Source organism: Pristiophorus japonicus, chromosome 9 (assembly GCF_044704955.1).
Source record: "Pristiophorus japonicus isolate sPriJap1 chromosome 9, sPriJap1.hap1, whole genome shotgun sequence".
Lineage (NCBI taxonomy): Eukaryota > Metazoa > Chordata > Chondrichthyes > Pristiophoridae > Pristiophorus > Pristiophorus japonicus.
Window position 1 is genome coordinate 28,045,764 of NC_091985.1, and position 144,179 is coordinate 28,189,942.

A 144,179-nucleotide genomic window follows, 5' to 3' on the forward strand; every position below is an offset into this window, starting at 1 on the left:
ACAGTGCCGGGACCTCTGCACATGCGCGCTACAGTCGGCACGCAAGTGCAGTAGCTCCAGGCGCCGAACTGTGTGGGAGGGGCCCTAGCCCTGGCCCAATGGCCTCACTGGGGCTCCTCCCACGGCCAGCTCCTGTTCCCCGCCTGAGCAGACCCGACACTCGCTCCCCCCCCCCCCCCCCCCCCCCCGCCGACCAGACCCGACCTGACACCTGCTCCGACCTGAGACCCGCTCCTCCCCCCCCCCGACGTCCCGAGACCCGCTCCCCACCCTCCCCGCCCCGACCTGCTCCCCCCCCCGCCCCGACACCCGACACCCGCTCCCCCCCCCGCACCGACTCGAGACCCGACACCCGCTCCCCCCCCCCCCCGACTGACCCGACCCGACGCCCCCCCATCTCTCTCTCTCTCCTCCTTCTCTCTCTCTCTCTCCCCTCTCTCTCTCTCTCTCTCCCTCCCTCCCCCCTCCCTCTCTCTCCCTCCCTCCCCTCCCTCCCCTCTCTCTCTCTCCCTCCCTCCCCTCTCTCCTTCCCCTCTCTCTCTCCCTCCCTCCCCTCTCTCTCACTCTCCCTCCCCTCTCTCTCACTCCCCCTCCCTCCCCTCTCTCTCACTCTCCCTCCCTCCCCTCTCTCTCACTCTCCCTCCCTCCTCTCTCACTCTCCCTCCCTCCCCTCTCTCTCACTCTCCCTCCCTCCCCTCTCTCTCTCTCCCTCCCCTCTCTCTCTCTCCCTCCCTCTCTCTCCCCTCTCTCTCTCTCTCTCCCTCTCCCTCCCTCCCTCCCTCCCTCCCCTCTCTCTCTCTCCCTCTCCCTCCCTCCCTTCCTCCCTCCCCTCTCTCTCTCTCCCTCCCTCCCCTCTCTCTCTCCCTCCCCCCCTCCCTCTCTCTCCCCCTCCCGCTCAGCGGCACGAACGGCTGCAGAATTCTCCCTGGCTGAAGCACTTTCACACAGGTAGGAAGATGGTGTATTTAATCTTTTCGTGGCTTATAAATGTTTATTCAGGTTGGATTTATTTGTATAATATTTGTAGAAGTATAAATAAGGATTTATTGTCGAATTTAATGAGTTCCCTTCCACCCCCCACATCATTCTGGACGCCTAATCTGTAACCTGCGCCTGATTTTTTAATGTGTAGAACAGGTTTTTTCAGTTCTACAAAAATCTTCACTGGCGCCATTCTACTTTAGTTTGGAGTACATTTTCACTGTGGAAACTTTCAAATCAGGCGTCAGTGGCCGGACACGCCCCCTTTTGAAGAAAAAATTCTGTTCTAAACTAGAACTGTTCTACCTGACTAGAACTGCAGAAAAAAAAATGTGGAGAATTGCGATTTCTAAAATAGTCCGTTCTCCACCAGTTGCTCCTAAAAATCAGGCGCGAATCATGTGGAAACTTGGGCCCAATATTTCAACATTGACAAATGCGATGAATCAAAGTAAAAGCTTTCAATTATTATTTCAAAGTAAAAAAGGAATTAAAGCCTTCCTAGATTTTGGGTAGTCCTGGAACATCTCCAGATAAAACCTGGAAAAACAAGAAAACAAATAGAAATGAAAGAAAAACACAGTTGTCCAGTAAACCTTCACAATGAATGCATTGATACCGTTTCCTTCTCGAAAATATAGAACACAATTTGAAACCACTGTTGAAATGATGCAAGCTGCAAATAGTTATTTCAATACTGCAAGACCTGTGCTGTGTACACTTAATTCATTTTGAATTCAGTCTTTTGCTTTTAAATCCAAAGATGTTCACAAGAGGCAAAATGGTCATACTGGTCACATGAATTTTATTAAGAGAACAAAAAGAACAACTTGCATTTATACAACACCTTAGGATGCCCCAAAGCACTTTACAGTCAATAAAATACTTTTGAAGTATAGTCACAGCTATAATGTAGCCACAAGCGCAAGGCATTCCTGAACTTAAAACAGCAACCAAACACGAGAGCAAGAAAGCAGCTCTACAGACGGCTGAAGACCGAGGTCCAACAAAAAAAGGCAACCTAAAAAACAGATGGTGGGTGGAGAAAGCACTAGAGATCCAGCAGTTAGCCGACAACAACGACGTGCGTGGATTCTTCAGTGCAGTGAAGACCACTCACGACCCAAGCACCCAAGGCCCTACCCCACTGGCCAAGAATGGTGAGGTCTTCATCAAGGACAGAGAGGCCATTGGAAGGAGCATTTTGAAGATCTCCTTAACCGAGACTCTGTCATCGATGCGAGTGTCCTCGACTCCATCCCGCAGAATGCCATCGTTTCAGCACAACCCCAGCCTGGCACGAGGTACAAAAAAACACCCGGCAGCTGAAGAATAACAAGGCAACAAGAGCAGATGGAATTCCCGCCGAAGCATTAAAGCATAGCGAAGAAGTACTTTTGACATGAATGCATAACCCCATTTCTCTTATCTGGAAGGAGGAGAGCATGCCAGGCGATCTCATGGAAGCCATAAGTGTGACCATCTTCAAAAAGGAGGACAAGTCCAACTGCGGTAACTACAGGTCGGCCACAGGGAAAATCATTGCAATAATCCTCCGCAATCGCCTTCTTCCTGGGCTGAAGAGCTCCCAGAGTCTCAATGCGGATTCTGTCCACTAAGGGGCACAACGGACATGATCACCATCACGTGACAACTACAAGAGAAATGCAGGGAACAGCACCAACTCTTGTACATGGCTTTCTTTGACCTCACAAAGGCCTTTGACACGGTCAACCGTGAGGGATTATGGAGCGTCCTCCATTTCGGCTGCCCTCAAAGGTTTGTCACCATCCTCCATCTGCTCCATGATAACATGCAAGCCGTGATTCTGACCAATGGATCCACCACAGACCCAATTCACGTCCGGACCGGGGTCAAGCAGAGCTGAGTCATCGCACCAACGCTCTTTTCAATCTTCCTTGCTGCAATGTTACATCTTACCCGTAGCAAGCTCTCCGCCGGAGTGGAGCTAAACTATAGAACAGATGGGAATCTGTTCAACCTCCGCCACCTCCAGGTCAGATCCAAGGTCGTCCCATCCTCTGTCATTGAATTACAGTATGAAAATGACGCTTGCGCCTGCGCGCACTCGGAGGCCAAACTCCAAGCCATTGTCAACACTTTCACCGAGGCGTACGAGAGCATGGGCCTTACACTAAACATCCGTAAGACAAAGGTCCTCTACCAACCTGACCCCACCACACAGCACTGCCCCCCAGTCATCAAAATCCATGGCGCGGTCCTCGACAACGCGGACCATTTCCCATACCTCAGGAGCCTACTGTCGGCAAGAGTGGTCATTGACGACGAGGTCCAACACCGCCTTCAGTCGCCTGACGAAGAGAGTGTTCGAAGACCAGGACCTGAAATCTGGCACCAAGCTTATGGTCTACAGGGCTGTAGTGATACCTGCCCTCCTATATACTTCAGAGACATGGACCATATACAGCAGACACCTCAAAGCGCTGAAGAAGTACCACCAGTGCTGCCTCCGTAAGATCTTGCAAATCCATTGGCAGGACAGGCACCCGTGTCAATGTTCTTGCTCAGGCCAACATCCCCAGCATTGAAGCATTGATCAGCTCCATTGGGCGGGCCACATCGTCCGCATGCCTGACATGAGACTCCCAAAGCAAGTGCTCTATGCGGAGCTTCAACACGGCAAGCGAGCCCTGGTGGGCAGAGAAAATGTTTCATGGACACCCTCAAGCCTCTTTGATAAAGTGAAACATCCCCACCGACTCCTGGGAATCCCTGGCCCAAGACCGCCCAAAGTGGAGGAAGAGCATCCGGGAGGGCGCTGAGCACCTCGACTCTCATCGCCAAGAACACGCAGAAAACAAGCGTAAACAGCCGAAGGAGTGTGCGTCAACCCAGACTCCCCGACCACCCTTTCCTTCAACCACTGTCTGCCCCACCTGTGACAGAGACTGTAGGTCCCGCATTGGACTCCTCAGTCACCTGAGAACTCACTTTGAGTGGAAGCAAGTCATCTTCGACTCTGAGGGACTGCCTATGATGATGATGCTGCTGAATGTAGGAAGTACGGCTGCCAATTTGCACACAACGTGCTTCCACAAATAATGAACAGATAATCTGTTTTTAGTGGTGTTAGTTGAGGAATAAATATTGACCAGGACACTGGGGAGAACTCCCTGCTCTTCTTCAAAATAATGCCATGGGATCTTTTAGGTCCACCCGAGAGAGCAGACAAAGCCTCGGTTTAATTTCTCATCCGAAAGATGGTACCTCCAGCAGTGCAGTACTCCCTCATTACTGCGCTGGTGTGTCAGCCTGGATTTTCTGCTCACCTCTGACTCAGGAGATGAGTGGTAACAACTGAATCACAGCTGATACAGGAGATGTTATCTTCTCACTCCCTCCCCATTGTTATACCCTTCCAAAAACCACTCCCTGTGCTTGCACCCACAACCTTCTGACTCAGGCAAGGGTGCAACCCACTGAGCCACAGCTAACATCATGAAATGAGGAAGCAAAACTGTTAGGTATGTAAACATTACCAATATGTAAGACTTGCCACCAGGGGACACACCTGTGGGAGATCCAAGGGTCACCTGCACACCCTGGGCAAGTAGGTACAAAAGGCAGTCTACCATGCTGCCTCCTCACTCTGGAGTTACAATAAAGAGACCGTCACAACAGTTTGAGCTTAAGATATACAGTCTTGTGGAGTTATTCTAAACGTAACAATTGGCGACGAGTAACAGATCACGAACTTTCATGCAGTATTCTTGAGGCAAATGGCATGTTGGCCTTCATAGCGAGGGGATTTGAGAACAGGTGCAGGGAGGTGTTGCTACAGTTGTACAGGGCCTTGGTGAGGCCACACCTGGAGTATTGTGTACAGTTTTAGTCTCCTAACTTGAGAAAGGACATTCTTGCTATTGAGGTTCACCAGATTGATTCCCGGGATGGCGGGACTGACATATCAAGAAAGACTGGATCAACTGGGCTTGTATTCACTGGAGTTCAGAAGAATGAGAGGGGATCTCATAGAAATGTTTAAAATTCTGACGGGTTTAGACAGGTTAGATGCAGGAAGAATGTTCCCAATGTTGGGGAAGTCCAGAACCAGGAGTCACAATCTAAGGATAAGGAGTAAGCCATTTAGGACCGAGATGATGAGAAACTTCTTCACCCAGAGAGTGGTGAACCTGTGGAATTCTCTACCACAGAAAGTTGTTGAGGCCAATTCACTAAATATATTCAAAAAGGAGTTAGATGTAGTCCTTACTACTCGGGGGATCAAGGGGTATGGCGAGAAAGCAGGAATGGGGTACTGAAGTTGCATGTTCAGCCATGAACTCATTGAATGGCGGTGCAGGCTTAAAGGGCCGAATGGCCTACTCCTGCACCTATCTTCTATGTTTCTGTGTTTCTATTTGTTGAGGAAGCCTCCGTTGAGCATCTTGACCAGTATTTCGTGGCCAATGAGCTGGAAAAGGAAGAAACCGCGATCAAGCCGCAGGGCGATTCTCCTCACCATTTGCGGGTCCACGATATATGGACTCATCAAAAATCTGCTAGCACCGATGAAACCAACGGAGAAGACATATGAAGAGTTGTGCACGCTGGTTCGGGAACACCTCAAGCCGAAGGAGAGCATCTTGATGGCCAGGTATCGCTTTTATACACACCACTGCTCCGAGGGCCAGCATGTGGCGAGCTATGTCGCCGACCTAAGACGCCTTGCGGGACCATGCGTATTTGCTGGATTTTTCGGGGAAGTGTTGTGGGACTTTTTCATGCTTGGAATTGGCCACGAGGTCATTCTTCGCAAACTGCTGTCTGCCAAACCCCTAGATCTGAGCAAGGCCATCACGATAGTCCAGGCTTTTATGTACATGGCAGGGCCTACACGCCTGCAGAGGCCAGACTTAGGATGACTCAGAGTCCACCGTGGGCGTGAATGCGAATCCATTAGCACCGTGTTGGCGCTGCGGGGGTAATCATCGAGCCCATCAATGTCGATTCAAGTACTACATGTGCAAGTGCTGTGGAACAATGGGGCTCCTCCAGAGAATATGCAGACGGACTGCGACTCACCACGTGGCAGAGTCGACGAAGATGACCGATCTGGTGCGGATCACGCTGAATGAGTAAGAGAGGTAACTCAACCCGAGGCTGAAGAGGAAGTGTATGGGGTACGCACCTTCACCACCAAAAGCCCTCCGATAATGTTAAAAGTCAAATTAAACGGCATTCCAGTTTCCATGGAATTGGACAAGGGGGCGAGTCAGTCAATTATGAGCCCGAAGGCTTTTGAGAAACTGTGGGGCAACAAGGCACAAATACCAAAACTAAGCCCGATCCACACCAAGCTGCGCACTTACACCATAGAGCTCATACCAGTCATTGGCAATACGGCAGTGAAAGTATCGTACGATGGAGCTGTACATGATTTACCACTATGGATTGTACCAGGCGATGGCCCCAATGCTGTGTGGCAGAAGCTGGCTAGGAATGATCCGATGGAACTGGAACAACATCAAAGCATTGTCTTCCGAGGATGACTCCTCGTGCGCCCAAGTGCTAAACAAATTCCTGTCGTTATTCGAGCCAGGCATCGGCAACTTCACAGGCGCCAAAGTGCAGATCCATCTAGTCCCTAATGCACGACCTGTTCATCACAAGGCCCGAGCGGTTCCATACATGATGCGAGAGAAAGTCGAGATCGAGCTGGACAGACTTCAACAAGAGGGGATCATATCGCCAGTCGAGTTCAATGAGTGGGCCAGTCCAATTGTTCCTGTGTTGAAAAGCGATGGCACGGTCAGAATCTGCGGGGACTACAAGCCAACGATCAACCGAGTCTCAATACAGGACCAGTACCCGCTGCCCAAAAAAGTACCAGGACAACCTGTTTGCAACACTAGCGGGGGGGGGGGAGGAGGAAGTCGTTCACCAAGCTGGATCTAACCTCTGCTTACATGACACAGGAGCTGGCTGAACCTTCGAAAAAATTGACGGGCATCAACAGACACAGAGGACTGTTCACATACCACAGATGCTCCTTTGAGATTCGCTCGGCGGTGGACATCTTCCAGAGGAACATGGAGAGACTGCTGAAATCGGTTCCATGCACCGTGTTGTTCCAGGACAACATCTTGATCACTGGCTGCAACACCACCGAATACTTGCACAACTTGAAAGAAGTTCTAAAGCGACTGGACAGAGTGGGACTCAGGTTGAAATGCTCCAAGTGTGTTTTCCTGGTGCCAGAGGTCGAATTTCTGGGGAGAAAGATTGTGGCGGACGGCATCAGACTCACGGACTCCAAGACGGAGGCCATCAAGAATGCACCCAGACCACAGAATGTGACGGAGCTGCGTTCATTCCTGGGACTCAACTATTTTGGTAACTTTCTACCGAGGTTGAGCACTTTGCTGGAACCATTGCATTTATTGCTACACAAGGGTGACGACTGGGGTTGGAGTAAATCTCAAGAGACAGCATTGAACAAGGCCAGAAACCTGCTATGCTCTAACAAGTTACTTGTATTGTATGATCCGTGTAAACGTTTAGTACTAGCTTGTGATGCATCTTCGTACTGGGTCGGTTGTGTTACAGCAAGCCAATGGGTCAGACAAACTGCATATGCGTCCAGAAGCTTATCTAAGGCTGAAAGAGCTGACAGTATGGTTGCGAAAGAAACATTAGCATGCGGATACGGGGTTAAGAAAATGCACCAATACCTATTTGGGCTCCGGTTTGAGCTCGAAACCGACCACAAGCCGCTCATTTCCTTGTTCTCAGAAAGCAAAGGTATTAACACCAATGTTTCGTCCTGCATCCAAAGATGGGCACCAACGTTATCTGCGTATGACTATGTAATCTGCCACAGACCAGGCACTGAGAACTGTGCGGATATCCTCAGTCGGCTACCACTGCCCACCACCGGGATGGAAATGGCACAACCTGCAGACTTCCTCCTTGTAATGGATGCTTTTGAGAGCGAGGGGTCACCCGTTACCGTGGCTCAACTGTGGCTAACAAGGGAAATTAAGGATAGTGTTAAATCCAACGAAGAGGCATATAAATTGGCCAGAAAAAGCAGCCAACCTGAGAACTGGGAGAATTTTATAATACAGAAGAGGAGGACAAAGGGTTTAATTAGGAAGGGGAAATAGAGTATGGGAGGAAGCTTGCCAGGAACATAAAAACTGACTGCAAAAGCTTCTATAGATATGTGAAGAGAAAAAGATTAGTGAAAACAAATGTAGGTCCCTTGCAGTCAGAATCAGGTGAATTTATAACGGGGAACAAAGCAATGGCGGACCAGTTAAACAAATGCTTTGGTTCTGTTTTCACGAAGGAAGACACAAATAACTTTCCGGAAATACTAGGGGACGGAGGGTCTTGTGAGAAGGAGGAACTGAAGGATATCCTTATAAAGCAGGAAATTGTGTTTGGGAAATTGATGGGATTGAAGGCCGATAAATCCCCGGGGCCTGATAGTCTGCATCCCAGAGTACTTAAGAAAGTGGCCATAGAAATAGAGGATATAGAGAAACAGAAATAAAGGTGGACAAGTCCCATGGACCTGATGGCCTGCATCCTGGGGTCCTAAAAGCACCAAAATTCCCTGGATTTTGGGGCGGTCCCAGCGGATTGAAAAACCACAAATGTAACACCCCTATTTAAAAAGGAGGTAGACAAAAAAGCAGGAAACTATAGACCAGTTAGCCTAACATCTGTAGTTGGGAAAATTCTGGAGTCCATTATTAAGGAAGCAGTAGCGGGACATTTGGAAAAGCATAATTCAATCAAGCAGAGTCAGCATTGTTTTATGAAAGGGAAATCATGAGGACAAATTTGCTGGAGTTCTTTGAGGATGTAACGAGCAGGATGGATAAGGGAGAATCAATGGATGTGGTGTATTTGGACTTCCAGAAGGCATTTGAAAAAGTGCCACATAAAAGGTTACTGCACAAGATAAAAGTTCACGGGCTTGGGGGTAATATATTAGCATAGACAGAGGATTGGCAGAAAACAGAGAGTCGGGATAAATGGTTCATTCTCGGGTTGGCAATCAGTAACTAGTGGGGTGCCGCAGGGATCAGTGCTGGGGCCCCAACTATTTATAATCTATATTAATGACTTGGAAGAAGGGACCGAGTGTAAACGAGGCCAAGTTTGCTGACGATACAAAGATGGGAGGAAAAGTAATGTGTGGGGAGGACACAAAATCTTCAAAAGGACACAGACAGGCTAAGTGAGTGGGCAAAAATTTGGCAGATGGAGTATAATGTTGGAAAATGTGAGGTTATGCACTTTGGCAGAAAAAAAATCAAAGAGCAAATTATTATTTAAATGGAGAAAAATTGCAAAGTGCTGCAGTACAGCGGGACCGGGGGGTACTTGTGCATGATCCACCAAGCTGGAAAAACACGTGACTTTATCAGTGGAAATAGGCAAAAAACAATTTTAGGAGATCCCTTGAGTATACGATTATGAGGGGGCTTGACAAGGTGGATGCAGAGAGGATGTTTCCACTGATAGGGGAGGCTAGAGCTAAGGGGCAGCCCATTTAAAACTGAGATGAGGAGGAATTTCTTCTCTGAGGATTGTAAATCTGTAAAATTCGCTGCCTCAGAGAGCTGTGAAAGCTGGGTCATTGAATAAATTTAAGTCAGAGATAGACAATTTCTGAATCGATAAGGGAATAAGGGGTTATGGGGTCCAGGCAAGGAAGTGGACCCGAGTCCATGATCGGATCAGCCATGATCGTATTAAATGGCGGAGCAGGGGCGGTATGGCCTTCTCCTGCTCCTATTTCTTATGAATAGCGCTTTCTGCATTTCCATGTGGTAACATTACTGTTGGTTAAGAAGTTAAAATGAGCACATTTATCTCACTTTTTCCCCCCCACCATCGATTTATTCAAAAATAAATCACTTGGCCACTTTGAGGGTCAAAAGCATTTCAGTAGCACACACTACACACAAAAGCATATTGAAATTTCCCATCGATTAACTAGTGCGTAACTGGTCATACAATCTCAGACTAAATTTAAATTTAGTTTTAAAACTGCAGTGAGTGGAGAGAATGGCAAAGCAAAAGAAAGAGAAAACTGCCAAGTTAGCCACTATTGGGAGTGGTTTGTACCTATTCAGAAAAGAATGTGACATTGCTCAGAAGTACACTGGTGGTGCCAAACAACGAACAGGCAGATCCAAAACGCCACCACATTAAGAAAACTCAAGCTAAGCTGAAGCAACCCAATGGAGAACTGCCAAGTTCCACAAAGGAAGCAGCATCTGTGATTTACTAAAACAAAGCATACAACTCAGCGCTGTTACACTCATGGAAAAAGGCAAGACCGTTTACTCATCACTTTGGGTTTTCTGAAGACAATGGCCGATAAATTCAGGGATGGCAAGCATTCAATTCCCACGTCTGAATGGTGGGGCCCGAGGCGCCACTGATATTGGGCCTCATTTCCATCGAGCCGCAGAGCGAAACAAACAGTTCATCGGCGATCTTCTGGCCTTTCTGAATATGGCAAGTGGCACACCTCCAGCTCATAACGAGCGTGCACTTTCTACCCGCCATATTGGAGGGTTGGGAGGCTGCTTAGCGTCCGAAAAAAATCGGGCAGCTGAATTTCTACGAACTCCACAAATTCAAGAAGCGGCATTTCATTTTAATCAGTGGTGAGGCCAATTCAGTCATGTTGGAAAATTCTGAAGATTGGAGGCATGCCAAGCTCCTTGCATAGTTGCAGATTTTTGTCCAGAGGAGGTTTTCAAAACACAAATGAGATTACCAACTTTTACTTCAAAAAGGAGAAAAGTGTTCAGGCAGGAAGAAAAATACACCGTTCCTGGCACATTTCAGCACACAAGTGGCAAGAAAAGCTTGCTCGTATGCATCAGAAAATCTGTAAAGCAACATCGTTTCTAACTGGAGGAATTGTCTAAAATTTACAGTACAGCCCAGCCCATTCAGTAAAAGTAAGTGAGGAGGAGAACAATGATACCATGTACAAACTGGGCTCAAGTGAACCAGTGGCAATGGTAAATCGTGTCAAATGGCCAAATGTGCCTCAGCACGCCATACACAGCAAATAAATGAATAATTGATAGAAGGAAAGCAAAGATGGACTATTTTAGATTCAAGCTTCACCTGTTGCAAGACTGGAAACATTTAAAATCTGCACGTGCGTAACAATGTTTGGATAAGCCAGTCACTGTTTATTACAGTACTGTACATTAAACCAATCACAAAAATACGGCATGTAGTGATTTCTTAACAAATATACTACAAAATTTGATGGAGCTTATTTTCTGTTCCGGATCCTGGTGCTATTAGATCACCTGGGCACAGCAAATACAGATAAATTAGGCGGGAAGCAACGAGTGACCCCAACCGAGACCACAACTTTAAAAGGATGGGCTAATCCTCAGGCAATTCTCCCCACCAGTCTGCCATATACACACGGCCATGAAATCAAATAGCCCCACGTGCAAGATCTGCCTCAATATATTGATCAAGACTTTGTTAAAAAAAATAGCCGAAATGCAATTTCACCTTGAGTTAGAGAACATTTAGAATCAATGAATAGCACAGCGCCGAAGGAGGCCCATTAATGCACATAATTAAGAAACGGAAGAGAAAAGTTGCGATTTAGCTTCTCAAAATTACCTGTGATGATGCAAAGCACGTGTTCCTAAACAAAGGGCTGTGAAAATGGCAAAAGCAAAGGCTGGGAAGGTCCATGTTGCTATGGAAAAACCAAACCACTCCACGATCTCACCAAAGTAGTTTGCTACGGAGATATATTCAAATAATCCTCCTGAAAAAAACAGAATTGCCAGGAAGGTTTCAGCAGTTTAGGATTGCAGAAACAGGAAGTGTAACTACTTATTAATTTCTACTGTCATTGAATCTTACAGTACATGGCGAATAGTGCAAATCAATTAGTGTCACAAGAGTCAGAGGCCTTAGTTATCATACATAGTAATAAAAATTTTTTAAAAGTTTGACTTAATTTCTCTGGTGGGAGATGCTTAAAGTGCTAACTTTCATTTCAATATACATACATATACACATACAAATAAATAAAAAAGTGGTGCCACAAACAAGGCATTTATCATTGCTCCATTCGCCGCTGATTGTCTGGGTTCACTTTGAAGCTGGGCAGAGTCACAGCTGCAAAGACAGTTAGGCTGACTAAATTGAAAACCATCAGTCTCGATGTTTGAAAGAAAAGATGATTGATTACAACTAAAGCATTTTCTCTTTTGCTCCACTTTGTCTGCCTCCCTCACATCCTATTTTAGAAATCAGCATGAGGTGCTCCCGGGCAGCTGCCAAGTTCCCTTAACTCCACCAGAAGAAATTGTGGTGAAACCCAAGGCTCACTATTAATGTGTTGAATACATTTCTCTTGGCCAGGTTCTTAAAATCAAGAAAAACTATGAAACTTGAAGATCTTTAGCTCATTTAAGCAGAGTTTCCGTGCTAAATCCAGAAATAGCAACAGAATGTTATACAAACGGGCTGGTTACCCGTAATTAAATTACGTGTAATTTAACTCAATTTTAAGAGCACCTTTTACTGCACCAGTGAAGGTTTTTCACTTCCCACAGTCGACAAGCTTTCACACTTCCTAAAAATGTACAATTTTAGTGCCAAATGACGGGAGATTTTGTACTAGGAATTGGATTGAGGCTGTCCAAACTTCCTGTAGGCACCTTACAGACCGGTCTATAATCTGAGCCAGATAGATTCAAACCAGAAAACAGACATGAAAAGACAATATACTCACTTTATAAAAACAAAAGTTGGCAGACTGTAGGAGATAGCCTCTAAAAATGTTAGATGCTACAATCATTATGCTAAGCCAAACATAAAAATATTTGGGTCCCGACAATGTAGAATTCTGCCTGGTATGTCCTGTCCACAAACTGCAGGACAAATCCAATCTGGCCAATTACCACCCTATCAGTCCCCTGGGAGGACAAACGCACCAACATTAGCGTCCTGGATCAGGCCAACATCCCCAGCATCGAAGCAATGACCACACTCGACCAGCTCCATTGGGCAGGCCACATTGTCCACATGCCTGACACAAGACTCTCTAAGCAAGCGCTCTACTCGGAACTCTTACACGGCAAGCGAGCCCAAGGTGGGCAGAGGAAACGTTTCAAGGACACCCTCAAAGCCTCCTTGATAAAATGCAACATCTCCACCGACACCTGGGAGTCCCTGGCCAACGACTGCCCTAAGTGGAGGAAGTGCATCCGGGAGGGCTCAGAGCATCTCGAGTCTCGTCGTCGAGAGCGTGCAGAAAACAAGCGCAGGCAGCGGAAGGAGCGTGCGGCAAACCAGTCCCACTCACCCTTTCCTTCAACGACTGTCTGTCCCATCTGTGACGAGACTGTAATTCCTGTATTGGACTGTACAGTCATCCAAGAGCTCAGCTTTAGAGTGGAAGCACATCTTCCTCGATTTCGAGGGACTGCCTATGATGATGATGAGTCTACTCTCAATCAGCAAAGTGATGGAAAGTGCCATCGACAGTGCTATCAAGCGGCACTTACTTACCAACAACCTGCTCACTGATGCTCAGTTTGGTTCTGCCAGGACCACTCAGCTTCAGACCTCATTACAGCCTTGGTCCAAACATGGACAAAAGAACAAAAATCCAGGTGTGAGGTGAGAGTGACTGTCCTTGACATCAAGGCAGCATTTGACTGAGTGTGGCATCAAGGAGCCCTAGTCAAATTGAAGGCAATGGGAATCGGGGAAAACTCTCCACTGGCTGGAGTCACATCTAGCATAAAGGAAGATGGTTGTGGTTGTTGGAGGTCAATCATCCCAGCCCCAGAACATCGCAGCAGGAGTTCCTCAGGGATGGTTCCTCGGCCCAACCATCTTCAGCTGTATCATCAATGACCTTCCCTCCATCATAAGGTCAGAAGTGGGGATGTTTGCTGATGACTGCACAGTGTTCAGTTCCATTTGCAACTCCTCAGATAATGGAGCAGTCCATGCCCACATGCAGCAAGAACTGGACAACATTCAGGCTTGGGCTGATAATTGGCAAATAACATTCGCGCCACAAAAGTGCCAGTCAATGACCGTCTCTAACAAGCGAGAGTCTAACCACCTCCCCTTGATATTCAACGGCATTATTATCGCTGAATCCCCCACCATCAACATCCTGGGGGGGGGTCACCATTGACCACAAATGTAATTGGACCAGCCACATAAATACCATGGCAACAAGAGCGGGTCAGAGGCTGGTTATTCTGCGGCTAGTGTCTCACCTCCCGACTGCCAAAAGCCTTTCCACCATCTATGAGGCACAAGTCAGGAGTGTGATGGAATACTCACCACTTGCCTGGATGAGTGCAGCTCCAACAACACTCAAGAAGCTTGACACCATCCAGGACAAAGCAGCCTACTTGATTGGCACCCCATCCACCACCTTCAACATTCACTCCCTCCACCACTGACACACCGTGGCTGCAGTGCGTACCATCTATTAGTTGAATTGCAGCAACTCGCCACAGCTTCTTCGGCAGCACCTCCAAAACCCGTGATTTCTACAACCTAGAAGTACAAGGACAGCAGGCGCATGGAAGCACCATCACCTGCAAGTTCCCTTCCAAGTTACGCACCATCCTGACTTGGAAGTACATTGCAATTCCTTCATCGTCGCTGGGTCAAAATCCTGGAACTCACTCCCGAACAGCACTGGGGGAGTACCTTAACCACAAGGACTGCAGCAGTTCAAGAAGGTGGCTCACTTTCTCAAGGGCAATTAGAGATGGGCAATAAATGCTGACCTTGCCAGCGACACCTACATCCCAGAACGAATGAAAAACCAAGTTGCCAGCTTTCTGGATTTAGCACGGAGACTCTTTCAGTGAGCAAAAGGTCTACAAGATCCTGTTCATCAGTGGGAGATTTGAAAATGGCAACTTCATATGGTTAAAGTTTCAGTAAATTTGAAGTCAGGGGGCAGTAGCGCCAATGTGGGCCTGGACTTGCGGTTTCACTGAAGAGAAAGTTACCGATGTTAATCAAGGAGTAATATTGAAGGTTTACCAAGTCAGCTGATGGAACAGATCTACAAGACTTATCCATAAGAAGCACCAGCATGATCAATTAATGTTATTTCATCCAACCTCCATGAAAGAATAGCACATTTCCAATATTTAACCACGCACGTATTAAAATGACAAGTGCTTCCAAATCAGAAATCACCCGTACAGAGAAACTGAAATGCAATCTTCGTGATTTTCTTTTACATGACTGCAAGAGGGAACCTTTGAATTTGACATGGGAGTAAAAGACAATTTAATTCACAACAACTGTACCAACTGCATTTTTACAATAAATTCTGGTACTTCCTCAGCATTTGCTGGTGGAATTTAGCTAAAATGTAATAGCACATACTGTGCTTTTCCTAGTACCTGCATTTCAGGTTGGCTACAAAAGAAATTAGGAAACAAACATGAGCCTATTAAATGACCAGTCATTAACATTTAGCATATGAACAGGAGTTGAAAAGACAGATGCAATTGATGGGTGCGCAGTGGATGGATGTTAAATGCAAGACTCAATTACTGGTCGAAGGAAAGATAAAAAATGGAGGGTGGAAAGTTACCTGTAGGAATTTTGTAAGTTACATCTCCAGGTTCTCTCAACATCCGCAACAAATGATCACTATGGACATTGAAGGCCATCCCCAGTAAGAATAGCATCAGCCCTGCAATACAGAGAGATTCTTCATTTCTTTGAGCACAGTAGGGAAAAACATACTCAGCTCTGAACAATGGTCTGTCCACCACTTTGCTGCATCAGTCTTCACTTCTAAAGTCTATAAACTTTTAAGACCCCAGCATGGCATCATCTAATTTACCTTGTCTTCTCCTCTACCTTGTTCAATTTGTGTCCAGCACTACAGGCCTTGGCGCACCCAGACCTCTCAAGGGAGCGTCGGGAGCCTAAAATAAGTGAATAGTGTTGATGGTCCCAGATTTATCCAAGGGCATCAGATGAATCTTCAACTCCCTGCCCTTTTTACCACATATTCACGCAAGGATTGGATTGAAGATTTACCATTCACATCCGAGATTGGCAAGATGCCAACTGCTCTCCTAACCCCGTCAAAATTATATTAAGTTACACATGCTGATCACTACTGGAACGCAGTGCAACACTACTACATGTAAATCAGAGTTGAAGTCAGGCAGATGTGATAACTAACAATTGTATTTATAACATCTAAAACAACTAATATCACAAGGTTGAAGAATTGCAATCAGCATTTTTCCTACATCAATTGACAGAATCTAAAATAATTGGCATCCAGTCCAGATAGCCATAATTTAAATGATCACGATAGCCTCAACTGAGGTTTGGATGAGTTCTGGATGAACAGCAATTCTCTCACATTGATTATTGGGAAGGCTGGAGCCATTGTTTTTGGTCACCGTCACAAACTCCGTTTCCTAGTCACTGACTCCATCCCTCTCTCGAACTTACTGTTCGTAACCTTGGCGCCATATTAGACCCTGAAATGAGCTTTCAACCATATATCTGCAGCATAATGGAGACTGCCTATTTTCCATCTCCGTAACATCGCCCGTCTCTGCCCTTGCCTCAGCTCATCCGCTTCTGAAACCCTCATCCATGCCTTTACCACCTCTAGACTTGACTATTCCAACGCTGGCCTCCCACATTCTTCCCTACGTAAACTAGAGGTGATTCAAAACTCGGCTGCCCGTGTCCTAACTTGCACCAAGTCCTGTTCACCCATCACCCCTGTGCTCGCTGACCTACATTGGCTTCCGGTTAAGCAATGCCTCAATTTCAAAATTCTCACTTGTTTACAAATCCCTCAAAGGCCTTGTCCCTCCCCTGCTCTCTAATCTCCTTTAGCCCCACATTCCCTCTAAAACAGGAACACAAAGCATATAACCTCTTCCTTTTAGTAGGCTGGCTGCGATAGCATCGGTTTCAACTGGGGGGGCGAGGGGCCGGGGAGGGCCTCAGTGTCTCCTCCGAAGTTGCCCTAGGAGATAGTCATCCATGGCCGGTCACTGCCCACTGCCTTCCTACTTTGGTCGTCTTCTAGTTTTAGCTTAATATACATGATCTCTTTGCACTGTATAGTTATTTTCTGTCTCTGAACCCAGAGGGAGAGAGAGAGAGAGAATAATCCATTAGTAAAAGCTGTGGTGAGCTTTACAAGTCTGTTCAAAGAAACTCAGCAAATCTTCCCAACTTTTCCTGTTAACCTCGATACTTTTCACAGAACGGCTTGCACTATAGCTTCTTTTCCAATACTATTTTGGAAACTTTGTCTCTCTAAAATTAGTGGGTGGGAAAAACAAGCCCATTCACAGGACCGAAACATCAGTGACAAAAAAACAAAAGGATCAACTCGGTCATGTGATCCTTTCCAAGAGGTCATTTAGTGGAAAGGAGAGAGTGGGGAAGAAGAAGAGGGGCGGGGGGGGGAAGAAGAAGAGTGGGGTGGGGGGGGGGGGGGTGGAAGAAGTAGGAGGTGGCGGGGGGAAGAGAATGGGGGCAAAGAAGAAGAGAGTGGGGGGGAGCAGAAAGTGTGGGGGGGGGGGGGGAAGAGGAGGACACAAAAAATCTGCAAAAGGACATAGACAGGCTAAGTGAGTGGGCAAAAATTTGCCAGATGGAGTATATTGTGTTCCTAGCACAGATGAGACTGCACACAGGAAGGTTAAAGTAACAGTGACCTCAGTCTTTAATAAGACACTCCAGAGTGAGGAGCAGGCCTTAGGGGCCAGCTTACATACAATGCTCCCAAGGGATCCCTTGGGACTTCAGGGGATGAGCTCCCTGGTGGCGGAACATGGGAGTGCATGCTTTACAGATACACAACAGAGTATAATGTTGGAAAGTGTGAGATCATGCACCTTGGCAGAGAAAATCAAAGAGCAAGTTATTATTTAAATGAAGAAAGATTACAAAGTGCCGTAGTACAGGCATGGGTGGCGGGGCGGGGGCGAGGCGTTAAAGACGCACATCTGTCAAAAAAGTGCTGTACAAATAGTTACACTGAATTAAATAGTCCCCAAATATGTGTAGTTTATGCTCCATGACTATTTGGCACATATCTTCAATACAGTTTGTTTAGCGAGAAACCCTCAAATGTCTTGTTAGCAAATGGTGGTCAATAGATTCCTTCCCGCCTCCCCCCCCACCCACCCCCACCAATATAAAAAAAGCAAAATGCCCATTTCCTCATTGTAATCCACGAACTGGAGAGTGTGTGTTTGACACATGCACCTGGAGAACCTATAAAAGTAAAGGAGATTAATTTGCGTGAATGACTGTTTTTAAAAAATACCAAGGAAGCACATCCTTATTTTCGGTGAGTGACTGAATGAGGTAATGGATTTCCTGTTATAACCCTTTCCCCATCACACTCACATTTCTCATTCACCGTACCGATATCCGTTCCATAAGCACACTCTTGCTCCCTACATTTTATGTACCCAATATCCGGGTATGGTAGAGTGGAGCCTGGAGATCCAAACAGAAACTTTTGTTACTAGGGCCACAACTCCACAGCCGTTGTGGCCCATTTACGCCACTACTCCAGCAGAAGTGCCAGGAAATAGGACAGGACCCGGATATGCCTTTCGTCAGGGATTCCTGTGGGTTTTGAGGCCGGTAGAGGTGCCACCTGCTTCAAAGCAATGCAATAGACGATAGGGCTCCCCTAGGCTGGAAGCTCAGAGGCTTGGCAGATCTTCAAGGGCAGGTAAGCCAAGAAGAAAGAGGAATACCAGCCTCAGAGATGCTGGAAGTGGGGCCCAACGTGGGGGTCCATAGTTTCAGGGCGGCGCGGGCCCCTGGACACCACCGCAGGTTGGGAGGATAAAAGAGCATACCACTGTAGCTTCCATCGTGAGCTGCTACAAGTGTGCGACGGCTTCGAAGTGGGCAACGTCATCAAAACTCAGGTCGCCATTTGGATTGTGGGCAGGAACGTCGGTGAGGCCCAGGTACAGCGGAGGAGCGGTGAGAGATCGTGACGGAGGAGCGGCAAATGAGGGTATGGGGTCCAGAAGAGCCGAGGACCCAGGGGCTGCACAGGCCAACCCACACTGCAATGTGTGTGAGCACTAGGTCCGTGCAGCAGAATAGGTCTCCAGTCGTCCTGGTTAACCCTTGCCACCGGATAAAGGCCTAGTTCTGTCAAGCCCGTGTGGTGGCTGAAGTGCAACGGTCACCACATGTTAAAAAAATCCATGCACAGGCATCTTCCACCCCCTCAATTGGAGTTCAGGACTGGAATATCAGGTTGGGTTGGGGAAGTCCAGAACCAGGGGTCACAGTCTAAGGATAAGGGGTAAGCCATTTAGGACCGAGATGCGGAGGAACTTCTTCACCCAGAGAGTGGTGAACCTGTGGAATTCTCTACCACAGAAAGTTGTTGAGGCCAATTCACTAAATATATTCAAAAAGGAGTTAGATGAGGTCCTTACTACTAGGGGGATCAAGGGGTATGGCGAGAAAGCAGGAATGGGGTACTGAAGTTGAATGTTCAGCCATGAACTCATTGAATGGCGGTGCAGGCTAGAAGGGCCGAATGGCCTACTTCTGCACCTATTTTCTATGTTTCTATGTTTCTATGTCCTTTGTGGATAATGGAGAACCTGTGGATATGGAGTATTTGGATTTCCAGAAGGCATTTGACAAGGTGCCACATAAAAGGTTACTGCACAAGATAAAAGTTCACGGGCTTGGGGGTAATATATTAGCATGGATAGAGGATTGGCTAACTAACAGAAAACAGAGAGTCGGGATAAATGGTTCATTCTCTGGTTGGCAATCAGTAACTAGTGGGGTGCCGCAGGGATCAGTGCTGGGACCCCAACTATTTACAATCTATATTAACGACTTGGAAGAAGGGACTGAGTGTAACGTAGCCAAGTTTGCTGACGATACAAAGATGGGAGGAAAAGCAATGTGTGGGGAGGACACAGAAAATCTGCAAAAGGAAATAAACAGGCTAAGTGAGTGGGCAAAAATTTGGCAGATGGAGTATAATGTTGGAAAGTGTGAGGTCATGCACTTTGGCAGAAAAAAATCAAAGAGCAAGTTATTATTTAAATGGAGAAAGATTGCAAAGTGCTGCAGTACAGCGGGACCTGGGGCTACTTGTGCATGAAACACAAAAGGATAGTTTGCAGGTAAAGCAAGTGATCAGGAAGGCCAATGGTATCTTGGCCTTTATTGCAAAGGGGATGGAGTATAAAAGCAGGGAAGTCTTGCTACAGCTATATAAGGTATTGGTGAGACCACACCTGGAATACTTCGTTCAGTTTTGGTTTCCATACTTATGAAAGAATATACTTGCTTTGGAGGAAGTTCAGAGAAGGTTCACTAGTTTGATTTCGGGGATGAGGGGGTTGACTTATGACGAAAGATTGAGTAGGTTGGGCCTCTACTCATTGGAATTCAGAAGAATGAGTCATTGGAATTCAGAAGAATGAGAGGTGATCTTATCGAAACTTATAAGATTATGAGGGGGCTTGACAAGGTGGATGCAGAGAGGATGTTTCCATTGATGGGGGAGACTAGAACTAGAGGGCATGATTTTAGAATAAGGGGCCGCCCATTTAAAACAGGGATGAGGAAAAATTTCTTCTCTCAGAGGGTTGTTAATCTGTGGAATTCACTGCCTCAGAGAGCTGTGGAAGCTGGGACATTGAATAAATTTAAGACAGAAATAGACAGTTTCTTAAACGATAAAGGGTTGCTGAGTCCATGATCAGATCAGCCATAATCTTATTAAATGGCGGAGCAGACTCGAGGGGCTATACGGCCTACTGCTGCTCCTATTTCGTATGTTCTTATCTGTGAACCCATGTGGAAGCAAGTCATCCTCGTTCGAGGGACAGCCTATGAGGATGATAGTTTCTTAAACTCTTGACTTTATTTTCTCCTCCCCCTCCCAGAAAAAGCAATACGCTGACCAATATTCTCTCTAAGCTGCACAGTAATGGGAAAGGTCCCCCATAGCCCGCTCAACAGCATTTACATTGCAAATGCCGCGCATGCTCAGAAATTTTAAGGGATCGCACAGTCAAAGAAATAGGCCGCGCAGAACAAAGCACAGCTTCCAGGAAACTCTTCTGCACACATTACTAAGCGCCAACTAAATTTGGCACACTTCAAGGCAAAGCAATGAGTTTGTGTTAGTGGTTTCTACCTGCTTTGTTGTCTAAAAATATTTGCATAAAACTACAGGTACCACAATTGAAGTGATAGTTTGCATCCAGACAATAGTGTGTATCCTTTCTAGTCTGATTCTAAAACAAGCTAGCAATAACCATATTTGAAGTGACCAAACATATCTCAAAAGATCAGCAAGCTTTATGTTTCGAAGTGTGATGGTTCACTCCCTTGCCCCACTCACTCTGTGCTCGAGCGTGGCGAACAGACAGTATCTGCGGAAAGCTGCTCCAGAGAGGTAGCACCAGCGGGCTGCCGTTATGTGAACTGTTTAATCAGGAATAGGCAGCACCTTCGGTAGAGAAAGATGGGGGGGGGGGGGGGGGGGGGGCGGTTGACAACAGCTGAATGTACACAGAGCAGACTGGAATTTTATAAGTAAAGGTGTGGTGGGTACAGAAGCTGGATCTGTCCTTTGTTCATAGGAGACAAGGGGAGGAGAGAGAGAGAGCAAGATTGGTGTTATAGAATTGCCATTACATGGGTTGGCTGCTTATTTGAGTTTTAAAATACCATCTAAGCAGGAATTATATCATGGGCCAAACAATCCAAAAAGCTGGTGACCTATATTAATATCTCCCCTTCTCCCGCAATATCAGTCTTGCCTCCTCCAGTACAAGTCTATCAAAGTACTTGTCCTCTTATTCTGAAGTGTAATGTTTGTAGCTGTAAATAATAGCTTTAAAATGGATTTAAAAATTGCTACTATTAACGTGCGTAGCGTAAAATCTACTGCGCGATGTGTTTCCATCTTGGGGTACCTCGCCATGGTCAAAGCGGACCTGCTGTTCTTGCAGGAGTGCGGTCTGCCGCACTTCAGCAGTTACCGGCAGTGGTCACGATGGTAGGCCCATGGACCATCCATATGGTCAGGAGACAACGACTGCCGGTCTTCCAGCCTGGGCATTCTGCTGCGGGGAGGCCACTTCACCATCACCGAAGTTAAGGAGGTGGTGGGCGGCCGCCTCCTCGTAGCAGACGTAATGTACAAAAATTCCCCTTTCAGGTTAATTAATGTTTATGCCCTAGCTCTCAAGAATGAGAGGCTGGCCCTCTTCCAGCAGCTCCAACTGCTACTGGCAACGTCCAGGCCGGTCATTCTGGGCGGTGACTTCAACTGCATCATCGATGCGGCTGGACGATCCAGCAGAGCTGACAGCAAACTGGACGCCACGTCCAAACTCCTGATGGATGCGGTAAAAGATGCCAAGCTGTGTGACGTCTTCAGCAACCCTGCAGACGGAGCATCGTGCAAATACACCTGGTCGAGACCAGACGGGTCCGTCCGTTCCAGAATAGACTTCCTGTTTGTGTCCCACACGCTCAAGGTCAGATCCACCGACGTCACGCTGGTGTTCTTCTCTGACCACTGCCTCCTACTGGCCGACTGTCGCCCACAGGAAAACCAGAAAGTTGGCAGGGGGATATGGGAGCTGAACGTGAAACTGTTGACTCCAGAAAACGTTGAGGAACTCAAGAGGGATTACAAAGGTTGGAGAATCGTAAAACCCCTCTGCGATTCCCCGATGCACTTATGGGAAACAATCAAGACAAACATCCAGAGGTTCTTCATTCTCAAAGGTGTTCAGGAGGCGAGAGGGAGACAGAGGGAATTGTCCCAACTCCAGAAGAGTACGCAAAACTTGCTCCTGCTGCAGTCAATGTCGCGGAGGAACTACAAGAGGTGAAGGGCCAGCAAGCCTCGCTCTTTGCCTCAGAGTCCTCCAAGATCATCTTCCGTTCCAGAGTCCGCTCCGTCGAGCAGGATGAGACGTGTTCGCGTTTCTTCTTCCAAAAGGTACACCGGGGGAGCTCTGTGATCACCAGCCTAAAGGAAGAAGAGGGTTCTGTGATGTCTTCGCAGCCTGACATGCAGAGGATCAGCAAATCCTTCTATGCCGGGCTGTACGACGTCAAGCCCACAGACCGCGCGGCCTCCCAGTCTTTCCTGTCGTCTATTTCGGAGGTCTTAGACGACAGCGAGCGGGAGTGTCTGGACCACCCGCTAACTCTGGACGAGCTGACAAAGGCCGTCCGGTCCTTCGAGACGAATAAAACTCCCGGAAGCGATGGCTTACTGGTCGAGTTGTATTCGGCTCTGTGGGACTGGATAGGCCCAGACCTGCTGGAAGTGTACGGGGGTATGCTTCTGGCCAGCAGCATGTCAGAATCGATGAGGAAAGGCATCATCACCCTCATCTACAAGCAGAAGGGGGAGCGGGAGGAAATCAAAAACTGGCAGCATATTTCGCTGCTCAATGTGGACTACAAGATCCTGTCAAAGGTAATAACCAACAGGGTCAAGTCTGCTCTTGAGCTGGTGATTCACCCGGACCAGACCTGCGCTGTCCCAGGCAGGAAGATCTCTGATAGCCTCGCGCTACTCAGGGATACGATCGCCTACGTGCGGGACAGGAGGGTGGACACCTGTTTAATCAGCTTGGACCAGGAGAAGGCCTTTGACAGGATATCGCACACGTACCTGATGGACGTGCTCTCCAAAATGGGGTTTGGGGAGGGTATCCGCAATTGGGTCCAACTGCTCTACACAGACATCAGTAGTGCAGTTCAAATCAACGGGTGGGAAATTGAAAGCTTTCCGATCAGATCTGGAGTCAGGCAAGGCTGTCCCCTCTCCTCTGTCTTGTTTGTGTGTTGTATCGAGCCCTTTGCCAAGTCCATCAGGAGGGATGCGGGCATTAGAGGGGTGACAATCCCAGACAACGGAGGCGCTCAGGTCAAGGTCTCCCTGTACATGGACGACGTCGCCGTCTTTTGCTCGGATCCGCAGTTGGTCTGCAGATTGCTCACAATCTGCGACCAGTTTGAACTGGCCTCAGGAGCAAAGGTCAATCGCAGCAAAAGCGAGGCCATGTTCTTTGGCAACTGGGCCGACCGATCCTTTATTCCCTTCACCGTTAAGCCAGATTACCTGAAGGTGTTGGGAATATGGTTCGGAGCGGACGGGGCGTGTGCCAAAAACTGGGAAGAGCGTATCGCCAAAGTGAAGCAAAAACTGGGATGGTGGAAGCTGCGCTTCCTCTCCATGGCAGGAAAGAACCTGGTCATCAGGAGTGAGGTGCTCTCGGGGTTGCTGTACATGGCACAGGTCTGGCCCATCTCACACTCCTGTGCTGCGGCAGTTACCCGGGCCATCTTCCACTTTGTCTGGAGGTCCAAAATGGAACGTGTCCACAGAGACACAATGTACAAATCTCTGGACAGTGGAGGAAAGGATGTTCCGAACGTGGCCCTCATCCTGATGGCCACCTTTGTGTGCGGCTGCATCAAGCTGTGCACCGACTCCCGGTACACAAACACCAAGTGTCACTACGTGCTGAGGTTCTACCTGTCCCCTTTGTTGCAAAGGATGGGTCTGGCCACGCTGCCGCGAAACGCCCCCACCAGTTGGACCATGCCTGTCCACCTGTCTTTCGTGGAAACATTTTTCACAAAAACCCCTTTGACCACAAGGCCATAAAACAGTGGTCAGCACGTAATGTTCTACGAAAGGAGAGGATGGACCCTGTCGGGTGGTTCCCTGAGCAGACTGTCGAACTCGTTTGGCAGAACGTCTCATCGCCAGAGCTTTCACACAAGCACCAAGACGTAGCTTGGTTGGCGGTGAGGAGGGCCTTACCCGTCAGAGCGTTCATGCACAACTGACGTCTCAGCAGCACGGCACAGTGCCCCCGAGTCGGCTGCAGGGCGGACGAGACTGCCACCCATCTCCTTCAGGATTGCGCCTTCGCAAGGCAGGTTTGGAAAGAGATGCAGTGGTTGCTGTCGAGGTTCATCCCGAGCAGCTCCGTAACACAGGACTCTGTGCTCTGAACACACCGAGACAGACATCACCTGCCGCTGGAGGGCCATCAACTCGGTCATAGACGCTCTTTGGTCTTGCCGAAACTTGCTGGTCTTCCAGAGCAAGGAGATGTCCACGTCTGCTTGTTGCAGACTGGCGCAATCCAAGATCCAGGATTACGTGCTGAGAGACGCACTAAAAATTGGTGCAGTCGCCGCAAAGGCACGGTGGGGAAGGGCCACAGTTTAAAGCCCTTCTGCCATGGTAAACCCAGGGGCAGGAATCAGTACAAAACTCCCCTCGGGCCGTACTTGTAACTTCTTTTTTGTGTACGTGGAGCACTATGATCTGTAAACACATATGTACAATGCAAGGTGTGTTTCGTAATGTACGTTGGAAAGGAAAAATGTAAATCAACTGTTACCCATTCCGTGTACTGTATAGTGACACATGTAATGTAATTTGTTGAATGTACTACAATGTATCCCATATTGTACTGAATTGTACTTGAACTGAAAAGCAAGGAAATGTATCGAACGGAACTGCTGTCAACACCCAAATGTAGTGTATGGGATTGCTGACCGCAGCTAAATGTACTGAACTGCTTTTGAAAGTACTGTACAAATTTTTATATGAATAAAGTATATTTTGAAATTAAAAAAAACTTGTCCTCTTATTACAAACACAAAAGCAACTTTCCACAGCAAAACACAAATCAAATTTAAATAAATTGAATTCATAGCAAAAGGCAATCAATGTAAAGTGTGTGGGCATACAGCAAAAGGGAAGAGAAACACCGAACACGTTGGGAGTGGTGGGAAATAAAATTACAGACCGCCTGTATGAATGGAGCTTCAAAAGCTTTTATGTACAATCCATTATCATGGAGACTTACCAAACAAAAATCTGAAGTCAGTGGTCCAGCCATCATCATATTTAGTACAGTAAATCAGGTTGTGTGCTTGAAGGTACCCATTCCAGGCGCAAAATATAAAACATTTCAAAACAAAGGAGATTTTAACAGCTCGGCCTCTGGTGAAATATCCGTAAATCCATGTCCTAAAATACAGAAAGATTGAAAGTTACGATTACAATTTTGGCCTCTTTGCTGTCCTTATTTTAGATGCTTCAACTTCTATATTTTAGATTAGAGAAAAAAAGACAGGAGAGAGAAAAACAGAGAGAAAAAAAAAGAGAAAAAGAAAGACAGGAGCGAGAGAGAGGGAGGAACAAAAAGAGACTGAAAAGAAAGAGTTGCTTTTCTATTGCAGCTTTCACGACCACCAGACATCCCAAAGCCAATGAGGTACTTTTTCTGAAGTGTAGTCACTGGTAATATGCCAATTTGTGCACAGCAAGCTCCCACAACCAGCAATGTGATAATGACAGAATCTGCTTTTAAGTGATGTTAATTGATGGATAAATATTGACCAGGAAACCAGGGATAACTCCTCTGCGATATAGTGCCATGAGATCTTTTATGTTCCACTGAGAGCAGATGGAGCCTCAGTTTAATGTCTCATCTGAAAGACAAAGGAGAGCTCTTAGTACCACACGAGTGTTTCTACCTGTAGGCATGTTTTGGTAATGTGCCCAGGATGAGCAACAAATTAAAACAATGTTTTTAATATAATTTTCTTCGGTTCAATGTTAAATAAGACTTGCATTTATATAGTGCCTTTAACATCCTCAGGATGTACCAAAGCATGTTATGCTCCTCCTGTACTATGTGGGAAATCAGGGACACTTCTGGTGTCCCTGACGACTACGTGTACAGGAAGTGCATCTGCCTGCAGCTCCTGACGGACCGCATTGTGGCACTGGAGCTGCGGGTGGATGAACTCTGGAGCATACACGATGCTGAGGATGACGTGAATAGCACATTTAGTGAGTTGGTCTTACCGCAGGTAAAGGGTACACAGCCAGATAGGGAATGGATGACCAACAGGAAGAGCAGTGCAAGGAAGGTAGTGCAGGGGTCCCCTGTGGTCCTCCCCCTGCAAAAAGATACACCGCTTTGGGTACTGTTGAGCAGGATGACTCATCAGGGAAGGGCAGCAGCAGCCAAGTTCATGGCACCGTGGGTGGCTCTGCTGCACAGGAGGACAGAAAAAAGAGAGTGGGAGAGCTATAGTGATAGAGGATTCAATTGTAAGGGGAATAGATAGACATTTCTGCGGCCACATCCGAGACTCCAGGATGGTATGTTGCCTCCCTGGTGCAAGCGTCAAGGATGTCTCGGAGCAGGTGCAGGGTATTCTGAAAAGGGAGGGTGAACAGCCAGTTGTCGTGGTGCATATAGGTACCAACGATATAGGTAAAAAAATGGGATGAGGTCCTACAAGACGAATTTAGGGAACTAGGAGCTAAATTTAAAAGTAGGACCTCAAAAGTAGTAATCTCAGGATTGCTACCAGTGCCACATGCTCGTCAGAGTAGGAATCAGAGGATAGCGCAGATGAATACGTAGCTTGAGGAGTGGTGCACAAGGGAGGGATTCAAATTCCTGGGATATTGGAACCAGTTCTGGGAGAGGTGGGACCAGTAAAAGCGGACGGTCTGCAACAGGGCAGGACCAGAACCAATGTCCTCGGGGGAGTGTTTGCTAGTGCTGTTGGGGAGAAGTTAAACTAATATGGCAGGGGGATGGGAACCTATGCAGGGAGACAGAGGGAAGTAGAATGGGGGCAGAAGCAAAAGATAGAAAGAAAAAAATAAAAGTGGAGGGCAGAGAAACATAAGGCAACATGCAAAAAGGGTCACATTACACCAAAATTCTAAAGGGCAAAGCATCTTAGAAAAACAAGCCTGAAGGCTCTGTGCCTCAATGCAAGGAGCATTCGGAATAAGGTGGACGAATTAACTGTGCAGATAGCAGTTAACGGTTATGATGTAATTGGCTTCACGGAGACATGGCTCCAGGGTGATCAAGGCTGGGAACTCAACATCCAGGGGTACTCAACATTTAGTAAGGATAGACAGAAAGGAAAAGGAGGTGGGGTGGCATTGCTGGTTAAAGAGGAAACTAATGCAATAGTAAGAAAGGACATTAGCTTGGATGATGTGGAATCGGTATGGGTGGAGCTATGGAATACCAAAGGGCAGAAAACGCTAGTGGGAGTTGTGTACAGACCACCAAACAGTAGTAGAAAGGTTGGGGACAGCATCAAAGAAGAAATTAGGGATGCATGCAATAAAGATACAGCAGTTATCATGGGTGACTTTAATCTACATATTGATTGGGCTAACCAAACTGGTAGCAATGCAGTGGAGGAGGATTTTCTGGAGTGTATTAGGGATGGTTTTCTAGACCAATATGTCGAGGAACCAACTAGGGAGCTGGCCATCCTGGACTGGGTGATGTGTAATGACAGAGGACTGATTGGCAATCTTGTTGTGCGAGGCCCCTTGGGAAAGAGTGGCCATAACATGGTAGAGTTCTTTATTTAGATAGAGAGTGACACAGTTAATTCAGAAACTAGGGTCCTGAACTGAAGGAAAGGTAACTTCGATGGTTTCAGGCGTGGATTGGCTAGAATAGACTAGCAAATGATACTTAAAGGGTTGACGGTGGATAGGCAATGGCAAACATTTAAAGATCACATGGATGAACTTCAGCAATTGTACATCCCTGTCTGGAGTAAAAATAAAATGGAGAAGGTGGCTCAACAGTGGCTAACAAGGGAAATTAAGGATAGTGTTAAATCTAAGGAAGAGGCATATAAATTGGCCAAAAAAAGCAACAAACCTGAGGACTTGGAGAAATTTAGAATTTAGCAGAGGAGGACAAAGGGTTTAATTAAGAGGGGGGAAATAGAGTACGAGAAGAAGCTTGCCAGGAACATAATAACTGACTGCAAAAGCTTCTAGAGATATCTGAAGAGAAAAAGATTAGTGAAGACAAACGTAGGTCCTTTGCAGTCGGATTCAGGTGAATTTATAATGGGGAACAAAGAAATGGCGGACCAATGGAACAAAGAAATGGCAGACCAATTGAACAAATATATTGTTTCTGTCTTCACGAAGGAAGACACAAATAACCTTCCGGAAATACTAGGGGACCAAGTGTCTAGTGAGAAGGAGGAACTGAAGGATATCCTTATTAGGCGGAAAATTGTGTTCGGTAAATTGATGGGATTGAAGACCGATAAATCCCCGGGGCCTGATAGTCTGCATCCCAGAGAACTTAAGGAAGTGGCCCTAGAAATAGTGGATGCATTGGTGATCATTTTCCAACAGTCTATCAACTCTGGATCAGTTCCTAGCGACTGGAGTATAGCTAATGTAACACCAATTTTTAAAAAAGGGAAGGAGAGAGAAAGCAGGTAATTATAGACTGGTTAGCCTAACATCAGTAGTGGGGAAAATGTTGGAATCAATTATTAAGGATGAAATAGCAGCGCATTTGGAAAGCAGTGACAGGATCGGTCCAAGTCAGCATGGATTTATGAAGGGGAAATCATGCTTGACAAATCTTCTGGAATTTTTTGAGGATGTAACTAGTAGAGTGGACATGGGAGAACCAGTGGATGTGGTGTATTTGGACTTTCAAAAGGCTTTTGACAAGGTCCCACACAAGAGATTGGTGTGCAAAATCAAAGCACATGGTATTGGGGGTAATATACTGACGTGGATAGAGAACTGGTTGGCAGACAGGAAGCAGAGAGTCGGGATAAACGGGTCCCTTTCAAAATGGCAGGCAGTGACTAGAGGAGTGCCGAAGGTCTCAGTGCTGGGACCCCAGCTCTTTATAATATACATCAATGCTTTGGATGAAGGAATTGAGTGTAATATCTCCAAGTTTGCAGATGACACGAGACTGGGTGGCAGTGTGAGCTGTGAGGGGTATGCTAGGAGGCTGCAGGGTGACTTGGACAGGTTAGGTGAGTGGGCAAATGCATGGCAGATGCAGTATAATGTGGATAAATGTGACTTTGGGGGCAAAAACGCGAAGACAGAATATTATCTGAATGGCGGCAGATTAGGAAAAGGGGAGGTGCAACGAGACCTGGGTGTCATGGTTCATCAGTTATTGAAAGCTGGCATACAGGTACAGCAGGCAGTGAAGAAGGCAAATGGTATGTTGGCCTTCATAGCTAGGGGATTTGAGTATAGGAGCAGGGAGGTCTTACTGCAGTTGTACAGGACTTTGGTGAGGCCACACCTTGAATATTGTGTACAGTTTTGGTCTCCTAATCTGAGGATAGACATTCTTGCTATTGAGGGAGTGCAGTGAAGGTTCACCAGACTGATACCCAGGATGGCAGGACTGACATATGAAGAAAGACTGGATCGACTTGGCTTATATTCACTGGAATTTAGAAGAATGAGAGGTGATCCCATAGAACCATATAAAATTCTGACGGGATTGGACAGGTTAGAAGAAGGAAGAATGTTCCTGATGTTGGGGAAGTCCAGAACCAGGGGTCACAGTCTAAGAGTAAGGAGTAAGCCATTTAGGACCGAGATGAGGAGAAACTTCTTCCCTCAGAATTGTGAGCCTGTGGAATTCTCTACCAAGAAAGTTATTGAGGCCAGTTTGTTGGATATATTCAAAAGGGAGTTAGATGTGGCCCTTATGGCTAAAGGGATCAAGGGGTATGGAGAGAAAGCAGGAAAGGGGTACTAAAGTTGCATGATCAGCCATGATCATATTTGTCATGTATTCAACTATCATTGTAACCCATGTATAAGCTGACCTAAGTTGTACACCTTGAGAACATTGAGCACAAGGGGCGAACTTGTGGGAGACACTCCTAACCTGGACTTTCAGGTATAAAAGGGGAAGCTCCACCCACATTCATCACTTGAGGTCTTGGTAATAAAGGTAACTGGTCACAGAGTGACCTTCTCTCACGTATGGGCCTTGTGTGCATTTATACTGTGTAGTAAGGACATATCAATATTGAATGGCGGTGCAGGCTCGAATGGCCGAATGGTCTACTCCTGCACCTATTTCTATGTTACCCAAGGGTACAGGAGGATTCTGTTGCAGGGTCAAAAAAAAAGACACCACAGAGCTGCAGAACTCAGTGAAAAGAAATGATAACAGGTTTTTTGAGGCAGTGTCAGTTGTGTGTTTGGGGGAAAAGAAACAAGCTGCTATTTATCTATTGCAACAGGGACCCCAGGGCTCATGAGCAATCCTGATAAAAATGATGTTGCACAGTGGTCATCATCATCATAGGCAGTCCCTCAGAATCGAGGAAGACTTGCTTCCACTCTGAACATGAGTTCTTAGGTGGCTGTACAGTCCAATACGAGAACCACAGTCTCTATCACAGGTGGGACAGATAGTCATTGAGGGAAGGGGTGGGTGGGACTGGTTTGCTGCACGCTCTTTCCGCTGCCTGCGCTTGATTTCTGCATGCTCTTGGCGACGAGACTCGAGGTGCTCAGCGCCCTCCCGGATGAGCTTCCTCCACTTAGAGCGGTCTTGGGCCAGGGACTCCCAGGTGTCGGTGGGGATATTGCACTTTATCAGGGAGGCTTTTAGAGTGTCCTTGTAAAGTTTCCGCTGCCCACCTTTGGCTTGTTTGCCGTGAAGGAGTTTGGAGTAGAGCGCTTGCTTTGGGAGTCTTGTGTCTGGCATGCGGACAATGTGGCCTGCCCAGCTGATCAAGTGTGGTCAGCGCTTCGATGCTGGGGATGTTGGCCTGGTCGAGGGCGCTAATGTTGGTGCGTCTGTCCTCCCAGGGGATTTGTAGGATCTTGCGGAAGTATGGCCTGGAAGGCATACAACTTTTTTTGGTACTCAAAAGAAATACATTTAAACAGAGGAGGATTGAAAATACCCACAAGCTGGAACTGTTAGCAGGAGGAGACCTTTAGAATAAGAGGGCTCTTCTCAGATTGGAAACCTATCTCCTCAGAAAAAAAGTCTGCAATCCCTATGCGACTACCATTAAGCTATTATTTTATAGTTTACCTGTATATATTAAGTTATTCTTTTCTTCATAGCGTCTTACCAACCATGGAAGCCAACTGAAAGGTCATTGATCTGAAACATTAACTCAGTTTCTCTCTCCACAGATGCTGCCTGATCTGCTGAGTCTTTCCAGCAATTTGTGTTTTTATTTCATGGAGGCCAACTGGTGTAGGATCCGTTCCTCCCAACCCACGCCACCCCGCCCCCACCCGCCCCGCCTCCACAATGGTAAAGATTGGACTACTGACTATAAAAACTAAGAACTGCATCACAGCTTGCAAAAAGAGTTGGGCAGGAAAGGGTTAGTTCTTACATTGCTGCCAAACCATCAGACATCATGAAGGACTATGAGACAGGATATTTGCCTAAATCATCAGACAATGGCAGGAGAGAGACAATCACACCTTCAATGGTTTCCTGTCTGAAAAGATACAGGAACATTCATATATTCATTCACCTTAAGGGGTTACCCTGGACTGTGGCTCCAGAAAGGCTGGTATCAAGGTACGCCTAGACAATGGACCGGACCCCGAGCCATTTGGATATGAATGCTACTAGAAACCAACAATTAAGTCACCTTGGGAAGGTTACTTTGTAAAGGACTTCACCCAACAGATAGGCGGGGGCCAAGGTAATCATGGACAATGATGCTAGATGAGGAACAATTAGCCATCAAGAGTTCGCATTTGATGCAGCCATTGTGTTAAATCCATTCCGATTGCAAGTTGGTTTTTGGTATAAAGAAGACCCATTTTTGAAGGCAAAGGACTCAGCAGTACAGGAACAACAACAGAAGCCAGCCAGTCTTGAGTGGGAAGCGCTCGGTTGCACGGGGCGACCTGGCCGGGTGCAGGTTGACCAAGAGAGCCAATCCATTCGGCGACACCGCGCCGCTGCAGTGGAAGGTCCACGTGACCCAGAAAGAGTTGAACGAGGGGGTCTTTGGGGAGAAGTAAAAGCGGGAGGTGTACGAGAAAATCAAGAGCTTATTGTTCAACAGTGCCCAAGCTTTTATGGGAGAAATGTGGACTGCTAATTCAGAAGAGAATTGCACACTGGTTCCTGTGCCCAAACCTACTGAAGATAACTCCCTAAACAGACCAGAAGATGTTTGTAATGGATGTGAAGGAAGTGAATTACTCCATGGGGAAACTTTGAGGACATAATGGACAACTTGTAAAGGGTTCACTATATTCACACAGATCATCAATCAAGCCAGCAACCATGAACTGTTTTATCTGTCTGAAACCATCCAATTTCAAGGAGCCATGCTCACAGTGTGACCACTTAATGTGCCAACATTGCAGCAAAGTGTGTGACCACTGCGCAAGGATTTGCTGTTCAATATGTTCAATTGCTGATTATACTGAAGCCTATAGAAGGTGCTCTGCTATGAATGCTTCACCTGAAGGGGACACCGAAGAAGTTTGTGGACTAGCTGTAACTTGTATAGGAGTGTTTACACTTAAAGTGCATTAATTTGATCACTGCCATGTACAAATGGAAGTGAATTTCTACATTGTAACATATTGTTTTAATTGTGTATTTGTATAAATAAAGCTTTTTTGTATAAAAAAAAAGCCAGCCAGTCTCCGGGACACAAGCTACAACCAGGGAAAGGGCCTACAGTGAACCTCAGAAGAATTGGTGATTGTATGTTTTGTTCCAGCCAAATCATAAAAAGGTTTTGTGTTTGGATTTGGGTAACTTTATCATCATCATAGGCAGCCCCTCGGAATAGAGGAAGACTTGCTTCCATTCTAAAAATGAGTTCTTAGGTGACTGAACAGTCCAATACGAGAACCACAATCCCTGTCACCGGTGAGACAGACAGTCGTTGAGGGAAAGATGGGTGGGACTGGTTTTCCGCACGCTTGATTTCTGCATGCTCCCGGTGATGAGACTCGAGGTGCTCAGCGCCCTCCTGGATGCACTTCCTCCACTTAGGGCGGTCTTTGGCCAGGGATTCCCAGGTGTCGGTGGGGATGTTGCACTTTATCAAGGAGGCTTTGAGGGTGTCCTTGTAACGTTTCCTCTGCCCACTTTTGGCTCGTTTGCCTTGAAGGAGTTCCGAGTAGAGCGCTTGCTTTGGGATCTTGTGTCTGGCATGCGGACTATGTGGCCTGCCCAGGGAGCTGATCAAGTGTGGTCAGTGCTTCAATGCTGGGGATGTTGGCCTGGTCAAGGGCGCTAATGTTGGTGCGTCTATCCTCCCAGGGGATTTGTAGGATCTTGTAGAGGCATCGTTGGTGGTATTTCTCCAGCGACTTGAGGTGTCTACAGTACATGGTCAATGTCTCTGGGCCATACAGAAGGGTGGGTATTACTACAGCCCTGTAGACCATGAGCTTGGTGGCAGATTTGAGGGCCTGATCTTTGAACACTTTTCCTCAGGCGGCCGAAGGCTGCACTGGCGCCTGGAGGCAGTGTTGGATCTCATCGTCAATGTCTGCCCTTGTTGAGAAGAGGTTCCCGAGGTATGAGAAATGGTCCACGTTGTCCAGGGCCGCGCCGTGGATCTTGATGACTGGGGGGGCAGTGCTGTGCGGCGAGGACAGGCTGGTGGAGGACCTTTGTCTTACGGATGTTTAGTGTAAGGCCTATGCTTTCGTACGCCTCAGTAAATACGCTGACTATGTCCTGGAGTTCAGCCTCTGAATGTGCGCAGACGCAGGCGTCATTCGCGTACTGTAGCTCGACAACAGAGGTTGGGGTGGTCTTCGACCTGGCCTGGAGACGGCGCAGGTTGAACAGGTTCCCACTGATTCTGCAGTTTAGTTCCAATCCAGCGGGGAGCTTGTTGACTGTGAGGTGGAGCATGGCGGCGAGGAAGATTGAGAAGAGGGTTGGAGCAATGACACAGCCCTGTTTGACCCTGGTCCAGACGTGGATTGGGTCTGTAATGGATCTGTTGGTAAGGATCATGGCCTGCATGTCATCGTGGAGCAGGCGGAGGATGGCGATGAACTTTAAGGGGCAGCCGAAACGGAGGATGGCGCTCCATAGACCCTCGTGGTTGACAATGTCAAAGGCGTTTGTAAGGTCAAAGAAGGCCATGTACAAAGGTTGGTGGTGTTCCCTGCATTTTTCTTGCAGCTGTTGTGCTGCAAAAATCATATCCGTTGTTTCCGCTAGGGGATGAAATCCGCACTGTGACTCCGGGAGGAGCTCCTCAGCCACAGGGAGAACACGGTTGATGAGGACTCTAGCGACGACTTTCCCAGTGGCTGATAACAGGGAGATCCCTCTGTAGTTGCCGCAGTCGGACTTGTCTCCATTTTTAAAGATGGTCACGATCACTGCATCTCTCAGATCTCCCGGCATGCTCTCCTCCCTCCAGATGAGAGAGATGAGGTCATATATTCGTGGTAACAGTGCCTCTCCTCCATACTTCAGTGCCTCAGCGGGGATTCCATCCGCTCCTGTAAACTGTCTTATGGCTTTTTCTACCTCGTGCAGGGCTGGGGTTTTACTGAGGTGTGGCGGGTAGCATGCTGCGGGATGGAGTCGAATCAAAGGCAGAGTCTCGGTTGAGGAGATCTTCGAAGTGCTCCTTCTAGCGGGCCCTGACTGCTTCGGTGTCCTTGATGAGTGTTTCCCCGTTCTTGGCCAGCAGTGGGATGGGGCCTTGGGTGTTTGGTCCGTATGTGGCCTTGACTGCGGTGAAGCATCCTCGCACATCATGGCTGTCGGCCAGCTGCTGTATCTCCTGTGCTTTCTCCATCCACCACCTGTGTTTTAGGTCCTGGGTTTTTTGTTGAACCATGGCCTTAAGTCGTCTGCATTGCTGTTTTGCTGCTCCCGAGTTGGGTTATTGTTTTAGGCTCAGAAATGCCTTGTGCTTGTGATCTCCTGGTCATTCTCATCAAACCAGTCCTGGTATTTCCTGGTTGACCAAGGGCAAACCAAGCGCTGTGGGCATTCTGCATCTCAGGGTCATCAAGGGACGCCAGGTTAGCAGTGAGACGCTGACTGTATAGGGCTCTCTTAGCTAGGTCTTTGCCCGGCATTGACTTGTTTGTGGCACTGCTTCTGCTGCCGTCGCCGCTTTGGGGCTATGTTCATGTTGATGATGGATCGGATTAGGCAGTGGTCTGTCCAGCAGTTGTCAGCTCCTGTCATGGCGCGGGTGATGCGCACATCCTTGCGATCCCTGGCTCGGACGATGACATAGTCGATCAGGTGCCAGTGTTTGGAGCAATGGTGTTGCCATGATGCCTTGTACTTGTCCCGCTGGCGGAATAAGGTGTTGGTGATGTTTTTATTTAGGATAAGGTGGCACGGGATGGCAGCTCCCTAGGGAGCTCCCCTGCCAAACAACCTTATCCTTGCCATCTGTTGCCATCCGACATGTAACTTTATATGAAACAGTCAAATCGCAAACAAGTTTAACTTTGTCAAGTTGTGCCAATGCAAATGACCGTTTTGTAGGGGTTTGTATTCTGGGTTAATCCCATAGAATCTTGGTTGAGCCAAAAACCCTGCGCTGTGTGTAATTTTGTTCTTAGAAATCCCGACGTCAAAGAACCGTGTAACGGGGTGGGGGGGGGACACACACTATGCATTTAACATAAGAACATAAGAAATAGAAACAGGAATAGGCCATACGGCCCCTCGAGCCTGCTCTGCCATTTAATAAGATCACGGCTGATCTGATCATGGACTCAGCTCCACTTTCCCGCCCGTTCCCCATAACCCCTTATCCCCTTATCGCTCAAGAAACTGTCTATTTCTGTCTTAAATTTATTCAATGTCCCAACTTCCGCAGCTCTCCGAGGCTTACACGGGCCTGACAAATTCCAGACTAATTTAATGATTTGAACAGCCCAAGCATAAATACTCCAATATTTATGGATTTAGATAAAACAGCTCAGTTTTAAAAAGTAAATAATATTCATGCATGGAACTTGAGCAAAACACGTCAGTACATTTTTCATGTTAAGTTAGTCTTCAGAATGTTCATTGCAACTACAGCTGCATTTTGCAAGGCAAATATTTTCATGTAAATTTCCCGCCCAGCTACCGTTAGTGTTAACCCCAAACTTCTTTATCCAGAGTGGTTAGAATGTGGATCTTACTGCCGCATGGATTGGTTTAGGCGATTAGTATAAATGTGTAATGACTCAAGAGTCTTGTTACTGTAAACTCATTCAGGTGCAACCTGATCCATCTTTATTCCAGCCCAAGGGTGCCAGCTTGACAAAGACACACAGCTTATATACAGGTGACCAAGCACACATGCCACATGTGTGCAGCCCGTTGACCTCCGACCGCGGCGCCCTCTGGTGTCTGGTGACCCCCAAGCATTAATACATAACAAAATGCATTTAAGGGGAAGCTAGATAAGTACACGAGGGAGAAAGGAACAGATGGTTATGCTGGTGGAGTGAGATGAAGTAGGGTGGGAAATACCGGCATGGACTAGTTGTGTCGAATGGCCTGTTTCTGTGCTGCAAATTCTGTGCTGCAAATTCTGTGTTGCAAATTCTGGGTAACCCAATTTCTCAGTTATTTTCTTTAAAATAGTTAGTAAATAGCCATGCTAAAAATGCCTAATCTCTTTCTGTAACTCACTCCTCCCAGAAAAATCAGTTTCATTTACCTCCCAGTTGTTCCTGACATATAGCTACACCTCCTTTCCTTAAATTTGTTTCCCCAATAGGACTAAGGTTCAAACCAAGAGGTACTTTTGGTTTCTTCATGCAGAAAGTGATCAACATGGAATGGATATCTGGGTATAAAGGTAGAGGCGAAAACCATGGAATCATTTAAGAAACAACCAGATGCCGCAGTGTGGTGGAGAGGACGTGTAGGGCTGTTCTGCACAGCTGAATTAATATGATGAGTCAACTAGCCTTTTTTATCTGTAAATACCTTGTGATCTTGAATCATTTTAGGCCATTGTAAATGTGGAACATAAAACAAGAACATAATAGGAACAGGAGTAGGCCATGCAACAAATTGCACCCAGCTGAAATTTGATCCTTGGCATGTGCAAGGTGACCTCTGGCGTTTGTGATTTGACAAAGAATTGGAACGATTGGCTACGAATTAAAAAAAAATAAATAAATAAATAAAGCCTCCTATTTAGAATTTCAGTATTCAGCACCCAACCATCCAGTTTCTCTGGCAGCCAAGTTGGTTTGTATTGGCTCATAGAGACAAAGGGATAGGATGCCGGGGGAGGAAATAGATGAAGCTCTCCTTAATTGCACACTTGCTTTTTTATTTTCTGCCTGCAGTTAGTTGGAGTGAATTGAGGTTTTTTGTTGTTACTAAAGACTTGACAATCTTATAACAAAGGCTTCCTATTCACAGGTCAGTTATGTATCCCAGTTACCCAGTAGATGCCAGATCAGTTACTAACTAAGTAGAAAATATGTAGAGTATGTTGTGCTAAAGCTGCAAAGATGACACTAAACTGGGTGGCGGTGTGAGCTGTGAGGAGGATGCTAAGAGGCTGCAGGGTGACTTGGACAGGTTAGGTTAGTGGGCAAATGCATGGCAGATGCAGTATAACGTGGATAAATGTGAGGTTATCCACTTTGGGGGCAAAAACACAAAGGCAGAATATTATCTGAATGGCGGCAGTTTAGGAAAAGGGGAGGTGCAATGAGACCTGGGTGTTATGGTTCATCAGTCATTGAAAGGCATGCAGGTACAGCAGGTGGTGAAGAAGGCAAATAGTATGTTGGCCTTCATAGCTATAGTATAGGAGCAGGGAGGTCTTACTGCAGTTGTACAGGGCCTTCGTGAGACCTCACCTGGAATACTGTGTTCAGTATTTTCATAATCAGAGGAAGGATGTTCTTGCTATTGAGGGAGTGCAGCAAAGGTTCACCAGACTGATTCCAGGGATGGCTGGACTGACATATGAGGAGAGACTGGATCAACTGGGCCTTTATACACTGGAGTTTAGAAGGACGTTGAGGGGATCTCATGGAAATGTATAAGATTCTGACGGAACTGGACAGGTTAGATGCGGGAAGAATGTTCCCGATGTTGAGAAAGTCCAGAACCAGGGGACACAGTCTCAGGATAAGGGGTAAGCATTTAGGACTGAGATGAGGAGAAACTTCTTCACTCAGAGAGTTGTTAACCTGTGAAATTCCCTGCTGCAGAGAGTTGTTGATGCCAGTTCGTTGGATATATTCAAGAGGGAGTTCGATATGGCCCTTACGACTAAAGGGATCAAGGGGTATGAAGAGTAAGCAGGAAAGGGGTACTGAGGGAATGATCAACCATGATCTTATTGAATGGTGGTGCAGGCTTGAAGGCCTACTCCGGCACCTATTTTCTATGATTCTATGTACAATACTCTGGTCCGACTACACCTCAAGTAGTATGCTCAGTTTTGTTCACTAAGGCACAAAGTAAGCTGTTACTCTGTCAGGACTGAACCCTAGCCTCAGTACGGTTTAAGTGGAGCCCATCCGAAAGGAACAGCTCCCTCTTACCCCAGAACTGGTGCCAGTGTCCCACGAACCAAAACCCATTTCTCCCACACCAGTCTTTGAGCCATGTCTCTGATCCTATTTACCCTAATGCAAATTTGCACATGGCTCAGGTAGTAATCCAGAGATTATTACCTTTGTGGTTCTGCTTTTTAATTTGGCCCCTAGCTGCTCATACTCCCTCAGCAGAACCTCTTTGTCTATCCTACCTATGTCGTTGGTACCCACGTGGACCATGACAACTGGATCTACCCTCTCCCACTCCAAGTTCCTCTGCAGCCATGAGATGTCCTTAACCCTGGCACCAGGCAGGCAACACAGCCTTTGGGACTCACGCTCTCGGCTGCAGAGAACTGTATCTATCCCCCTAATGATACTGTCCCCTACCACTACAATGTTTTTTTTTAATCCCCTTTCACTTCCCCATTTCACCCTTCACTTCCCCATACCCTCACATTTTACAAACACTGCATACCAACTATTAGACCATGACAGGGACATTCTCTAAACATCCAGAAGACACTCCCTTCTTGCTTGTAGAAGAAAGTCATGCACAACTTGAGATAGAAGGCTACCATCGGAGGAGGCCGAACTGGTGCCCTGAGTTGGCCATCACGGGCCAGGGGAGAGGCATGGTCGTGGCGAATGGCATCGTTGAAGATGACATCGCACAGAGTTTCCTAACACCTTATCCTCTTTTTTCCCCTTCCAGTAGTAAAATGGCCCAAGGCACTTCACAGGAGCATTATCAAACAAAATTTGACAGAGCCACGTAAAGACATATTAGGACCAATCACCAAAAGCTTGGTCAATGAGGCACATTTAAGAAGCATCTTAAAAGGAGGAGAGAGGTAGAGTGGCAGAGAGGTTTAAGGAAGGGAATTCCAGAACATAGGGTCATGGTAGCTGAATCATGGCCGGCAATGATGAGGCGATGGAAATGGGGATGTGCAAGAGACAAGAATAGGAAGGGCGCTGAGATGTGGGACGTTTGTAGGGCTGGAGGAGGTTCCAGAGATAGGAAGGAGCGAGGCATTGGAGGGATTTGAACACAAGTATGAGAAATTTAAATTCAATGCATTGGAGGACCAGGAAACAATGTAGATCAGTAAGCATAAGGGTGATTGGTGAACGGGTGCAAGTTAGGATAAAGGCAGCAGTTTTGGAAGAGCTGAATTTTAGAGGGTGAAAGATGGGAGGCCTGCCAAGACAGCATTGTCAAGTCTGGAGGTAACAAGGCATGTCTAAAACAAATATGGGGGTGTGTGTGACCAGAATCCACCTCCAATCCACCCAGTTTTAAACGGAGATGGCGACGGGGGGTGGAGGCTGTGGTGGTGTTGGGCAGCCAATCTGCTGCCAGATTGCAGGCTGTTTATTTACATATTATAATGAGGCTAGAAGCCTGTGCTTCAACTTCCATTTTGAGTTTAACTTTAGGTGGTCGGGTTTTGCACACCTCGTGCAAGGGGAGGACTGCTGGATTCAGGAGGCAAGTACCTTTACATTTAAATCCAGGATCCAGTGTCCCTGCCCTACCCACCCTCCGTGATCGGAGACCCCCCCCCTGCCCACTCCGAGGCCCCCGATACCCTCTCCAGGCATCAGATTCTTCCCTCCCCAGGCCTCCATCCCCCCCACTGCCCATCTCCTCTGGCCCTCCCTGTGCAGCTCCTGGCCCCCGATCCTCACCAAAATCGCTACCCCACCCCCCTGATCTCTTTAGACTCCCCTCCCCCATGCTACTCCTGGCTGACGATCGCTTCAGACCACCTGCTTCTTCCAGCCCACGATCCCTTCAGGCTCCGTATTGAACTGCTCCGGCGAGCCCCGTGATCCCTCCCTCCCTCCTCTCCGTGCGTCCTATTGCCACAGGCCTACCAGCTCAGAGCCAGCCAGCCTCTCAATCTGGCTGGCTGCAGGTGGGAAACAGAGGCGTCCCATGCAAATCAGGCCCTGCGTTAAATTCGGCAATTTTTCCATTTTTCCAGGTTTTCCCGACCGCTTCATCAAAGGGGTTTGGCAGTGCTTAATGGTGTATAATATGTCTCTACTTATCTGTAGAATAACTCCACGAGGCCTAGTGCTGTGCTTGAACTGCTGTGACCCGAGTCTCTTTATTGTAGCTCAGAGTGAGGCAGCAATGTGGTGACCAGCCTTTTATACAGCTCCTGCCTGGGCCTCCCACAGCTGCACCCTCTAGTGGTACCAGCATGGTATATACAGAGTATACATATATCACAACATTCCCCCCCAAAAGTTTTTGATGCGAGTTAGCTACAGGTTGAGGCAATCCGGAACTCTGCGCTCCCTGGTCGATCGTCTGAGTGTCACTTCTGGCATGGGTGAGTTGGTCGGGCCACTGCTGTCTTGCAGCGCTGTTGGTCTGACTGGACATTTGGAGATGGTGGGATCATCCTCTTGGTTGGCAGCTAGGTCTGTTGCTGATTGGGTGTGTGTCGGTGGATCACTGAAGGGAAGGTTCTCTCCCGGTAGTTCCTGGTTACCTGTAAATCGCAATTTGGTCTGGTCCAAATGCTTTCTGCACGTTTGTCCGTTAAGCAGTTTGGCAACAAACACTCTATTCCCCTCTTTGGCTAAAACAGTGCCAGTGACCCATTTAGGGCCAGGGCCTTGATTCAGCATAAACACCGGGTCGTTTACAGTGATGTTGCGTGATACAGCCACGCGACCATGGTAATGTTTTGCCGATAACGTCTGGTTTCCACCTGATCGTTGAGGTCAGGGTGAACTAAGGAGAGCCTGGTTTTGAGCGCACGTTTCATTAGTAACTCCGCAGGGGGGACCCCGGTAAGCGAGTGGGGCCGTGTCCTGTAATTGATCAGCACGCGGGATAGGCGGGTTTGTAAGGAGCCTTCCGCGACGTGTTTCAAGCTCCGTTTTATGGTTTGGACTGCCTGCTCCGCTTGGCCGTTGGATGTGGGCTTGAACGGGGCAGATCTGACATGCTTGATGCCATTGCTGGTCATGAATTCATTGAATTCCGAGCTGGTGAAACACAGACCATTGTAGCTGACCAGAATGTCGGGCAAGCCATGGGCGGCGAACATGGCCCTTTCAAATGGTGGCGGTGGATGTGCTGGATGCCATTATTACACATTCGATCCACTTAGAGTAGGCGTCCACTACAATGTAGAACGTTTTTCCTAGAAAGGGGCCTGCATAATCTATGTGGATCATGGACAATGGTTTTGAGGACCAGGACCACAGGCTCCCTGGGGACATTGCTTAATTGTGAGCAAGTGTTACACTGGTGCACGCACGATTCCAAGTTCGAGTCAATACCAGGCCACCAGACGTGGGACCTAGTGATAGCCTTCATCATGACTATGCCTGGGTGGGCACTGTGTAGGTCGCGTATGGAGGTTGCCCTGCCTTTTTTTGGGCAGGACGATGCGGTTGCCTCAAGAAGCAATCCGATTGGATGGACATTTCGTCTTTACGACGGTTAAACGGCTTTATCTCGTCTTGCATTTCTCTTGGGACCGCTGACCAGCCCCCATTGAGGACGCAACTTTTTACAAGAGATAACACGGGGTCCTGGTTGCTCCAGGTCCTGATCTGGCGGGCCGTTATGGGTGACCTTTCGCTTTTGAAGACATCCATGAGCAGGCTCAGGTCTGCGGGCTGCGCCATTTCAACCGCAGTGGTGGGCAATGGTAGCCAGCTGAGGGCATCGGAGCAGTTTTCAGTGCCTGGCCTGTGGCGGATCGTATAATCATAGGCCGACAGTGTTAGTATACATATTTGGATTTGCAACGAAGCATTGGTGTTTATGCCTTTGCTTTCCGAAAAGTGAGATTAGGGGCCTGTGGTCGGTTTCTAACTCGAACCTGAGTCCGAACAAGTACTGGTGCATTTTTTTTTACCCCATAGACACAGGCCAAAGCCTTCTTCTCGACCATACTGTAGACTCTTTCGGCCTTGGATAGACTTCTAGACGCATATGAAACCGGTTGGAGTTTGCCCGCTACATTTGCTTGCTGTAAAACACACTCGACACAGTACGACGACGCGTCACATGCAAAACTAGACATTTGCTTGGGTCATACAATACAAGCAACTTGTTTGAACACAGCAAGTTTCTGGCCTTTTTGAAGGCGGCCTCTTATTTTGACCCCAAACCCAGTTGTCTCCCTTTCGTAGCAACTTGTGCAATGGTTTGAACAAGGTGCTCAACCCTGGAAGAAAGTTACCGAAATAGTTGAGGAGTCCCAGGAACGAGCGCAGCTCCGTTACATTTCGTGATCTGGGTGCATTCTTGATGGCCTCTGTCTTCAAGTCCGTGGGCTTGATGCCATCTGCCGCAATCTTCCTCCCCAGGAATTCTACCTCTGCCGCCAGGAAGACACACTTGGATCATTTCAACCGGAGTCAGACTCTGTTTAGTCGACTTAAAACCCCTCTGCAGGTTGTGCAGGTGTTCGGTGGCTGCCACCACTGATTAGGATGTCATCCTGAAATACAACGGTGCGTGGAACTGATTTCAACAGACTTTCCATGTTCCTTTGGAAGAGGGCTGCAGCCAAGCGGATCCCGAACGGGCACCTGTGATACAAAAACAGTCCCTTGTATATGTTAATGCACGTTAATCTTTTCGACGACTCAGCCAACTCCTGGGTCATGTAAGCGGAGGTTAGATCCAGCTTAGTGAATGCCTTTCCCCCTGCTAATGTCCCAAAGAGATCATCGGCTTTGGGTAGCGGGTCCTGTAATGAAACTCGGTTGATCATTACCTTGTAGTCGCCACAGATTCTGACTGTGCCATCGCTCTTAAGTACCGGAACAATTGGGCAGGCCCACTCGTTGAAATCGACTGGTGATATGATTTCCTCGCGTTGAAGCCTGTCCAATTCGATCTCCACTTTCTCCCTCATCAAGTAAGGGACCGCTCGAGCCTTGTGATGAACAGGCCGTGCTTCGGGGACCAAGTGGATCTGCACTTTGGCACCTGTGAAGTTGCCGATGCCTGGTACAAATAGGGATGGGAACTTGCTCAACACTTGAGTACAGGAAGCATCGTCCACTGAAGATAGTGCTCTGACGTCATCCCAGTTCCACCGAATCTTCCCCATCCAGCTTCTGCCAAGCAGCATTGGCCCGTCGCCTGGTACAACCCACAGTGGCAATTCGTGTATCTCTCCATCATAGGATACCTTTACGTTCGCACTGCCAATAACTGGGATCAGTTCCTTGATGTAAGTGCACAGCTTTGTCTGAATCAGGCTCACCTTGGGTTTTTGTTCTTTGTTGCCCCACAGCCTCTCAAATGCCTTCTGGCTCATAAGTGACTGACTTACCCCTGTGTACAACTCCATGGAAACAGGCATGCTATTTATCTTGACTTTCATCATCATGGGGGGGACTTCTGGTAGTGAAGGTGTGCACCCCGTGCACTGCTTCCTCGGGCTGAGTCGCCTCTCTAGCTTGTACTTTATGATCCTTGTTGGATCGGAAACCTCCTGCCGACTCCTCTGCCATGCTTTGAGTCGCAGTTCTTCTGTGGGTGGCCCTTTTGGCCGCAGCCTTTGCACACAGTGTCTGAATCGACACAGACGGGCCCAATGGTTACCCCGCAACGCCAGCATGTAAAACTGTTATAGAGAAAGATTTTCCCCTAGGGCAACGGCACCTGTAGCATAATTTTAGAACTAAAATATGTAACTGTAGTATTAAATGTGTGTGTAAAATGTATAAAGGTGGCTGCTCGTGGTTCAGCAAAGCCCCAAGGGATTTCAGCCAACAGAAAGAGACTGCATTCCTAGTTACTGATTTCTCACGCAGGAATACACATGAGCTCTGTAGATGTTCCTATTCAACGGACTAACAGGCCTCAGACAAAAAGTCCTGGTTCATGTTATAATAATACGACTCTGTGACGGACTAAGATAAGGAGACTGCCCAAAGACAGCACCCAAGGATAGTAAGATAAGGGGGGGCCTGGACCATGTCACAAGACCATGAATAACCCTTAGCAACACATGAGGCAATCACGCAGTCACCTAATGGTTCGCGACCACTTCTATTGGTCTATTTGACTCTATAATCAACATGATTGGATAGTGTCTGGCCGAAATGGGCTGATGTAACTGTTGTAAAACATATAAAAATCCATGAAACCCTTTGTTCGGCGGAGAGAGGCACCTGGACCCACCAGTTGCTTCATCTCCCCGCCGGCGTAATAAACCGTTTTGATATATGGACCGATCCTGAGTGACGAGTGATTCTTGGAGGGTACATTCGCACTAACAATGGCGTCACAAACAGGATATTGCAGAGGCCGTTGGGACACCCCTGGAGAATCCGGGTGAGTATTGGCAGTAGGTCCCAGGGAGAAGGGACCAGGTGGTGTCCGGAGGCCGACGCAATATCCAACCTGTAAGGAGGGTCGGACCAACAGGCAAAACGGTGGTAGGTAGTCGTTAAGGAGGCGTAGAGCACTACGGGAATTGTTTAAACGTGTTTTAAGAATTGCGCGAGTTTGTGTAATAGCAGATTCGTAATCTGACAGTAGCTAGAAAACGGCCTACCTCAAGTCACACTGGTGAAGGCGGACCGCTGAGAGCTAGGTGTTCTACTACAAGTCATGCTGGTGAAGGCGGGCCTCAGGGTTAGATCTTTAACGAGCTACCCAAACTAAATTTACGAGTTAGAAACGGCCTACTACAAGTCACACTGGTGCAGGCGGACCGCTGAGAGTGAGGTGGTCTACTACAAGTCACGCTGGTGAAGGCGGACCTTTGAGAGTTAGATCTCTAACTATACACAATATGGCCAGTATAACAACAAAACTCGAGTGGGGGCCGGAAAGGTCCCTTACCCGCTACGTAGCGGAGAAACAAAAGAAAGTAATAGAAAAGGCTTGGGTTCTGGTTCTTCAAGCCCACGTAAAATTAACAGAGAAAGCAAATCAATCATGTATAATTTATTTAAAAAAGTGACTATCTTAAGTGATGTATGGATCCAAAAAAATAGAGCCGGCCAAACAATAAGCTTTGTTGAATGAAGAGACACTTTGTGAATGTCTGTCTTTCAGAGAGTGTGCTTGTGTGATTTTTTGACTGCGGAATGAAATTTTCCTGTGTCTGAAAGCCTGTTTGGAAAGATGGTGGAGCTGTCTGTTTGTTTTAGCTCCACCCACTTTTTCAGACAGAGTGAAAGTTTTTTTAATCCTTTGTATTGTTGTCCTGTATGTAGGAAGTTTTAAGTTAGAAATGCAGGTGTGGATATATTCGGATGATAAGTTACGGAGCTAGGAAATGCGCAAAGGATATAGGTTTTGTCATGTATGTAACCTCAATGTAACACCACTGTATTACTGTATACACTCAACCTAGATGCACACCTTGACCACAAGGGGTGAACTTGTGGGAGACAATCCTTACCTGATCACACAGGTATAAAAAGGGAAGTCCCACGCAGGGTCATTGTCTTTGGAGTCCTGTGAATAAAGAGTCAAGGAGTGACCTTGTCCCCAGAATGTGCCTCGTGTGGTTTCATGCTGTAGAATAAGGACTTTACATTGGCGAAGAAAAACGGGAATTCACGACCCATGAGAATGACCACCGGTAGCACAGAGGAACGGTACTGTGTTGGGGAAGACTGGGATGATTTTGTCGAGAGGCTTCAGCAAAGCTTCGTTACGAAAGAATGGCTGGGGGATGCAGCGGCCGACAGGCGAAGGGCTCATCTTTTGACCAGCTGCAGACCAAAGACTTACGCGCTCTTGAAGGACTTACTGGCACCCGAAAAGCCGGCGGACAAAACCTTTGAAGAACTTAGCAAATTGATCGGGGAGCACCTCAAACCGGCGAGTAGCATACATATGGCCCGACACAGATTCGACACCTACCGACGTCGTGAAGGACAAAGCAAACCGGACTTCATAGCGGACCTCCGGCGTTTGGCCAGCCTCTAAGTTCATGGACGCCTGCAGGGGGGAGATGCGAAGGGACTTCTTTATCGAGGGCATCGGCCATGCGGGAATTTTCCACAAATTAATTGAGACCAAGGATTTGACCTTGGAAGCGGCGGCGTTGATAGCTCAAACTTTCATGGCGGCAGAGGAAGAGACAAAAATAATATACTCGCGCAATTCTGCCTCTAACGCGGCGAGGGATCAGGGAGTCAACATCATCAATGCGGTTCAGAGCCCCGCAGGCAGGCAGGGGCAGTTCGACATCCCCCAGACAGCAATAGACCCCAGAGTAGGACTTCAACAGAGACAATGGTAGGCTGAACGGATATTCACGCCATCACAAGGCACAATGCGGCCCGGAATGGGGCCACTGACACCCACTAATAGGATACTTAAGAGCAGTCAAAGTGACAGTCAGTGCGGAATGCCTGGCCATAGTCCCTTTGTTCCCAACAATGGAAACTTTAACTCATGCTGGAGGTATGGGGGAAAACACTCAGAAAGATCTTGCAGATTTCAACAGTTTGTCTGCAGGAACTGCAATCTCAGTGGCCACTTAGCTCGAATGTGCAGGAAGTCTGCAACCAGACTAATATATGAAGCGGATGGACCAGAAGAGGGTTCTTTGAGGCAGGATGACTTTTGGGGCAAATCGATGGACGCAGAGGTTCAGCGGGTCCATGTGGCGAATATTCACAGTTCATACACCAGAACGCCACCAATGATGATGAGGGTTTTATTAAACGGTATCCCTGTACGCATGGAGCTGGACACTGGGGCCAGCCAGTCACTCATGGGAGTTCAGCAATTTGAGAAGCTATGGCCACTTAAAGCCAGTAGACCCAAATTAGCACGTATTGAGACACATTAACGGACTTATTCTAAAGAAATCATTCCAGTGCTAGGCAGTGCAATGTTGGCTGTCACACACAATGGATTAGTGAATCGGCTACCGCTCTGGATTGTCCTGGGCAATGGTCCCGCACTGTTGGGGAGGAGCTGGTTAGCCGAGATGAACTGCAAATGGGGGGATGTTCACGCAATGTCATCTGTGGAGCGAAGTTCGTGCTCACAAGTCCTACAACAATTCAATTCACTATTCCAACCTGATGTCGGGACTTTCAAAAGGCACTAAAATAGTGATACACATCACTCTGGACGCCAGGCCAGTGCACCACAAAGCCAGAGCGGTGCCGTATGTGAAGCGGGAAAAGATCGAGAGTGAATTGGACCGGCTGTTGAGAGAGGGCATCATCTCGCCTGTTGAATTCAGCGACTGGGCGAGCCTCATCGTTCCGATCCTAAAAGCAGATGGCTCTGTCGGGATCTGTGGCGACTACAAGGCCACCATCAATCGGGTGTCCCTACAAGATCAATACCCGCTCTCGAGAGCGGAGGACCTCTTTGCCACGCTGGCAGGCAGCAAGCTGTTCACCAAGTTGGACCTCACTTCAGACAATATGACCCAGGAACTGGTCGACGAATCTAAACTACTGACCACCATCACCACGCACAAGGGACTGTTCTTTTACAACAGGTGCCCGTTTGGCATTCGATCAGCGGCCGCGATATTTCAACGAAACATGCAAAGCCTGCTTAAATCCATTCCTGGAACGATTGTATTCCAGGACGACATCCTCACCACGGGTCGAGACACCGAGGAACACCTCCACAACCTGGAGGAGGTGCTACGCCGACTAGACGGGGTAGGCCTGCGACTCAAGAAGTCTAAATGTATATTCTTAGCTCCTGAGGTTGAGTTTCTGGGCAGGATGGTTGCTGCAGATGGGATTTGGCCCACCGAATCCAAAACAGAGGCGATTCGACGAGCACCCAGGCCCTGCAACACATCGGAGTTGCGTTCATTCCTGGGACTGGTGAACTATTTTGGGAACTTTCTGCCGAACTTGAGCACATTGTTGGAGCCGCTACACGTGCTCCTGCGTAAGGGTTGCGATTGGTTTTGGGGGGACTGTCAGGAACGGGTTTTCGATCGGGCGCGAAACCTACTTTGTTCAAACAAGTTGTTGACCCTGTACGACCCCTGTAAAAAATTGGTTCTGACATGTGATGCATCGTCCTATAGGGTTGGGTGCGTGTTGCAGCAGGGCAATGCTGAGGGTCAACTACAACCTGTGGCTTATGCCTCCAGGTCGCTCTCAAGCAGAACGGGGATATGGGATGGTCGAGAAGGAAGTGCTTGCATGTGTCTATGGTGTAAAAATAATGCATCAGTACCTCTTTGGTAGAAAGTTTGAATTAGAGACGGACTACAAGCCATTAACATCCCTGTTGTCAGACAGCAAGGCTATCAATGCCAACGCATCAGCTCGCATACAGCGATGGACTCTCACGCTGGCTGCTTATTACTAATCCATCTGGCACCGGCCCGGCATGGAAAATTGCGCTGACACGCTCAGCAGGCTTCCACTGGCCACCACTGAGGGGGCACTGGAGCAAAGCGCCGAGATGGTCATGGCTGTCGATGCCTTTGACAGCGCAGGCTCCCCGATCACAGCCCGCCAGATCAAAATCTGGACAAACAGAGATCCCCTCCTATCCCTGATTAAGAAATGTGTCCTGACTGGGGATTGGGCGCCCGCACACGGAGCATGCCCTGAGGAGGTCAGACCGTTCCACAGACGGATGGATGAGCTCTCCATCCAAGCCGATTGCCTACTATGGAGCAGCTGGGTAGTTATGCCCCAGAAGGGCAGGGAGGCATTCATCAGGGAACTCCACAGCGAGCACCCAGGCATTGTGCTGATGAAGGCCATTGCCCGGTCACACATTTGGTGGCCTGGAATTGATTCAGACCTGGAATACTGTGTTCGCAGGTGCATGACGTGTGCCCAGCTGGGTAATGCCCCCAGGGAGGCCCCGCTCAGCCCATGCCCTGGCCCACCAGGCCATGGTCACACATTCATGTTGACTACGCAGGCCCGTTCATGGGTAAGCTGTTCCTTATTGTGGTAGATGCGTACTCGAAATGGATCGAGTGCATCATTTTGAATTCATGCACGTCATCCACCACCGTGGAAAGCCTACGTACGATCTTTGCGACTCATGGCTTGCCGGACATCCTGGTTAGTGATAATGGCCCATGTTTCATAAGCTACGAATTCCGAGAGTTTATGTCGGGCAATGGCATCAACCATGTCAGGACTGCGGCGTTCAAGTTGGCCTCCAATGGCCAGGCGGAAAGTGCAGTCCAAATCATTAAGCAAGGTATGCTCAGGATTCAAGGACCCTCCCTACAATGCCGCCTATAGATCCCGACCGCACTCGTTCACGGGGGTCCCGCCCGCAGAGCTACTAATGAAACGGACACTCAAAACTCGGTTGTCCCTCATTCACCCAGTCCTGACCGACATGGTTGAGTGCAAGCGCAAGTCACAAAACGAGTACCATGACCGCAATTCGAGGGGGAGATGTATAGAAATAAATGATCCTGTATTCGTCCTCAATCACGCCATGGGGCCCAAATGGCTTGATGGCACTGTAATTGACAAAGAGGGGAATAGGGTCATCGTGGTAAAACTCAACAATGGTCAGATATGCCATAAGCATCTGGACCAAGTAAAAAAAAAGGTTCAGCATCGACATGGAGGAACCTGAAGAAGACCATGAGATGGAGCTCACAACACCGCCAGTGAACGAGCAACAAGAGCAATGAGAAGAATGCACAGCCCCTACGGTCAGCCCGGACAGGCCGGAATCACCACAGGTGACAGACACTCAGTGTCCAACAACCAGAGCCCCAACTGCGGCGCTCCACAAGGGAGCGTAGACCACCTGAAAGACTGAACCTATGATCCCAGTAAGACTTTGGGGGGGATGGTTAATGTCATGTTTGTAACCACAATGTAACACCACTGTATTACTGTATACACTCAACCTAGATGCGCACCTTGACCACAGGGGGTGAACTTGTGGGGGACACTTCTTACCTGATCACACAGGTATAAAAAGGGAGGTCCCACGCAGGATCATCGTCTTTGGAGTCCTATGAAGAAAGAGTCAAGGTCACAGAGTGACCTTGTCCCCAGAATGTGCCTCGTATGGTTTCATACTGTAGAGTAAGGACTTTACATGTTTGTTGAGCAAAAAATAAAAAGTACATGGTCCCGGTGGTTTAAAAAAACAATTTATTTGACACGGTCACTTACTTGTCGAAAGAAAACCCGCAATCATTGATTACATTGGGTTTAAAGACATAAATTTAGTCTGGGAATGAGATAAAGAATGCCTTTAAAAAAAGCCTGTGTGGATCTCTTGAGGTTGCGGGCTGGGGAAGTACGCTCCCATTTTCCTTTGTGTAAAACCTTGACGCGAAAGCTTCTATCCCAATAAAAAGAGTTTTAAATAAAAGAATGGCATTACAAAATTTGAATTGGGATTTTTAGATATTAAGAGAAGGCACAGCAAAATACTGAGACAGATTCAAACTAAAATTTTTTTTTAATTAAATCTGATGTTAAAACGGCAAGCTTTTGCAGTTTAGAAAAAAGGACATTGTAACAGCCTTGAAACTGGAACATTTGAGAAAACGAAAAGCAGCTCTCAAAACCTACATGCTAGACTCCGTTCTAGTTATGGAAAAGTCGAAAAAAAGATAAAGACGCAACCTTGAAAGAAAACAAATTAAACGAATTTGAAAGAAAAAGTGTCTTCGATTGTCTGATGATTTTAAATTAACAAATTTACAGAGACACGAGCCCTCTGTGTAAAATACAAAACCTAATTTGAAGAAAGGAGATCTGAAAAAAAAAGACATAACGTACTAAATAGGTGCTGAAAAAGAAAAGTATGTTTGCGATGGAAAAAGACATAACTTACTAAATACTAGTTGATATTGGCCGTGAAAAAGATATTGGTTTAATTGAAAAAATGTTGGAAGAGGTAAAAGACACTCTCCATTGATAATGATTTTAAATAGAGCCAATGTACCCCACAGTGGGGAGTCCACAAACCCAACCTAACCCTTGCCTCCGATTTCACAGAGTGACCTCGACATGCATGGATATGAGTAGGCCAGAACCTAACACCTGGTGACGACCAGGATCTGTTTAAAATTTGCAGATAAAACACTCATCGAGATGGGACCGCAGCGGCTACTTCGACTCTGGAGACTCATGATACTGGGAACCTTAAAGCCCACGCAAGCACTGGATAATACAGACGGACTACGAGAAATATAGCACATGCAGGAAAGACACACTTACCCAAACTATGGGATCTTGTTTAATTTAACTGATGGAATATGTATCCCAGCAGCCAAGGACTGGAGCAAGGACAGAACTTATTTTAATGCATAATGTTAAGCGTGAAATTGTGCCTGTTCTGATCAATATCTCAGGCATACGAATGCTGGAATATTGTACAGAACAGGCAAGGAAGATGTATAGTGTATTAAGTAAGGTTGTAATGCAGCAGGCTGCCGATGCCATGGGTGCCAGTAGGTTCCGAGGACAAGAGCAGGTGCATAGGCATAACAGGGGAATAATTAATGACGCTGCTACCGGCTTTAATACCGGGACTTCCATAGTAAACTCACTGGATATACAAGGGCTGAATGAAAAGGTGGAACAACTTAAAGAGGTGATGAGGGAACTGTTAGAACGGGCAGAGCAGAATCAGAAAGACCAAGCCGACTTAGGAAGGGAAGGCATGGAGATACAGTGAGATGGAATTTCAGTAATCGAGACACATGCCAAAACAATTAATCGTTTAATTGACAGAGAAAAGGAAGATGCCGGAAAGCTCCGACAAGGGCAACTCGGTCACGCTTATGGTTTGTGGATGGTAGGACAGGTACAACACAACCTCGATCAGATCCAAAGGGGGGGTAGGTACCAGACTGGATAGACAACTCACATCTGGCTCAGCTAGTCAAGCTGAAGGGGACACTGGATAACTGCACTCTAAAGGGACTAACCAGAATATACTCAGCGATCCCAAACTGCCAGATGGGCACAGCTGCGGGAGTGGGGATTGTCTTGATGATCCCTATAGTCACACGAGACTCAGGTCCATTTCCCCTTTATCAACTGGAGAATATCGGGGTCATACGGGACAATGCCTCCCTCCGTTACTATTTAACCGCAGACTCCACTATCCGTAGAGATAACACGCTATACGGCGTCTCCCTGACAGGGTGCAAACAAAGGGGCGAGATCACAGTGTGCCCCCACCCAGTGGGACAGGGAGAATTAGATGAGTGTGGTTTTAATCATACCGATGAATGCGTTTTGGAAATAGTACCTGCCCCTACATATTTTGCCCGGGCCGGGTACGGAGGCAAAGAGAGACACTGTGTCTCCACCACGGAACACTCATATCAGTACAATGGCTTGCAATACCAGTTCCCGCAACCAAACTTCTGCTTTACACCCCTATGACCCGTTACTATAGGGCAAGCCCGCATTATCCAAGTTAGACGGCGAGGTACTGAGATCATTGACGCTACCGATCAGCTCCATGATCACCACCAACTACGGAGAAAGACTGGGATACTGGAGTAAGACACCGACACTTGAGAGTTGGTGGAGGAGTGTTTGGAACTGGGGGATGAATGTTAACATCCACCCTTGGATTTGAATTATATCACATATACTGGTCGGAATACAGCTAGTCCCAGCATTAGCATGGGGAGTCATTATGCACAGCAACGGAGGTTTAACACCAGAGCTCAGATAAGCAAGGAAGTTCGCGTGACAGGCGAAAGGGGCGATTCGAACTATATTAATTTGATCTAAAACAACTGGGACTCCTGAAATCGTGTGACTGGCCAGCATGTCGAAGGAGGGAGTACCGGGTGATACAAAAACATAACATAATATAAATTAATGTCGGTTTCAGAGGGCTAGGACTAGCCCCTTTACCGAAAGGGGGGATTGTTATGGAGAAAGATTTTCCCCGAGGGCAACGACACCTGTGGCATAATGTTAGAACTAAAATATGTAATTGTAGTATTAAATGTGTGTGTAAAATGTATAAAGATGGCTGCTTGTGGTTCAGCAAAGCCCCAAGGGATTTCAGCCAGCAGAAAGAGACTGCATTCCTAGTTACTGATAATTCAGAGACCATGTTCCAGAACTTAAAGAAGGGTAACTTTGAAGGTATGAGGCGTGAATTGGCTAGGATAGATTGACGAATGATACTTAAGGGGTTGACTGTGGCTGGGCAATGGCAGACATTTAGAGACCGCATGGATGAACTACAACAATTGTACATCCCTGTCTAGCGTAAAAATAAAAAAGGGAAGGTGGCTCAACCGTGGCTATCAAGGGAAATCAGGGATAGTATTAAAGCCAAGGAAGTGGCATACAAATTGGCCAGAAATAGCAGCGAACTCGGGGATTGGGAGAAATTTAGAACTCAGCAGAGGAGGACAAAGGGTTTGATTAGGGCAGGGAAAATGGAGTACGAGAGGAAGCTTGCAGGGAACATTAAGACGGACTGCAAAAGCTTCTATACATAAGTAAAGAGAAAAAGGTTAGTAAAGACAAATATAGGTCCCCTGCAGTCAGAATCAGGGGAAGTCATAACGGGGAACAAAGAAATGGCAGACCAATTGAACAAGTACTTTGGTTCAGTATTCACTAAGGAGGACACAAACAACCTTCCGGATATAAAAGGGGTCAGAGGGTCTAGTAAGAAGGAGGAACTGAGGGAAATCCTTATTAGTCGGGAAATTGTGTTGGGGAAATTGATGGGATTGAAGGCCGATAAATCTCCAGGGCCTGATGGACAACATCCCAGAGTACTTAAGGAGGTGGCCTTGGAAATAGCAGATGCATTGACAGTCATTTTCCAACATTCCATAGACTCTGGATCAGTTCCTATGGAGTGGAGGGTAGCCAATGTAACCCCACTTTTTAAAAAAGGAGGGAGAGAGAAAACAGGGAATTATACACCAGTCAGCCTGACATCGGTAGTGGGTAAAATGATGGATTCAATTATTAAGGATGTCATAGCAGCGCATTTGGAAAAAGGTGACATGATAGGTCCAAGTCAGCATGGATTTGTGAAAGGGAAATCATGCTTGACAAATCTTCTGGAATTTTTTGAGGATGTTTCCAGTAGAGTGGACAAGGGAGAACCAGTTGATGTGGTATATTTGGACTTTCAGAAGGCTTTCGACAAGGTCTCACACAAGAGATTAATGTGCAAAGTTAAAGCACATGGGATTGGGGGTAGTGTGCTGACGTGGATTGAGAACTGATTGGCAGACAGGAAGCAAAGAGTAGGAGTAAATGGGTACTTTTCAGAATGGCAGGCAGTGACTAGTGGGGTACCGCAAGGTTCTGTGCTGGGGCCCCAGCTGTTTAGATTGTACATTAATGATTTGGACGAGGGGATTAAATGTAGTATCTCCAAATTTGAGGATGACACTAAGTTGGGTGGCAGTGTGAGCTGCGAGGAGGATGCTATGAGGCTGCAGAGTGACTTGGATAGGTTAGGTGAGTGGGCAAATGCATGGCAGATGAAGTATAATGTGGATAAATGTGAGGTTATCCACTTTGGTGGTAAAAATAGAAAGACAGACTATTATCTGAATGGTGACAGATTAGGAAAAGGGGAGGTGCAGCGAGACCTGGGTGTCATGGTACATCAGTCATTGAAGGTTGGCATGCAGGTACAGCAGGCGGTTAAGAAAGCAAATGGCATGTTGGCCTTCATAGCGAGGGGATTTGAGTACAGGGGCAGGGAGGTGTTGCTACAGTTGTACAGGGCCTTGGTGAGGCCACACCTGAAGTATTGTGTACAGTTTTGGTCTCCTAACTTGAGGAAGGACATTCTTGCTATTGAGGGAGTGCAGCGAAGGTTCACCAGACTAATTCCCGGGATGGCAGGACTGACATATCAAGAAAGACTGGATCAACTGGGCTTGTATTCACTGGAGTTCAGAAGAATGAGAGGAGATCTCATAGAAACATTTAAATTCTGATGGGTTTAGACAGGTTAGATGCAGGAAGAATGTTCCCAATGTTGGGAAAGTCCAGAACCAGGGGTCACAGTCTAAGGATAAGGGGTAAGCCATTTAGGACCGAGATGAGGAGAAACTTCTTCACCCAGAGAGTGGTGAACCTGTGGAATTGTCTACCACAGAAAGTTGTGGAAGCCAATTCACTAAATATATTCAAAAAGGAGTTAGATGAAGTCCTTACTACTAGGGGGATCAAGGGGTATGGCGAGAAAGCAGGAATGGAGTACTGAAGTTGCATGTTCAGCCATGAACTCATTGAATGGTGGTACAGGCTCGATGGGCCGAATGGCCGTACTCCTGCACCTATTTTCTATGTTTCTGTTTTACTGCTGTTTTCTCACGCAGGAATACACATGAGCTCTGCAGATGTTCCTACTCAACGGGCTAACAGGCCTCAGCCAAGAAGTCCTGGTTCATGTTAGAATAATATGACTCTATGACAGGACTAAAATAAGGAGGCTGCCCAAAGACAGCACCCAAGGACAGTAAGATAAGGAGGGGGCTGGACCATGTCACAAGACCATGAATAACCCTTAGCAACACATGAGGCAATCACGCAGTCACCTAATGGTTAGAGACCACTTCTATTGGTCTATTTGAATCTATATATAATCTATAATCAATATGATTGTATAGTGTACGGCCGAAATGGGCTGATGGAACTGTAGTAAACTGTTGTAAAACATATAAAAATCCATGAAACCCTTTGTTCGACGGAGAAAGGTACCTGGACCCACCAGTTGCTTCATCTCCCCGCCGGCGTAATAAACCGTTTTGATGTATGGACCGACCCTGAGTGACGAGTGATTCTTGGAGGGTACATTCGCGCTAACAAAACGATTCACATTTACACCCCTTGGCGGACTCTGAGTCGGACTAATTCTTTGATCGACAGTTATTTTCTGCACAGTACTTGCCAGTGAGTTTTAATTCTGGGAGAATCTCAACGTTGAGATGATGAACGCCTGGCTTAAGATGATAAGCTGCTTCATGTCCCGTCCCGTCGCGAAAATGTCCCGCAACACAATGTTGAGGAGTTCGCCAAATTCACACGGTTCCTTCGTAGGTCTGTGACATATTCCACTAAATCCTGGCCCTCGGTGCGGCGGTGTGTGTGTAGAAGCGATACCTGGCCAGCAAAACCCGAGTAAAGGCTTCACCCTCTATAAACTTTTCTAAACTACCAACGGCAGCCATCTCTGCGTGTAAGTCTGTGATCTGTTCTCGTCGCCAGTTAATATGTTTCTATTTATCTGTAAAATAACTCCACCAGGCCTAGTGCTGTGCTTGAACTACTGCGACCTGAGTCTCTTTATTGTAGTTCAGAGTGAGGCAGCAATGTGGTGGCCAGCCTTTTATACAGCTTCTGCCTGGGCCTCCCACAGCTGCACCCTCTAGTGGTAACAGCATAGTATATACAGAGTATACATATATGACAGTGTATATATACTTCAATGCAAGGTGTCCAATGATTAAGGTAGCGGAGCTGAAGGCACAGAAAGAGATGTGGAAATATGATATCATAACTATTACTGAAAGCGCAGAAATGTCAGCTGAACATTCCTGATTACAGGGTCGCAAACGAGACAGAGAGGGGGATACAAAAAAAGCCGGGGTGGGGGTCACAACACTGGCTAAAGAAACAACTATAGCTCTGAGGAGGAATGATATGTTAGAAGGATCATAAAATGAGGCTATATGGGTTGAATTTGAAAAGAAACAGGCAATCACAGCACTGGCAGTGTACTATAGACCCCAAAACAGTCTGAGGGAGACTGAAGAACAAATCTGCAGGCAAATCTCTGAGGTGTGCAAATATAATAGGGCATTAATAGTAGGTGACTTCAACTGCCCCAATATTAACTGGGATAGACTTCGTGTAAAAGGAATAGAATTCTTAAACTGCATCCAGGAGAACATTCTTCGCCAGTACGCAGCAAGTCCAACAAAAGAAGGGGTGGTTCTGAACCTGGTTTTAGGGAATGAAGTTGCGCAGGGGGAAGCGGTATCACTGGAAGAGCATCTTGGTGGTAGTGATCATAATTCAGTTAGAGTTTGCATAGTTATGGATAAGGACAAAGACAGACCAGGAGTTAAAGTTCTCAATTGGGAATAGGCCAATTTTACTAAGCTGTGATTTAGCAAAAGTGGACTGGAAACAGTTGCTTGAAGGTAAATCAGTGTCAGGAGGGATTCACGGAGGAGATAGTGAGGGTTCAGAGCAAACACATTCCCACAAAAGAAAAAAGATGGGACTTGTTATATCTCAAATAAAACAACGTGACTGAGTACTGTAGATTTGAGTAAGTGTGACCTTCGCCTCTCTATTCTGACTCCAGAGTGCTGGCACAGCATGGGAGGCCTGCTTATATACAGTGCTCCCAAGGGATGCTGGGATCCCTTGGGACTCCAACAGATGCGCCCTCTGGTGGCAGTAGAATGCTGGTTACATGGTGTTACATACATAACATCACTCCCCCCCAAAGTCAATAGTACACTTATTTACAGGGTGAGACGATCTGGGGCTTTTCACTCCCTAGTCGATTGTCTCGGTACAAACACAGGTACAGGTGGGTTGGTTGGGCCTTCGCTGGGCTGCTACGCAGCTGGTCTTGCTGGGCTGCTGGGGATGATGAGTTCAGCTTCGTGGTCAACTGTGATGTCGGTTTCCACTTGTGTATGTATCGGAGGGTCGAAGTTGGTGGTGTCCTCTTCAGGTTGCTCGTGGCTGTCTGTGAATTGCAGTTTGGTTTGATCCAAATGTTTTCTGCAAGTTAGTCCATTTGCAAGTTTGACCTGAAACACCCTACTCCCTTCTTTGGCTACGACAGTGCCAGCAAGCCATTTGGGACCAGGTCCATAGTTGAGTACAAATACAGGATCATTGACTTCAATATCGCGTGACAAATTTGCGCGATCATGGTACATGTTTTGTTGATGCCGCCTGCCCTCGACATGATCATGGAGATCAGGGTGGACTAGAGAGAGCCTTTATTTGAGTGCCCTTTTCATGAGCAGTTCGGCAGGGGTAACCCGGTGAGCGAGTGGGGTTTAGTGCGGTAGCTGAGCAGGACTCGGGACAGCGGGTTTGCAGGGAGCCTTCCGACATGCGTTTCAAGCTTTGCTTGATGGTTTGGACTGCCCATGCTGCCTGCCCGTTGGATGCGGGCTTGAACGGGGCAGATGTGACGTGCTTGATCCCATTGCAGGTCATGAATTCCTTGAATTCAGCGCTGGTGAAGTGCGGCCCATTATCGTTGACAAGGACATCAGGCAGGCCGTGCGTGGCAAACATGGCTTGTAGGTTTTCGATGGTGGCAGTGGACGTGCTTACAGACATTATTACACACTCAATCCATTTGAATAAGCATCCACAACAAACAAAAACATTTTGCCTAGAAACGGGCCAACGAAGTCAACGTGGATCCTAGACCACGGTTTGGAGGGCCATGACCACAAACTTAGCAGTGCCTCCCTGGGTGCATTGCTCAGTTGAGAGCAAGTGTTGCATTGGCGCATGCAAGACTCCAAATCTGAGTTGATGCCGGGCCACCACACATGGAATCTGGCTATAGCTTTCATCATTACTATGCCTGGGTGGACACTGTGTAGGTCGCGTATGAACGTTTTCCTGCCTTTCTTAGGCAAAACCACGTAATTATCCCACAAAATACAGTCCGCCTGTATGGACATTTCGTCTTTGTGCCGCTGGAACGGCTAGATCTCTTCATGCATCTCCGCTGGGACGCTGGACCAGCTCCCATGGAGGACACAGTTTTTTTACAAGGGACAGTAAAGGATCCTGGCTGGTCCAGGTCCTGATCTGGCGGGCCCTAACGGGTGACTTTTCGTTTTCAAATGCATCCATCACAAAGAGCAAGTCTGCAGGCTGTGCCATTTCCACCCGGTGGTGGGTAATGGTAGCCGACTGAGAGCATCAGCGCAGTTCTCTGTGCCTGGCCTGTGGCGAATTACATAGTTATATGCAGACAGCGTGAGCACCCATCTTTGGATGCGAGCAGAGGCATTGGTATTAATACCTTTGCTCTCTCAGAATAGCGATATGAGCGGCTTATGGTCAGTTTCTAACTCGAACTTAAGCCCAAACAGATACTGGTGCATTTTTTTTTACCCTGTAAACGCATGCCAGAGCTTCTTTTTCAATCATGCTGTAGGCCCTTTCGGCCTTGGACAAACTCGTGGACGCATAGGCGACCGGTTGCAACGTTCCCGATTCGTTTGCTTGTAACACACACCCGACCCCGTACTAAGACGCATCGCAAGCTAGCACTAAACGTTTACATGGGTCATACAGAACAAGCAGTTTGTTGGAACATAACAGATTTCTGGCTTTCTCAAAAGCAGTCTCTTGTGATTTCCCCCACACCCAGTCATCTCCCTTGCGTAGCAACATGTGTAGAGGTTCTAGCAAGGTGCTTAACCCGGGTAGGAAATTACCAAAATAGTTGAGGAGTCCCAGGAACGACCGCAGCTCCGTCACGTTCTGTGGTCTCGGCGCGTTCTTGATGGCCTCTGTCTTGGCGTCGGTGGGTTTGATGCCGTCTGCCGCGATTCTTCTCCCTAAGAACTCGACTTCTGGCGCCAGGAAAACACACTTCGAGCATTTCAACCTGAGCCCCACATGATCTAGCCAACTTAGAACCTCTTCCAGGTTCTGCAAGTGTTCGATGGTGTCCCGACCTGTGATCAATATGTCGTCCTGGAAAACCACGGTGCGCGGAATCAACTTTAGCAGACCCACCATGTTCCTTTGAAAAATAGCCGCGGCCGATCGAATCCCAAACGGGCATCTATTGTAGACAAACAGACCTTTGTGCGTGTTGATGCAGGTGAGGCCAATTCCATGGATACTGGATTTCTGTTCATTTCAACTTTTAACATGATCGGTGGACATTTCGTGGTGAAGGTGTGTACCCCGTACACTTCTGCCTCCTCGGTTCGAGTCTCTAGTTCAGTTTGATCCGCCTTGGATCGGTTTTCCTCTGCAATGTGGTGGTTTGCAGGATTTGCAGCTCGTCTCCACATTCGCTGGAGGTGTTCCATTGTTCCACAGCCTTTGCAGGCATCGTGTTTGACGTGGCATTGATGGGCCCAATGATCACCTCCGCAGCGCCAACAAGGTGTTAATTGTCTCACATTAACACTTGATGGCGGACTCAGTCATCTGAGGTCATGCAGCTGCAGGCGTTCACGTTCTGCCAAACGCATTCCTGCCTGAAAACGACGTTACTTTGTGTACAGTGCTTGCCGAGGCATCTTTATGCTGCGAAATTAGTTTGGTGTTATCGTTATAAATGCCTGGGCTATCGTTATGGTTTTGTTCAGGGTCGGTATTTCAACAGTCACTAGTTTGTGAAGGATAACGTCATGGCCAATGCCAAACACAAAAAAGTCTCTTAGCATTTGCTCCAGGAATCCATCGAATTCGCAATGTCCTGCAACGTGCCTTAGTTCGGCGACGTAGATCGCCACTTCTTGGCCTTCAGACCACTGACATGTATAAAATCAATACTTTGCCATCAGAATGCTGTCCTTCGGATTTAGGTGCTCCCGGACCAGTGTACACAGTTCTTCATACGATTTGGTTGTTGGTTTCACCGGAGCAAGAAGATTTTTCATGGGGCCATAAGTTGTTGCTCCGCAGGTGAGGAGGATCGCCCTTCGTTTGGCAGCATTCACATTTCCTTCCAGCTCGTTGGCCATGAAGTATTGGTCGAGTCGCTCTATGAAGGCCTTCCAATCGTCACCGTCTGAGAATTTCTCAAGGATATGGACAGTTCTCTGCATTTTCGCGTCATGGTTCGTTATCTATTATTCGTTGCCAGTTGTTATATCTCAAATAAAGCAATGTGACTGAGTACTGTAGACTTGAGTAAGTGTGACTTAGTCTCTTTATTCTGACTCCAGAGTGCTGGGACAGCATGGGAGGCCTGCTTATATACAGTGCTCCCAAGGGATGTTGGGATCCCTTGGGACTCCAACAGATGCGTCCTCTGGTGGCGGTAGAATGCTGGTTACATAGGGTTGCATACACAACAGGACTCCCAAATCTAAAGCCCCCTGGTTGTCAAGGGGCATACAGTGTAGGATAAGACAGAAAAAAGGAAGCTTATGCGAAATACTGCAGAAAGCAGAGGGGAGCATAGAAAGTGCCGGGGTGAAATTACAAAAGGAAATTAGGAATGCAAAGAGAGAGCATGAAAAATAAAATTCAGCAAGTAAAATCAAGAAGCCCAAAGATGTTTGGCAGATGGAGTAGAATGTGGGAAAATGTGAGGTTATTCATAAGAACAAAAGAAATAGGAGCAGGAGTAGGCCATACGGTCTCTCGAGCCTGCTCCGCCATTTTATACGATCATGGCTGATCCGATCATGGACGCAGGGCCACTTCCCCGCCCGCTCCCCATAACCCCTTAGTCCCTTATCGGTTAAGAAACTGTCTATCTCTGTCTTAAATTTATTCAATATCCCAGCTTCCATAGTTGTCTGAGGCAGCGAATTCCACAGATTTACAACCCTCTGAGAAAAGAAATTTCTCCTCATCTCAGTTTTAAATGGGCAGCCCCTTGTTCTAAGATTATGCCCCATCAGTGGAAACATTCTCTCTGCATCCATATTGTCAAGCCCCCTCATAATCTTATACATTTCGATAAGATCACCTCTCAATCTTCTGAATTCCAATGAGTAGCGGCCCAACCTACTCAATCTTTCCTCATAGGTCAACCCACTCATCTCTGGAATCAACCTAGTGAACCTTCTCTGAACTGCCTCCAAAGCAAGTATATCCTTTCGTAAAAATGAAAGCTAAAACTGCATGGAAGGAAGGTAGTGCAGGGGTCCCCTGCGGTCATCCCCCTGCAAAACAGATACACTGCTTTGGGTACTGTTGGGGGGGGGGATGACTCATCAGGGGAGGGCAGCAGCAGCCAAGTCCATGGAACCGTAGGTGGCTCTGCTGCACAGGAGGGCAGGAAAAGGAGTTGGAGAACTATAGTGATAGGGGATTCTAATGTAAGGGGAATAGACAGACATTTGGGAATCAATGCAGGGAGACAGAGGGAAACAAAAAGGAGGCAAAAGCAAAAGACAGAAAGGAGATGAGGAAAAGTGGAGGGCAGAGAAACCCAAGGCAAAGAACAAAAAGGGCCATTGTACAGCAAAATTCTAAAAGGACAAAGGGTGTTAAAAAAACAAGCCTGAAGGCTTTGTGTCTTAATGCAAGGAGTATCCGCAATAAGGTGGATGAATTAACTGTGCAAATAGATGTTAACAAATATGATGTGATTGGGATTACGGAGACGTGGCTCCAGGATGATCAGGGCTGGGAACTCAACATCCAGGGGTTTTCAACATTCAGGAAAGATAGAATAAAAGGAAAAGGAGGTGGGGTAGCATTGCTGGTTAAGGAGGAAATTAAGGCAATAGTTCGGGAGGACATTAACTTGGATGATGTGGAATCTATCTGGGTAGAGCTGCAGAACACCAAAGGGCAAAAAACGTTAGTGGGAGTTGTGTACAGACCTCCAAACAGTAGTAGTGATGTTGGGGAGGGCATCAAACATGAAATTAGGGGTGCGTGCAATAAAGGGGCAGCAGTTATAATGGGTGACTTTAATATGCACATAGATTGGGTTAACCAAACTGGAAGCAATACGGTGGAGGAGGATTTCCTGGAGTGCATAAGGGATGGTTTTTTAGACCAATATGTCGAGGAACCAACTAGGGGGGAGGCCATCTTAGACTGGGTGTTGTGTAATGAGAGAGGATTAATTAGCAATCTCGTTGTGCGAGGCCCCTTGGGGAAGAGTTACCATAATATGGTGGAATTCTGCATTAGGATGGAGAATGAAACAGTTAATTCAGAGACCATGGTCCAGAACTTAAAGAAGGCTAACTTTGAAGGTATGAGGCGTGAATTGGCTAGGATAGATTGGCGAATGATACTGAAGGGGTTGACTGTGGATGGGCAATGGCAGACATTTAGAGACCGCATGGATGAACTACAACAATTGTACATTCCTGTCTGGCGTAAAAATAAAAAAGGGAAGGTGGCTCAACCGTGGCTATCAAGGGAAATCAGGGATAGTATTAAAGCCAAGGAAGTGGCATACAAATTGGCCAGAAATAGCAGCGAACCCGGGGACTGGGAGAAATTTAGAACTCAGCAGAGGAGGACAAAGGGTTTGATTAGGGCAGGGAAAATGGAGTATGAGAAGAAGCTTGCAGGGAACATTAAGACGGATTGCAAAAGTTTCTATAGATATGTAAAGAGAAAAAGGTTAGTAAAGACAAACGTAGGTCCCCTGCAGTCAGAATCAGGGGAAGTCATAACGGGGAACAAAGAAATGGCAGACCAATTGAACAAGTACTTTGGTTCGGTATTCACTAAGGAGGACACAAACAACCTTCCGGATATAAAAGGGGTCGGGGGGTCTAGTAAGGAGGAGGAACTGAGGGAAATCCTTATTAGTCAGGAAATTGGTTGGAGAAATTGAAGGCCGATAAATCCCCAGGGCCTGATGAACTGCATCCCAGAGTCCTTAAGGGGGTGGCCTTGGAAATAGTGGATGCATTGACAGTCATTTTCCAACATTCCATTGACTCAGGATCAGTTCCTATGGAGTAGAGGGTAGCCAATGTAACCCCACTTTTTAAAAAAGGAGGGAGAGAGATAACAGGGAATTATAGACCGGTCAATCTGACATCGGTAGTGGGTAAAATGATGGAATCAATTATTAAGGATGTCATAGCAGTGCATTTGGAAAGAGGTGATATGATAGGTCCAAGTCAGCATGGATTTGTGAAAGGCAAATCATGTTTGACAAATCTTCTGGAATTTTTTGAGGATGTTTCCAGTAGAGTGGACAAGGGAGAACCAGTTGATGTGGTATATTTGGACTTTCAGAAGGCTTTCGACAAGGTCCCACAAAAGAGATTAATGTGCAAAGTTAAAGCACATGGGATTGGGGGTAGTGTGCTGACATGGATTGAGAACTGATTGTCAGACAGGGAGCAAAGAGTAGGAGTAAATGGGGACTTTTCAGAATGGCAGGCAGTGACTAGTGGGGTACCGCAAGGTTCTGTGCTGGGGCCCCAGCTGTTTACACTGTACATGAATGATTTAGATGAGGGGATTAAATGTAGTATCTCCAAATTTGCGGATGACACTAAGTTGGGTGGCAGTGTGAGGCTGCAGAGTGACTTGGATAGGTTAGGTGAGTGGACAAATGCATGGCAGATGAAGTATAATGTGAATAAATGTGAGGTTATCCACTTTGGTGGTAAAAACAGAGAGACAGACTATTATCTGAATGGTGACAGATTAGGAAAAGGGGAGGTGCAAAGAGACCTGGGTGTCATGGTACATCAGTCATTGAAGGTTGGCATGCAGGTACAGCAGGCGGTTAAGAAAGCAAATGGCATGTTGGCCTTCATAGCGAGGGGATTTGAGTACAGGGGCAGGGAGGTGTTGCTACAGTTGTACAGGGCCTTGGTGAGGCCACACCTGGAGTATTGTGTACAGTTTTGGTCTCCTAACCTGAGGAAGGACATTCTTGCTATTGAGGGAGTGCAGCGAAGGTTCACCAGACTGATTCCCGGGATGGCGGGACTGACCTATCAAGAAAGACTGGATCAACTGGGCTTGTATTCACTGGAGTTCAGAAGAATGAGAGGGGACCTCATAGAAACGATTAAAATTCTGACGGGGTTAGACTGGTTAGATGCAGGAAGAATGTTCCCAATGTTGGGGAAGTCCAGAACCAGGGGACACAGTCTAAGGATATGGGGTAAGCCATTTAGGACCGAGATGAGGAGGAATTTCTTCACCCAGAGAGTGGTGAACCTGTGGAATTCTCTACCACAGAAAGTTGTTGAGGCCAATTCACTAAATATATTCAAAAAAGGAGTTAGATGAAGTCCTTACTACTAGGGGGATCAAGGGGTATGGTGAGAAAGCAGGAATGGGGTACTGAAGTTGCATGTTCAGCCATGAACTCATTGAATGGCGGTGCAGGCTAGAAGGGCCGAATGGCCTACTCCTGCATCTATTTTCTATGTTTCTATGTTTCTGTGGCCGCAACCGAGACTCCAGGATGGTATGTTGCCTCCCTGGTGCAAGGGTCAAGGATGTCTCGGAGCGGGTGCAGGACATTTTGAAGGGGGAGGGTGAACAGCCAGTTGTCTTGGTGCAAAGAGGTACCAACGATATAGGTAAAAAACGGGATGAGGACCAACAAGACGAATTTAGGGAGCTAGGAGCTAAATTAAAATGTAGGACTTCAAAAGTAGTAATCTCAGGATTGCTACCAGTGCCACGTGCTAGTCAGTGTAGGAATCGCAGGATAGCTCAGATGAATACGTGGCTTGAAGTGTGGTGCAGAAGGGAGGAATTCAAATTCCTGGGACATTGGAACCGGTTCTGGGGAAGGTGGGACCAGTACAAACCGGACGGTCTGCACCTGGGCAGGACCAGAACCAATGTCCTTGGGGGAGTATTTGCTAGTGCTGTTGGGGAGGGTTTAAACTAATATGGCAGGGGGATAGAGAGAAGTAGAATGGGGGCAGAAGCAAAAAATAGAAAGAAGAAAAGTAAAAGAGGAGGGCAGAGAAACCCAAGGTAAAAAGAAAAAGGGGCCACATTACAGCAAAATCCTAACGAGGCAAAGGCTGTTAAAAAGACAAGCCTGAAGGCTCTGTGCCTCAATGTGAGGAGCATTCGGAATAAGGTGGTCGAATTAACTGCGCAGATAACAGTTAATGGATATGATGTAATTGGCATCACAGTGACATGGCTCCAGAGTGACGAAGGCTGGGAACTCAACATCCAGGGGTATTCAACATTTAGGAAGGATAGACAGAAAGGAAACGGAAGTGGGATGGCGTTGCTGGTTAAAGAGGAAATTAATGCAATAGTAAGGAAGGACATTAGCTTGGATGATGTGGAATCTGTATGGGTGGAGCTACGGAATACCAAGGGGCAGAAAACGCTAGTGGGAGTTCTGTACAGACCACCAAACAGTAGTAGTGAGGTTGGGGACAGCATCAAACAAGAAATTCGGGATGCGTGCAATAAAGGTACAGCAGTTATCATGGGCGACTTTAATCTACATATTGACTGGGCTAACCAAACTGGTAGCAATGCGGTGGAGGAGGATTTCCTGGAGTGTATTAGGGATGTTTTTCGAGACCAATATGTCGAGGAACCAACTAGAGGGCTGGCCATCCTAGACTGGGTGATGTGTAATGAGAAAGGACTAATTAACAATCTTGTTGTGCGAGGCCCCTTGGAGAAGAGTGACCATAATTTGGTAGAATTCTTTATTAAGATGGAGAGTGACAAAGTTAATTCAGAAACTATGGTCCTGAACTTGGGGAAAGGTAACTTCGATGGTATGAGACGTCAATTGGCTAGAATAGACTGGCGAGTGATACTTAAAGGGTTGACGGTGGATAGGCAATGGCAAACATTTAAACTTGGATGAACTTCAACAATTGTACATCCCTGCCTGGAGTAAAAATCAAATGGGGAAGGTGGCTCAACCGTGGCTAACAAGGGAAACTAAAGATGGTGTTAAATCCAAGGAAGAGACATATAAATTGGCCAGAAAAAGCAGCAAACCTGAGGACTGGGAGAATTTTGTAAAACAGCAGAGGAGGACAAAGGGTTTAATTAGGAGGGGAAAAATAGAGTATGAAAGGAAGCTTGCTGGGAACATAAAAACTGACTGCAAAAGCTTCTATAGATATGTGAAGAGAAAAAGTGTAGTGAAAACAAACGCAGTCAGATTCAGGTGAATTTATAATGGGGAACAAAGAAATGGCGGACCAGTTAAACAAATACTTTGGTTTTGTTTTCATGAATGAAGACACAGATAAACTTCCGTAAATACAGGGAACCGAGGGTCTAGTGAGAAGGAGGAACTGAAGGATATCCGTATTAAGCGGGAAATTATGTTAGGAAAATTGATTGGATTGAAGGCCGATAAATCCCCGGGGCCCGATAGTCCGCATCCCAGAGTACTTAAGGAAGTGGCCCTAGAAATAGTGGATGCATTGGTGATCATTTTCCAAACGTCTAAAGACTCTGGATCAGTTCCTATGGACTGGAGGGTAGCTAATGTAACACCACTTTTTGAAAAAGGAGGGAGAGAGAAAACGGGTAATTATAGACCAGTTAGCCTGACATCAGTAGTGGGGAAAATGTTGGAATCAATCATTAAAGATTAAATAGCAGCGCATTTGGAAAGCAGTGACAGGATCGGTCCAAGTCAGCATGAATTTATGAAAGGGAAATCATGCTTGACAAACATTCTGGAATTATTTGAGGATGTAATTAATAGAGTGGACAAGGGAGAACCAGTGGATGTGGTGTATTTGGACTTTCAAAGGCTTTTGACAAGGTCCCACACAAGAGATTGGTGTGCAAAATCAAAGCACATGGTATTGGGGGGAAGGTACTGACATGGATAGAGAATTGGTTGGCAGACAGGAAGCAGAGAGTCGGGATAAACGGGTTCTTTTCAGAATGGCAGGCAGTGACTAGTGGGGTACCGCAGGGCTCAGTGCTGGGACCCCAGCTCTTTACAATATACATTAATGATTTTGACGAAGGAATTGAGTGTAATATCTCCAAGTTTGCAGATGACACCAAACTGGGTGGCGGTGTGAGCTGTGTGGAGGACGCTAAAAGGCTGCAGGGTGACTTGGATAGGTTAGGTGAGTGGGCAAATGCATGGCAGATGCAGTATAATGTGGATAAATGTGAAGTTATCCACTTTGGGGGCAAAAACACGAAGGCAGAATATTATCGAAATGGCGGCAGATTAGGAACGGGGAAGATGCAAAGAGACCTGGGTGTCATGGTTCATCAGTCATTGAAAGTTGGTATGCAGGTAGTGAAGGCGGCAAATGGTATGTTGGCCTTCATAGCAAGGGCATTTGAATATAGGAGCAGGGAGGTCTTACTGCAGTTGTACAGGGCCTTGGTGAGGCCTCACCTGGAATATTGTGTTTAGTTTTGGTCTCCTAATCTGAGGAAGGACATTCTTGCTATTGAGGATGTGCAGCGAAGGTTCATCAGACTGATTCCCGGGATAGCAGGACTGACATATGAGGAGAGACTGGATCAACTGGGCCTTTATACACTAGAGTTAAGAAGGATGAGAGGGGATCTCATAGAAACTTACAATACTGACGGGACTGGACAGATTAGAGGCAGGAAGAATGTTCCCGATATTGGGGAAGTCCAAAACAAGGGGACACAGTCTAAGGATAAGGGGTAGGCCATTTAGGACTGAGAGGAGGAGAAACTTCTTCACTCAGAGAGTTGTTAGCCCGTGGAATTCCTGACCGCAGAGAGTTGTTGATGCCAGTTCATTGGATATATTCAAGAGGGAGTTAGATCTGGACCTTACGGGATCAAGGGGTATGGAGAGAAAGCAGGAATGGGGTACTGAGGGTATGATCAGCCGTGATCTTATTGAATGGTGGTGGAGGCTCGAAGGGCCGAATGGCGTACTCCTACACCTATTTTCTATGTTTCAATGTTTCTATGTATGCAGTATTCCAAGTGTGGCCTCACCAATACCCTGTATAACTGTAGCAAGACTTCCCTGCTTTTATGCTCCATTCCCTTTGCAATAAAGGCCAAGATTCCATTGGCCTTCCTGATCACTTGCTGTACCTGCATACTAACCTTTTGTATTTCATACACAAGTACCCCCAGGTCCCGATGTACTGCTGCACTTTGCAATCTTTCACAATTTAAATAACTTTCTCTTCGATTTTTTTTCTGCCAAAGTGCATGACCTCACTCTTTCCAACATTATACTCCATCTGCCAAATTTTTGCCCACTCACTTCGCCTGTCGATGTCCTTTTGCAGATTTTCTGTGTCCTCCTCACGCATTTGCTTTTCCTCCCATCTTTGTATCATCGGCAAATCTTCCAACTCGTTAACAGATTGTAAATAGTTGTGGTCCCAGCACCGATCCCTATGGCACCCCACTAGTTACTGGTTGCCAACCAGAGAATGAACCATTTAGCCCGACTCTCTATTTTCTGTTCATTAGCCAATCCTCTATCCATGCTAATATATTAACCTCAACACCGTGAACTTTTATCTTGTGTAGTAACATTTTATGTGCACCTTGTCAAATGCCTTCTGGAAGTCCAAATACACCACATCCACTGGTTCCCCTTTATCCACTCTGTTCCTTACATCCTCAAAGAATTCCAGTAAATTTGTCGAAAATGACTTCACCTTCATAAATCCATGCGGACTCTGCCTGTCCTGCTACTGCTTCTTTAATAATGGACTCCAACATTTTCCCAATCACAGATGTGAGGCTAACTAGTCTATAGTTCCTTGCTTTTTGTCTGCATCCTTTTTTAAATAGGGGTGTTACATTTGCAGTTTTCCAATCTGCTGGAACCTCCCCAGAATCCAGGGAATTTTAGTAAATTACAACCAATGCATCCACAATCCCTGCTGCTACTTCTCTTAAGACCCTAGGATGCAAGGTATCAGGTCCAGGGGATTTATCTGCCTTTAGTCCCATTATCTTACTGAGTACCACCTCCTTAGTGATTGTGATTGTGTTAAGTTCCTGCCCCCCTATAGCCCCTTGACTATCCACTGTCGGAATATTGTTAGTGTCCTCTACTGGAAAGCCTGATACAAATTATTTGTTCAGAGTTTCTGCCATCTCCATGTTCCCCATTACTAATTCCCCGGTCTCGTCCTCTAAGGGATCAACATTTACTTTAGCCACTCTTTTCCTTTTTATATACCTATAGAAACTCTTGCTGTTATTATATTTTGTGCTAGTTTACTTTCATAGTCTATCTTTCCTTTTGTTGTGTATCTGTAAAGCATGCACTCCCATGTTCCACCACCAGGGAGCTCATCCCCTGAAGTCCCAAGGGATCCCAGCATCCCTTGGGAGCACTGTATATAAGCCGGCCCCCAAGGCCTGTTCCTCACTCTGGAGTGTCTTATTAAAGACTGAGGTCACTGTTGCTGCACACAGGGAGGTTAAAGTCTCATCTGTGTTAGGAACACAATAACTGGCAACGAGTATACGAATCCAATGCAAAAATGCAGCAAACTGTGGGCATCCTGGAGAAGTTCTCGGAGGGTGAGGACTGGGAAGCCTATGTCGAACGGTAAGACCAGTACTTTGTAGCCAATGAGCTGGACGGAGAAGGAAGCGCTGCAAAAAGGAGAGCGGTCCTCCTCACAGTCTGCGGGGCACCGACCTACAGCCTCATGAACAATATTCTGGCTCCGGTGAAACCCACAGATAAGTCGTATGAGGAGCAATGTACACTGCTTCGGGAGCATCTTAACCCGAGGGAGAGCGTGCTGATGGCGAGGTATCGGTTCTACACGTGCCAGCGATCTGAAGGTCAGGAAGTGGCGAGTTACGTCGCCGAGCTAAGGCAACTTGCAGGGCAATGTGAGTTTGATGGCTACCTGGAGCAGATGCTCAGAGACTTTTTTGTACTGGGCATTGGCCATGAGACCATCCGACGAAAACATTTGACTGTAGAGACACCGACCCTCAGTAAGGCCATTGCGATAGCACAGGCGTTTACGTCCACCAGTGATAACACCAAACAAATCTCTCAGCGTACAAGTGCTAGCAATGTTCATAAATTAATTGGAACTGTGTTTGCGAGCAGAAATGTAAAGGGCAGAACCCACAAGTCTGCAACTGCCAGCAGGCCTCAGGTGACCCAAATGACTCAGAGGACCCAGATGACTCAGAGGATGAATGCAAGGCAATTCACACCTTGTTGGCGTTGTGGAGGCTTCCATTCAGCTTATTCATGCCGCTTCAAAGGGTATGTTTGCAAGAGCTGTGGAACAACGGGGCACCTCCAACAAGCTTGCAGACAAGCTGCAAGCTCTGCAAAACCTGCTAACCACCACGTGGCAGAGGAAGATCGGTCCATGGTGGATCAAAGCAATTTCTAGCCTCAGAGAGAGGAGGCAGATGCTGAAGAATACGGGGTGCACATATTTTCGACGAAATGTCTACCTATAATGCTAAACGTAAAATTGAATGGCTTACCCATAGCCATGGAACTGGACACTGTCGCTAGCCAATCCATCGTGAATAAAAAGATGTTTGAGAGACTATGGTGCAACAAGGCATTCAGACCAGCTCTGAGCCCCACCCACATGAAACTGAGAACGTACACCAAAGAACTCATCACTGTCCTGGGCAGCGCCATGGTCAAGGTCACCTACGAGGCACGGTGCACGAACTGTCACTCTGGATTGTCCCGGGCGATGGCCTCACACTGCTTTGAAGGAGCTGGCTGGGCAAAATCCGCTGGAACTGGGATGACATCCGAGCGCTATCACATGTCCTCATGTACCCAGGTTCTTTAACAAATTTCCTTCCCTTTTTGAGCCAGGCATTGGAAACGTTTCCGGGGTGAAGGTGCGGATCCACTTGGTCCCAGCGGCACGACCCTTTCACCACAAGGCACGAGCGGTACCTCACATGATGAGGGAGAGAGTGGAAATCGAGCTGGACAGGCTGCAATGCGAGGGCATCATCTCCCCAGTGGAATTCAGCGAGTGGGCCAGCCCGATTGTTAAAGCACTCAAAAGTGATGCCACGGTCAGGATTTGCGGCGATTATAAAGTAACTATTAATCGTTTCTCACTACAGGACCAATACCCGCTACCTAAGGCAAATGACCCATTTGCGATGCTGGCAGGAGGCAAGACGTTCACCAAGCTCGACCTGACTTTAGCCTACATGACGCAGGAGTTGGAGGAGTCTTCGAAGGGCTTCACCTGCATCAACACACTCAAGGGACTGTTCATCTACAACAGATGCCCGTTTGGAATTCGGTCGGCTGCAGCGATCTTCAAGTCGATACCACACACGGTGGTCTTTCAGGACGACATATTGGTCATGGGTCGGGACACCGCTGAGCACATACAAAACCTGGAGGACGTCCTCCAGCGACTGGATCGCGTAGGGCTGCGGCTGAAGAGGTCGAAATGCGTCTTCATGGCAACAGAAGTGGAGTTTTTGAGGAGAAAGATCGCGGTGGACGGCATTCAGCCCACAGACGCCAAGACAGAGGCTATCAGTAACGCGCCCAGGCCACAGAACGTCACGGAGCTGCGGTCGTTCCTGGGACTGCTCAACTATTTTGGTAACTTCCTACTGGGGTTAAGCACCCTCTTAGAGCCCCTACATGTGTTATTGCGCAAAGGGTATGGGGAAAAAACCAAGTAACTGCTTTTGAGAAAGCCAGAAACATTTTATGCTCCAACAAGCTGCTTGTATTGTATAACCCATGTAAAAAGACTTGTTGCAACCTGTCGCCTATACTTCCAGGAGCTTGTCTAAGGCCGAGAGGGCCTACAGCATGATTGAGAAAGAGGCATTAGCATGTGTGTTCAGGGTAAAGAAAATGCATCAGTACCTGTTTGGCCTCAAATTTGAGCTGGAAATCGATCACAAGCCCCTCACATCCCTGTTCGCTGAAAACAATTGGATAAATACTAATGCCTCAGCCCGCATACAAAGGTGGGCACTCGTGCTATCAGCGTATAACTATACCATCCGCCACAGGCAGGCACCGAGAACTGTGCGGATGCTCTCAGTCGGCTACCATTGTCCACCACGGGGGTGGAAATGGTGCAGCCTGCAAACTTGTTGATGGTGGCGCAGCTCGCAGACTTGTTGATGGTCATGGAAGTGTTTTAAAATGATAAATCACCTGTCACGGCCCGCCAGATTAGGACTTGGACCAGCCAAGATCCTCTGCTGTCGCGAGTAAAAAACTGTGCACTGCATGGGAGCTGGGCCAGCATCCCGTTGAAATGCAAGAGCCAATCAAGCCGTTCCAGCGGCGAAAAGACGAGCTGTCCATTCAGGCAGACTGTTTATATAGCGTAGTGCTATCAAAAAAGGGCAGGGAGATGTTCATCTCGGATCTCCACAGCACACACCCGGGTATAGTAATGATGAAAGCGATAGCCAGATCCCACGTGTGGTGGCCCGGTATCGACTCTGACTTAGAGTCCTATGTACGGCAATGCAGCGTATGTGCTCAGTTGAGCAACGCGCCCAGAGAGGCACCACTAAGTTTGTGGTCCTGGCCCTCTAGACCATGGTCGAGGATCCATGTTGACTATGCGGGCCCGTTTCTCGGTAAAATGTTCCTGGTGGTGGTGGATGCTTTATCAAAATGTCGGGAAGCACAGCCACCGCCACCATTGAAAGCCTGAGGGCCATGTTTACCACCCACGGCCTGCCTGATATACTGGTCAGTGACAACGGGCCATGTTTCACCAGTGCCGAATTTAAAGAATTCATGATCCGCAATGGGATCAAACATGTCACCTCGGCCCCGTTTAAATCAGCCTCCAATGGGCAGGCAGAGCGGGCAGTACAAACAATCAAACAGAGCCTTAAACGAGTCACAGAAAGCTCACTCCATTCTGTCCCAAGTACTGCTCAGCTACCGCACGAGACCCCACTCGCTCACAGGGGTGCCCCCGGCTGAGCTACTCATGAAAAGGACACTTAAAACCAGACTCTCGCTGGTTCACCCCAACTTGCATGATTAGGTAGAGAGCAGGCGGCAGCAACAAAATGTAAACGATGGTCGCGCCACTGTGTAATGGGAAATTGATCTGAATAACCCTGTGTATGTGCTAAACTATGGACATGGTCCCAAGTGGATTGCGGGCACGATGATAGCTAAAGAAGGGAATAGGGTGTTTGTAGTCAAACTAGACAATGAACAAATTTGCAGAAAGCACCTGGACCAAATGAGGCTGCGGTTCACAGAATGCCCTGAACAACCCACAGCAGACACCACTTTTTTCGAGCCCACAACACACACCCAAAGGATCACCGACACCACGCCGGACCAGGAAATCAAACCCATCACGCCCAACAGCCCAGCAATGCCAGGCTCACCCAGCAGCCCTGCAGGGCCAACAACACGGCAGCCCAGCGAGGGCACAGCGAACACACCAGAACAGACATTTGTACCGAGGCGGTGCACCAGGGAAAGAAAGGCTCCCGACCGGCTCACCTTGTAAATAGTTTTCACTTTGACTTTGGTGGGGGAGTGATGTTGTGTATCTGTAAAGCATTCACTCCCATGTTCCACCAGCAGGGAGCTCATCCCCTGAAGTCCCAAGGGATCCCAGCTTCCCTTGGGAGCACTGTATATAAGGCCTGTTCCTCATTCTGGAGTGTCTTATTAAAGACTGTGGTCACTGTTACTTTAACCTCCCTGTGTGCAGCCTCATCTGTGTTAGGAACACAGTACCTTTCTTGTTCATTTTCTTAGTCATTCTTTGCTAGCTTTTAAAAGCTTCCCAATCTCCTGCTGTCCCAGTAGTTTTGGCCACTTTGTATGTCCTTGTTTTTAATTTGATACCGTCCTTTATTTCTTTAGTTAGCCACGGATGGCTATCTTTTCTCTTACGCCCTTTGCTCCTCACTAGAATATATATTTTTTGAGAGTTGTGAAATAGCTCCTTAAATGTACAACACGGTTTTCAACTGTCCTACTCTTTAATCTATTTTCCCAGTCCACTTTTGCCAACTCTCCCCTCACACCTTCATAATCTCCTTTATTTAAGCTTAGTACACTGGTTAGAGATCGAACTTTCTCACCCTCCATCTGAATTTGAAATTCAATCATGCTATGATCACTCATTCCAAGGGGATCCTTTACTAAGACATTGTTTATTAATCCTGTCTCATTACACAGGGCCAGATCATATTGAATGGTGGTGCAGGCCTGTTCCTATTTCTTATCTTCTTATGTTCTTATATGTATTGGACTTGCAGAAGGCATTTGACAAGGTGCCACATAAAAGGTCACTGCACAAGATAAAAGTCCACAGGGTTGGGGGTAATATATTAGCAACAGAAAACAGAGAGTCGGGATAAATGGTTCATTCTCGGGTTGGCAATCAGTAACTAGTCGGGTGCCGCAGGGATCAGTGCTGGGACCCCAACTATTTACACTCGGTCCCTTCTTCCAAGTCGTTAATATAGATTGTAAAGTAGCAAAGTTTGCTGATGATACAAAGATGGGAGGAAAAGCAATGTGTGAGGAAAACACAAAAAATCTGCATAAGGACATAGTCAGGCTAAGTGAGTCGGCAAAAATTTGGCAGATGGAGTATAATGTTGGAAAGAGTGAGGTCATGCACTTTGGCAGAAAAAAAATCAAAGAGCAAGTTATTATTTAAATGGAGAAAGATTGCAAAGTTTCTGTAGTACAGTGGGACCCGGGGCTACTTGTGCATGAAACACAAAGGGCTAGATTTTACACTTTTGTGCAGATTGCCCAAAAATGGGCGTTATTTCCGGCGTGGGCAGTAAAAATGAGTTTTCAGATCGTCGGCTTGTCACCCATTCTCAAAGCCCCTAGTCTCCATTTTTTAAGTTGGGCGTTACCACGAGCGATATGAAATGGGCGTTAGTGTTAAATCTCTCTGACCTTCTGCCGTAAAGTGTCTCTGTCCTTAGCAACGGCATGGCAACGCTCGATTCCCGTGATTCAGAGTCCATGATCGGATCAACCATGATCGTAGTAAATGGCGGAGCAGGCTCGAGGGATCGTATGGCCTACTCCTGCTCCTATTTCTTATGTTCTTATGTGGTGTAGATTTAAATTCAGTTAATCAAATAAATCTGGAATAAAAAGCTAGCATCAGTAATGGTGACTACGAAACTACCGGATTGTTGTAAAAACCCATCTGGTTCACGAATGACCTTCAGGGAAGGAAATCTGCCGTCCTTACCTGGTCTGGCCTATATGTGACTCCAGCAATGTGGGAGTCTTAACTGCCCTATGAAATGGCTTAGCAAGTCACTCAGTCATTCAAGGACAATTAGGGATGGGCAATAAATGCTGGCCTTGCCAGCGACGCCCACATCCCGAGAATGAATATTTTAAAAAGCTGGGACCAGACAGTTACAAAGGGACCCTGATAGATTAAGTGAGTGGGCAAAACTGTGGCAGATGGAGTTCAATATGCAGAAGTGCGAGGTCATCCACTTTGGTCCCAAGAAAAATAGATCAGAGTACTTTCTAAAATGGTGAGAAGCTAGGAACAATGGAAGAGCAAAGAGATTATGGGGTTCATGTACAGAAATCATTAAAAACTCGTGGACCAATACAAAACATAATTTAATAGGCCAATGGAATCTTAGCCCACATCTGAAGGGGGCTGATACACAAAGGGGTAAAAGTTACGCTATCGATGTATAAAGCTCTGGTTAGACCGCATCTGGAATATTGGGTTTAGTTCTGGACAGCATGCCTCGGGAAAGATAGACTGGCCTTGGAGGGAGTGCAGTGTAGATTCACCAGAATGATACAGGGGCTAGAAGGGTTATATTATGAGGGCAGGTTGCATAGACTCGGCTTGTATTTCCTAAAGTCTAGAAGATTAAGGTGGAATAAAATTGAAGTGTTTAAGATAGTTAAAGGGTTTGATTTGGTAGATAGATAGAAACTATTTCCTCTGATGGGAGAGTCCAATAAACGGGCCTAACAGTACAATTAAACCTAGGCCATTCAGTAGTGATGTCAGGAAGCACTTCTTCACATATAGGTTAGTGGAAATCTGGAACTCGCTCCCCTAAAAAGCTGTTCAGGCTAGGTCAATTGAAAATGTCAAAACTGAGATACAGCTCAGCCATGATCCCGTTTTCTCTCTCAGATGGCGTAAAAGACCCTAACGGCACTATTTGGAGGACGAGCAGGGGCGTTATCCCTGGCGCCCTGCTCGATATTTAACCCTCACTGAAAAACAGATAACCTGGTCATTATCACGTTGCGGTTTGTGGGAGCTCATTCAAACGCCTTCAAATCCCAATCCATGCTTAGCAGCGTGAGCTTACCTGTGAAAGTAGTGTCCGCAGAACAGAAACAGCAGGAGTTTGCTCCCCAGGGTATGCAGACTGCCTGACTGGTAAATTAACAGGACGGGCACAACGAACGAAGGCAACTCCTGCACAATCCAACCCACTTTAGCCGGGATTAAGGCTTCAGGTCCACTGGGCGAATCCGAGCTGTACCTCCCGTAACGGCCGACCTTGCAGCAGACAATTCCGAGTAGGATAAGGGTGCTGGAGAGGAACAGCACGGTGTTTCCATTGCAATGCGAGTCCATCGCTCAAAAGCAATATCCTCGCTAAATCTACAGTTCCCCCTCCTTCCGATATGTCGATTAACTTTCAAAGGTGAACTTTTGAAAGATAACTCACTCACAAGCCTCTGGGACTTCTGCTGCTCTACACTGAGCTCTCGGCAGCAAAATTAATCACATCCAGACTCCCCTCCGCAACCTTTAAAACGAATGCACTTTTGGCGTTACTTATAGTGGCCATTTAACTCCACCCATTCATTTCCTCCCCACAGTGTAAATTGCAGGAACAGGAAAGTAACGTTGATCAAAAATCACATTATCACTTATCTATAAACATGTGCGGATTCGACCAATAAAGTCTGAGGAAACTGCTCCCCATTTGTTGAAACCTACACGGTTTGCTGAAAAAATAGAATAAAAATTAAACCTCTTTCTGTACATTTCTACCGTGTTGGAGTGTGCACTCTCAAACTGCAGCACTTGCCAAATCTCCCGACCACCATTCACAGAATCATACAGCACAAAAGGAGCCCATTTGGCCTATCGTGCCTCGGCTTTGCTCTTTGGAAGAGCTGGCCAATTAGTCCCAACCAAGCTGTGTGGTCTCATGCCACCCCTTGCCATGGCTGGCTGGCGCTGCATTGACTTGCTGCAGCCAAAGTTGCAACGGCCCTCGTGACCCCATTGTCTCTGCCCCTTTACCCCGGCCGCAGCAAGGGTCACCAGCAAGCTGGGTCAGTCTGCAGTTCACATGTGCAGGAAGCATGTGACGAATATCATGTTTGCGTGAAGCAAACAAGTTAATCGCCTTTGCCCAGTGAAAGAAAGAAAAACTTGCATTTATATAGCGCCTTTCACGACCACCGGACGTCTCAAAGCACTTTACAGTTACAAGGTTCCAGAGATGCAACCCAGCCCCCAAATTCCACCCTGCAGAGTGGCGAGCTCTCTGCGGTGACAACAGGTGCCGCTAGCTTGCACAGATTGTTTAAATGATGCCCGGAACCCAATTTCAGGTCAACTTCCTGGTTTGGGTGTGTGTTGAGTTTGCATCGCCAGCATGCCAACAAATGTCTACGCCCCAGAACTGTGCACAATAATCAACGTTCTATATAAATTTCACATTCCCTCCTTGCTTTTGTATTCTATTGCACTGTCGGAGGTGCAGTCTTTCGGATGAATCGTTAAACCGAGGCCCCGTCTGCCCTCTCAGGTGGACATAAAAGATCCCAAGGCACTATTTCGAAGAAGAGCAGGAGAGTTATCTCTGGTGTCGTTCCCAATATTTATCCCTCAATCAACATCACAAAAACAGATTATCTGGTCATTATTACATTGGAGTTTGTGGGGGTTTGCCCTGTGCAAGTTCGCTGCCGTATTTCCCACATTACAACAGTGACTACACTCCAAAAGTACTTCATTGGCTGTAAAGCACTTTGAGACGCCCAGTGGTCATGAAAGGGGCTGTATAAATACAAGTCTTTCTTTTTCCGCTGGAAATGAACCCCAGTACTTTGTTTGCACTCTTTATGTCCTTATCAACACATGTTGCTACATTTAACAATTTATATATCTGTATTCCCGGATCTCTTTGCTCCTCTACCCCAATTAGTTCTTTACTTTCCAAAAAATAAGTGGCCTCTTTATTCTTCCGATTAAAATTAACCACCTCATGCTTTGGTATATTGGGCTAGAACCCCCACTTTTGAGCTTAGCACCCAAAAATGGATATTATTTCCGGCATAGGTGTTAAAAAAGGGTTTTTAGATTGCCAGCTTCTCGCCCATTCTCAAAACACCTAGTTTACATTTTTTTAAATGGGCATTACCGCGAGCGATATCAAATGGGTGGTAGCGTTACATTTTTCTGATCTTCTGCTGTAAAGTGTGGCCGTCCTTAGTAACTGCATGGCAACGCTCCATTCCCACAATTCTGGAGGTCAAGGGTCACCATGACATGAGGAGAAGAGAGAGAGGGAGCTCAGAGGCACTGAAAGCGTGTGTGGGTGTGGTGTGTGCTTGTTTGGCTGTTGTGGGAGGAACGACAGAGATTCACCAGCAGCAAAAAGCCCACAAAGCACCAAGACCATAGTTGGCACCGAGTTTTTGGTCCAAAAAATAACACATAAAATGGAAGGGATGGAGCTGGTAGCCAGGAACACTGGTGGCAGAGGGCTCCCAGTGGTCCCGGAGCGCGGCACTGCACCCCAAGGTGCCGCATCCCCATTGCCAACCAGACATGAGAGCCAGCAGCAACATCTTGGTTATGGCTCGGAGCACATTCCCACCTCGGGATCGTCCTCTCCCGTATCTGTCCAAGCAGCGCTTCGGCCGTCACCCCCGCCCCCCACCAATGAAACATCGCCTGAGGACCTCCTCGGCCAGGCAACTTGGAGTCAGAAGCGGAAGGGATACAGGTGGGGACGAGAGGTGGTGGGGGGGGGGGGGAGGGTTGGTTTGTACAGAAATACTGATGATGTCAGACTAATGTACGGTTTAAATGTTTTTTATTTAACAAAACCTTGTAGCACATTGGCTCAGATAGCTGCACCATTACACGCTGGTGATTCCGTAACATCAAAGCGTACAATCACACTTAACTTCAATCAACGTAAACTTTAACTGTCACCAAGGTGATGCCCACCACTGATGTATGATCTGCACACCCAGCAGTGTGTCAGCCTTGTAAATAACACCAATGTTCTTTCAGGCAAAGCGATCATTGATGAGCTCCTAATGTAAGGCTCTTGCAGCTATCATGCCACCATGGGCCTTTTCATGTGGTCTACAGGGGGGCGGGGGCATGGCTTCAGCGTTAGCTTGATTGTCTGGCCCGATGTCAGCCTCCGCCTCCTCGTCCTCCTCTTCCTTTCGCTGGTGAATGGAATGTCAGACTCATCAGGCAATTCTTGTCCCCTCCTGATAGCCAAGTTGTGTAGCATGGAGCAGACCACCACGAATTGAATTACCTGCTCAGGGTGGTATTGGAGCTCGCCTCCTGAGTCATCCAAGCATCTGAAGCGCTGCTTCAGCATGCCAATGGTTTTCTCAATTATATTTCGAGTTGTTCTGTGGTTCTCATTGTATCGCCTCTCGGCCTCGATGTGGATGTTACACAGGGGGGTCTTCAGCCAGGTGGCAAGGCCACATCCTTTATCCCCAAGCATCCAGCATTGAACTTGTGGCTGATTGTTAAACAAGTCAGATACAGTGCAGTCACGCAGGATGTGAGCATCATGGATGCTTCCCAGAAATTGAGCATTCACTGCCAGTATAATTTGCTGATGGTTAACAACCAGCTGGACATTCAGGGAGTGGAATCCCTTGCAGTTCCTGAAAACCTCAGCATCCTGACAAGGTTCCCGCATCACGATGTGCGTACAGTCTATTGTTCCCTGCACCTTGGGGAAGTTTGCAATTCTGGAGAAACCTAGAGCCTTCTCACTCTGTGCCTCCCTGGTCATAGGGAAGCTGATCAGGGCTTCAGTGACCTGTCTAATGCAGCAATGTGTGGCATGCTGAGAAAGTCTGCAAACGTCAGCAGCTGTGGCCTGAAAAGAACCCGAGGCATAGAATGACAGTGCCGCGGTGACTTCGACCTCAACGGACAGTGCAGTTCTGATGGTGCTGGCAGGCTGCAGATCTGCCCTTATCAGCTGGCATACCTCTTTGTGGAAGCGCAGTTTCCGAAGGCAGGTGATGTCAGGCAAGTCGAGGTAAGAATGCTTCTCCTTGTACTTGCAGGGGGTGTAACATCTGGTCCTCCTCATCTGTCTGTCACTTCGTTCATTGGGCACATAATGCAGTGGAACGTTCCTTTGGCAATGTCGAGTCTGCTACATGTACTTGGTCACCAAGAGAGGGTGAGAAAGGACAGGCCCCATTGCAATAGTTCTCTGTTTTCCACCGATTGGACACAAATAAGGAATGTCCCGACGAACACACCTCTTCAATTCTAATCGTTCACAGTGTGGTCAAGATGTTTTTAGAGATGTTCACGTCAACTCCAACGACCTGCAGAATACATCTGAACTCCACCGAGGTTGAAGCACAGCAGCCTTTTAAAGGACGCAACATGTGATCTACAACATGGTGTCTATAACGCTGTGATTCGTTTCGGTTAGTTCCACTTTTTGTGGGCGGTTTTTTGAGCGAGCGATATTGTGGACGGAATGTGTGAGAGGTGGTGAAATTGACAATGGGCGATCTCCATGGCCGCTAGTTTGGGTAAATATGCTCTTTACGACAAAAAACAGTCGTCGGGCATTAATATTAAATCTCGGTGTTAATTCCGTGCGGAAAGTAACGCTGGGTGATATTATGGGCGTCGAAGTCGTCCATCCTGCTGATTCCGCCCAAAAAAAGTGGGCGGGCAGTAATATTTTTCTTCGGCGTTAAGCACACGGGGAAAGTAACGCTCAGCGATAAGTTTCCGAAAAATGCCCGCCAGTTTCCATTTTGTGCCTAAATGAGCGATCTATGGGCGTTATATGTCATTTCAGCGGTGAAATGGGCGTTAAGTGCATGTTAAGTAGACAAAAAAAGTGGAGGTTTGTTAGATCTCTTAATTTCCAATGAAATACAAACTCCGATGGTAGTTTTAACTTTTTAATCTTGGCAGAGAGTAACAAGCTGCTGGCTGATTGCCAGTTTCTTTGTCTTACTGAGACACATGGTCAAAATGGCTGTATTTTATACCGGGTTCAATTTACAGAAAAGAACTCACCTTCATTGACCTTATTGGCTCAATCAATATTCTTTTAACGTTTTAATTGGCTTGCTACCGAAGGTCCGAAAATGTCAAGTTGATTGATGAGTTAATGCAACATGCCGAACTGTACGTAGCAGCCTTGACTTGGGGGTCTGTGAATTTTCACAGTCTGTCTAAATGAGCTTGTTTGAATACTCTATCAAGGTTATAGCTCATTGAATTTCATTTGTCAGTTATCCGCCAATTCTGCAAGCTTGTTTATGTCTTCCCGTACTCTGATGCAGTCCTTCATATTATTAGCCACACCCCCTAAATTTGATGCCATCTGCAAATTTCTTGTTTATGGAACCAAGATGGGTAAATTGATTTAAGATACAGATCAGCCATAACCTAATTGAATGGTGGAACAGGCTTGAGGGGCTGAATGGCCTATTCCTGTTCCTATGTTCTATATCGGACATTTGCTTATTCCTATTTAACCAGTAAAATATGAAAATCTGATTTTCTATTTCAATGGTAATAGGGAAGATAAAGGGGTCGAAATGCCGTTTCTAATACCACCCGTTAGTGCCGGAGAGGGGCGGCTAACAGGTGGATAAGTGCTTACCGTTGGCGGGGAGCGGGTTCTTCAACTCACGGCAAATTTAGTTGGGCGGTGAGCATGGTGCCAGGAGGTACCGCTGCGCGCTCTGCCGCCACCCATGTGGTGATGTGATTGAGCATGCAATGCCCGCTTGACGCCATGGCTGCGAAATTAGGTTGGTACGGTGGGCTTACCGGCAGGTGTTTGTACAGCCTGGAAAAGCTGTCGGGACATCGGGGATCCCAGGGCGGTAGTTTCCAGAGATCAAGGTAAGTTGTTATCTTTAATTTTTTTCAACATTTATGTATTAATAGCACCAGTGGGAAAGTGTGGGTTTGGGTCAGATAAATTTTTGGTAACCTTTTTTTTGCAGTTTTTCCAACTCGTATGTGTAGGAGCGCAGGCCTGCATTTCTGAAACTCTTTGCTTCAGCGCAGTCTGGAGAAATCAAAAGGGTTAAAAGTTGAAGATTGAAGTTTGGATTAAAAACAGGATGTTTGGATCGAAACAGGCTGCTAGACAATGGAGGCAAGTAGCCATTTAAATCTGATCACCTGTGTGTTTACAGTACTTCATTGTGGGAATCGATTTATGGCAGTGAGACTTGACTTCAGGATAATAAGTGGCTGGTCATTTGTCTGCATGTTGAGTGTTTGAGTGTACCTTGTTACTATGCGAATAATAATGAGTTGTGTATAGTAATTCATGACATTGTCTGTATTTGAGTGTACCTTGTTACTATGTGAATAATAAGTTGATGACATCGTCTGTATGTTAAATGATTTAGAAAGCAGTTAGTCGTGATTTCAGGACAATGCCATTTTGATTCTACATCATCTGCATGTTAATTGTCTAAATGTACTATGCAAAGAAATAAGAGTTCAAAGGCTTTTTTGGTATAAAGATGAGAGTTTGACACTGAACACTAGACACTGGAATCTCGGAAGGTGTGTGTCACAAGCAGCCATGGAAATTGGACGAGCTGCCTGTGTGACGTGTCTCAGTAACTTTCATACCTGGTTTGTATAGTATGAATGTCTGAATAAAAGACCTGATCCTGCATTTACTACAACTGAGTGTGTGTGTAATTCGATGTTTAAAGCAACAAAGTGAAAAGAGCAAGACAGCCGTACAACAGTATGCAGGCAGCCTACCGTTGGGAAATTCAGTAGCCCTCCTGAGCTACCACCCCATTGGTGCCCGAGGATGCGATTGCAACGCCACACTTAGTGCTGCTCTCACATCTTTGGATGGCAAAATTGAATTTGTCAGTTTGAGGTGGTGATTGCCGGCTGGTGTTAAAATCTCCACTCATCCGGTGTCACCACCTCAAAAACGGTGATACCGAATTTCGACCCCAAATTATCAACACTCTGAATGAAGGCCGTAGTGTTTAGGCAACATTTTTGTGGCTTGGAGCAGCACTTAGTGCTTAAAGGTTCAGCAGAAGGCGACATTGATGCTTTTTTTGGCACTGCTTGGTATAAAATTCAAACCAAGTACATGGTCCGAGACCAGCATGCAAGCCTTCCGAGGCCAAGAGTCAACAGAGGTACATTCCATCTGCTGGATGGCCAAAGGATACAAACTGCTAGATTTCTGAATGTGGAACTGAGCTATACAGATTAGAAGGTCATCGACAGTACTATCAAATATCTCTTACTCACCAATAACATGCTCAGCAATGCTCAGTTTGGGTTCCACCAGGCCCACTTGGCTCCAGACCTCATTATAGACTTGGTTTAAACATGGATAGAAGAGTTGAATTCCATGGGCTCGATTTCCCACTTTTTCTGTATGTTTCACGCCCACTTAACATCCATTTTACCGCTGAAATGATGTATAATGCCCATATATCGCCCATTTAGCCACAAAATGGAAACTGCCGGGCATTTTTTGGAAACTTATCGCCGAGCGTTACTTTCCCCATGTGCGTAATGCCGGGGAAAAAATAATACCACCCACCCATTTTTTGGGGGCGGAATCATCAGAATGGGTGAAATCAACGGCCATAATATCGCCCAGCGTTAGTTTCCATAAGGAATTAACGCCGAGATTCAATAATACCGACCGCCCACTTTGTTTTGTCCTAAAGATCACATTTACCGAAACTAGCGGCCATGAGATTGCCCAGCATCACTTTCACCACCTCGCGCACTTATCACCCACAATATCCCTCGCCCAACAAACCGCCCAGAAAAAGTGGAACTAATCGGAACTACTCACAGCGTTATGGACACCATGTTCTACATCACATGTCGCATCCTTTAAAAGGCTGCTCTGCTTCAACCTCGGCGGAGTTCGGATGTACTCTGGAGGTTGTTGGAGTTGATGTGAACATCTGTACAAACATCTTGACCATACTGTGACCAATTGGAATTTAATAGGTGTCTTCATCGGGAAATTCATTGTTTGTAACCAATCGGTGGAAAATAGAGAGCTATTGCAATGGGGCCTGTCCTTTCTCACCCTCTCTTGGTGACTAATTATATGCTGCAGACTCGAGATGGCCAAAGGCACGCTCCACAGCATTATGTGCCCAATGTAATACGTGCCAGACTGATGAGAAGAACACATGTTACACCCCCCGCAAGTACAGGGACAAGCGGTCTTATCTCAACTTGTCCGACACCACCTGCCTTCGGAGACTGCACTTCCACAAAGAGGTTATCAGTGAGCCTGCCAGCACCATCAGTACTGCATTGTCCGTCGAGGTCAATGTCACCGTGACACTGTTGTTCTATGTGTCGGGTTCATTTCAGGCCTCAGCTGGCGACATTTTCGGTCTGTCTCAGCATGTCACACATTGCTGCATTAGACAGGTCACTGAAGCCCTGTACGCATGCAGGAGGGACTTGATCAACTTCCCTATGACCAGGGAGGCACAGACTGAGAGGGCCCTAGGATTCTCCAGGATTGCAAACTTCCCCAAGCTGCAGGGAGCAATAGACTGTACGCATATCGCGATGCAGGCACCTTTTCAGGATGCAGATGTTTTCAGGGACCGCAAGGGATTCCACTCCCTGAATGTCCAACTCGTTGTCGACCACCAGCAAATTATACTGGCAGTGAATGCTCAATTTCTGGGCAGCATCCATGATACTCACAACCTGCGTGAGAGCACTGTATCTGACTTGTTTAACAATCAGCCACAAGGTCAATGCTGGATGCTTGCTGACAAAGGATATGGCCTCACCACCTGGCTGAAGACCCCCCTGCATGACACCCACACCGAAGCCGAGAGGCGATACAATGAGAGCCACAGAGCCACTCGCAATATTGTGGAGAAAACCATTGGAGTGCTTAGGCAGCGCTTTACATGCCTGGACCACTCAGGAAGCGAGCTCCAATACCACTCTGAGCAGGTAACTCAATTCGTGGTGGGGTGCTCCTTGCTGCACAACTTGGCTATCAGGAGGGGACAAGAATTGCCTGATGAGTCTGACAGTCCACCTCAGCAGAGCGAGGAAGAGGAGGACGAGGAGCCGGACGCTGACATCGGCCCAGACAATCAGGCTGACGCTGAAGCCATGCCCCCGCCTCCCTGTAGGCCGCATGAAAGGGCCCATGATGGCATGATAGCTGCAAGAGCCTTACGTCAGGAGCTTATCAATGAGCACTTTGCCTGAAAGAATGTTGGCGGTATTTACAAAGCTGACACACTGCTGGGTGTGCAGCTCATACATCAATGGTGGGCATTACCTTGGTGACAGTTAAAGTTTACGTTGATTGAAGTTAAGTGTAATTATACCCTTTGACGTTAAGGAATTAGCAATGTATAACGGTGCAGCTATCTGAGCCAATGCGCAACAAGGTTTTGTTAAATAAAAGACATTATTAAACCGAACATTTGTCTGAAATCATCAGTATTTCTAAAAAACAACCCTTCCCCCCCCCCCCGCCCCCCGCTTCTCCTCCCCACCTCTACCCCTTCCCCTTCCCCTCCTAACACCAAGATGCCTGGCCGAGGAGCTCCTCAGGCAATGCTTCATTGGGGAGGGGGTGCTGATGGCTGAACCGCTGCTTGGACAGATACGGGAGAGGACGGTCCCAAGCTGGGAACGTGCTCTGAGCCAGAAGCAAGATGTTGCTCCTGGCTCTCATCTGTGGTTGGCAATGGGGGTGTGTCACCTTGGGGTGCAGTGCTGTGCTCCAGGACCACTGGGAGCCCTCTGCCAACTGTGTTCCTGGCTACCAGCTCCAGGGCCTCCTCCATCCCTTCCATGTTATATCTTATTTGTTGGAGAAAAACTCGGTGCCTACTATGTGCTTGGTGCTTAGTAGGCTTTTTGCTGCTGGTGAATCTCCCTCGTGCCTCCCACAACAGCCAGATAAGCACACACCACAGCCACACACACTTTCAGTCCCTCTCAGCTCCCTCTCTCTGACTCCTCTTCTGCGCATGTAATGATGTGCCTTGACCTCCTGAATCGCAGGAATCGAGCGTTGCCATGTCATTGCTAAGGACGCTGACCCTTTATGGCAGAAGGTCAGAGAGATTTAACATTAGCGCCCATTTCATATCGCTCGCGGTAACGCCCAAAAAATGGAGACCAGGTGCTTTGAGAATGGACGAGAAGCTGCCGATCTGAAAACCCATTTTTACCGCCCATGCCGGAAATAACGCCCATTTTTGGGCGATATGCACAAAAGTGTAAAATCTAGCCTCATAAGAGGTGAGGTAGGAGTGACTGCCCTTGACATCGAGGCAGTATTGGATCGAGTGTGGCACCAAGGGGGAAAACTCTCCATTATCTGGAGTCATACCTGGCACAAAGGAAGATGGTTGTGGTTTTTGGAGGCCAATCATCTCAGCCCTAGGACATTGCTGCAGGAATTCCTCAAGAAGGAAGCAGAATCCTACGCAGAAATGTCTTCAGCTGCTTCATCAATGAACTTCCCTCCATCATATGACCTCCCCATGACATTCAGTGGCATTACCATCGCCAAATATCCTGCGGGTCACCACTGACTAGAAACTCAACTGAACCAGCCACATAAATGCTGTGCCTACTAAAGTCTGAATTTGGGTATTCTGCGATGAGTGTCTCACCTCCTGACTTCTCAATGCCTCTCTACCACCTACAAGGCGCAAGTCAGGAGAGTGATGGAATACTCTCCACTTGCCTGGATGAGTGCAGCTACAACAACACTCAAAAAGCTCAACACCATCCAGGACAAAGCAGCCCGCTTGATCAACACCTCATCCACCACTTTAAACATCCACTCCCTCCACCAGTGGTGTACCATGGCTGCAGTGTGTACATTTACAGGATGCACAGCAGCAAGTTGCCATGGTTTCTTTGGCAGCAACTCCCAAACTCAGGACCCCCATCACCCAGAAAGTCAATGGCAACAGGTGCATAGGAGCACCATCACCTCCAAGTTCCCCTCCAAGTCAAACACCATCCTGACTTAGACATATATTATCGTTTCTTCATTGGAGTTGGGTCAAAATCCTGGAACGCGGGTACTTTTCTTGAAAGTTAGAAATGGCTTTTCAGAACTCCACTGCGAAACTGAAAGCCAGGATTCCTGATTAAATGCAGCAGTATATAGTGTCAATGTTAGACATTTTGAAACAAGCTAATCGGGATCCAGTCACCATCGCCTCTAAGTCAGTAGTTTGTGGATTGAAATCCCACTCCAGAGACTTGAGCCCAACATCTAGGCTGACACTCCGGTGCCGTGCTGAAGGAGTGCTGGACTGATGCTGTTCAGATGAGACGGTAAACCCAGGCCCCGCCTGCCCTCTCAGGTGGACGTAAAAGGTTAGATTTTCTGAACTCACGCTCCCGCCGCTGAGCTTCATGCATCAGGAGCGTAAATGGGGAATCCGGACATGGAAAAGCAGAGGAACTCACAGGATTTCCCATCCATGGGCTAGTGTGTAATTTTATGCACCATGTCAAGGAGGAAATAATCTGTACAAAAGAAGCTGTGCAATGAGGTGATGCCATATGTAAACCGTTACCCCACAAAAATGTTAGTGTACTAGGAGGTGACTAGGAGTGTGGATCACTATTTATGGCTCACCACATTGACTGACTTCTGGTGATTAATTTAAGTTCGTACTGAACTGTACGTTACTCACATTTACACCAATTTACCAGCTGTTTCCTGCCAGCTAATCAGGAGGGTGATTAGAAATGAGGATAATGAAAGTTCCTCTGTCAGTCATTTCTGTTCAGTGTTGCTCCTTCCCCCTCCCCTCCCCCACTAAAAAATGTGAAGAACAGCAGCTGAACTTTGTGGTTTGCTGTGAAATGCTGACTTATTTGAGCATTTCAGCAGCACTAAGTCTAATTCAAAGCTGAAAGTGCGTTCCAATGTTAGTTGTCCAAGAGGCGGGGGAGGGGAGGGGGAAGATGCAACGCTGAACAGAAATGCCGTGGGACACACCTGACTGACAGAGGAACTTTCATTATCCACATTCCTAATCACCCTCCTGATTCGCTGGGAGGAAACAGCTGATAAATTGGTGTAAATGTGAGTAACGTACAGTTCAGTACGAACTTAGATTCATCACCAGAAGTCAGTCATTGTGGTGAGCCATAAATAGTTCAGTGGTGATGTGAGCAAATAAGTTTACAACCAGCTGGCTTGGTTTCAATTAGTTGGTGCTACTAATAGGGCCGTGGCAAGAAAACATGGCCTAGAAATGGGTTCCGAGCAAGGTGCAGGGAACAATCCCTGCGCTGGAATGGGTCGGCCCATCCGCTATCGGGCCTTGCACCTCGTTTATGTCAGATCAGCGAGCTGCAGACACCTGCCGAGTATCTCCCGGCAACTCGCACGGCTTGCTGTGTTGCTGGCAGCGGCCCTCGGTTAGCTCCTGTGAGGGGGTAGAGGCAATCAGGAGGAATGTGGTGACCAGTGGGGTGGGAAATTGATTTGGAGGGAAGGCAGCCATCAGTGGAGGGATTACATTTCATCCACAATGGTTCTGCTCACTTAAAATCTTGCCCACTCTTTTCTGAGCTGCCTCTTCCGATCCCACTGCTTGATCTTAGCTGAAAATTCGACCACTTTTCAAAACCTTTCTGATTCCAGGTCAGTCATGTAAATTATAAACAGCAGTGGACCAAACGCCATCATCATCATCATAGGCAGTCCTTTGGAATCGAGGAAGACTTGCTCCCACTCTAAAAGTGAGTTCTCAGGTGGCTGTACAGTCCAATGTGGGAATTACAATCTCTGTCACAGGTGGGGCAGACAGTGGTTGAAGGAAAGGGTGGGTGGGGAGTCTGGTTTACCACACGCTCCTTCCGCTTCCTGCGCTTGATTCCTGCATGCTCTCAGCGACGAGACTCGAGGTGCTCAGCACCCTCCGGGATGCTCTTCCTCCACTTTGGTTGGTCTTGGGCCAAGGATTCCCAGGTGCCAGTGGTCAATGCTTCAATGCTGGGAATGTTGGCCTGATCGAGAACACTGATGTTGGTGTGTCTATCCTCCCAGTGGATTTGTAGGATCTTGCGGAGGCAGCGCTGATGGTCCTTCTCCAGCGCTTTGAGGTGTATACGGCTCTGAGCCATATAGGAGGGCAGGTACCACTACTGTCCTGCAGACCTTAAGCTTGGTGCCAGCTTTGAGGTCCTGGTCTTCAAACACTCTCTTCCTCAGACGACCAAAGGCTGCGCTGGCACACTGGAGGTGGCATTGGACCTCGTCAGCGATGTCTGCCCTTGTTGATAGTCGGTTCTCTAGGTATGGAAAATGGTCCACATTGTCCAAGGCCTCGTTGTGGATTTTGTTAATCGGGCAGCAGTGCTATGTGGCAGGGGCAGGCTTGTAGAGGAACTTTGTCTTATGGATGTTTAGTGTGAGGCCCATGCTTTCGTACGCTTCAGTGAAGGTGTTGACGATGATTTGGAGTTCAACCTCCGAGTGCGCGCAGACGCAAGCGTCATCTGCATACTGTAATTCAATGACAGAGGATGGGATGACCTTAGATCTGGACTGGAGGCGTCAGAGGTTGAACTGTTTCCCGTTTGTTCTGTAGATTAGCTCCACTTCAGCGGGGAGCTTACTGAGGGTGAGATGTAGCATTGCAGCAAGGAAGATTGAGAAGAGCATTGGTGCGATGACACAGCCTTGCTTAACCCCAGTCTGTACGTGAATTGGGTCTGTGGTAGATCCGTTGGTCAGGATCATGGCCTGCATGTCATCGTGAAGTAGGCAGAGGATGGTGACACACTTTTAGGAGCAGCCGAATTTGAGGAGGACAATCCATAATCCCTCACGGTTAACAGTGTTGAAAGCCTTTATGAGATTGAAGAAGGACATGTACAGGGATTGGTGCTGTTCCCTGCATTTCTCTTGAATTTGACGCGTGGTGAAGATCATGTCCATTGTGCCCCTTAGTGGGTGAAATCAGCATGGCGACTCTGGGAGGAGCTCTTCAGCCACTGGGAGGAGACAATTGATGAGGATTCTTGTGATGACTTTCCCTGTGGCAGACAACAGAGAAACTCCTCTAATTACCGCAATCTGACTTGTCACCTTTCTTGAAGATGGTCACGATTACAGCATCTATGAGATCCCTCGGCACGCTCTTCTTTTTCCAAATAAGAGAAGTTAGTTCATGTATTCGTGCCAATAGTGCTTCTCCACCATGCTTTAGTGCCTCGGTGGGGATTCCATCTGCTCCTGAGGCCTTGTTGTTCTTCAGCTATCAGATGGCTTTTTCAGCCACATACCAGGCTGGAGTTGTGCTGAGGCGGTGGTGGGTAGCATGCCGTGGGGTGGAGTCGAGGACACTCACATCGAACACAGAGTCTCAGTTAAGGAGATCTTCAAAGTGCTCCTGTCCAAGATGAGCAGTACAAAGATGTCTAAGGAATGTAACTAGTGCATTATTTGAAAGAGCATCACATTTATATAAAGATGACAATGGACTTACAATCATAATGTGAACGGGCTTCTATAGATGACCGACTTTTCCAGAGTACAACATGCCATCAATGGAATCCACTCTGCTTTACGAGCCTGCTCATTGATGCAGCTTCATATCCACTTCCTCATGGGGAGTGTGCAGGAAAGTGGAGTTGAGGGAGAAGATCAGCCAAAATAGATGAGTTGACTTCACAAATTGAGACAAATGGGTATGATCTGATAGCCATTACAGAGACGTGGTTGCAAGGTGACCAGGACTGAGAATTAAATATTCAGGGGTACTTGACAATCCGGAAAGAAAGACAGACCGGAAAAGGAGGTGGGGTAGCTCTATTGATAAAGGATCAAAACGATTTTGGCTCAAATGATAATGATGTTGAAACAGTTTAGGTGGAGATAAGGCACAATAAGGGGAAAAAGTCACTGTTGGGCGTAGTCTATAGGCCCCTAACAGTAGCAACTCTGTTGGTCGGAGCATAAACCAGGAAATAGTGGGGGCTTGTAAAAAGGGAACAGCAATAATCATGGGTGATTTTAACCTCCATATTGATTGGACAAATCAAATTGGACAGGGTAGCCCTGAGGGGGAGTTCATAGAGTGCATAAGGGACGGGTTCCTTGAGCAGTATGGAACGGAACCAACCGGGGGCAGGCTATCTTAGATCTGGTCCTGTGTAATGAGACAGGATTAATAAACAATCTCCTAATAAATTATCCCCTTGGAATGAGTGATCATAGCATGATTAAATTTCAAACTCTGATGGAGGGTGAGAAAGTTGGATCTCTAACTAGCGTACTAAGCTTAAATAAAGGAGACTATGAAGGTATGAGGGCAGAGTTGGGTAAAGTGGACTGGGAAAATAGATTAAAGTATAGGACGGTTGATGAACAGTGGCGTATATTTAAGGAGATATTTCACAACTCTCAAGAAAAGAACATTCCAGTGAGGAGGAAAGGGTATAAGAGAAAAGATAGCCATCCATGGATAACTAAAGAAATAAAGGACATTATCTAATTAAAAATAAGGGCATGCAAAGTGGCCAAAACGACTGGGAGGACAGAAGACCGGGAAGCTTTTAAAAGCCAGCAAAGAACGACTAAAAAAATGATTAAGGAAGGGAAGATAGATTATGAAAGTAAACTAGCACAAAATATAAAAACAGATATCAAGAGTTTCTATAGGTATATAAAAAGGAAAAGGGTGGCTAAAATAAATGTTGGTCCCTTAGAGGACTAGACCAGGGAATTAGTAATGGGGAACATGGAGATGGCAGAAACTCTGAACAAATAATTTGTATCAAGCTTTCGAGTAGAGGACACTAACAATATTCCGACAGTGGATAGTTAAGGGGCTATAGGGGGGCAGGAACTTAACACAATCACAGTTACTAAGGAGATGGTACTCAGTAAGATAATGGGACTAAAGGCAGATAAATCCCCTGGACCTGATGGCTTGCATCCTAGGGTCTTAAGAGAAGTAACAGCAGGGATTGTGGATGTATTGGTTGTAATTTACCAAAATACCCTGGATTTTGGGGAGGTCCCAGCAGATTGGAAAACTGCAAATTTAATGGCCCTATTTAAAAAAGGAGGCAGATAAAAAGCAGGAAACATAGAAACATAGAAACATAGAAAATAGGTGCTGGAGTAGGCCATTCGGCCCTTCGAGCCTGCACTGCCATTCAATGAGTTCATGGCTGAACATTCCCTCAGCACTCCTTTCCTGCTTTCTCTCCATACCCCTTGATCTCTTTCGCCGTAAGGCCATATCTAACTCCCTCTTGAATATATCCAATGAACTGGCATCAACAGCTCTCTACGGTAGGGAATTCCACAGGTTAACAACTCTCTGAGTGAAGACGTTTCTCCTCATCTCAGTCCTAAATAGCTTACCCCTTATCCTTAGACTATATCCCCTGGTTCTGGACTTCCCCAACATCGGGAACATTCTTCCTGCATCTAACCTGTCCCGTCCCATCAAAATTTTATATATTTCTATAAGATCCCCTCTCATCCTTCTAAACTCCAGTGAATACAGGCCCAGTCGATCCAGTCTCTCCTCATATGTCAATCATGCCATCCCGGGAATCAGTCAGTTGAATCTTCACTGCACTCCCTCAATAGCAAAAATGTCCTTCCTCAGATTAGGAAACCAAAACTGAACATAATATTCCAGGTGAGACCTCACTAAGGCCCTGTACAACTGCAGTAATACCTCCCTGCTCCTATACTCAAATCCCCTAGCTATGAAGGCCAACATACCATTTGCCTTCTTCACCGCCTGCTGTACCTGGATGCCGACTTTCAATGACTGATGTACCATGACACCCAGGTCTCGTTGCACCTCCCCTTCTCCTAATCTGCCGCCATTCAGATAATATTCTGCCTTCGTGTTTTTGCCATCAAAGTGGATAACCTCACATTTATCCACATTATACTGCATCTGCCATGCGTTTGCCCACTCACCTAACCTGTCCAAGTCACGCTGCAGCCTCTTAACGTCCTCCTCACAGCTCACACCGCCACCGAGCTTAGTGTCATCTGCAAACTTGGAGATATTACACACAATTCTTTCATCTAAATCATGAATGTGCATTGTAAATAGCTGGGGTCCCAGCACCGAGCCCTGCGGCACCTCACTAGTCACTGCCTGCCATTCTGAAAAGGTCCCGTTTATCCCGACTCTCTGCTTCCTGTCTGCCAACCAGTTCTCTATCCACGTCAGTATCTTACCCCCAATACCATGTGCTTTAATTTTGCACAACAAAGTCTTGTATGGGACCTTGTCAAAAGCCTTTTGAAAGTCCAAATACACCACATCCACTGGTTCTCCCTTGTCCAGTCTATCAGTTACATCCTCAAAAAATTCTTGAAGATGTGTCAAGCATGATTTCCCTTTCATAAATCCATGCTGACTTGGACCAATCCTGTCACTGTTTTCCAAATGTGCTGCTATTTCATCTTTAATAATTGATTCCAACATTTTCCCCACTACTGATGTCAGGCTAACTGGTCTATAATTACCCATTTTCTCTCTCCCGCCTTTCTTAAAAAGTGGTGTTACATTAGCTACCCTCCAGTCCATAGGAACAGATCCACAGTCGATAGACTGTTGGAAAATGATCACCAATGCATCCACTATTTCTAGGGCCACTGCCTTAAGTACTCTGGGATGCAGACTATCAGGCCCCGGGGATTTATCGGCCTTCAATCGCATCAGTTTCCCTAACACAATTTCCCGCCTAATAAGTATTTCTTTCAGTTCCTCCTTCCCACTAGACCCTCGGTCCCCTAGCATTTCCGAAAGGTTATTTGTGTCCTCCTTCGTGAAGACAGAATCAAAGTATTTGTCAACTGGTCCGCCATTTCTTTGTTCCCCATTATAAATTCACCTGAATCTGACTGCAAGGGACCTACGTTTGTCTTCACTAATCTTTTTCTCTTCACATATCTATATGTGAAGGAAACTATAGATTAGTTAGCCTAATATCTGTGGTTGGGAAAATGTTGGAGTCCATTATTAAAGAAGCAGTAGTAGGACATTTGGAAAAGCAAAATTTAGTCAGGCAGAGTCAGCATGGATTTATGAAAGAGAAGTCACGTTTGCCAAATTTGCTGGAGTTCTTTGAAGATATAACGAACAGGGTGGATAAAGTGGAACCATTGGATGTGGTGTATTTGGACTTCCAGAAGGCATTTGACAAGGTGCCACATAAAAGGTTACTGCACAAGATAAAAGTTCACGGGCTTGGGGGTAATATATTAGCATGGATAGAGGATTGGCTAACTAACAGAAAAGAGAGTTGGGATAAATGGTTCATTCTCTGGTTGACAACCAGTAACTAGTGGGGTGCCGCAGGGATCAGTGCTGGGACCCCAACTATTTACAATCTATATAAACGACCTGGAAGAAGGGACTGAGTGTAACATAGCCAAGTTTGCTGATGGTACAAAGATGGGAGGAAAATCAATGTGTGAGGAGGACACAAAAAATCTGCAAAAGGACATAGATAGGCTAAGTGAGTGGGCAAAAATTTGGCAGATGGAGTATAATATTGGAAAGTGTGAGGTCATGCACTTTGGCAGAAAAAAAATCAAAGAGCAAGTTATTATTTAAATGGAGAAAGATTACAAAGTGCCGCAGTACAGCGGGACCTGGGGGTACTTGTGCATGAAACACAAAAGGATAGTGTTATGTATGAATAAAGAGTCTGACCAGGTACTGTGAGCTCAAAGTAAAGTGTGACCGTAGTCTTTTATTACAGGTCTCCAGAGTGCCTCTCCAGCCTGTGAGGCCTCCTTAATACAGGTGCTCCCAAGGGATTGTGGGGTCCCTTGGGACTCGAGGATGAGCCCTCTGGTGGTTAAGCAAGGTATTTACAGGTTTACATAGATAACAAGTGTAACTATTTACAAGGTGAGCCGAGCTGGGGCTTTTCTTTCCCTGGTTGATTGTGTTAGATCTCTTAATTCTCAATGAGATTCGAAATCCGGTTGTAGATTTAAAATAACTTTATTCCAGCTATAGCAACAGAGTTCTTGCTGAGCTTTATCTCTTTGTTACAGTGCAACACATGGCAAAAAATGGCTGTATTTATACCCAGATCAATTTACAATTGTGAGCTCACCCCCTTTGACCTTATTGGCTCAATTGATATGTTGTTAGCCCCTAATTGGCACCCTGCCCAAAGCCCTGAAATGTCAAGCGTGAGTTATAGCGCAATGCAATGTGCTAGCTCTCACGTAGGCAGGGGTCTGTGACCGGGGTCTGTGTTTTCTCAACTTTGCAGCCTGCTTGAATTCTCTATCAATCCCCACTTTGATTCTTTCACAAACTGAATCATAAAACATCAGGTATCACTGGTTAAACATTCTACAAAATAATTTCATACATGTTAATAGAGTTTCCTTCTAAAATTTGTTGATGTGTTTCGCCACATGTCCGGACTAGTAGCTTCCACACAAATTTACACCAACCCGAATTCCATCGTGGCCACAATGGAAGTCTGGTTTTAGTAGGTTAATTAACCTCATTCCAATTTAATCCAAATCAATATCTTAATTCAACCAGTAAACAACCTTCCCTTAAGCATAACATACCCCTGTGCCATGTACAGACGGTCTGCTGGGACCTGCAAGGTGTCTCACCTACGGGACAGCAGCTACAGCCGCCTGGTTGCAACAACATTTAATCAACAAAAACAAACAATACAAAAGTAAAATAATTACAACGAATAGAATTAAACATTCCACCAATGAAGTTCCTATTGAACATAGCCATTCAGTGGCCCCGCTCCACAAAGTGAATGATGGAGGTTGCTTAAGTTTTTCTACCTCCTTTTGGATATGCTCCGCTAAATGGGTAATTTCTTCGGAGCTATCTGGGATATATGTGCAACACTCAGTTCCGAGTAGGGCGCAAGTACCTCCCTTTTCAGCCAGAATGTAGTCAAGGGCCAGTCTATTCTGTAGAGCTACTGTGCGGATTGCTACCATTTCCGCATTGATTTTAACTAGGGCCTCTGAGGTATCATTGGCTACCCGTTCCAGTTACTATACCCCATATTTTGGCCTCCTTTGATGTTTCTAATCAGACAGACCGATTCCCCCGGTCTTCCTACCCCCGTTGTATTAGTGATAACAAAAAATGGGGGCCGTTTGGAATTATTGTAGCATGGTTGGTACCCCCCTTCAAAGGTAGTCAGATTGTAACCTGCTGACTTCCATTTACGTGCCCAGTTTTCCGTATCCTGAAACGCATTGCTTGTTTTGTTTTGATTAATGGATTCCTTTGCCAGTTTGGCAGTCCCATACCCGGGGATCAGAATGGCAAAGAACCTCTCTGTTTCTGTGATAGCTCTCTTAGGACGGTGTAGATGTTCTGACAGTGCCTTTATATGATACATATATGGCACAATGAAGGCTAAATAGCAGGATCCCGTCCAATTCTGGGGCAGCCAAGGGTAGGCCTTGTGGCCACAAACCCAATAGGTGCCATTATAGGCAATGAATGTTAGTTGTTTCTTTGTCAGCAACACTCCAGGGCCTGTCCGGGCTTTTCCATCTGTTTTATTGAGAATCCCTGTTACGGTAAGAATTTCCACATCGGGCCAGTTTGGACGGTTCCGTGGCTTGATTATATTATAATTCTGGGAGCAGTTACTATACCCCATATTTTGGCCTCCTTTGATGTTTCTAATCAGACAGACCGATATCCCCGGTCTTCCTACCCCCATTGTATTAGTGATAACAAAAAATGGGGGCCGTTTGGAATTATTGTAGCATGGTTGGTATCCCCCTTCAAAGGTAGTCAGATTGTTAGCTGCTGACTTCCATTTACGTGCCCAGTTTTCCGTATCCTGAAACGCATTGCTTGTTTTGTTTTGATTAATTATCCACTCAGCCATTTCTGAGATATTCAAGGGAACTGGCCTCAACAAACCCAACAACTGGAAATGTTACCTTGTCTGGCATAAATGTATGACATATATAAAAAAGTATTTACATGTAATTCCCTGGGTACTCTACTATTTCCCTTTGGTGCAGAGAGTCGGCGGGTAAGAAGTAGGCAAATGCCTAGAATACCTACAGTCAGTAATACAGTAAATTTATACATTTTGGCAAAAAGTAATTGTCCTTATCAGGTTTCAGCTTCAGTTACGGGTGCTCGTTTAACGTGTGAAGCGTGGATCCAGGCTTTCTTTCCTTGGACTTTAAGCGTTGCCTGGGTGGTCAATAACACTTGGTAAGGTCCCTCCCACTTCGCACCCAAAGGTTCTTTATGCAACTTTTTCACATACACACAGATTCCCGGGATGATGTCGTGCCCTCCTTCGGGTGGATTACCCCAAGCTGCCGATACCTGTCGGGAACCAGAACTCATAGCATTTGTTAGGTTCTGACAGTATGATAACAAAGTGTCACTCCTTATGTGAACATCAGCTTTCCGTAAATCGATAGTTCCTGGCAGCGACATGGGTCTTCTTGTTATCATTTCAAATGGGCTTAGACCTGTAGTTCTGTTTGGGGTTGCCCTAATGCTACATAGCACTATTGGTAGTGCTTGGGGCCATGGTGTTCCTTCTTGGTGATATTTAGCAAGCTGTTGTTTCAGAGTTCGATTCATTCGCTCTACTTGTCCTGATGATTGTGGGTAATAAGGACAGTGTAAATCCCACGTAATGTTCAGTAACCTACAGACTTCTTGGCAGACAGCACCTGTGAAGTGTGTTCCCTGATCTGAGTCAATGCTACTCGGGACTCACCACCGGAGAATGTAATCCTTACACAAGACCTTTGCAGTGTGATTAGCTGTGGCTCTTTTAGTTGGGACAGCTTCTACCCATCTAGAGAATCTGTTGACCATGACAAGAATGTTAGTGTATCCTTGGCATGAAGGAAGAGATATATAATCAACCTGCAGATGCTGGAATGGTCCGACAGGGGCAGGGGGCCTCAGTTGGGGCATTACCGTGATGGGTCCAGAATTATTTTTCTGGCAGACCACACAGCGGTCTGTTACCAGCTGGGAATGTTTTTTAAATCCCCGGCCCCACCAGCTTTTCTGGAACCGTGTCGTCATCTGTTGTGAGGCCAAGTGTCCCCACAAGTGGATCTGTTGGGCTAAAAAAGACACAAGCGCTTGTGGCGCGACTGGCTTGTCGGTAACTCTTTGTCTCCAGACACCATCTTCACATAGCTTAATTCCTGCCTCAATCCATGTCCATTTTTCCTCTCGGGAGCACTCGCCTTGCATTGTTTGAAGGTCTCGTGTCAGAGTCCTGAGTGCTTTCAATCTGCACATCTGTGTTGGTTCTTCTGGGGGAGTGCCCTGTGAGGTGGCATCTTTAGCTGCCTGGTCGGCTCGGGCATTTCCCTGTGCTTCTGTGGTATTTTCCTTGGTAAGGGCCTTACACTTCAGGATGGACACTTCCTGAGGTAATTGTATGGCCTCTAGTAAGTCTCGGACTTCTTTTCCATTTCGGATAGGTGTACCAGCAGCAGTGAGGAATCCTCTTTTCCGCCATAACATACCAAAGTCGTGAGCGACTCCAAAAGCATAACGCGAATCTGTGTAGACATTAGCTGTCTGTCCTTCTGCTATTCGACATGCTCCTGACAGGGCCCGTAACTCGGCCTGTTGTGCTGACGTTCCTGAGGGTAAATATCCTTTTGCCACTACCTCATATAAGGTTGTAACTGCCCATCCTGTTTTTCTGGTACCATTGTCAACAAAGGAGGAACCATCTGTAAACAGGATGAGGTCTGGGTTGTGCAGAGGTTCCTCTGCTGCTAAGGCTGCTTCTTCTGTTTCTTTTAAAATCTCCACGCAGTCATGCTCTTCACATTCTCCCCCCTCTTGCTCCCTCAATTCTGACATTGGGAGCATAGTTGCAGGATTAACCGGGCTGGCCCGAATGATATGGAGATTAGGAGCTTCCAAAACTGCTGTCCAGCGGGTCCATCTTGCTGCTGTCACCTGAGACATTCTATTCATAGACAGCAAAGCGTGTACGGTGTGGGGACACTTGACAATCAGCTTTTGGTCGAGAACTAGACCTGCAGTGATCATTACCGCTCGACATGTAGCTTCCATGGCCCTTAGGCAACTTCCCCATCCGAGGGCTACTGCATCCAGTTTTGCCGAATAATAGCCAATAGGTCTTTGCCGATCCCCATGTTCTTGTGTCAGTATAGCTGTCATATATCCTTTCTCATGGACAAACAGGGTAAATGGCTTACCACTGTCGGGGATTCCCAGAGCCGGTGCCGAACACAAAGCCTTTTTCAAACTCAGGAAGGCCTCTTGCTGTTCCTTAGTGAGGGTGATGGCTTCTTTAAGATATCATTCAATGGCTGAGCAAGCTGTGTGAAGGAGTCAATCCAATTTCTGTTAAAGTTACACAATCCCAAAAAAGACCTTAGTTCCTGAATAGTGGTGGATTTTTTAGCAGCTCGAATGGCTGCAGTTCTATCCTGGGTAAGTTCTCTCATTCCTTGTGAAATCTTTTGTCCCAGGTATACAACCTCTTCTTGGGATATTTGTGCTTTGTCGATGCTGGCTTTATGTCCTTTCAGCCGAAGGTGGTCCAGCAGAGCTCGTAAATCATGTTCATGCTGTTCTTCCGTGTTTGAAGCTAGCAGGATATCGTCTACATATTGGATGACTGTGGATGACAGAGGAGGTAATTCTCGCAAATGGCTTTGTAAAGCCATGTGGAATACCGTAGGGCTGTTGTGGAAACCCTGCGGTAACTGGGTCCAAGTATACTGTTGTCCTTGGACAATGAAAGCAAACCACTGTCGAACCTCCGGTGCCAGAGGCACCAACCAAAATCCGTTGGCCATATCTATAACCGAGAAATATTTATGTTCCGGTTTGAGGGCGTTAAAATGGTGGAGGGATCTGTGACCAAAGGAGCTTTTTGATCAATACACTGGTTAGCTTTCCTATAATCGACAGTCAAACGCCAAGTCTCATTAGATTTCTGTACCTGCCACACGGGGCTATTGGAGGAGCTATGCATTTTAATAAGCAACCCTTGTTTCTCCAATTGCTGAATAACAGGTAGGATTCCCGCAATGGCAGTTGGACTGATGGGATACTGTTTAGTGCATGGAAGCTTGGTCCCGGTAAATGACGTAGGCTCCATCTGGAGTAGACCATAATCGTTCTTATTTTTAGCCCATATCGGGTTTTCCTTCAATTCTTCTTTCTTCAAAGTTCTAATTGACCATGTCACCTGACCATCCCCGAAATGCAACGATGAATCTACTTGGATTAGAATGTCCATTCCCAGTAGGGGTTGATCTACTGGGCCTAACCAGACCAGCGTGGTTAGTTCATGTGGACCCAGCCCTATAAGTACCAGTGTTGTCCTTTTAATTTCCATTTTATGGCCCCCAACTCCATAGGCTGTACGTGTCTTACCATCCAACGGCAAAGAGTCTCCATATTGTAGGGGTAGGCATGTTAATTCCGCCCAGTGTCTAAAAGACAGTCCACATCCTTATCGCCCACCCTCACAGTTATATATAGCCCATCTCCCCTCTGTTGTATTAGTGCGAGGAGGGGGGCCAGGGCGGGCTCTAATCGTTTTTTGCTATCCCAAGTAACTCTTTCTGTTGTTGTATTGTCAGTCGCTTAAATGCTTCTATGAGGTCATTATCTTGTGACAAGCCTGGCTTGTTGGCTGAATTGTATCCCTGGCTGCGTCCTCTTCCCCGGCCATGACCTTGCTTTTTCACCCTACACGTCTTGGCCCAGTGACCTTCTTTCCCACAATAATGACATTTTCCGGGTAATTTTCCTAATGACTGTTTATCGGAATCCTGGGATTTCCATCCCATAGCCTGCACAGCTTGGACTTTAGCTCCCATATCCCTGTCTAATTGGTTACATCAATCCACCAATGCTGCAAAGGTAGTTCCTCTACCTTCCCAGTCTGGTAACACTACCTTAAGCATTTTGGACAGTTCTGGCTTTAGACCTGCCACGAAAGCTGCTTTCAGGGGTCCAAACTCTTGTTCATCCATTTCCTCGTCCGTATTATTCATACCCGAATGTTCTAGCCACGTGCATCTAAACCGCTCGTCATACTCCAGGACCTCCTCTGTTCCTTTCTGTTGGCAGGCTGCAATTTTTCCCCAGTCTGTCTTGGTTGGACTGAAGGCTTGCAGCCAGTGTTTAATCGCCTCCCATCCTACGTCTAATTCTTGCTCATCCTGCCCCAAAGCTTCTCCTACCTTGTCATACAATTTTCTTCCTTGTGTTTTTGGCACCATTATGGTCAAAATTTGCACTCAGTCCCACGGATGAAGTTGATATACATTTCTTAAGCGGTCCAATTGGTCCCACGTTTTTACTCCCCCTTTCTTTGGATTGGGCAATTCCTTGGACCATTTATCAATTTTCTCTGGGTCTGCCGGATCATGAACCAAGTATTTTGCATACAGCCTTCTCCTTGTTTTTTTGGTTCCGTCCTCATCCACAGTCTCTTCTGATTTGACTACAACTCGTTTTTTTTAAACGGGGCAAAGCACACCCCTAATTCTTCATCGTCGGAGGACTCAGAATCCGTATCTATTCCTTGGTCGTATATTCGGGTTTGCGCTTTTAATTTATCCAAACATGGGTACCCTGGGAATTGACTGATACATTTCCCTTTTCCTATTACTGTCTCTTGACCTAATAATTTTTTCCATTCTTTAATTTCACCTTTAAGATCTTTAACTTCCACTTCCAACTTTTCAAGTTCAAGTTTTTTCTGTCGCAGTTGTTCACAAACCACTTGCAATTGGTCCTTTGTACTGGTCAGGTCCCTATCATGTTGGGACAGCGTCATAATCTCATTCCGCTGTCGGATCCATCCCATAACGGTTAGGGACCATCTGGTTCGTTCTTTATTTTTCATACGGGTCGTTTTTCCCAGACCCTTTTGATCTCGTCCAAGGACCATTGTCCTATGGAGGTACCGTACTTTCGTTCGATCTTATTACAGGTTTTAGATAAGTCGAATTGTTGCTCTATGTATTCTTTCAACTGTTCGAGGATTTCGACTTTAACAGTTGTAGGCAATTCTTTGCTCTTATCTTCTGCTGCCATAGTGTTGATTTCTGGATTCTTTTACCTCAATCTGGTTCAGCAAAATTACTGAAAAGAATACCGTTTGTGTTTTAAACAAAGCAAGCTTTTATTTAAAAAGCAAATCCCGATCGGGGACCTTATCAGACAGAAGGAATGCAACTCTGATAGATCGCACTCACTTCCTACGGACAAAGTGACGTTACTTTGTAAAGGGACGACGGTTATACATTTTCGGCAAAAGATAACAAGATAGGGCTAGAGTGACATCATAGTTCAGCCTATCCCTTTTGATCCCTCTTTCCCTTTGTCCACTCATAAGCCAACCTAAGTATGGTCTGATTTTAAACAAAGGCCTTCTGTTAATGTTTCAGGTTAATAACATGATTTAATAAGACCTTGAGGTTTTTCTGCAAGCTGTGGGTTTTGTTTCAATATGTGTTAGTGTTGTAACATTTCGCAGTCTCGAGTCTGAGATGTCATGGCTATTCCTCCATGAATTCTTTGTTAGCTTATACTGTCCCTATACAATTCCCACGTTCTCAACTTCAATGTCTCTATACATTTTTAAACATTCACAATAGTACTGATTTCTTTACTGGGGTCTCGAGTCATAGACTTTCCAGTCGATCAGTGGGTCGGTGATGAATTAACTAACACACCGCCGAAGTTTAGATGTCTATGGGACCTCGAGCCGATTACCAACCGGAGGGTTCGCAAGCCAGAGGCTTTCAGAATCGCGTAGAAGGGGAGGTGAATTTAGACAATTGACCGAGGACTTTTATAAAGAGGAGTTTTTACCTCAGTATGTAGGTCTGATGTCCAAAATTCAGTTTCTTCCCTCAGCGATCCTGTTCGTGACGCCAAAATTGTTAGATCTCTTAATTATCAATGAGATTCGAAATCCGGTTGTAGATTTAAAATAACTTTATTCCAGCTATAGCAACAGAGTTCTTGCTGAGCTTTATCTCTTTGTTATACTGCAACACATGGCAAAAAATGGCTGTACTTATACCCAGATCAATTTACAATTGTGAGCTCGCCCCCTTTGACCTTATTGGCTCAATTGATATGTTGTTAACCCCTAATTGGCTCCCTGCCCAAAGTCCTGAAATGTCAAGCATGAGTTTTCGCTTAATGCAATGTGCTAGCTCTCACGCAGGCATGGGTCTGTGACTGGGGTCTGTGTTTTCTCAACTTTGCAGCCTGCATGAATTCTCTATCAATTGTCTCGGTGCAAATGCTGGTTTAAGTGAGTCGTTTGTTGGGCCCTCGCTGGGCTGCTGTGTAGCTGGCCTTGCTGGGCTGCCTGGTGTGGTGAGTCCTGCTGGGCTGCTGTCGGTGATGGGTTCTGCTTCGTGCTCAACCGCTGTGTCGGTTGCAACTGATGTGTGTGTTGGGGGGTCAAAAAAGGTAGGGTCTAATGTGGGTTGCTCTGGATAGTCCGTGAATCTGAGTTTGGTTTGGTTCAAGTGTTTCCTGTAGATCAGTCCATTTGAAAGTTTGACCTGAAACACCCTACTCCCCTCTTTGGCCATGACAGTGCGGGAAGCCACTTGGGACCTTGTCCATAGTTCAACACAAATACAGGATCATTAATTTCAATTTCGCGTGACACATTTGCACTATCATGATATGTACTTTGTTGAAGCTGCCTGGTCTCTACCTGTTCGTGTAGATCAGGGTGGACTAACGAAAGCCTTGTCTTAAGTGCTCTTTTCATGAGCAATTCAGCGGGTGGAATCCCAATGAGCGAGTGGGGTCTCGTGCGGTAACTAAGCAGGACTCGGGATAGGCAAGTCTGCAGTGAGCCTTCAGTTACCCTCTTCAAGCTCTGCTTGATTGTTTGCACTGCTCGCTCTGCCTGACCATTGGATGCTGGTTTGAACGCGGCAGATGTAACATGTTTGATCCCATTGCGGGTCATGAACTCTTTGAACTTGGCACTGGTGAAACACGGCCCGTTGTCATTCACAAGGACATCAGGCAGGCCGTGTGTGGCAAACATGCCCCGCAGGCTTTCAGTGGTGGCATCGGATGAACTTGCTGACATTATCTCACATTCAATCCATTTGGAGTATGCATCTACGACCACTAGGAACATTGGGGCCTGCATAGTTGACATGGACCCTAGACCACGGTTTGGAGGGCCAAGACCATAAACTTAGTGGCGCCTCCCTGGGTGCATTGCTTAACTGTGAACATGTATTACATTTGTGCACGCAGGACTCTAAGTCCGCATCGATACCGGGCCACCACACATGGGATCTGGCTATCGCTTTCATCATTACAATGCCTGGGTGGGTACTGTGGAGATCACTAATGAAAGTGTCCCTGCCCTTTTTGGGTACCACTACCCAATTACCCCACAGAAGGCAGTCTGCCGGTATAGACATTTCATCTTTGCGCCGCTGGTATGGCTTTATCTCTTCCTGGCATTTCTAATGGGACACTGGACCAGCTCCCGTGATGCACACAGTTTTTTACGAAGGACAGTAAGGGATCCTGGCTCGACCAGGTTCTAATCTGTCGGGCGTTAACAGGTGATTGCTCACTCTCGAATGCTTCCATTACCATGACTAAATCGGCGGGCTGTGCCATTTCCATCCCCGTGGTGGGCTGATGCGGGCCGATGCATTCGTATTTATCCCCTTACTTTCAGAAAAGAGGGATATCAGTGGCTTATGGTCAGTTTCTAATTGAAATTTGAGCCCAAACAGATATTGTATGCATTTTCTTTACCCCATAAACACTCGCTAACGCTTCTTTTTCAATCATGATGTAGGCCCTCTCAGACTTAGACAGACTTCTGGATGCATAAGCAACCGGTTCCAATTTCCCAGATTTATTAGCTTGTTGCAATACACACCCGACACTGTATGACGACGCATCACATGCTAGTACCAAACGCTTACGTGGATCATACAACACAAGCAATTTGTTTGAGCATAACAGTTTTCTAGCTTTTACAAAGGCATTTTCTTGGCTTTTAGCCCATACCCATTCGTCTCCTTTATGCAGTAATACATGCAGTGGTTCTAACAGTGTGCTGAGACCCGGTAAGAAGTTACCAAAGTAGTTCAGGAGTCCTAGAAACGACCGCAGCTCTGTCACGTTCTGTGGCCTCGGTGCGTTCTCGATTGCCTTCATCTTCGAATCGATGGGCCTGATGCCGTCCGCCGTGATTCTTCTCCCCAGGAACTCCACTTCAGGCGGCAAGAAAATGCACTTCAAGTGTTTTAACCTGAGCCCCACGCGGTTAAGCTGACTAAGAACCTCCTCCAGGTTCTGCAGATGCTCGACTGTGTCCCGACCTGTAACTAGGATGTCATCCTGGAAGACCACGGTGCGTGGGACCGACTTCAGTAAGCTTTCCATGTTTCTCTGGAAAATCGCCGCAGCTGATCGAATCCCAAACTGGCATCTGTTGTAAATGAAGAGACCTTTGTGCGTATTGATGCAGGTGAGGGCCTTCGATGATTCCTCCAGCTCCTGCGTCATGTAGGCTGAGGTCAAGTCCAGCTTCGTGAACGTCTTTCCTCCCGCCAGTGTCGCAAAATTTTCATCTGCCTTTGGTAGTGGGTATTAATCCTGCAGGGAGAAACGATTGATAGTTACTTTGTAATCACCACAGATTCTGACGGTGCAGTCTCCCTTGAGGACTGGATCAATCGGATTGGCCCACTCATTGAATTCAATCAGCGAAATGATGCCCTCTTGTTGCAGCTGGTCCAGCTCGATCTCCACCCTTTCTCTCATCATGTACGATACCAGTCTCGCCTTGTCGCACCCCCGGAATTAGGTGGATCTGCACTTTTGCTCCTTGGAACTTCCCGATGCCTGGTTCGAACAGCGAGGGGAACTTGTTTAAGACCTGGGCACATGAAGTGTCATCGATGGACGAGAGCGCTCGGACGTCATCCCAGTTTCAGCGTATCTTCCCCAGCCAGCTCCTGCCGAGCAGCGTGGGGCCATCGCCCAGTACCACACAGAGTGATAGCTTGTGCACTGCTCCATCGTAGGAGACCTTTCCATTAGCATTGCTGATTACGGTAATCAGTTCCTTTGTGTGCGTTCTCAGTTTATTGCGAATGGGAGTCAGAATTGGCCTTGAGGCCTTGCTGCACCTCAAGTTATCGAAAGTCGTTTTGCTCATAATGGGCTAGCTCGCCCCTGTGTCCAGCTCCATTGACACCAGGAGTCCACATAATTCAACCTCCAGCCCTTGCAAACGTATCCTTTGAACTGGCATGAATGGAAATGATGGCAGTACGAACAAGGTGTTAATGGCTGTCGAGGAAATATTTAGCTTAAATTAACTCAGGCGAAGACTTTCAGAACTGCACTTCGAGAGAATTTATTTTAAAAAGCAAGATATATCTCGGAGAGCCTGCTTGGACTGTACCAAGGCAAAACTCTGTCGTACAAGCAAATTGCACTTATCTTTATACAGAAATTGAATACAGAAATAGAAAAAGAATCTTATTCATTAGTCCCGCGAGTACAAAGGTCGTCTCGGGAGGTACACACTCTATCTGTCCTTGCATAGTTTCTCTCTGTTCACAGTCTGATAAGCAAAGGAAAAAGGAGACTCTCTTTTAATACCAGATAGTCACCTAATTGCATCTCTAAGTTTCAAGGCTAAAAAGCGTGGCTATTTTTCTAGTCTTATTATTTCTTTAAGCATAGCAAAAAACAGAATTTAACCCTTCTCTTTTCCATAAGCCATAGATTCATAGATTCTTTCTTCCACAATTCCCTCCTTGTTGATCTTTTTATTTTTTAGATCAACACAATTTCCTATATTCTCTTCTTGAGCAAAATGGGGTTTATTACTTGACTAATTACATTTTTTAATTTTATCCACATTCCGCAAAGGATTATTAATAATACAAGCATAACCACGCCTACGATTACTATGGGGTGTATAGCAAGCTTCAGTACTGCTGTAGCTTTTGGGGACCATCCGGTAAACACATCCCACCAGTGGTGTACTGTCAAAGAGGTGACTTCATCTGCGATTCTCACTAGCTGCCCCTTCTTGTAACTCATTTCGACTCTAAATTGGTGGATGTCTCTGCCTTGCTTTGACAGAGCTTCCTCAATTTTCTTGTCATTCCGTATCAAATTGTGCAGTCTGGTCAAATTAATTACAGGGGGTAAGGGTTCAATCTTGTGCATAGACAGATATTTTTCTTCATTTTGCCACTGCCCAAAGGTATAAGTTCTTTTTACTTCAGGGTCATACAGGGTGTAGACTCTTCTCGCACATTTATTAATGGGGGATTTATACAAAATTCCATCCAGATGACAACTGGTATATCTTTTTTTTTTGAGGGCTAATGGTTAAATTAAGAAGCTTATCTCTTTTGTTAATTTCCAGCAACCTTTCCCATGTGTTAGCATGGAAGGATAATATTTTCCTTTCTAACTCGGCTTTCTTTTGAACAGGCAATGGGTGTACTTGTTTACTCCCTGTTGTTCTTTCATTAGTTTCTCTATTTCCTTCTCTATCCCTTCATTCTGTTGCCCCGTCATTTCATTTAGGACGTAACCTGATATCTGTAATTGCTGTAATCCTTCATCCCAGGCATTTCTGATTTTTATATCTTCCCCTACCAGTCCTCCGATGGCCTGGATTTTATTTTGTAGGGTCTCGATATCCATGGAGTTCAATGCTCCTATTCCTGCTCCCACTCCACCTAACACAGTCTCTAATACATCCCGTTTCTTTCTTGGGTCTTCTTTTTCAAAAGATACCTTAACACTGGTTTTGTGGCAACCATCTTCTTTCTTTGGGGGATATTTAATTCATATTGTTAGATTTAATACACCTGGGGATCTTACCACTGGGATGCAAGTGGTCAGTATCCTTTTTAGATGTCCCGGGTCCCGGTCTTCTGGGTGGCCGGATTCTTTTACTGACCATTTTACCACGAATGGGTCTCCTCCATTCACCGGGGTGTTATTCATGCACAACATCCGCTGCCCTTCTACCATACTTGTATATGAATAACGGAGGAAGTCTTTTCTCCTATGTACCCCCATCTCTTGTTTTTCCCTGTGCTCCGGGTACACTTCATCCACACATCGGCCTGGTATTCTATGAACAACTGATACCCTTTCCCCAATATAAACTGAAACTCCCCTCTTTCTTCCTTCATTCCACATGCCTCACATCGTGCCGTAAAATTCCCTACCTTACAACTTTGGCCTACTGGGCATATAAAATTGCCTTGCTGCCTCATACTATTACTTCTTTCCCATACCATATTTCCCTTCCATACTCTTCCTTCTTTTAAGACTTCTTCCTCCTGCCGGGAGTCCCCTGTCGCTAAAATGATCAGTATACCTAACGTCCATTTATAATTTTTACAAGAGTCCCTTCCCATCTTCCCTTTCTTGTTTGTTTCTATACCACTCTTGAATTAAGTTGTTACAATAACAACACGTCCACACGATAGTAACAGTGACCCAAATAATAAAGGCCCAAACTGGCACACAAATGAGCTCTGACATCCGTCCGTGAATTTTGGGCAATATTTTCAAGTCCAAATATTTAATACAAGAGCAGGTACAGTTCTTCAGCAAGAAGATGGCTGTTTTCTTAGTCGGGCGACCATAGTATGTCCTGGTTCAATGCCTTTTCCTTCGGCTGTAATTCGTCGGGGAAATAATATTTACAGCGGGTTGCATGCACCCAGTTCGGGTGCTTTTCCAACTTCAAAGCGGTTCGTGTTGTGAGAATTATCTGATACGGTCCTTTCCACCTAGGAGAAAAGGATTCTTTATTTAATGTTTTTACTAACACTTGATCTCCAGGTCTGAAAGGTGCATATTTCCTTCCGACGGGGGCACCTGTGTCTGCTTTATTTGTTCATGCAGACTTCTTGCTATTTCACACATGGCCTGAGCATACTTTAGTGATTTTTCATCATTCCAAATTAATGCTATTTTTTCATCTGCCAGTGGTGGTTTTACGCCAGTAGGCATTGGTCTTCCCAATAAGGCTTCATGTGGTGTAAAATCAGTGTTTCGGTTTTTCTGGTTTCTCATTGTATACAATACTAATGGTAAGGCTTCTGGCCACTTCAGTCCAGTCTCCTGACATACCTTGGTAAGGGTAGATTTTATTATCCCATTTACTCTTTCTACCATTCCCGAGGACTGTGGCTGATATGGTATATGTAACTTCCACTGGAACCCTAACGCTTCTGCAAGGTTTTGCACTATTTTTCCGGTGAAGTGGGTTCCCCTGTCACAGTTGATTCCCATAGGTATCCCATATCTTGGTACTATTTCTTTAAATAGAATTTTTACTACTGTTCGGGCATCATCTTTCCTAGTGGTGTACGCTTCTACCCACCTTGTGAACATATCTACTATGACTAATAGATACTTAAGACCTGATACTGGAGGCATGTGGACAAAGTCAATTTGCAAATTTTCAAAGGGCATACTTGGTTGGGGTAGATGATCATATTCAGCAGGTGTTTTACCTCTGTTATTTTGTTGACAAATTTGGCATGTTCTAGCAACTTTCTCAATTACTACTGTTATTTCTGGTTCATACCACTGTGCATTAATAGCATGTATTATCCCTCCTTTGCCCAAGTGAGCCTGACCGTGTGCTAGGCGAGACAGGGGCAAAAATAGAGATCTAGGGCAAACAGTTCGCCCATCAGGGTGATACCAAATGTTGTTTTTTAGAAAACAACCCTGGTTTTCCCAAGTTCTTTCTTCCTGCATGATAACTTGTTGTTGGGCTGTTTTAAGTTGTTGGATGTCAAGTACCTGTGGAGGGGAAACTGAGACTGCTTGAAGGCAGTCTGCCTGTGCCGAAGCGGCCTGTTTGGCTGCTTCATCAGCCCTCCTATTTCCTACTGATACTTCATCCTCACCGGTTGTGTGAGCTGCACATTTGATAACGGCTATCTTACTTGGCAACTGAATGGCGTCTAATAGATTAAGCACCAGTTGAGAGTGCTTAATATGCTTTCCACCAGAGGTGATAAAGCCTCTGTTTTTCCACAGTTGTCCAAAATCATGGACCACATCGAATGCATATCTGGAATCAGTATAGATATTAACAGTTTGATCTTTAGCTATTATACAAGCTCTAGTGAGGGCAAACAATTCAGCAGCCTGAGCCGAGGTTCCGGGAGGCAGGGCGAAGGCTTCAACAGTTTCGTGGGGATTTACAATAGCATAGCCTGCCAAAAACAAATCATCCGACGGCCTATGTGATGATCCATCCGTATAGAGAATAAGATCAGGATTGTCCATGGGCTCTGTGAGCAAATCTGGTCTTGGTAAGGTGGCTACTTCCACCGTTAACAGACAATCATGCTGGTCTGGATCCTCTACTTCTTTAGTAGGAAGAAAGGTGGCTGGGTTCACTACCGGTGCACGTCGAAAGGTATAGTTAGGGTGTGACAGCAGTAATACTTCATAACCTGTTCTTCGAGACGCTGTAAAGTGTTGTGTGGCAGCTGAATTCAAAAGTAATAACACAGCATGGGCTGTAATGACAGTACATGGATGATCCAAAACAATAGGTACCGACTTTTCCACCATGACCGCAGTAGCAGCTACAGCACGTAGACATGCTGGCATTCCCCATACTACTGGAGGCAGCAAAACCGAATAATAAGCAACTGGTCTATTTCCCCCACCATGTTCTTGGGTTAGTACTGCTGTTGCAAATACTGCGGGGCTTTCGGTGTATCCTTGGGGCAACCTGGTCCATGTGTACTGCTGCTTCTTGTGGGTGAAAGCAAACAGATACTGACTTTCTTGATTTAACGGGATAGAGTAAAAAGCTGAACACATGTCTATTACAGTAAAGACAGTTGCTGTTGGTGGTATAGCAGATAGTATAATGTTGGTATCCGGTACCACAGGGGTGATAGGACTACTATCTTATTAATAGCTCTCAGATCTTGCACAAATCTCCATTCATTCGGCCTATTAACCTTTGGTATGGGCAGTATCGGAGTGTTACACGGGCTCTGTATCTTTTCTAAAACTCCTTGTTCCAACAATGCAGAAATGACTGGCTCTATCCCATTTTCTGCCTCTGGAGGCAGTCTGTACTGCCTAATGCTTGGTAACACGGCGTTCTTTATCAATTGTACCCGATGGGGTACTGCAGAATGTACTTGCCCAACATGATTCTTATGCTTTGCCCAAAGTTCAGAAGATACTTGATTCAATGCCATTGGCAGCTTAGGGCTTGGTTGTTCCGGGGTTTGCTGTTTTTCAAAAGTGGAGGCATGATTTTTACCTTTCCACTGGAGAATCCCCCTGGTGTGGGTGATAAAGTCTATCTGAACATTTTGCAATTTTATTACTGCCCAAGGTTGATAGCCGTGTTGCTGTTTTTCTCTTTCTATTCCTACAATCATCGGACCCATATCTTTAGGTTTCGCTGGTGGTTTTACAGCCAAGGTCAGATGAGGTGTCGAGTTCGCTTCTCTAAACCGCTGCTGCTGTAAGGGTGTCAAATCGATGGCTACCCCCAATCCTTCTGGTCCAAAATAAATGCGGGGCGTAGCTTCGACTATTTCTTCTCTATTTAAAAAGGATTGTACCAAACACTGGTAAGTTTCAGCTTTTTGTCGAGTGTATCAGGCTGTACAGTGAAGCTGAACTGCCTCAAAGCTTGTCAAAATTATATACATCAATTCTTCAGTATTAGAGTCAAATTTAGCTTTTAAGTTTTGTATAACTTCATGTATCAAGGGGGAATAGAAGTTGCCATTCAATTGCCAACAATAGAGGGCAGCCTTTTCTTTGTTATCCTCCCTTTTCTCTTTTTTAATCCCATTAAAGAACTGATGAATATTATTTGGAGGGAGCTCCATGTACATTCCTTCCTTTGTGCAATAAATTGTGGCTCCTAGTTTGCACAAAGTCTGTCTTCCCAATAAAGGGAGCGGTGTTGTTTTAGAGACTATCAAAGTCTCATCATTAACTGATTGTCCTTCAATTATCAATTTGGTAGGTTCAGATAAAAATTCTTTCATGGGGATACCGGCCACACCCATACTTAAGACGGTGGTGTTGCTTACAGGTAATCCCACAGAGGATGGTACAGAAGACATAGTAGCACCGGTATCCACCAGAAATTTCACATAAGTGTCTCCTACTTTTACTACTGCCAGAGGGTTTTCTTCTATGTCTGCCGATAAGCGGAGGGCTGCCGCCTGTACCACTAAGCCTCCGGGGCATCCCTATGCTGATTATTCTGTGCCTGTCCTCGTCCCTTTTGCTGATTTACTGACCTGTTTTAGCCATATTTTCCTTATAGGTAAATAGTCCCTCTCTATCCATGTTAGCCAGTACTGTAACTGTCTCTTTCCAACTTTTTCCTTGCCAGTCCAAAACCCTTATTTTGTATGTTCTTGCTTGTTGTGGCAACATACAATTTAACAAGGTTTGCACTGCCAAAGGTTCATTTTGATCCATTGGTATTCCTGCATGCTCGTCCCAACTATTTTTCCATCTGCCTGCAAAATCTATTCTTCTGCTTTCTGCAAGCAGCGGGTGACTTCCCCTATATCTCCATGCTTTTTAGCTCCCTTTAATAAATGGTACAGGTTTGCTCAAGCCAGTTGTGAAAGGCTACTGGCTTCTTAACAGGATTAGGGGCAGCTGATATCATATCCCGAGCTTCTCCCGGTGTCCAGGGCTTTAGGACAGCCGTTGTTCTGATCATTACACGGGGGCTTGTGTCATGGGGGTAGTGGAGGAATCGGCCTGTCTTATCCAGCTGAGCGGCCACTATTTCTATAATCTCCTGCCAATCATCCGGCTTGGTGGTTGGAAGACGGGGGTATAAGCCGACAGGGGAAGCGGTCAAAACCGGGGCACTCGGGGGGCTGTAAGAGGGAGGGGGCTTCTCCTTACCCTCCTCCTCTTTCTTTTTATTTTTAGGGGCTGGTGCCTCTTTGCCACCTCTGTCCATTTTTTAAAACAATTCTCCATATAATCTTTATCCCAACTGGGGTCCCCTGTCCCATTTTTGGTGGTCTGTCTCCATTCCTCAATTAAGGACAATTTAAAACTTCCTCCATATGGCCAATCCCCATCAGACCAACCGTACAAATCGCTACTAAACATTACCGCGTATCTGTCGTCTCCTGTTTCTTTAATTACAGTGTCTGCCGGCGAGCCGGGCGGCACAATGGGATCTCCTACCTTCTCTCGTTGCTTTTCTACCTTACTGATTCTTTTCTCAGTCTTAGGATGTACTTTCATTCTTTCAGTTGAGAGGTCGTCCTTCTTTCCTTTTCTAGGAGCTGGGCGCGAGCGCCCTGCTCGACTAGAACCGTTTCCCATTCTTCCGGGTGCAACGTCTCGCGATCTTTTCTGAAATGAGAGTTAGGACACTCCTACAAAATATACAATAATTTACAAAGCGCTCACCGGTGTTCTCTTTTCTGCTCAGCTCGGGGTCTCCTTTTGCCTTTTTGTTATTTTAGCTTCTTAGCGGTAGCTACCTTATGCCTCACCCTCTAGGGGATCTCGGCGGCCCGTCCCCCTTTCAGCTAGGACGGCCTAGGCACCTTCCTCCTTTCAGCTAGGAAGGTCCTTAAAATTCTTCTTTTCTCTTTAAAAGTTAAATTTAGTTCTTTTGGATCTCGTTTTTTTTTTTAGAGATCCTGCCGGACTACGCCAGAATCTGTCGAGGAAATATTTAGCTTAAATTAACTCAGGCGGAGACTTTCAGAACTGCACTTCGAGAGAATTTGTTTTAAAAAGCAAGATATATCTCGGAGAGCCTGCTTGGACCGTACCAAGGCAAAACTCTGTCGTACAAGCAAATTGCACTTATCTTTATACAGAAATTGAAAACAGAAATAGAAAAAGAATCTTATTCATTAGTCCCGCGAGTACAAAGGTCGTCTCGGGAGGTACACACTCTATCTGTCCTTGCATAGTTTCTCTCTGTTCACAGTCTGATAAGCAAAGGCAAAAGGAGACTCTCTTTTAATACCAGATAGTCACCTAATTGCATCTCTAAGTTTCAAGGCTAAAAAGCGTGGCTATTTTTCTAGTCTTATTATTTCTTTAAGCATAGCAAAAAACAGATTTTAACCCTTCCCTTTTCCATAAGCCATAGATTCATAGATTATTTCTTCCACAATGGCCTAGCACTCATCACCCTTGATGGTGGACTCTGAGACATCTGCGGACGTGCAGCTGCAGGCATGTGAGGCCAGCCCTGTACGTTGTGATTCGAAAACAACATTACTTTGTTCACAGTACTTGTAGCAGCATTCGTGTTCTGAGAGATTTGCTTGATATTGTCACTGGTGGCAATGAACAACTGGGCTATCGCTATGGCTTTACCCAAGGTTGGGGTCTCCACAGTCAAAAGTTTGCGAAGTATCACTTCATGGCTGATGCCAAGTACAAAGAAGCCCCTGAGCATGTGCTCCAAATGTCCTTCAAATTTGCAATGTCCTGCAAGGCGTCTTAGCTCGGCGTCATAGCTCGCCACTTCCTGGCCTTCAGACCTCTTGTGCGTGTAGAACCGATACCTTGCCATCAGAATGCTTTCCTTCGGGTTAAAATGCACCAAGATCTGTGTGCACAAATTGTCATATGATTTCTCCGTGGGCTTCGCTGAAGCAAGCAGATTTTTCATGAGGCCATACGTTGGTGTTTCGCAAAGGTGAGGAGAATCGCCCTTCGTTTGGCAGCGTTCGCTTCTCCTTCCAGCTTGTTGGCCATGAGGTATTGGTCGAGTCGCTCCACGAAGGTTTCCCAATCATCTCCCTCCGAAAATTTCTCCAGGATGCCCACTGTTCTCTGCATCGTTGCGGTGGGGTTCATCACCTGTATCTCGTCGCCAGTTGTTATGTATGAATAAAGAGTCTGACCAGATACTGTGGGCTCAAAGTAAAGTGTGACCGTAGTCTTTTATTACAGATCTCCAGAGTACCTCTCCAGCCTGTGAGGACTCCTCAAGTACAGGTGCTCCCAAGGGATTGTGGGATCCCTTGGGACTCCAGAGGATGAGCCCTCTGGTGGTTAAACAAGGTATTTACAGGTTTGCATATATAACAGATAGTATGCAGGTACAGCAAGTGATCAGGAAGGCCAATGGTATCTTGGCCTTTATTGCAAAGGGGATGGAGTATAAAAGCAGGGAAGTCTTGCTACAGCTATATAAGGTATTGGTGAGGCCACACCTGGAATACTGTGTGCAGTTTTGGTTTCCATATTTACGAAAGGATATACTTGCTTTGGAGGCAGTTCAGAGAAGGTTCACTAAGTTGATTCCGGGGATGAGGGGGTTGACTTATGAGGAAAGGTTGAGTAGGTTGGGCCTCTACTCATTGGAATTCAGAAGAATGAGAGGTGATCTTATCGAAACGTATAAGATTATGAGGAGGCTTGACAAGGTGGATGCCGAGAGGATGTTTCCACTGATGGGGGAGACTAGAACTAGAGGGCATAATCTTAGAATAAGGAGCCGCCCATTTAAAACAGAGATGAGGAGACATTTCTTCTCTCAGAGGGTTGTTAATCTGTGGAATTCACTGTCTCAGAGAGCTGTGGAAGCTGGGTCATTGAATAAATTTAAGACAGAGATAGACAGTTTCTTAAATGATAAGGGATAAGGAGTTATGGGGAGCGGGCGGGGAAGTGGAGCTGAGTCCATGATCAGATCAGCCATGATCCTAAAAAAATAAATGGCTGAGCTGGCTCGAGGGGCCATATGCCCTACTCCTGCTCCTAATTCTTATGTTCTTATCATGCGTGTCAATGTCCATTACCCCGGGAGCGCCCATGATGCTTTCAGTCTGAAGCAGTTGAGTCTGCTAGCCATATTTCAGGATCCTGACTATACACCTGGCTCGTCCTTGTTTGAGGAAATGGCACTAACGTTAAACAAATATTTTATATCTGTCTTCACAGTAGAAGATGCAAACGTTTACCTAAAATGGTGAGGAACCAATGGTCTAATGAGGCTGCGGAACTTAATGTAATGAATATGAGTAGAGAATAAGTTCTAGAGGAACTAATGGGACTAAAAGCCGACAAATCCCCTGTACCTGACATTCTAGGGTTCTAAAAAAGTGGCTGCAGAGATATTGGATGCATTGGTTTTGATCTTTAAAAATTCCCTAGATTCTAGAATGGTCCCAGTGGATTGGAAAATAGCAAATGTAACACTGCTATTCAAGAATGGAGTGAGAGTGAAAACAGGGAAGTGGTATCAGGGCACTTAGAAAATAAGAACATGATTAGGCAGTGACAACATGGTTTTATGAAAGGGAAATCGTGTTTGGCAAATGTATTCGAGTTTTTTGAAGATTTAACTAGCAGGGTAGATAAAGGGGAACCAGTGGATGTAGTATGTTTGGATTTCCAAAAGGCATTCGATAAGGTGCCACATAAAAGGTTATTGCACAAGATGAGGGCTCATGGGATTGGAGGTAATATATTCACATGGATAGAGGATTGGTTAATGGACAGAAAACAGAGTTGGGATAAATGGGTCTTTTTCAGGTTGGCGGGCTGTAACTAGTGGGGTGCCGCAAGGATCAGTGCTGGGGCCTCAGCTATTTACAATCTATATTAATGACCTAGATGAAGGGACCGAGTGTAATGTATTCAAGTTTGCTGATGATACAAAGCTAGGTGGGACAGTAAGCTGTAAGGTGAACACAAAGCGTCTGCAAAGGGATATAGACAAACTAAGTGAGTGGGCAGTAACATGGTAGATGGAGTATAATGTGCAATGTGTGGATTACTCACTTTGGTGGGAAGAATAAAAAAACAGAATATTTTTAAATGGTGAAAAACTTTTAAATGTTGGTGTTCAGAGAGACTTGGGTGTCATTGTACAAAAAAACACAGAAAGCTAGCATGCAGGTACAGCAGGCAATAAGGAAGTCAAATGGCATGTCCTTTATTGCAAAGGGGTTGGAGTATAAGAGTGAGGAAGTCTTGCTACAATTGTACAGGGCCTTGGTGAGACCACACCGGAGTACTGTCCACCGTTTTGGTCTCCTTATCTAAGGAAGGATATACTTGCCTTGGAGGCGGTGCAATGGAGGTTCACTAGATTGATTCCTGGGATGAGAGGGCTGTCTTATGATGAGAGATTGTGTAGAATGGGCCTATACTCTCTGGAGTTTAGAAGAATGAGAGGTGATCTCATTGAAACATTCAAGATTCTGAAGTAGATTGACAGGGTAGGTACTGAGCGGATGTTTCACCTGGCTGGAATGTCTAGAACTAGTGGACATAGTCTGAGGATAAGGGGAAGGCCATTTAAAACAGAGATCTTCACTCAGAGGGTTGTGAATATTTGGAATTCTCTGCCCCAGAGGGCTGTGGATGCTGAGTCTCTGAATATATTCAAGGCTGAGATAGATAGATTTTTGGAGTTAGGGGAGTCAATGAATATGGAGATCGGTCTGGAAAGTGGAGTTGAGGTCAATGATCAGCATGATCTTATTGAATGGCGGAGCAGACCCGAGAGGCTCCTGCTCCTATTTCTTGTGTTCTTGCACTATGGTTGATTACCCCTGTGCACTGGGGCAATGTTAGTGAGAATAACAACAATGCTCATTCATTGACCGGAGGCATAATTGACTGCACCATAAGGATTCTGAAATTATGTTTCAGGTGCATGGACCGGCCCAGTGGAGCCTTCCAGTATTCCATTTCTCGGGTCTTCCTGATAGTTGTGGCGTTGCTGTATTTTCCATAATCTGACACTGATAAGTGGCATAGACATTCAAGAGTATCAAGAAGAGATGATGAAGGTGATAATCAGGAAGCTGGCCATCCTCCTCCGGTTACCAGAATCACTAGAAATAATCTAATCCAGGGCCAGTTCAACTGGTGAGAAGTGTTACCTACAATAAAGCCCACGCATAACATCTCAAAAATACCTTCATTAAGTTAAAAATAAATATATCAGAACCTCATCTACATGACCCACTGCTCCACCATTCTACCTAGAGAGATGACGAACCAATCACAGTCAGAAATTGGCATGATTTTGCCATACAATGTTGATGCCACAATTTATCAGTGCAGACAAATCAAGGAACCATTACATCCCTATTGTTAATATCCATCATGGTGCTTTGCTCTTTAGCACAAAGTGGACCCTCTGCAAATGTTTCTCCAGGATCAGTGATCATAACTTGGATTCCTCGTTGATGTTTTCCCTCAAACTCACGCTATTTTGCAACAGCCGAGATGTCAAGATAATTACGAAGAGGGAAGGCCATTTGCCCATAGCTCATCCATCCAGCAAGATCCTCAAGTTTTCCCCAACCCCACATGGCAGAATTCAACTATTTCTTAAATGTTATATAAATTGCGTTGAAAATGAATCGCCACATTATTTTTGCATCATTAGAAAATTGACACCCATCTTGTCTCAACCAAAAAAGATTTGCCCAAGCGAATACAATTAATGTCCCTTATAAAACTGGTAAACGCTTTGTTTACGTCCAGGTTTTATATTTCAGTGTTATGTTTCTGTGTGCGATCTGCAAGACTGATACACTGGAACTCTGCACTTCGACCAAGAATGTGCTTACAGAAAGCCGGCTCTGTAGTCATACATTGGCCATGTCGGAAACTGAGGGTAGAACGACCCTGTATGAACTCATAACGCACCGTATTTGAAAAAAATAACTTGAGGCACGTTGGGTTAATTCTATCAATAGCAGCGAATCTTGGTCTAAGTGTGACTTTCCATCATTTACAAATTCGAAATATGCAGGGTTCCTTCAATTAATTATTTCTGTCCCTGATGATTGGTTGACTTTGTTTTTCTTCATCCACCAGCAATAATGTATTAAAACTGCATTGAACTGGTGTTGAAATACATGTTCTATTGGCAAGTCAGCGTGGAAATTACTAACACTCAGCACAGAGGTCCCACATTAATTGAAAATAGTCGATTCAAAAAGTGAGTGTAAACCATCAAATCGCACATTCGTTCCAAGCCTATTTCACGTCGGAATGTTGAAAATCACCTATTGAATGATTTGTGCGGAATGAATGTTGAGCGCACAGCTGGATGCAGTGGAAAGAAAGTTGATGAATGTAAGAAAGACTATAGTGCCTTTCACGACCACCAGTACTGTACAGCCAATAAATCATCATCATCATAGGCAGTCCCTCGAAATCGAGGAAGACTTGCTTCCACTCTAAAAGTGAGTTCTTAGGTGACTGTACAATCGAATACGGGAATTACAGTCTCTGTCACAGGTGGGACAGGCAGTCATTGAAGGAAAGAGAGGGTGGGGAGTCTGGTTTGCCGCACGCTCCTTTCGCTGTCTGTGCTTGCTTTCTGCATGCTCTTGGCGACGAGACTCGAGGTGCTCAGTACCCTCCTGGAGGCTCTTCCTCCACTTAGGGTGGTCTTCGGCCAGGGATTCCCAGGTGCCGGTGGGGATGTTTCACTTTAGCAAGGAGGCTTTGAGGGTGGCCTTGTAACATTTCCTCTGCCAACTTGGGGCTCGCTTGCCGTGTAGCAGTTCCAAGTAGAGCACTTGCTTTGGGAGTCTCGTTTTGGGCATGCGGACGATGTGGCCCGCCCACACAGCACTGCCCCCCAGTCATCAAAATCCATTTAACGTGTATTCTCTTTTGATGTTAGCCCTCCCCAAATACATTACCTTACACTTCTCCAGATTTAATTCCATTTGCCACTATTCTGCCCACCTGACCAGTTCATTGATATCTTCCTGCAGTTTACAGCTTTCTTCTTCATTATCAACCACACAGCCAATTTTAGTATCATCTGCAAACTTCTTAATCATACCCCCTATATTTTTGTCTAGATCATTGATGTATACCACAAAAAGCTAGGGACCTAGTACTGAGCCCTGCGGAACCCCACTGGAAACAGCCTTCCAGTCACAAAAACACCCATCAATCATTATCCTCTGCTTCCTGCCTTTGAGCCAATTTTGGATGCAACTTGCCACTTTGCCCTGGATCCCATGTGCTTTTACTTTCGTGACCAGTCTGCCACGTGGGACCTTATCAAAAGCCTTGTTAAAATCCATATACACTACATCAAATGCATTACCCTCATTGACCCTCCTTGTTACCTCTTCAAAAAATTCAATCAAGTTAGTCAGACACAATCTTCCCTTAACAAATCCACGCTGACTGTCCTTGATTAATCCGTGTCTTTCGAAATGAAAATTTATCCTGTCCTTCAGAATTCTTTCCAATAATTTTCCATCACTGAGGTTAGGCTGAGTGGCCTGTAATTACTCGGTCTATCCTTTTCTCCCTTAAACAAAGGTGCCACATTAGCAGTCCTCCAGTCCTCTGGCACCACACCTGAAGCCAGAGAGGATTGGAAAATGATGGTCAGAGCCTCTGCCATTTTCTCTTTTGCTTCGCTTAACAGCCTGGGTAACATTTTATTCGGGCCTGGGGACTTATCCACTGTTAAAGCTGCTAAACTCCTTAATACCTCCTCTCTCACTATGTTTATTTCATCTAATATTTCACACTCCTCCTCCCCGATAGCAATGTCTGTATCGCCCCTGTCTTTTGTGAAAACAGACACAAAGTATTCATTAAGAACCATACCCAAGTCTCCCACCTCCACACTCAGATTACCCTCATGGTCTCTAATAGGCCCTACCCTTTCTTTAGTTATCCTCTTGCTCTTAATATATTTATAAAGTATCTTTGGTTTTCCTTGATTTTACTTGCCAAGTACTTTTTTTGGAGTGTAGTCATTGCTGTAATGTAGGATACACGGCAGCCCATTTGCACACAGCAAGCCCCCACAAACAGCAATGTGATAATGACCAGATAATCTATTTTAGTAATTTTGATTGAGGGATAAGTATTGGCCAGAACACCGAGGATAACCCCTGCTGTTCTTCGAAATAGTGCTATGGGATCTTTTGCGTCCACTTGAGAGAGCAGACAGGACCTCGGTTTAATGTCTCATCTGAAATACGGCACCCCTGACAGTGCAGCACTCCCTCAACATTGCACTGGAGTGTCAGCCATTTTTATGTGCTTAAATCCTTGAACCCACAATCTTCTGGCTCAAAGGTGAATGTGCTACCCACTGAGCCACACCTGACACAAATGTGGACAGATAGGGTTGAATGATGAGTAGAGGAGGTGACTGACATACGCAGGCTAATAAACATAGAAACATAGAAATTAGGTGCAGGAGTAGGCCATTCGGCCCTTCAAGCCTGCACCACCATTCAATAAGATCATGGCTGATCATTCACCTCAGTACCCTTTTCCTGCTTTCTCTCCATACCCCTTGATCCCTTTAGCCGTAAGAGCCTTATCTAACTCCCTCTTGAATATATCCAATGAACTGGCCTCAACAACTCTCTGTGGTAGGGAATTCCACAGGTTAACAACCCTCTGAGTGAAGAAGTTTCTCCTCATCTCAGTCCTAAATGGCTTACCCCGTTTCCTTAGACTATATCCTCTGGTTCTGGATTTCCCCAACATCGGCAACATTCTTCCTGCATCTAACTTGTCCCGTCCCATCAGAATTTTATATGTTTCTATGAGATCCCCTCTCATCCTTCTAAACTCCAGTGAATACAAGCCCAGTTGATCCAGTCTCTCCTCATATGTCAGTCCTGCCATCCCAGGAATCAGTCTGATGAACCTTCGCTGCACTCCCTCAGTAGCAAGAACGTCCTTCCTCAGATTAGGAGACCAAAACTGAACACAATATTCCAGGTGAGGCCTCACTAAGGCCCTGTACAACTGCACAGTTGACCTCCCTGCTTCTATATTCAAATCCCCTAGCTATTAAGGCCAACATACCATTTGCCTTCTTCACCGCCTGCTGTACCTGCATGGCAACTTTCAATGACTGATGTACCGTGACACCCAGGTCTCGTTGCACCTCCCCTTTTCCTAATCTGCCGCCATTCAGATAATATTCTGCCCTCGTGTTTTTGCAACCACAGTGAATAACCTCACATTTATCCACATTATACTGCATCTGCGACTCGTTTGGCCACTCACCTAACCTGTCCAAGTCACCCTGCAGCCTTTTAGCGTCCTCCTCACAGCTCATACCATCACCCAGTTTAGTGTCATCTGCAGGGAACGGCTCATTCAAACCAAAAAAAGGCAAAAAAGGCAACCAACAACAACGTTAACAGCCTTGCATTTATATATAGCTTATTCAGAACTAAGAGGCCAGGGTTTGTTGGAGAACTGCTCATGCACAAATGGTGTTCCTTTTAGATTCTGCCATTTTGTTACTTTACTTTGCTCATTCCTTATTCCTAATTATGGGCTCAATTTTTCCAAAGCCCATTTTCTGGCGCATTGCCAGAGTTATGCTGGGCTTTCCAAGCCAGAAATGCGGCAGAAATATTTTTCCTAACTTTTCCCGATGTATAATTTGAATTTGGCGCCATGCAGCGTGTCCAGTCTCCTTGGGGGGTAAAGCCTGCTGTCGGCGCAAAAAAAACTATGCCGTGTCTTCCGCGCATGCGTGGGAAAAAAATTACATTCTTGACGTCGTTCCAATGGACGCACATGCTGAGTACAGCTCAGATTTGGCAATCGGCCATTTTTAAAGAGCCAATTAAGTGTGTGTGAGAAGGAGTGCTGTGTGAGAGCATTGGATAAATCACAACTGGAGCAATACCAGATACAACGCGGACCAAGGACCAAGAATTTCTTACAGGATGAAGTGGTGGCACTAGTTACTGTGATTGAGAACAGATGGCAGGAGCTGGATACCAGCAGAAGTCACATAAAAGTTCCACCAAAAGAAATGAAGAAACGCTGGAACTAATTTGCAGAAGATTACTGTGCAATGGTGAACACCACAAGATCTGGAAGCCAGTGTAAAAAGAAAAGGGGAGGACCTTGGTCAATGAGTCAGTGTAAGTAATATTTTCATTTATTCAATGCAATTGTAAATGTGACCAGCTGTATACGTCCCACCCAGCAGAAAGACACCCTCTCTAAAAGGTTGCATTTTCATCTTTGCAGAGGAAAGTGGCCCACAACAAAAGGGAAAGAACTCGAACAGGAGGAGGCCTGGCAAATCTGCATCCGCTGACACCTTGGAAGCGAGGGTCACTGCTTTGATGGATCCTGCCTGGAGAAAAACAATCAGTATTGCACACACGCGAGGGAGAGGGTAAGTCCTACAAATTCATCGTGGCCCTTCAAATCAACCCGCTGTCTGGCCTGCGCTGTGTGAGCCTACTCATGCCACCCATCCTACCCCCTCCTCTGCTGCTAACCATTTGTCTGCTCTGTTATATTTTGCAGAACTGGAGGCCAACCCTGATGATGCAGAATAAGATTCAGACGAGGATGAGCCTGAAGAGAACATCTTACAATCCAACCCTCCAGACCAAGAACATGGGGGGGGAGGGGGAGTGGACTGAGCTGGATGAAGCTCCCACTGTTGTACTGAATATGGGGGACGTGCTGCTCATGGAGATGCCAGCCCCATCCGTTGACTAGTGGTTTGAGTGTTGGTGGGATATTCCATGGTTTCACACCTTCCGAGGTTGCGGGTCCCAGTAGTGGGGTGCAGCGAGGCACACCCAGGGCCCCAGTGTCCCAGGCTGCGGGTTCCATTGGGGTGCACCGAGGCACACCCAGGGCCCCAGTGTCCCAAGCTGCGGGTCCCAGTGGTGTGTTGCAGCGAGGCACACCCAGGGCCCCACAGTCCCAGACTGCGGGTTCCATTGGGGTGCACCGAGGCACACCCAGGGCCCCAGTGTCCCAAGCTGCGGGTCCCAGTGGTGTGTTGCAGCGAGGCACACCCAGGGCCCCACAGTCCCAGACTGCGGGTCCCAGTGGTGTGTTGCAGCGAGGCACACCCAGGGCCCCACAGTCCCAGGCTGCGGGTCCCAGTGGTGTGTTGCAGCGAGGCACACCCAGGGCCCCACAGTCCCAGACTGCGGGTTCCAGTGGTGTAGTGCGAGCCACACCCATGAGGAGGAGGGGAAGGAGAGCTCGACCACGCTCTCCTGAGATGCAGGATGTAACAGATGTGATTCAGATGATGTCATTGAGTGCGGAGAGCATTGACCTTACCCGATCACTCCTGGACACCATCAGTGGGGTGGGTGATGAGGTAGCGGGAGTGTTGGGAGAAGTAACAACACTCGCCGGGACCATCACTGAGGGAATAGGGAGGGAATGTCAGAGGTAGTGCAAACCATGACACTGGCATTTAGTGAGGGAATGTCAGAGGTAGTACTGGCCATTAGGAAGGGAATGTTGCAGTCCGCTGAGACACTATCAGGGTGCATGAGGGACGGCATGTTGGAGTTAGCTGCTGCAATAAGGGAACACGCCCAGACCCCACGCCCATTGACAGAATCAACTGCCATTCCCACTCCAATCCCCACACCAGCCTCTGAAGAGCCCAAAGCTGGGCTCTCCAACTTTCCGCCTGACGCTAACGCCCCCCACCCTCAAGAGGTGTGCAGTACCTGAGATGTTAGAAGGAATAGGCCTGGTCCCAGGCCCAGAAACATTGCACCACGGCCTGCGGGCAGGGGTGGTGGAGAATCCAAGACTATGCGCAGAGGGCGGTCTTAGACTAAGGGGGATGAAAGATGGGTGCAGCCTTTCTTTGCTGCTGCTGTTGTTGTTATTATTATTGTTACTGTTGTAACTGTTCTCAAATTAAGTTTTTTGTAAGTCATGTAAATTTACAAGTTTATAAGTGATCTTAAAGTTTTTAAGTGATCTTAAAGAGTGATATTAAAGTAAAGTTTGATACTAGAATAATTTTATTAAAGTTAAGTTAAGTACATTGTAAACTTTTGAATAAAATATATTTTACGTTATGTTGCTCCATTAACACAACACAACATTACGGAACAGCTCCAAACAATAAACATGTCCATGTGGAACAGTTGTCGCTGAGCCCTCAGGCATCAGTAAAGCATTTACGGATGAGCTGCTGGCACAAGGCTTGAGCAATCATTAAAGGAGCATGATGGCCCGTCCTCCTCTGCCGTCGTACTCCGGCCTCAGGCACTTGCATGCTTTCTTCATCCTCGCCATCCTCCTCCTCCTACTTGTCACCTGCATCTTCCACATCATTATCATCAGCCACTCTCACCGCAGCTGGGTCTTCCACGACCAGCTCCTGCTGCCTCATGATGGCTAAGTTATGAAGCATGCAACACACAACAGTGAACTGACCGATACTCTCAGGGGAGTACAGCAAGTAGCCTCCGGAATGGTCCAGGCATCGGAAACGGTGTTTCAATATACCAATGGTCCTATCTATGGGCCCAAGTTTCGGCCTCAGTTGCTCCTGATTTTTTGGAGCAACTGGTGTAGAACGGAGTATCTTAGAAATTCAAATTCTCGGTATTTAGTTTGCTCCACTTCGAGTCAGTTAGAACAGTTTCACTTTGGAACAGAATTTTCTTTTCAAAAGGGGGCGTGTCCGGCCACTTACGCCTGTTTTCAAAGTTTCGGCAGTGAAAACTTACTCCAAACTAACTTAGAATGGAGTAAGTGAAGATTTTTTGTACGTTTGAAAAACCCTTGTCTACATTTTAGAAAATCAGGCGTAGGTTACAAATTAGGCGTAGGGAATGGGGGGATGGGGGGGGGGGGTTTAAAGGGAAGTTTACAAACATTAAACACTTCAGTTTTACAAATAAAGAGCCATCATCAATAATAAATGATAAAAACATCAATAAATCAACCAATAAATCAATCAAAAAAAATTAATAAGACCTAATAAGAAATAATTTTAAAAGAAAATCAATAAATAAAACATTTTCTACTTACCGACTGCAGCACCGGGAGCCCTCCAACAGCATGCTGGGATGCCCCCCCCAGTGTGTCTCTGTCAGTGTCTCTATCTTTCTGTCTGTCTGTCTGTGTGTGTCTCTCACTCTCTGTCTGTCAGTGTCTGTGTTTCTGACAGCGAGGGGAGGGGGAGGAGGGGGGCAGGGGGAGGGAAGGAAGAGAGGCAGAGGGGGAGGGAGGGAAGGGGGAGGGATGGGGGAGAAGGGGGAGGGAAGGGGGAGGGATGGGGAGAAGGGGAGGAAAGGGGGGAGAGAAGCGAGGGGGGAGGAGAAGGGGAAGGGGGGGAGGAGGAGAAGGGGAAGGGGGGAGGAGGAGAAGGGGAAGGGGGGGAGGAGCAGAAGGGGAAGGGGGGGAGGAGAAGGGGAATGGGGGGAGGAGAAGGGGGGAGGAGAAGGGGAGGGGATGGAGGAGAAGGAGAAAGGGGGGAGGAGAAGGGGAAAGAGAAGGGGGGGAAGAGAAGGAGGGGAAAGAGAAGGGGGGAAAGAGAAGGGGGGAAAGGAGAGGGGGGAAGGAGAAGGGGGGAAAAGGAGAAGGGGGGGGAAGCTGAACGGGTTGGGCCTGGCCGGGCCCAAGACTTCGGGCAGGGCCCGTCACCAGCACCAGATTTACAGGTAGGTGGCATTGGGTCGGGTCGGGTCCGGGGTCCGGAGTCGGGAGCGCGGGTCGGGTCGGGGGGAGCGCGGGTCGGGGTCGGGAGCGCAGGTCGGATCGGGGGGGGCGGGGTGAGGTCGGGTCGGGTCGGATCGGGTCCGGTCCGGGGCGGTTGGGAGCACGGGTCAGGTTGGGAGGGGGGGGGGCGGAGGAGGGGGGGGGAAGCTGAATGGGTTGGGCCTGGCCGGGCCCAAGACTTCGGGCAGGGCCCGTCACCAGCACCAGATTTACAGGTAGGTGGCGTTGGGTCGGGTTGGGTCCGGGGTCCGGAGTTGGGAGCGCGGGTCGGGTCGGGGGGAGCGCGGGTCGGGGTCGGGAGCGCGGGTCGGATCGGGGGGGGGGCGGGGTGAGGTCGGGTCGGGTCGGATCGGGTCCGGTCCGGGGCGGTTGGGAGCACGGGTCGGGTCGGGGGAGGGGGGGGGGCCGGAGGAGGGAGGTCAGGTTTGTTTGGGTAGGGGGGGGGGAGGGAGGGAGCGCGGGCCGGGTCGGGTCGGGTCGGGTCGGTGCGGTTCGGCTCGGGGGATGGTGGGGGGCAGTGGGAGTTCGGGTCGGGTCGGTTCGTGTCGGGGGTGAGGGGAGGGAGGTCAGGTTGGGTCGGGTCCGGACCAGGTGGCGGGTGGGGGGGTCGGGAGCGTGGGTCGGGTCGGGGGGGGGGTGGTGGGCGAGAGGGAGGTTCGGTTCGGGTCGGGGTGGGGGGGAGCGGGAGTCGAGTCGGGTCGGGCGGAAGCAGGAGCTGGGCGTGGGAGGCAGCCTTATACACACAGTCCCAGTGAGGCCATTCGGCCAGGGCTAGGGTCTGCGTGCTTCGGGCCCCTCCCACAGTTTTGGGGGCCTGCAGCTGCTGCACATGCGCGCCCACTGTAGCACGCATGTGCAGAGGTCCCGGCACTGTTTTCAGCGCAGGGACCTAGCTCCGCCCCCTACAGCTCGTGCTGCACCGCGCCCGGCTCCAAAGGACCAGCAGGGAGCCGGAGAATCTGTAAGTTTTTTTTAGGCGCACTTTGTGGCCGAAAAACGGGCGTCCAGGTCCGAGCTGCGCCGTTCTAGGCGCGGCCCGAAACTTGGGCCCAGTGATGCTGCGCTTCGCAATGTGCGACATGTTGTATTGACGGTCAGCTTTGTAAGGGGAGCTTGGGGTTCGAATCCACACTCCCCTTGGGTTCTGTACGTGCGATTTATGAGGATGGGTGAGTAATGAGGCACCAGACACAGTGGATAAGAGAACAAAATGGCTAATGTTGTTTATTTAGAATAGTAAACACAAAGATAGAGGGCATAGGAAGAGGTCATAAAATAGCAGTAATGGCAAAATCTCATTCAACAACCCGAAAAATCTCGCAACAGGGAAGAGGTTAAAATATCCCACTCACACACAACCACACCTCCCACTCCCACCCTTTCGACCAATTCCTATCCTAAATTGAGTCTGTGAGGGGGTTTGGGCTATACTCACAATCCTATCAACTCCGGGGTTCTGGGGGCACTTATTTCAGCTCGGGGTCCCTCTGTGGATATCTGAACGGAATATATGGAATTAAGGACAGTAAAGTAAACGGGATATATGAAAATGTATAAGCCATGGAAGAATAGCTGGGAGAATGTCAGATTGCAAATAGTGCAACATCAGCATAGCTAACAGTCTGTCTCAAGGTTTCAAGTCACTAATCCTGCCAATAATATATAATTGTAACATGAAATACATCTGCAGAATTGCAAGGTCTCAGTAAATAGTCACACCATTAGATTGAAACATTTGGAGGCAATACTTGAGCTTTCAAGAAGAACATCTCATATAGATTGACTAATGAGTGGCTGAGTTAGACTGTCAATCCATTTGTATTTTGTTATCTGATTTCAAAACTGTATAACTGTTAACGCTTTACGATGTAACTTCACCTATCCGTAGGGAGTGTGTACGCTCTATCCAGAGAGTATATCTTCTGTCTGATAGGTCTTACTGGCCGGTAATAAAGACTGCTTTGTTCAAAGCACAAGAGGTATTCGACTCAGTAATTTTACTGAACCAGATTGAGGTAAAAGAATCCAGGAATTAACATTTGGTGTCAGAAGTGGGATCTCAACGGACGACTGCCGAAAACTTGCGAATTAAGAGCCAGACTAGCCTTGGATGAGACGAGGGGAAAATGGCCACTGGAGTGAGTATGATTTCAATACTGCTCCAGTTTCCCCCGGTTTCAAAAGTCTGAGGAAAGTTTAGCCACTCGCTGGTTCTCAGGTAGTGTCTGAACGAGATCCAGGACAATCTGGTGAATACCTTTCAAACTTAGAATAGGGATAGAGATAGGGAAATTGTGCGATGACGCAAACCAAGCGGCGACTTGGAAAGGGAAAGATAGTTAGAGCTAGATAGGGATAGATGATCAATCATGGATCCAAAAAAAATTAATAGGAAAGAAAAGAGACTCTTGTGAATGTTTGTTTAAATGAGAAATGCTTCTGTGACTTTTACTGTAAAAAAAAAAGCCGGGGAGTTGTGGTTTGTTTTATCTCAAACAGAATGAAAGTTTGTTTTAACCCTTCGTAGTGTTGTCCTGTATGTGGGAAGTTTAAGAGTGTGAACCTTATTGAATTACGTATATTCGGATGATAAGTTGCGGAGCCAGGAAATGCCAAAGGATAGATTTGTTAAAAAGAGAAAAAATTACATGGTCCCGGTGGTTTAAAAAAAAAAGAAAAACTTGTTGAAAACAAACATTCAGAGAAGGCACAGCAAAACAACTGAGATGGATTCAAAAGGATTTAAAAAAAAAATTATATTAAATAACACGACCTTGAGGCTGGAACAATTGAGATAACGAAAAGCAGTCCACAGCCTACGTGCCAGACTTCTCTCTAGTTATAAAAAAAAAGTAACGTACTAAATAGGTGCTGAAAGAAAAAAATGTTCTGAGATTTTAAATTATGAAAAATATAAAATCACTCCTGTCCAGTTGGCAGAAAAACTCCATTAAATTAGGGCTTTCATTGACTGATTGAATTTAAACTGCGCAGTAACGTCAAAGGATAGGGAAATTTGGAGACTAAAATAAATTAATTGAGGCTCATAAGAAATCAAAATTAGAAAATTAGGCTCACAGGGAATAAAATGGGGATTTAAATAGAGGATAGGTGTTCAACTCAGGTACGACGTCGACCTTGTATATCACTTGGCCCGTCTAGGCTCTGATTGAATTTAAAAAAAAAAAAAAAACCCCGCAGCAACTCGGAAGGTAGGGCCGACGCGAACGCGCGGCCGAGAGAAGGGCCGAAGCGAACGCGCAGCGACGTAAACGCGCAGTGAAGCGAACGCGCAGTGACGTCAACGCGCAGTGACGTAGACGCGCGGTGACGTAAACGCGCAGTGACGCCGACGCGTAGTGACGCAGAGGCGCAGCAACGCGAATCGCGAAAGTCAGTGCTAATGGCAGTAAGTCTGTAAGTCTTAAGGTATTTAGAGTTTTAAGTTTAGTATTAAGATCGCACGGCTATGCGGACCGTGCGGTGATGCGGGTAATTTTGTAGATCGCACGGCTATGCGGACCGTGCGGTGATGCGGGTACGTGTTAGAAGTCTTTGTCTATTTTGTAGATCGCGCGGCTATGCGGACCGTGCGGCGATGCGGGTAAGTGTTTGAAGTAAAGTTAAAGTATCTTAACTCGCGCGGCGACGCGAGCCACGGGTCGACGCGGATTGCGCGGCGACGTGAACTGCGAGGCAACGCGGATTGCGCGGCGACGTGGTAGTTTAGTATTAAGATCGTACGGCGACGCGGACCGTGCGGTGATGCGGGTAAGTGTTAGATTTGGAGTTAGTTAAAGTCCGTGTTAGTTCTGTAAAGTCTGTGTCTATTTGTAAGTTTGTTTAAATTGCACGACGACACGAACGCGTAGCGACACAGTAATACGAGGGGCAGTGTGAAAATGGGAAATCAGTTAGATAAAACCACGGATGCGGGTAGTCCGCTACAAAAGTTATGTGAGGAATTCCCTGAAAGAGCTGAAGACTTTAGAAAATTATCAGGAGCCCTGAACAAATTATTAGGGGATGACCAGTGACACTAGAAGCGTAGAGGTAAAAAAAAAGCACAGGGATTAATTTGGAGAAGGGGACGAGGAAAAGGGGATAAAAAAAATTAATTGCAACCTGGCGACATTATTGTCAGAAATTAAAAGATGCATCACTTCTATCGAGTTGGCAAACAATGCTATTAAATTAGGACTTGCATTGACAGAGGGAACACATGTTAAAACTGTAGACGTCTTTAAAAAAAAAAGAATGAATGTGCGCACGAGAAACTTGCTAAGAGATCCTCTGGGACCTCTGAGAAAGGTATTGATCAACTACAAGTTAAAATGGCTGGCTTTGTGTTAACCGAGGCTGATGATGAAATTGATGAGTGGCCACTGACTCAGCGCCCAACGGCGCCTCCCGCACCCCCTGGCCTCTTGCTCCAGTCCTCTTCCCAACACCCTCCACCTAACACTCCAGTAAAAAAGAGTTAGGAACAACCACATATCACCAAAGCAACAAACCCAAACTGACTCCTCATCCTCTGATAGCGATTCGGATCCCCAGTTTACAAGCAATACAGCCGAAAGGACCAGATCTCACACTCGAAAGGGCAGAACTATATCTCAACATCACAAACAGTCCCGTAAATCTTCTAGTCAACCTACCAGTCCAAGTTGTGAAAGACATAGCAAACACCCCCGCCGATCGAGACGCAGAACTGTCAAGCAGTCAGACAGCTCTGAAACATCCTCCGGCCTGGAAATGATTTCCAAGATCCCAAAGTCCCGACACCAATTCCCTGTCAGACCAATGCCAAACCCTGATGCACAACAAGCTGCAGACCACCTCTCTATAGATGTCTGTGATCTTCAAACAACTATTTGATTGCTCACGCTATCCGGACAGATGTAAAGGGCAGTTAGATATTATTGGCAGAAAAAGAAAGGGGAGGGGGGAGGTGCGCCCCCAACCCGGGTCAAGACTGAATACGTGACTAGAAAGGAAGAGCCATCTCGGGAGGAAGGATCAATAGAACCGCAGTGTTGCATACAGGATTGGATGGATAAGCAAGGATACGGTTATACTAAACAACCAAACGGCCCGAGCCCTGCTAATAAACCTCCCTATTGTCCCCGGCATGGTATGGGAAGAGGCCGGGACTGGGTAAGAGGAATTGACTGTTTTAATTGTGGGCAGGAAGGACATTGGAATAAAAATTGCCCCTACCGTCAGCATGGAAAAGGAAGAGGAGGAAGAGGAGGGGGGCAAGGGGGGAGAGGAAGATCTTACACTAACTTCTCCCAGAACAACCCCTTTGGTCAATTGTCCCCCGATTGACTACGCAGCTTGATTGTGCAGGGATCCTCCCCGGACGACGAACCCATTCTGAATGAGTGGCAACCCTTTTTGATAGATACGGGAGCCTTCATGTCTTCTGTACAATCAAAGCTTAAACTCCCTGCTTCTACTGAAACACAGGAACTTTCAGGATTCCTGGGACAAATCTCGACATTCCCAGTGTCAGAACCGGTTAAAATGGGTTACCAGGAAGAATCGGTGGAACATCGAGTTGTTATCACAACCAATCTGGACTGTAACTTGATGGCTAGAGACCTCCTTTGCAAATTCCAGTTGCATTTGGAGTGTGGAGATAACGGGATTATTGTAAAACAGGAAACCCTTAAGCGGCAGTATTATACCACTAGAACCCCTCAGTGGTGGTCTCTGGACCTGCCGCAGGCACCCTGTCACGTGACCCTAGCATACGATCCCAGTGGAAAGAATCAGGACCTGCAGAACTTTTATCAGGATCACGAAGGGGAAGTGAAGGGAATTCTATTAAGGGCTAGAGTGACTGGACTGGAAAGAGAGGCAGATTTTGTGGAAGTGGATAAGAATCTGTGGAAACAGCCCCTAACAATGGCACCGCATATTGCTTGTGAAGTATTAGCCCCTCACCATGCTAAAGATTTGGGAGTTATGGTACGCAAGGCCATAGATGAGGCTGACCCTACCAGCCGGGATGTGCAAATAAATCATGGCCGAACAGTCCAATTTAATGGGGACCCCGAGAAAGTATTAACAACTCTATGGCATCATACTGGCTTGGACATACCTGACTATGTGGATCCTCATGTGTGGGCAGAGGACCCCTCCGAAGTGGGTTATACTCCCATTAATTGAGATCCCAGTGCAGGGCAATGTGGACTGGCCCTCTATCCGACAGAACCCACTGAAATCACAGGCAATCCTAAACTGACTTTTCGGCACTGTACTGCAATTAATCCGGCCTGTATTCTTACTGAGCCACCCCAAGATGAGGAAGAACCCAGTCATGATTGTTCATGTTTGTTGACGGAAGTACTTCTATTAATCCAGAAGATACACGAATCTCAGGATACGCCATAGTAAACCAGGAGAATCAGGTCTTGGAATCTGCTGCTTTGAAACCGCCTATTCTGCTCAACAAGCTGAACTATTCGCCCTCACCCAAGCCTGTATCTTGGCCAACGATCTCAAAGTCAATATCTATACCGACTCTAGGTATGCCTTTGGGGTGGCGCATGATTTCGGACAATTATGGAAAAATAGGGGATTCCTAACCTCACAGGGGAATGAGATATCTCAAACAGTTAGTATCTGATTTGTTGCAAGCCCTCATGTTCCCCAAACGCATTGCCATTGTACCAAGAGGCCAAACAGGCCTCTCGTGACCAACAGATGGTAGTGCCCAAAATTATGAGTCAGATTAAAAATCCTGCAAAGGATAAGTTAGCCTCGGAAAAAACCAATGCCAACCATCCAAGATGTTATAAAAGCACAGGGGGACGCTCCTGAAAAAGATAAACTGTTGTGGAAATATTATGCATGTACTTATGACAATGTTTCTAAACTCTGGACCACTCCCGCGGAACAGACTTGCATGTCTGACGAGTTGGCCTCATGGGTTATAGAATGTCTGCATTTTGCTACTCATTGTGGAGCAAGGGCAACAAGAGATACACTTTTGGCTACTTGGTGGCACCCTAAACTCCAGGCGCTCACCCAGAACATCAGTAGTCGTTGCCTGGTTGGCCAGCAACATAATCCAGGGAAGGGAGTCCCCTGTGATTGGGGTAAAACGCCCCTACCCGAAGGTCCCTTTGAGACATTTTAGTTGGACTACATTGAGTTGCAAAAAGTTCAGTGTTACAGATATGTGTTAGTAATAGTAGATGTGTTTAGCAGATGGATTGAAGCCTACCCTAACCTGGACAATAAGACTCAGACTGTTGTTAAGGTGTTAATGAGGGAAATTGTTCCTAGATATGAGATCTCAGCTAGACTGATGACCACCTATGTTCTTTCTCTGACTCAGGCTCTGCGACTAGTTCACAACCAGGTTCAAGATGCTTACCCGAATAGTCCCTCGTGGCACCAGGGAAGTATGGATTCGGAAGGGATTAGAGCCACAATAGGAGGGGCCTTTTTAGGTGTCACTCACTACCCCCACTGCAGCCAAGGTTGAGGGGAAAAGTGTCTGGGTTCACCTGCACCACTGCAAGCTCATCACCATTTAAACAAATTTTGCTGGTTAGTCTAATTCCTGTTTCTGTTCCAGATCTCCTCCTCCCTATAGCTGAACAAGGCAGTTGAAGGAGGATCAGTTTGACCAAATACACTGACGGAGACCTGAAGGGAAACGTGAAAACAGAACTCTTTTTATCAGCTAAATAATTGGACTATTTATAAGATGAGATTGTGTCTGTATGCTACTGTCTGCATAATAGTGTTGATATATGACAGTTTTGGTGCACGGGAAGGAAGACAAAGGCGAGAGCTCCATGTAAACACCTTTTTGTATATGTCTTACGTTTATGCAGAAAAAGGGCACTTCACTAGATGCTGGGTGTGTTCACATATCCCTATACATTCCAAAGGGGGAATTCCTTTGCGCACCGTTCCCCTGACCCTAACTGAGACTGTTAGATGGATTCAAAGAAACGATATTGGAACAGGTAGCTCACCACACTGCTGAGGCTCTGGAGGGCATCACAGCTGAAATGGTAGCGATAAGGACCGTAGCATTACAAAACCGAATGGCCCTCGATTACCTGTTAGCTGAGAAAGGGGGAACGTGTGCCCTGATAGGATCTGAATGTTGCACTTACATTCCTGATAGTTCAGAAAACATAACCCACCTTGCCGATCACATAAGGAGGGAGGTGAAAAAGTTATCCACACCAGCAAAAGAACTTAGCAGGTTTGATTGGTTTCTGGGTGGATCTTGGAGATCCTATCTAATACATGGGGCAATTGTTCTCATCATAATAATTACCTGCTGTTTGATTGTTGGTTGCCTTAACCTCTGCTGTAAAGCAATGACAAGGCTAGCAGACCCTCTTGTGGTCAAGGGTTCCCGGGTTATGATCCAACAAACTAGAGAACTACTCAACAATGCAATACTCATAGAATGATCCTAAATGTTATCATAGAATGATAAAAGGGGGGATGTGGATATCTGAACGGAATATATGGAATTAAGGACAGTAAAGTAAACGGGATATATGAAAATGTATAAGCCATGGAAGAATAGCTGGGAGAATGTCAGATTGCAAATAGTGCAACATCAGCATAGCTAACAGTCTGTCTCAAGGTTTCAAGTCACTAATCCTGCCAATAATATATAATTGTAACATGAAATACATCTGCAGAATTGCAAGGTCTCAGTAAATAGTCACACCATTAGATTGAAACATTTGGAGGCAATACTTGAGCTTTCAAGAAGAACATCTCATATAGATTGACTAATGAGTGGCTGAGTTAGACTGTCAATCCATTTGTATTTTGTTATCTGATTTCAAAACTGTATAACTGTTAACGCTTTACGATGTAACTTCACCTATCCGTAGGGAGTGTGTACGCTCTATCCAGAGAGTATATCTTCTGTCTGATAGGTCTTACTGGCCGGTAATAAAGACTGCTTTGTTCAAAGCACAAGAGGTATTCGACTCAGTAATTTTACTGAACCAGATTGAGGTAAAAGAATCCAGGAATTAACACCTCTGGGGTGGGTTTTACGTTGTTGTTCGGTTTTCTTCCTCGATGTTGCGTCGGTTTCTTCTATCTGCCTCTCGGTTATCGTCAGACTACAGCTGTGAATCCAGGTTATTGAACCAGGTGTCCAGGTCTGCACAGCTCTGCGTGCCCTAGCCTGATGCTTCAGCTATTCTCACCCTGTCCAGTGTGTTCAGGGCTAACAGCAGCACCTGCTGCCACTTACTAACCAGGAGGTTGGCTCGTGGGTTTTTAGTCTCAACCAAAATCAAAGTTTGCAAAACTCTCTCAGCTCCTCTCCCCCCCCAGCAGCCAGCAGCCCTTCCAAGAACTGACCCCAAACTGTTTTTCCTACTGCTCCAGCTGCATTCCCCCTCCAGCAGCCGGCAGCCTTTTCTCCACACACTTTTTCCAACCTCTGTTCTCCCAGTCTTTCTCCACCCACTTCTGCAAGTCTTTTCACACAACTGTTTTTCTCCACCTTTCTGCAAGTTTTCCTCTCCACACCTTTCCTCCCCTGTGAACTCTGCCCACAACTGTTTACTGGTGGTTCTGTGTCCTATATTTGTATTCAATTCAGTTCTGGTCTTTTCGCGCTCAAACCCAGTGGGTGGTCCATTGTGTAAGTTTGGGCGGGGAGATAGCTTTGAATATTTAATCGGAAGATGTCACAGGTACACGCAGGTGTCAGGACAAGGGTATTGTTATGGGGCACATTGGTGCCTGAAAGTCTGTAGGTCCTTTGTTATAGTCCTGGGAGTCAGTGGGCCATTCCTGCAGTGATCCCAGGGCCATTATCCATTGTCCATATTAATTAGGTCGATGATGGCCCACATTCATAGTTTGATTTGGGGGGAAGTCATTGTCAAACTGGGCCGGGGAGTCCTTATTGGTTGAAGATTTCCCCGCTTCAGGCCTGACTCGACCCCTGATTGGCCTGCTAGAATGCACTTTCCCCCCATTGGCCAGTGCCTCTGTCTCGCTTGTGAGCCAGACTCCACAATGTCTGTACCTGCCCACACGTTTTCCCAGCCTGCTTTTACTTGGCCAAAAATGTTCATTTAGTGTATGGAACGATCCCATGTTAGCTTTCTTGTCCTGAGGGTGTTTCAAATGCGGCAGTGGATTTTCTAGCCTTACACTCCCCCATTAAAACACTCTATCTCAGAGTGTTTTCAGAATGTGGAGCAAAACCTTTTCCCTCTCACAGAGCCAATCTTCCCCAAATCTTACCTACATCCACGATAAACATTAAAATACATCAATGGTATACATACATTTGGAATCAATACAATACTGAAAATGTAAAATCTCAACCAATACCCTTCACCAAAATCATAATTGCACATAATATCACACATCATAGTATTACACTGGGTTTTTGTTGTTGTAGGGTGAAGTAATATTTCTGGGATTTTGTCCTGCTTTGAACAGATCTGTCAGGTGCTCTGGTAAAAAAAATGGAATGTGGTATCCGAAATGTGCTACATAATTGTCCATGCCATTAATCATTGATGCCCCGGTGTTGAAACCGGTAAAAATATTATTCCAGATCCCTCTTCTGTGTCTTTTCGGTTTAATGTTGTCTCTGGGTTGTAGACGGTACAGCAAAGTCTTATTCAAGTAGCCAAAATTGAGCTCGTAGAATGTCCTGAACATTTCTCGAAGGTGAACCTGGTAGAGGCGTTCTGTCTCGTTTGGGCACCACTCAGGTAGGTGCACCTCGGCAAGGTTTAGGATGACGGAGGCCACGGCTTAGTGGACCCCCTGGTATAGCAGCTTGTCCGTGGGAACCAAAACCAAACCGTTCTCTGGTCCCTGGGTGGTGGTAGGGCATCTGTCCGTGTCAGTTGGTTCGATCAGGGCTGTGGGCAGGGGCTGTCTGGGGTGTGCGCTTAACTCGGTGGCGTGGATGGAGCTGAAGTGGCTTACTATGCATGCGACCATGCTCCGGTCCCATCCCATCCCCTCCCCTTCATCCCGCCACTGTTGGGAGAACGCTATGGAGATGCCGGCCGGGCATATCTTCTCTGATCCCCACATGCACACCTACACTCCTAACTCCGCCTCCCACCATTTATCCCAACACACACTCACTCCCCCCCCCCCGGGTGCCCGTGATGGTCCGGTAGGTGCTGTTGTCCAGTCTCTCCCAAACTGCTGTCGGGTTTCTCATGTCCTTGCTCAGCTTCCTGAACCACCACCACCTTCCCACCGGGATGTGCCCCTTACAGGTCAGGCGAATCCTCTTTCCAACCACTACCCTAACCCAGGATGCGGTCACCTCAATGCTGGGGCAGGAGACTGATGCTTCCCCATACGTGACCCCGGGGTGGCTGGAGTATCTAGTGGAATTAGACCCCAACCACTCTGGCCACCTTCCCCTATGGGTGATGGTCGGTGTCTGCCCCCCTGAGCATCCAAAAATAATGGCTTCCTCACTCTCTTCCCCGGTAGCCGATGCACATTCTGATGTAGGTGCACATGAGCCGGATTTTCCACATCTACGGTTCCGCTTCTGAAAGACAAAATCTCATTTGGTTTAAAGACCCTGAGGCCCCTGGCTCGTCCCTCCCCCATTTTCCCCTCTGTCTGCACCTCACAGTTCCCCTGCACGGTTTAAACTGTGTGTGCTTATTTTTGCTGTGGAAGTCCAGGCATTTCAACTAATTGGTCTAACCGCAAAGGCAACAAACCCTTAAAAAAACACACAACCTTACATAAAAGAGGAGGTGAGAAAGAGTCGAGAGGTTTCAGGCTCCCCCATCCTATTGGCTCAAAAGCCTCACTGTTATACTCCTTATATTGCAGAGGCCACCTGAGCCCCACTGCACTAGAGAAAACTCTATATATATCTGTACACACCTACTGCTCTCCTTTTTAACCTGCTTGCCACCCTTCCCGGGTGGCTGTGCTAATCTCTGGGATGCTCCTTGGTTTTCCTTTTATGCGGGGGAATGTAGGGGGGAGACCACCTCTCCTTTGGCCTCTTGGGCCAGACCGACCTCCGCGGCCCCTCTGTCTCCCCTGCCAAGGTGTCCCCCGAGCTTCGGGTGGTGCTTACTGGGCTGGTACAGCCCCTCACCCCCTCCAGGGATGGCTCACTGCCCTCGGAGCAACGGAAATTCCCCCAGCAGGCTCCTCACTGCCGGGGACTCCCGTACCCTCTGGGGCCTTTGGGTTGTACAAGGGTTCCACCCGAAACCACTCGCAGCTGATACTCTCACAGCGTTTCCTCAGTTCTTCGAAGGACCACTCACTACTGGGACCCGCCGCCACCCTCCTGCAGGCTCTGGGCTGTCTGCACCAAAAGCTAGGCTAGCCCCGACAGGCTCCTCACTGTCGGCGGCCCCTGTCTCCCGTACAACCCCTTCCCCGTCAGGAGACCTTGGCTGTGGGGTCACGTCCAGTGACTGGCTGCCTGCCCTGAGCGGCCCTTTTCCCCTAGTACCTCTCGGGAAAGTAGAACGGGCTGCTAGGGACGGTGGCACCCTTGGCTGCGGAGTCTGACCAGATCTCCTAACGGGTGGAGGTGAGTCCTCGTCCCATATGTAAGGTGGGAATCCCCCTTCCTGTGGGTCCCAAATCTGTGGGTAGTTTGTACCTGCGAAGCAACTCAGGAAAGAGACTGGGGATTCGCCACCGAGGTGGGTGGAGAGGTTGCCCCTGGTTTTGATGGGGATCCGGAGGCCAGCCAGTCGAAAAGCACGGGGTATTCCCCATACGAGCTCATGACTGGAAGAGCCATGCGAAGCCCCACCCATGTACTTGCCCCGGTCCTGACGGAAGCTCAGGTAATTGAGGTGAATAGGGACCGCCTTACCAAGAGTCTGTTGGAGCACCGCAAGCAGATTCACTGTCAGGCGGCCACTAACAGGGGGAAGCAGCATCAGTCCAATCGATTGCTGCTGGAACCGAGCAAACACCACGAGTGGCAGGTGGGGAACCAGGTCATGGTCCGCAACTTTGCCAGGGTGGGAGTCTTTGAGCCTTGTGGTGGGATCGATGGGGCTGCAGTGGTGGGCTGGGGGCCTGGGCTTCCCATCGGGATTATCCCTTTCCCACGAGGTTTTGCCTTGTTGGGGTTAAACAGTTTACATTGGTTAATGTGAAACCATTTAACCAGGCGGGGCATCTTGACCGCATATACCATGGGGCTTGCCTTGTCGACAATGCTGTAAGGTCCCATGCATAGTGGCTCAAAGACTCCCACCCTGGAAAAGTTGCGGACCATGACCTGGTTCCCCACCTGCCACTCGTGGTGTTTGCTCAATTCCAGCAGCAATCGATTGGACTGATGCTGCTTCCCCCTGTTAGTGGCCGCCTGCCAGTGAATCTGCTTGCGGTGCTCCAACAGACTCTTGGGAAAGCGGTCCCTATTCACCTCAATTACCTGAGCTTCCGTCAGGACCGGGGCAAGTACATAGGTGGGGGTTCGCATGGGTCTTCCAGTCATGAGCTTGTATGGGGACTACCCCATGCTTTTCGACTGGCTGGCCTGGATCCCCATCAAAACCAGGGGTAACCTCTCCACCCAGCTCTGCGGCGAATCCCCAGTCTCTTTCCTGAGTTTTTCTTTCTCCTATTCAGACGCTCCACTAGCCCCGAGGACTGTGGGTTGTAGGTGACGTGCCACTTCCCCTAAATCCCCAGCACCTTAAGGGTTGCCTGCATGACCTGTCCCATGAAGTGGCTCCCCTGGAGAACACCTCCCTAACCAATATCCTGCCGGTCCCTGCTGCTGTGGCTGTTCGGCAAGGGAAGGCTTCAACCCACTTTGTGAAAGTGTCCACCAAAACCAGGCAGTACCAGTATCCTCCCTTAGCCACAGGTAGGGGCCCTATGTAATCGATTTGTATGGATTGCCATGGTCCCTCTACCCTCCTTGCGTGTCCTAGAGACACCTTTCTTTTCTGGGGATCTGGATTATTGGTTGCACAGACACGACAGTTCGCGCAAAATTCCCGGAGCTGGGGCCACCACCCGACCTGTTCCACCCGTTGCCAGGTGACCGGTCCGGGGTGTCCAGCTCCAGGGCCTGCGTGGGCCAGCTGGAGGAACTCCCTCTGGTGCTGCTGGGGCACTATCCACTGCTCTCCTTTAAACAACATCTTCTCCCTAACATGGATGTCTGTGCCTCCGTACGGTCCTTCGACCTTTTCTCCCGCAGTCAGCTTGTCCATGCCGGACTTGAGGATGGGATCTCGTGCCTGTACCTGCTGGAGGTCCGGGGCCAAAGCCATCCCTGCGCTCCCTTGTGTCCCCTGTCCGCCCCGGATAGCTGTTATGGGGCTTGCCTCGAGCGGGTTCCACTTGGTTCCTGTTCAGGCTCCCTCTTTGGCCAGCTGATCTGCCTTTTGGTTCCCTGCAGCCCCGGGCTCATGTTTGTAATGGGCCTTTACTTTGTGAATACAAATGTCTGCCCCGGTCCCTACTGCCTGCATGATGTGCTGCAGTCGGGGTTTTGTGGCCAGGGGCTTACCGTCTGTAGATGTATACCCGCGACAGGACCTGATGGCTAGGTACTCCGTGCAGGCATTGCAGGTGAACATACTATCTGAAAAGATAGCATAGGGCCGTGGGAATTCGTCGGGGTGGGTGACTACATACATGACTGCCGACAGTTCAGCATGCTGGGCGCTCATGGTGGTCGGGAGCTTTATGGCCCTGGCAATGCCTGCCTGGGGATCATAAATCCCGCACCCTGTGAGCCTTTCCCCCGCCACCACCGTGCTGGACCTGTCAACATAGATCTCCCGGCCGTGGGGATGGATCCCCGCCCGGAGCCCTATGTCCACGTCCCAGACCCCCTCAACGGAGCAACGGTGGACTTTCCCAGGGTACAGCATGTTGGCTGCCAGTCGGGGCTCACACATCCCTTTTACTCTCAAATCCATCTGTGAGAGCAGGAGGGTCCAGAGAGCAAGGCATGCGCTGCTCACTGTCCCATCCTTAATTCTCCCATCCAGCAGCATCTGAGTGGGGGTGTGATGAGTGAGGAGGGTGATTGGGGACACTCCTGGAAACACCTGCGACCGCTTCACAGCCCAGTGGGTGGCCAGCAGATGCCTTTCACAGTTTGAGTAACCCCTCTCACCCTCAGTGAGGACCCTGCTGAAGCAGACCACCGGCCTCAGCTGGCCGTGTCGCTGTTGCATTAGCACAGCACTTAAGCTATACCCTCTGGCTGCTATCTCCAGAAAAAATTCCTCGTCCTCATCTACCGCTCCCAGGGCCGGAGCTTTCTGCAGGTCTCCCTTGAGGCGAGTAAACGCTGCATCACAGTCCTCATCCCACTCCCACTCCACGCCTTTGCGCAGGAGCCGGAGTAGGGGGGCTGCAATGGCTGCG

At 46.9% G+C, this 144,179-nt stretch overlaps 1 protein-coding gene and 1 pseudogene across 1 annotated transcript; one reads left to right on the forward strand and one right to left on the reverse strand.

Annotated features, from left to right (window-relative positions):
- Positions 1 to 916: 916 nt before the first annotated feature.
- LOC139272584 (3-oxo-5-alpha-steroid 4-dehydrogenase 2-like) lies at positions 917 to 78,570 on the reverse strand. Its single transcript, XM_070888652.1, has 5 exons — positions 78,299 to 78,570; positions 25,947 to 26,110; positions 15,626 to 15,727; positions 11,650 to 11,800; positions 917 to 1,521 (listed from the first exon to the last, which is right to left on the reverse strand). The coding sequence occupies exons 1-5, from the start codon at positions 78,568 to 78,570 to the stop codon at positions 1,455 to 1,457; spliced, it is 756 nt and encodes a 251-aa protein (XP_070744753.1). The 3' UTR covers positions 917 to 1,454.
- On the forward strand, positions 26,628 to 33,388 carry LOC139272854 (apoptosis regulatory protein Siva pseudogene; annotated as a pseudogene).
- Positions 78,571 to 144,179: the final 65,609 nt, after the last annotated feature.

Excerpts from the sequence above, each read along its gene's own strand:
- LOC139272584 (XM_070888652.1), bottom strand. The coding sequence starts at position 78,570 with ATGGACTCGCATTGCAATGGAAACACCGTGCTGTTCCTCTCCAGCACC. Across the intron at positions 11,801-15,625 it reads AACTTACAAAATTCCTACAG|GAGGATTATTTGAATATATC; the intron begins GTAACTTTCCAC and ends TGTTTTTTTCAG. Across the intron at positions 1,522-11,649 it reads CGTGCTTTGCATCATCACAG|GTTTTATCTGGAGATGTTCC; the intron begins GTAATTTTGAGA and ends TTGTTTTTCCAG.